Source organism: Xenopus tropicalis, chromosome 5, assembly GCF_000004195.4.
Source record: "Xenopus tropicalis strain Nigerian chromosome 5, UCB_Xtro_10.0, whole genome shotgun sequence".
NCBI classification, from domain to species: Eukaryota; Metazoa; Chordata; class Amphibia; order Anura; family Pipidae; genus Xenopus; species Xenopus tropicalis.
Window position 1 is genome coordinate 141940550 of NC_030681.2, and position 144179 is coordinate 142084728.

The 144179-nt window shown below is 42.5% G+C and overlaps 2 protein-coding genes across 2 annotated transcripts; one reads left to right on the forward strand and one right to left on the reverse strand.

Annotated features, from left to right (window-relative positions):
• Positions 1 to 20031: 20031 nt before the first annotated feature.
• zpax (egg envelope component ZPAX) lies at positions 20032 to 34577 on the reverse strand. Its single transcript, NM_203520.1, is given in 29 exon segments — positions 20032 to 20295; positions 20609 to 20701; positions 21077 to 21173; positions 21551 to 21689; positions 22808 to 22820; positions 22823 to 22841; positions 22843 to 22997; positions 23108 to 23235; positions 23373 to 23446; positions 23519 to 23688; positions 23774 to 23785; positions 23787 to 23794; positions 23797 to 23819; positions 23822 to 23845; positions 23848 to 23871; positions 23874 to 23891; positions 24519 to 24724; positions 25374 to 25491; positions 25561 to 25769; positions 25842 to 25995; positions 26934 to 27157; positions 27934 to 28030; positions 28255 to 28422; positions 29719 to 29802; positions 30125 to 30265; positions 30343 to 30470; positions 30940 to 31035; positions 34071 to 34132; positions 34429 to 34577. Coding segments are annotated over 29 exon segments (2706 nt in total). The 5' UTR covers positions 34446 to 34577; the 3' UTR covers positions 20032 to 20290.
• Positions 34578 to 48770: 14193 nt separating this feature from the next.
• kcns3 (potassium voltage-gated channel, modifier subfamily S, member 3) lies at positions 48771 to 112245 on the forward strand. The gene is made up of 2 exons (XM_031903070.1): positions 48771 to 48911; positions 110418 to 112245. The coding sequence occupies exon 2, from the start codon at positions 110462 to 110464 to the stop codon at positions 111932 to 111934; it is 1473 nt and encodes a 490-aa protein (XP_031758930.1). The 5' UTR covers positions 48771 to 48911; positions 110418 to 110461; the 3' UTR covers positions 111935 to 112245.
• The last annotated feature ends 31934 nt before the right edge of the window (positions 112246 to 144179 follow it).

Below are 144179 nucleotides of genomic sequence, written 5' to 3' on the forward strand. Positions count from 1 at the left end.
ACTTACCTGGCCTGGGAAGTGCCGTCCAACCTTCCTCCTTCCCCGGCCTGGGAAGTGCCGTCCAACCTTCCTACTTACCCGGCCTGGGAAGTGCCGTCCAACCTTCCTACTTACCCGGCCTGGGAAGTGCCGTCCAACCTTCCTACTTACCTGGCCTGGGAAGTGCCGTCCAACCTTCCTACTTACCTGGCCTGGGAAGTGCTGTCCAACCTTCCTACTTACCTGGCCTGGGAAGTGCCGTCCAATCTTCCTACTTACCTGGCCTGGGAAGTGCCGTCCAACCTTCCTACTTACCTGGCCTGGGAAGTGCCGTCCAACCTTCCTCCTTCCCCGGCCTGGGAAGTGCCGTCCAACCTTCCTACTTACCCGGCCTGGGAAGTGCCGTCCAACCTTCCTACTTACCCGGCCTGGGAAGTGCCGTCCAACCTTCCTACTTACCTGGCCTGGGAAGTGCCGTCCAACCTTCCTACTTACCCGGCCTGGGAAGTGCCGTCCAACCTTCCTACTTACCCGGCCTGGGAAGTGCCGTCCAACCTTCCTACTTACCCGGCCTGGGAAGTGCCGTCCAATCTTCCTACTTACCTGGCCTGGGAAGTGCCGTCCAACCTTCCTACTTACCTGGCCTGGGAAGTGCCGTCCAACCTTCCTACTTACCTGGCCTGGGAAGTGCCGTCCAACCTTCCTACTTACCTGGCCTGGGAAGTGCCGTCCAACCTTCCTACTTACCTGGCCTGGGAAGTGCCGTCCAACCTTCCTACTTACCTGGCCTGGGAAGTGCCGTCCAACCTTCCTACTTACCTGGCCTGGGAAGTGCCGTCCAACCTTCCTACTTACCTGGCCTGGGAAGTGCCGTCCAACCTTCCTACTTACCTGGGCCCCCACACCCCACTAGGGGCCCCCACCACTCACACACCCCTCCCCCCTGAGTGCGTATACATTATACTTACCATTAGTGAGATCGCGGGAGGGAAATCTGTGGGGAGTGTATCTGGATCAGTTGGGAACCCTTGACCTAGAGCTTGGGAAAGATATTGATAGATATTCTAAAGATAAATATTCTAAAGGACCCTTGCAGAATAAAGTGTAAATTTAAAACAAAGCAAACCCCTGACTTTTATGACCTTTCTACTCTGCGCTGAGCTTAATGTGGATCTTCCCCCCCCCCCCCCCGCCCCAGGGTAGAATTGAAATATCCGCAGCGTATGGGGCTCTGACTATAGAGGAGCAATCAGCTGCGGTTTTAAATTCCTTCTCGCTCATATCATAAAAGTTGTGGGCAGGAACTCAATTCACCGGCTTTGCTATTATTTATGAAACAAAATGACACATTGTGCAGGAACCTTTGCATATTTATGAAGGACCTCGCCGACGGTAGTTCTTGTAAACAGGCAGCTGCAAATTTCCCATGAATATAAATGGTCTGAAAATGCACTCTGAAATATATAGAGATAACTCAGCAGTGCGGGGGGGCAATCCAAGCTTATTTACCCCAAGAGGTACCAATTGGACAAACTTTATAAATATTAGGGATGCACCAAAGTCACTATTTTGGGATTCGACTGAACCCAGAATCCTTCCTGAAATATTTGGCCAAATAACGAACCAAATCGGTATCCTAGTTAAAGAGAACTGCGCTGTAAAAAATGTTCAACTTTTGTGTTTGTGTGACAAAGTTACAAAGTTACGTAATTTAACAATTCGGATTTGGTTCCCCAGTCGTGAGGTCTACCCAACGCAACTCCACCCATATACCATGTATTCTCCCTTGCGGACGTGGTGGCTGCGGGCAAGGTTGAATGGCACCCAGGGTTTCAGATGGGGAGCAGGTCAGGGTTGGGGGGGGTCCTGGGTTTTTTCCCCAATGTCCTACCAGCCCAGTCCAACCCTGTCCACATTTATGGCCAGACCTATGGTATCCACCACCTGTTTGACCCATGGGTCGATAGCAGTAATATACATTGCAGGGTTGGCCGGTGCTTGACCACCTTTAATACTGCAGGGATCTGTGCACAAACAGGGCCTAGGGTTGTCACCTCTCTGGTTTTGACCCAGACAACCCTTCTGAAAACCGGCCTGCCCAGTTTTCCACGTTAAGAAAAACCAGGCAGGATTCGCTGAGATTGACACAACGACTAGCCAATCACCAATCGCCACATCAAAGCCCCCATGATGTCACCAGCCCGTCCTCGTGATGTCATGCCTGCCCGCTGTGATGTCACCACCCGCCCCCTGCCCGGAGTAAGTAGCCAGGAAAGGTGGCAACCCTAAGGGCACTGCTGCAGGGTGATACTAGGGGTGACTGAGGGGCTCAGAAGTGTAAAGCAAGGGCTCAGTGGAGGGGCTTGTATGCAAAACATCTGGCTCATAGAATCCCTGGAGGCTTCTGGGAAATGTAGTGTGCAGAATGACATGGTCTTGCCTCAGCTTTCATTGTTCTACGGTACACTGATGGGAAATCCTTAGTGCAAGGTATATGGCCTGTTGGAAAGCCATTCTATCCTGCCATGGGGTTATAGGAATGAGAGATTGTCTGGAGAAACATCTCCAATTCCAGCTCTGTAATGAGAAGCGCTGACGCTGCAAGTGCCGCTCCTGCGCCGGGGCCCTCAGCGAAAGGTTAAGTCAGAGTCAATAAAATGTGGGAACGTGCAATAAAGAGATTCCGATTGTCTGGGAAAGGCAGAATTACTGACTCGCCACAATATTTACATTTTAAGTGGCAGGCTGATTGAAGGGTGAAAAGGGAAATATTGTGGGGGGGGGGGGGGGAATCTGACAGTCAGCATTTTATCTGAAATGGAGAGTTTTATATTAAAGGGAAACAAGCCCCTTACATTAAACAGATAGAATCCTCCACTGCACCATATATCTTTGTTATTAAAGCTACTATAAACATCAATGTGGCTCTCGATAAAAATATATCACATAAACAGCTCATATGTGAAACCCGGCTTCATCTAAATAAACCATTTTCATAAAAATCTACTTTTCTTTAATAGTATGTGCCACTGGGTAACCCTAAATAGAAACAGATCAGTTAGCTTAAAGGGGTAGTTCACCTTTGAATTAACTTTTAATATGATGCAGACATTGATATTCTGAGACAATTTGCAATTAATGGGTTTTCAGCTATTTAGCTTTTTATTCAGCAGCTCTCCATTTGGTAGTTCAGCAGCTATGGGGTTGCTATTTACCCTAGCAACCAGGTAGCGGTTTAAACAAGAGATGGGAATATGAATAGTTAAGGGGCCTGCATGGAAAAATAAGAAATAAAAATTACAATAGTAATAAAACGGGGTCAGTGACCCCCATCTGAAAGCTGGAAAGAGGCAGAAGAGAAAGGCAAATTATTCAAGAACAAAAAAAAAAAAATGAATTAGGAAGACCAATTGCAAAGTTGCTAGGAATAGGCCATTTTATTATTATTATTATTATTATTATTATTACAGGTATAGGACCTATTATCCAGAATGCTTGGGACCAAGGGTATTCCGGATAAGGGGTCTTTCCGTAATTTGGATCTCCATACCTTAAGTCTACTAAAAAATCAATAAAACATTAATTAAACCCAACAGGATTGTTTTGCATCCAATAAGGATTAATTATATCTTAATTGGGATCAATTACAAGGTACTGTTTTCTTACTACAGAGAAAAAGAAAAATCCTTTTTAAAATTCTGAATTGTTTGATTAAATGGAGTCTATGGGAGACGGGCTTTCCGTAATTCGGAGCTTTCTGGATAATGGGTTTCCGGATAAGGGGTCCGATACCTGTATTTATATGGCGCCATCAGTTTACCCAGCGCTTTACAGAATAGAGGGGTACAAAAGATACAACAGTTAATATGTACATATAAACAATTCACAAAAATGGTTTGCAGTTACATTGGATGAGGATTGATGACACTAGGGGGAGGGCCCTGCTCGCAAGAGCTTACATTCTAAAAGGGAGGGGTGAGACATAAGGTCAGGGTAACTAACAGGGTAACAGGGTAACTAAGGCCATTCTATAACATACTAAAAGTTAACCATCCCTTTAGATGTGTTTAAGTTAGTTTTATAGAGACAGAGGCAGCGGATAATATTTACTGATATATATATTCCAGTTTGTTAAGATTCTTTAATAGGTCACTTAATATGATATAAACTATCTGTTGGTTAAGTATTCATTCTGGGGGTATAGTTTTCCTTTAATGGGATACTGCCTCCACAGAATGCCGTGTTCAGCTTCATTTTTTCATAGACCAAGGCTGTTGGGGGTGGTCTAGTTCTACAAGATGGAGGGAAATAGGTTGGTCAGTTCTACTCTATATAAATAGTGAGGGCCTACACTACTAAAGGCAATGATAGGAATGTGATTTAAATAGGGCTTATAATGCAGGGGCAGGATTGCCATCAGGGGAGTATAGGGTGTACTCCAGTCAGGGGCCCTGTGGCACACTGACACACAGATATACAATGTGCAGGCTGTGAAGGGGCAGGGCTTGTATAAGAGTGGGCTGGGTTTGGGTGGAATGGGCGGAGCTTGTAGAGGAGTGGAACGGGTTTGGGAGGATCATGAGCAGGGTTCTGGCACAATGGAACGTGACTGGGGGTGTAGCCATGTGTGTGCAGGGCATTCTGTTTTTATTGGGGGCCTTATTCTAATTCTTGGCAGGGTTTACCAGAAAGGGGGACCAGTAGGCTAATAACAGGCCCACCAGTGTGGAAGGGCCAGCTAACTTAGCAGTATAAGGGCCCCCAAAGAAAATGTGGAGGGGCAGGGGGCCGGGTTTGGGTGGATCATGGAACAATGGAAAGTGGCTGGGCTGGGGGTGTAGCCGTGTTTGCAGGGCATTTTGTTTCCATGTGGGGCCCCATTCTAACTGTTACCAGGGTCCACCCCCCAGGCAGCCCAGGTGACACGTGGGATAATAATTGGGGTGCACTGGGGTGGAAGTCCCTGCTAACTCAGCAGTATGGAGCTATATCATCACTTAAGGCTTCCCTGTGCAGGGGTAAAACTGAACTGGATCCCATTAAGATTTGCACCAATGGGAATAACTTGCAGATCAAAAAATAACAGCTGCTATTAAAGGGGATGTAACAATGGAAGGGCAAATTAGCCAAGAACTGCTGAATTGCCCAGTCATATTGCTGCCTGCGTGGGCTTCTGCACAAGACAACCCAGCGGAATATCTAGAAGGGGTCACACAGAAAAATAATTTCAAGGCACAATTTACTTTGGAAATACAGGTACAGGTATGGGATCCCTTATCCGGAAACTCGTTATCCAGAAAGTTCCGAATTATGGAAAGGCCATCTCCCATAGACTTAATTATAAGAAAATAATTCTAATTTTTAAAAATGATTCCCTTTTTCCCTGTAATAATAATAAAACCAAACCTGTCCTTGATCCCAACTAAGATATAATTACCCCTTATTGGGGCAGAACAGTCCTATTGGGTTTATTTAATGGTTAAATGATTCCCTTTTCTCTGTAATAATAAAACAGTACCTGTACTTGATCCCAACCTAGATATAATTACCCCTTATTGGGGGCAGAACAGCCCTATTGGGTTTATTTAATGGTTAAATGATTCCCTTTTCTCTGTAATAATAAAACAGTACCTGTACTTGATCCCAACTAAGATATAATTACCCCTTATTGGGGGCAGAACAGCCCTATTGGGTTTATTTCATGGTTAAATGATTCCCTTTTCTCTGTAATAATAAAACAGTACCTGTACTTGATCCCAACTAAGATATAATTACCCCTTATTGGGGGCAGAACAGCCCTATTGGGTTTATTTCATGGTTAAATGATTCCCTTTTCTCTGTAATAATAAAACAGTACCTGTACTTGATCCCAACTAAGATATAATTACCCCTTATTGGGGGCAGAACAGCCCTATTGGGTTTATTTCATGGTTAAATGATTCCCTTTTCTCTGTAATAATAAAACAGTACCTGTACTTGATCCCAACTAAGATATAATTACCCCTTATTGGGGGCAGAACAGCCCTATTGGGTTTATTTCATGGTTAAATGATTTTATGGTAGACTTAAGGTATGGAGATCCAAACTATGGAAAAACCCCTTATCCCGAAAACCCCAGGTCTCGGGCATTCTGTATAACAGGTCCCATACCTGTATTAGGTCAGTGGTCCTAGTACTATATAGTGAATAATGTACCCCCTATTGTAAAATATAAGGATATTATAAGTCACTGAGGAGTTCCATGACCGTATAAAGATATGAGGCTGAAGGTTAAAGGGCTGATTGTATACAGGTCATGGAACTCCGAGGTGACTTTTAATATCCTCATATTTTACAACAGGGGGTACTGTATTTATTATAATACACAAGTTTCAGTGAGTCATGTGACAGACATTACATCCTAAATCTCCGATTATAACTGATGAAATCACTAAGCAGCGTTTATAAAGCCTTCAGTCTTGTGCTTATGTACAGGTCATGGAACTCCAAGGTGACTTCTAATATCCTCATATTTTACAATATTATTATTTATTATAATACACAAGTCACGTGACAGAAATTACATCACTAAGCGCCAATTATAACTGATGACACAAGCACTGTACATACAGAAGAGGATATAGTTTACAGGATATTCATGGCTCTTGTGTATTATATACACAGTATATACATATATATAGTGATGAGCGAATCTGTTCCGTTTCGCTTCGCCGAAAAATTTGCAAATCTTTCAAAAGATCCGCGAATCGGCGGAAAATTCGCGAAACAGCAAAAATGTCGTGCGGCAAAAAAAATTGTCGCCCGCGGCTATTCTTTTGTCGCCCACAGCTATTATTTTGTCGTGCGGCTATTATTTTGTCGCACGGCTATTCTTTTGTTGCCCTCGGCTAATATTTTGTTGCACGGCTATTCTTTTGTCGCCCGCGGCTATTATTTTGTCGCACGTCTATTCTTTTGTTGCCCGTGGCTATTATTTTGTTGCACGGCTATTCTTTTGTTGCCCGCAGCTATTATTTTGTTGCACGGCTATTCTTTTGACGCCCGCGACTATTCTTTTTTGATGCTGGCAACAATTTTTGGACGTGCGGCAAATTTTTCTGCTGCAAATTTTTTCAACCGTTTCACGAAACAATCCGCCAATGGTGAAACGCGGAAATTCGCCGTGAATTCGCCCATCACTACATATATATAAATCACATAAGAACCAATAATAACCTGTGGCCTTTATCCTTATGTGCCTAGTGATGCCATCTATTATAATAAGTGCTGGTCATGTATCATTCAAATGTATGTAGCACAACAATAATGTGCCTCTATTTACAATATAAAAGTGTATAGAAGCATTTATATGACCGCGAGTGTAACGTTTCCTCCCAAGCACTGCTTTCCGCCTTCTCACTAGAGGTGTCAGGAGAGGAAGCGAATGTGGGGAAAGCACATCCTGGTGCATCTGTTGTAACCTTCAAAGGGACTGGCCGTGCTTTGGTGGGACAGCAATAGCCTACAAACCCAGTCACACCTAGGGTGCCAAACCAAGGGAAGCCCAATCTGGGTGCAAAGAAAAATAAATGAAGAATGTGTTTGTGGCTCAGTCAAGTTCTTGTTCCCCCTTGTGCTCAGGAATTCAGTGTAATTAGAATGCATGTTTAATATATGATTGCCTTAGCCTTAGTAATGGGCCCCCACCTTTAAGACAGTCCCCCTTGGCCAGATTCATTATTATTATACTGTAAAAGAATCTATAGATCATTTCAATATTTATATGAGTTGATATTGTCTCCCAAGAGCCAAAAGAAGGGATTGGATGTTGCAGTTTCACAAAAACACTGGTAGCGGCAGGGATAAGATCTGTGGTTTAAGCCAGTTGAGGAGAGTATATTCATGTTTGGGAAGGCTACCAATGGCAGTTAGATTATTACTGGGGAGGCTAAGCCTCCTCAAACTTTCATTTTTCTTGTCTTTGGTTTAAGTACAGGTATGGGATCCCTTATACGGAAACCCATTATCCAGAAAGCTCCAAATTACGGAAAGGCCATCTCCCATAGACTCCATTATAAGCAAATAATTCTAATTTTTCAAAATGATTTCCCTTTTCTCTGTAATAATAAAACAGTACCTGTACTTGATCCCAACTAAGATATAATTACCCCTTATTGGGGGCAGAACAGCCCTATTGGGTTTATTTCATGGTTAAATGATTCCCTTTTCTCTGTAATAATAAAACAGTACCTGTACTTGATCCCAACTAAGATATAATTACCCCTTATTGGGGGCAGAACAGCCCTATTGGGTTTATTTAATGGTTAAATGATTCCCTTTTCTCTGTAATAATAAAACAGTACCTGTACTTGATCCCAACTAAGATATAATTACCCCTTATTGGGGGCAGAACAGCCCAATTGGGTTTATTTAATGGTTAAATGATTCCTTTTTCTCTGTAATAATAAAACAGTACCTGTACTTGATCCCAACTAAGATATAATTACCCCTTATTGGGGGCAGAACAGCCCTATTGGGTTTATTTCATGGTTAAATGATTCCCTTTTCTCTGTAATAATAAAACAGTACCTGTACTTGATCCCAACTAAGATATAATTACCCCTTATTGGGGGCAGAACAGCCCAATTGGGTTTATGTAATGGTTAAATGATTCCCTTTTCCCTGTAATAATAAAACAGTACCTGTAATTGATCCCAACTAAGATATAATTACCCCTTATTGGGGCAGAACAGCCCTATTGGGTTTATTTCATGGTTAAATGATTCCCTTTTCTCTGTAATAATAAAACAGTACCTGTACTTGATCCCAACTAAGATATAATTACCCCTTATTGGGGGCAGAACAATCCTATTGGGTTTATTTAATGGTTAAATGATTCCCTTTTCTCTGTAATAATAAAACAGTACCTGTACTTGATCCCAACTAAGATATAATTACCCCTTATTGGGGGCAGAACAGTCCTATTGGGTTTATTCAATATTTAAATGATTTTTAGCAGACTTAAGTTATGGAGATCCTAATTATGGAAAGATCCCTTATCCAGAAAACCCCAGGTCCCAAGCATTCTGGATAACAAGGGTACTGTACCTGTACTTTGTTTTCCATGGAACCACAGTCATAACTTTATGATGGGAAATGGATCACTCTGGGGGTCTCTGAGCTGAAAAGGTGGCCCTTGGATAGACTGTAAGGTTTCCATACCTTTATTCTATGATAAAGCGTGCAGCCTAAGATAGTTCACAGTTGGCTTCACAACTAACTTTCTCTTACAGTCTCCTTGTGCAGAATCTTTCCACAAGTGCATTTTAGTTCTGGCACCGGAACGTTAATTATGTGGAAGGATCTCTGTAGAAAGGGTAGACTTCTAGCAGAAATGGTTGAGACTTATGCAGTAAAACAATTCAAACATGCATGGTAAAACATCTCACACCAGGTTCAACCCCTTTGCTAAAAGAATTCATCCCTAATGTAAGTTCTGGTTGACCCAGAAGAAGGCAAAAAATATATAAAGAACTCAAAATGTCTTCATTACTCCAGTTGGAGTCAGTGCAGTCTAATGTATCTAAAGCAACCAATTTCCTTGCTTTCTGAGAATTCAGCTGACAATTCGAATTGAATTTTCACTCAGTGTGTGAATACGAGTTAAAAATAGCCAAAAAATTTGGCCAGGTGATTTTTATTTTTTCAAGTCTTTGGTAAATCCAGCCCACAGACTCCTAGAGCCCACCTATACCCTAGAGCCCAAACTTATCTATAAAATCAGCTGTTTCCCTGGTGTGGAATTCCACAACTATAATGTTATGGTTTCACCAGACTCTTTCCTTATCTGACACTTAGGCCTCCTTTCCTCCAGTCTCAGGGGACAACCAGGTGACACTTGTATACAGGTGCCCAGAATAGAAAAAGTCTAAATTAATCCCCAGTTAAATAAAAATATGGACTAGAGATTTTATTCCACTCTAAGGGGGCCATTTGCTGACCGTCTGATTGTCGCAAAGAACGAAAAAGTTGTGGAAAATAGGCACAGTTCTAAAAGTTAGAACAAATATGATTTTTTTCTATTTGTAACCAATCACACATTGATAAATGGGCCCCTATGTGTCCAAATTTTTAGTTTTCCCTTGAAATTCCTGATTTTATTACACAAAATAAAATATTTCTATAGTAATAAATAATGCCATCTGTTTGCACATTTGTCACGCTTATCCAGTGAAAAACATCATCTTTGCCCTTAATATCCCCCATTCTTTGCATCATGTAGAAAACTAAACTAATTTACAGATTTGCAAAACAAATATGCCCAATGTTGCCACGTAGCATCTGTAATTCATTATCTGAAAACTAGCAATGGATTTGGAATGGAGTGCACATAGTGCTGCCAATCTGCAGATTTGTTTTGCAAACTGTCAGCTGGCAAAAACGTTGCTGAATCCAAGTTTGTTTAAATAAATCCCAATACATCAGATTGCACTATGTGTAGTGGCATTTTCCTTCAAAACCAAACATGAATGAAACGTAAAGATGAGCACCGAAACCATTCATTATGGTGTTAGTACCCCCTGCAAATACCACCCGGAAGCACGTGACTAGCTAAAGGGGTGCCTAAATGCATATATATTGTATATAGTTGGTCAGTTGTCTGATATTGTGATCATCAGGAAAGAGCAAACTTTCTGCCTGATACTGTTTTGTGGCAAAAAGCATGGGTTTTTCCACTGGAAAAAAATGTATAAAACACACACATGACATTTTTATGTGTCCCTTGCACAGGTTGCCTTAGACCAGGGATCCCCAACCTTTTATTCCCACCACGTTCAAATGAAAAAAGTGTTGGGGAGCAACACAAGCATGAAAAATGTTCCTGGGGGTGCAAATAAGAGCTATAATTGGCATTTAATAGCCCCTATGTGGACTGGCAGCCTACAGAAGGCTCTGTTTGGCATTATACTTGGTTTTTATGCAGCCAAGACTTGCCTCCTTGCCAAAAATTCAAAAATGAGCACTTGCTTTGAGGCCACGGGAGCAACAATCAAGGGATTGGGGAGCAACATGTTACTCATGAGCCACTGGTTGGGGAACACTGCCATAGACACATACATATTGTATATAATTGGTTAGTTTGGTCACTTTGCCGCATATTGTGATAATTAAGGATGAACAAACATTTTCGCCTTGTACAGTTTGGTATCAAAATTTTTGCAGAAAAATTTTGTGAATCTGCACTAGAATGTGTTTTGTATGAAAAGAGGCAGCGCCATGTGTTGCATATATAGTTCAGTGATCCCAAACCAGTGGCTCATAAGCAACATGTTGCTCCCGAACCCCTTGGATGTTGCTCCCTGTGGCCTCAAAGTGGGTGCCCAATTTTAAATTTCTGACTTGAAGTCAAGTTTTGGAAGCACAGAGACACAGTTTTACTCCAAGCAGACCTCCTGTAGGCCAGTAGTCACATGGGGCTACCAAATAGCCAATCACAGCCCTTCTTTAGCATCCCCCAATAACCTTTTTTCATGCTTTTCCCCAACACTTTTCCATCCACCTTTTTACCCCAACACTTTTTCCATCTGAGTGTGTCTCACAAGTAAAAAAGGTTGGGGATCCTCGATATAGCTGGTCCGTTTGGCCAAGCTGACACATATTGTAATTATTAAGGTTGAATAAACCTTCTGCCTGATACTGTTTTGTGGCAAAATTCTAGTCTGTACTAGAATTGTACCATGTGGATTTTTTTTGCTAGACAAAAAGCATGGATTTTTGAGGTGGAAAAAATGTATAAAACGCACAGATGTCATTTTTATGTCCCCCTTGCTTTCCAGATCAACCAAATATCTCAGAGTGTATGGGGCACCTTTATATTCAATAGCAGCACTCACCCAGCTAATAATATCAGGATTTGGTGCACGCCACACAGGTCTTTAAAAAATGTTTGCAGTAGACAGCATTCCAACTACATCTTCTTAAAAAGCTTTTAAATGGACATTGGCTATGACTGACAGCAGCAATGATACAGACCACCTGGTCTTTTGACCAGGTGGTCTGAACTGTTGCTGCTGTCTGAGTTATACTGTAGCTAATGTCCAAATAAAGGCTTTTTAAGAAGATTTAACTGGAGTGTATAAGGAGCGGTGGCAGATCCTGATGTTGGAGGGGCAGCAGCTCCTTCACACTTTGGATCAGATGCATTTATTATTGTGAATGGGCAGATCGATACTCTTGGAGCATTTTATGCAGATGACCAAATTAGATACTATCCAGCAGCAAAGCCCGTCTTTACGTATAGCTGCCTTAACAATAAGCTCTGTTTGCTCTTGCAAATTATTACTTGGATGTTTTAAAGGAGAAAGAAAGGTAAAAACTAAGTAAGCTTTATCAGAAAGGTCTATGTAAATACAGCCATAAGCACTGAATTCCCTGTCAAAAGATTTCTTCTGTCTGTAATTCCTGTGCCAGAGACACGCAACTCTCTGCTCTCTCCCCTCTCCTGCTCCCCCCCTTCCTCAAGAACTCACTCCCCTTAGGAATGTGGATCTGAGCCAATCAACAGGAAGCTGACTCTTAGTCTTACTAACTGAGCATGTACGCCAGTCTTGGTCTCGGTGCAGGAGCGATGCATTATGGGAACTTTCTTTACAGAGCTCAGCGTTTTTTCTTCCTTTTTGGCTTCAGATCATCTAAACGGGAGAAATATGGGGAGACTTAAGGACACTATTGAGAGAACTGAAGGTATGCCTGCAGCTTGAGAGTAACTCTTTATTAGCCTTTCCTTCTCCTTTAAAACTTTTCTGGTTTTTGCCCTAAAGGCCATGGGCAAAAAAGTAATTAAAAGTGCTCTGAACCGAAGGGTCCCAAATGATGCAGTCCAAGCTAAAGCTGAACTTAATATGTGTAGACCCACACTGTCTGCCAACTCCACCACTCCTGACCAAGTTGGAAGCCACAAGTACTGCCTTCCCAGCCATAACCTCATTGGGAATGAGTTGGTTAAGAATTGATCATGGCGGTTTGTGGAAAATGTAAGCATTATATTAGGACATGAATGATGGAAAATGTAATGTCTTAGTGTCGCCCCTATGTAATCCTGCCTTTGGGCTAAGGGTCAAGCTGTCACATCAGGTTGGTTTGACTTAGATACCCATAGCTGGCAAAGATCTGCCCATCTGCTGACCTTGCCAAGTGGGCAAAAATGTCCATGCATGGCTAGCTGCCATTACTGGTGAAAAGCTGAGTTTGCACTACTGACCACTGACCAGGGTCGAACTGGGCCGGTGGGATACCAACAAAAACCTGGTGGGCCTCGCTGACCCAAACTAATGTTGTCACAATGGGGAAGTATAAGGTACGCTTGCAGGGGGGGCTGAGGCAAGGGGGCCCTTCAGTGGGTGTGGGGGGCCCCTGAAGTAGCAGCCTCGCTGGCACTGGACACCCTAGTCCAATGCTGTTCACAGTATATTCACCAGATTAAGTTTCAGCCCTTAGGTCTGAGCTGAGTTTAAAAAAGAGCTATTATGGTAATTATTGGATAAATATTTTTGGCACTAATAACGTAAGTGCAGAGTAGGACATCAGTGTAAACAGGTGAGATGGCGCCAGTATAGGTTATAGTATAACAAAAATATTAACCCCATTGAGACAACTACAACTGCTAACTCTTCTGGAAAAAAATACCAGCCTGTGTTTTTATCTTTTTCCCCCTATTAATAACATTGGCATCAATTGTAATTCTTACCGGCCAGGTGGCAACCCTAGCCCCAGCGTAATATGGAGTGACTGCAAACAAATGATTGCTCGGCCTGCATCATACACTATATTGCCACCGGCACCTTCCCAACTGCCACACACAGATTGAAAATAACATTTATATTATATTATGTTGCAATATTAATATGGATGCTGTTTTTTATTAGAAAGACAACAAAATCTATTGCCTATTAAACAGATGTGCGGGCAGAACTCAATATTTAACATTTTAAATAATTTATAGTTAGGCTTGTCCATGCATTAGGGGGGACATTTATATGCAGTCTCTATGTCACAGCTACCAATTTATTTTAGAAAAGAGAATCTGAAAACAGATGAAATTTTTTTGCAGTATTGATGTGTTTTCCGTAATAATAGGCGGCAGGAATCACAATGAGGCATCTATGGAATGGTTTAGATCAGGGATGTCCGACTGGAGGCCCGCGGGCCAGATATGCCCCAAAGGATTTGTATGGCCCCCAATCTGCTCAGAGGCTTCATAAACTTTACTATATGACATTATCATTTTAATTGAATCTGGTCCCCTAACATGCTATATAAGCTATAACTGGCTTAGTGCTGGTTTAGATGATTGGATGAGAAGTGACTATAAGCTATTTCATTAACCGCAATTAGCAGGTTATTAGAAGATCATCATGATTTCTTCTACCTATTTGTCTGCACAGTGGCCTGCTATGTGAGCCATTTCCTAGCCAGTGGCGTAACTTGGTCATGTTGGGCCAACCTACAGAGTCCAGCACCTCCAGGAACCCCCTCCCAGTCCTGGCCGTGCCACTATACTTAAGGTAGAAGAGGGGGTGGGGAGGGGGCACTAAGGTACAGCAGACCCCACGATCCGCAGGATCTGCTGTATATATTGTTACGTCACTGTTCCTAACCCAGTGACCAAACTGATGTGGCCCTCAACTTAGGTGTAGGGTTGCATTTTTGGCCATTCCTATCTCTGGGCAGGGGGGGAGGCTGGTGATGTCATGGGGGTGGGGTGGTGATGTTACGAGGGTTGGGCTATGACATTGGGAATGCCACATCAGTCTCAGAGTCCTGCTCAGTTTTCCAAACTGGGAAAACCCGGCTGGCAGTTTTGACCCAAACAGCCCTTTTGAAAAGCAGGAAGTCTAGGTCAAAACTGGCCAGGTGGCAGCCCTACTTAGGTGGCAGAAGCTAGTAAATATTCAGTCATTAGGAAAATTATCATTCATTAGGAAATACTTAATTGGTGAGAATAGTGACCAGCCAAAAGTAGTTTGCTAAGCAATAGGTCTACTCATAGCAATGTTTGGAGGATGGTTCAGATGATTTTGTTGTTCAGATAAATAAATGTGAACCAGAAAAAAGAGGGACTTGAGCCCCAGATGCCAAAAAGCTCCTGATGTAAATCAATGGCCTTCAATTGGTGGCTCTCCAGCTATTGTTCCCATTATACACCATCTAACAGTGGACAGACAGGCAGACAGATGATCCTAAGATTTCTTCATTTATAAATCCCCCATTAAGCACATCTTCTCCTTCATAAGTGAGATCCTTTCATTCATTTTATTAACCATGTCACCCTTCTCTGCACCCACCCTCGATCCATCATTTTCTTGTTTTATACTGGAGAATAGATGTGTACAGCTTTAATGAGAACTGGGGTTAATATCTGGGTAATATCTGCCACAGTAGGGTGGGATTAAGTAATTGATTAAGAACCCTAATCAGTCAGTGTCCTGGTTAGCATGTTATGAGTACACAGGGTTGTGTTGTAGCTCTTGTCACTCAGGTTGGTAGTTAGATATACAACTGGTGGCTGCTAATTGAGTGAAATGAGGGAAGAATGACACTTGCAGAGTTTATCCTCGGCATGGCTCTGGGCTTTGATCTCCTTTCTTTGTGCCACTGTGGGATATATCTCATGGCTGGATTTAAAGAGGATTTGAGCCTATTTGTGTTTATTTAAAGCCACTAAGTACACCAGGAATGTGCTACTATTAAACTATCGACAACTATTCTTTACAAAAGTACAGAAATGTATAGAAGCAATCTAGAATTATGGGATAACATTGACTTGTACAGACCATAGTCCAAATATATAATACAGTCTAAATATTCCCTCCTGCTACTGCACTACAATGCCAATATGCTGCATTGTGGAGTTGTCTCTGGAAAACCAAGGTGGCAGCCTACTGGTACCTTGATAGTTTTCACGTCTTATTCATATATTCATATATATTGTATTGTCACAAACTGTGACCTACAGCACTTATATTTGCCTATTTGTGTCTGTAAGTTACCCTCCCCTCTAGATTGTAAGCTCTACGGGGCAGGGACCTCCTCTTGTGTCTTAGACTCTTATCTTATTGCAACTGTATTTATTTTGTATTTATTGTTATACTTTGTATTTATCTATTATCTTAATACCTCCTGTTTGTATTAATCTATTCTACTGTACAGTGCTGCGTACATAAGTAGCGCTTTATAAATAAAGATATACAAACATACATACATATATATATATCACTGTAACCCCTTTTTGGCTGTAAAACAGTCAATGACCAGCTAGAATGGCAATAGAGCAGTGATCCCCAACCAGTGGCTCAGGGCAACATGTTGCTTCCCAACCCCTTGGGTGTTGCTCTCAGTGCCCCCAAACCAGGGAGTTATTTTTGAATTCCTGACTTGGGGGCAAGTTTTGGTTGAATAAAAAAAAAAAAAGATTTCCTACCAAATAAAGCCCCTGTAAGCTGATAGGGTGCATAGAGGCCCCTAATAGCCAATCACAGCCCTTATTTGGCTCCTCCATGAACTTTTATGGTGCTTGTGTTGCTCCCCAAGTCTTTTTACATTTGACTGTGGCTCATGAGTAAGAAAGGTTGGGGACCCCTACTATAGAGAATGAGGAACATTGGTCTCTAACATACAGTTTGGGCTTCGCTATGTGGAAGGATCAAGGGGAGGTTGATCCTAAGATATAATTACCCCTTATTGGGGGCAGAACAGCCCTATTGGGTTTATTTCATGGTTAAATGATTCCCTTTTCTCTGTAATAATAAAATAGTACCTGTACTTGATCCCAACTAAGATATAATTACCCCTTATTGGGGGCAGAACAGCCCTATTGGGTTTATTTAATGGTTAAATGATTCCCTTTTCCCTGTAATAATAAAACAGTACCTGTACTTGATCCCAACTAAGATATAATTACCCCTTATTGGGGGCAGAACAGCCCTATTGGGTTTATTTCATGGTTAAATGATTCCCTTTTCTCTGTAATAATAAAACAGTACCTGTACTTGATCCCAACTAAGATATAATTACCCCTTATTGGGGGCAGAACAGCCCTATTGGGTTTATTTCATGGTTAAATGATTCCCTTTTCTCTGTAATAATAAAACAGTACCTGTACTTGATCCCAACTAAGATATAATTACCCCTTATTGGGGGCAGAACAGCCCTATTGGGTTTATTTAATGGTTAAATGATTCCCTTTTCTCTGTAATAATAAAACAGTACCTGTACTTGATCCCAACTAAGATATAATTACCCCTTATTGGGGGCAGAACAGCCCTATTGGGTTTATTTCATGGTTAAATGATTCCCTTTTCTCTGTAATAATAAAACAGTACCTGTACTTGATCCCAACTAAGATATAATTACCCCTTATTGGGGCAGAACAGGCCTATTGGGTTTATTTCATGGTTAAATGATTCCCTTTTTTCTGTAATAGAGGTTCTGTATGAATGGAAACTTGTGCTTTTTCATAAATGTTATGGATTGATGTTCTGGGTAGCAATGAGCAAATGGATTCACAGCAAAATTTTGCAATTCTCCATCACTAAATTATTTTGCAAACGGGTATAGGGATACTCCCTGACCCGGAAGCAAAACCAGCGGTTTCCCCTCCGAAAACACACTTGGGCTTCTCTTGTAGGGATACTCCCTGACCCGGAAACAAAACCAAAAAAAATACTAGCCTCCCTGTAGTTTTTGTTGTCTTTCATATTAATAACATTAGTATCAAGCAACATTTTTACCAGCTAGGTGGCAACCCTACTTTTGGGGTTGGTTTGGACCCCTGTATGCATGTTCTGTATGTTCTTTGGTCGCCATATTAACACCCTGCTCACATTCCCCAATTGGGGTGTAGACATTAGGGCAGCTAGCCAACCTGGACGTTGGAAAGGGGATTAATGAAGGTTTTTTTTCTTATACAGATGAGGAAACCTCCCCATCCAGCACTTGCATCTGGTTCCAATTAGATTCACCTTTGCTTTTATATGAGCCGACAGTAAATGTAAATAACCTGAAGATTCCAAAACACGGACCTGGCAAGTGTCCCCCTATAAACAGAAAGGGCAGTGTTATGTTAACGCCTGGCTGCACTTGATGTGGGGGCATTTATGGCAACTTGTTTCATCTGCTAGGATGTTATTTTTAGACCCCTCGTAGCAAACTCAGAAAGGAAGTGAGTCTGTGCCTTTTATTACCAGCCATTACACGATGTGTAGAACACTGAGTACATGAGCTATAGGATGGGAGAATTCCTCACTATTCAGGCTAATACGAATGCTGTGCACGGGCGCTCAGAGACCCCCTCTATTCAATTCACTAGATTATAAAAATGTTACTGCTATGATATCATTTATGAGCCATAAAAGCATAGTGTACCCCCATCTAAACTGCATAAGGATACAAGGTAGGAATGTTTAACCCTACATTCTCTGACAGCTGCCATCACTCCAATTATAGGATAGACAGAACAGGCAGGCTTCCAATTTGCATTGAGCTACAATAGCACCACTGCAGGTAGTTGTAGTTCACCTTTGGCTAGAGAGCTGCTTAACAATCACACTGTGAAAGAACACTCCCCCTGCAGTTTTTGTAGGGAGTAACATTCCCCATATTGTATATGGAAATTCAAAACCATAAAAGCTTTCCTTTCTTGATATGGTGCTTAAAAATGTTAAATCACGTGACCAGATTAAATTACTAGGCACCAACTGTAAATGATGAGCATTTATAAGAATAAAATATATTTATGGGGCTCATGTATATATAAAGTTACTAAAGAGTTCCATGACCATAAAGCCAAAGGCTGCAGGGTACTTTTATACTTGTTATGGAACTTCAAGGTAACTTCTAATCTGATATTTAACAAGGTATAAATATCCTAAGTAGCATATGCCAGTTAGCATTCGGAAAAGGTTAAATGGTCAGGGGAAAAATTTTTTTTGCCGCGCGCCAATTTTTACCCCTTCCAATCCTAATTGGGTCCCATGGGAGAAAAGCGCTTTACAAATGTTTTGTTGTTGTAATTAGTAATTCCGATTTGGTTCGGGATTCGGCTGAAGCAGTCAGGGTGGGTTCGGCTGCACCCAAAAAAGTGAGTTTGGTGCATCCCTAGTTATATTGTTATATTATAATTTATTTAGAATACATGAGTTTGACCAGTGACTTAGCCCTAGTTACAAATGATGGCCTCATTGAGCACCATATATATTTTACAGGATCTTTATGGCTCATGTATTATATAATTTTCACAAAGGGGCACATTATATAAAGAGTGCAAGAGTATCAGGTAGGGAGATAAAAAAAAAAAAAAGAAAAACACAATTATTTTAAGATTCAGGGCTCTTTCTCATTTTGAAATATTTTCAAAAACTAACAACCCATTGTACGAACATGTTTGCCCTCATTATTTAACTGCATATCAGCTGCCATAGGCATGTCCTAGGAACCTTTGCACCAGTAACTACTTTTTTTGTGTTTCCCATAGTGGCTCCTCCCCCACATTCTCCTACCTTCTTTATTAAGACTTACGATGTTAAAGCTCTAATTAATGGTTGGTTCTAAAGGTCCCCATACACATACCAATTCTAGCTGCCGCTATGGGTCCCTTAGACCGATTCAGCAGCTTATCGGCCCGTGTATGGGCACTACTGATGGGCCTGCCTGACCGATATCTGGCCTGAAATAGGGCAGATCTCGATCGAGCAGGTTAGAAAATCTATTCGGATCTGGGACCGCATCGGCTCGTTGATGCGGTCCCCGAACAGACTGCCCCATTGCCGCCAATATAATTAGATTGTTTGGCCCCAGGGCCAAGCGGTCGAATTAGCCTACACGCTCCCCGATATCACCCACCTGTAGGTGGGGATATCAGGTGAAGATCCGCTAGCTTGGCAATCTCACCAAGCGAGCGAATCTTAATGTGTATGGGGACCTTTAGCCTTTGTCACATCAAAAAGAGGCCAAGTGAAGCTAGATGTTATGTCGAGCAACCAAACTAACAGAATTTAGGAGGCACCAGGCAAGATCAATGGTCAGAGGAAGCCTACACCTTTATTAAAGCTACAGTTAGTTATATTTTCCGTCAAAACTGCCATTTTTTTACAGTCTGTCTATTAAACTGTAGCTGTGAGTGGTTGCTGAGGGAGGCTCCCTTAAAAGCTCAGTCCGTTTTAGCATCCTCCAGTCTCCAGCAGAATAAACCAAGGAGTCAGTTAGTTATAATTAACAAAAAATGCGCACTTTTAATAAAATAGACATCTGGGAGGTCAAAGTTGGGACGGGATATTCAATCTATAAGGAAAAGGGAAAAAACAGTCAGAACTGCAGAAGTCTTACTACTTTGCCAGAGCCTGGACTGGTGCTGTAGATTAGCACATGGACTATGTTGTCCTCTGAATCCAACCTCTTCCCACCCACAATTGGTCTCCAGCAAGCAGATAAAGCTCCATATAATTAAGATCATATCCAGTCTATATAAAAATGTGCCCCCCAAGGCTATTCTGTGTAAAACAGCAATGAAAAGGGGACTGTACATTTTGTACAACATCATCATTTCTCCTACTCCCATTCAGTCACCCAAGTGATCAAAACCAACATTTCTTACATTTTCTAAAGCTTGATGGTACATCAGATTTTAGTAGCAAAGCACCAGAAGAGACGTACTGATGTCTGTCTGTGTCAAGTTCGGCACTCCTCCCTGGTTTGGAAAAAAAAAAACCAATGGCTCTAATGAGATCTGCTTTTAGAGATTGGTAAACATCTGCATGAGTGGGGGCTCCTTTCACTTCTGATAGGACGACTGTCGCCATTAGACAACAGATCCAATGAGATCACAGTCTATGAAAACTCGGGGGAGTCACTGGAAATAAAAGAACTTCCTATCAATATTGCTGGGATAGAGCCAGCTATATTCAATTACCAAAAGTCACTTGACTCATGATAGCAAATATGGGATTGGCTGGTACAAGATACCTTTGAAACACTGCAGTAACCCTTTCTTCAGTAATAATACTCTCAATACCTTTCTATAATGGCTGCAAGCATGCCTATGAAAACACATGGGTTAACTCACCGCTTCTCTGCCTAGCTGGGATGCAAGATTTCGTGCATAAGGGATCAGAATATAACTGTACAGCATTGCAAATGATCACACTGCAGTGAAAGTAGATCTGTGGGAGAGAACACAAACACTTTTACTACCCCCCAGATCTTTAGCTGCACAGGGTTATATTGACATAGGTTCATTTCTGTAGATGGAATAAATCAGACTGGCATTTTAACTCCAGCTTCTTGAAAATGATGGAACATTCAATAAAGAAAAATATATGTTCCTGTCTAAGAGCAGTAGGCACCAAGCTACTGATGATATAATATACCTAAACAAAATTGTTCAGCCTTGCCACTTGGACAACTGTCAGTATAGCCAATATTTGTAGCCAGCATGCCACTAACAGCTGGTCTGTGATGCCCTCACTATTTAATATTGTTCTTAAGGCTCAAGAATTCAAACCCACAGGAGCCAAAAACCTGAGAACTGGTCTGTCACCTCTCCCAAGTAGGCCCGGCCTGCATTCATAAAGGTAAACATCTTCACTTCAAACCGCTTAAGGTGACTGGGGTATTTGACCCTGGAGTCTGCAACCACCGGATGAAATATGGTCTGGAAGGTCTCGATAAATTCACAGCTGTGGGAGGAGGAAATAAAGCTTTCTGTAGGGAAAACACACAACGCGGGGGAACGAGAGATATTTATAGTTTAATTGTTTCCCCATTACAAATGAAGGCAGAGGTTTTCTGTTAATAATGGTCCCTAAATTTCCCCAAGTTCTTCTGTCAAATAAAACCAAACCTTCAAATTTTATTTCAGTAGGAGGAAGAATCTGAATATATTTATAAAACAGTAGAACTGCTTGGATGAGTGGTGAAACGTCTTCAATGATTACATAGCAAGTCCAGTTGCTTTAGATTTATTTATACTAGATATACCATGACCTGGATGAATGAAAATCTTCATAGACATAGTAGAACCGATTACTTCTTTGCATCAAAAACAGGGTTTTGTTTAGTCCCATTAACTTAAATGAATTTTGTGGTCACAGCCTCATTGCACCCCACCTATTGGATTAAATTTAGTGATAAGCACAACCTTTCCATTTAAGCTATAGGTTTATATAGGAGCAGTGGCCATCTCCATGTTCTAGCTCCCATCCCCAGCTACAGTCAGGTGATCCCAGTGGAGCCAATAAAAGGGCAACCGTTTGATTTTTAACCTTGAAAGCAAGTAAGTTACAGGCAAAACTCAATCCCTGTGTAAAATGTATAATGAAGCAGTAGAATTCTTAATGAACCAGATAAGAGTATAGGACTAGACCGGGGGGTGACAGATTTAGTTTGGCCACATCCTAATTGCAACCCTGTCTAATGCTTTAAAGTTTAAACTGGTTAGCACAACGTCCCCCCCCCCCTTTTTTTTTTTTACTATATATTGAGTTCAAGGTTTTTTTTTTCATGATGCATCCATATTCTGTCCTATTTTAACTAATTTTTGCCCACGAAGTTGATCTTTAGCTCAAGTGCATCAAAGTTTGTAATTTGAAATTAGTTGGTATTTGAACAATTCTTTTGTTGAGGATGTATTATTTGGAGAACCCCTTCCATCAGCAAAACATTGAGCAGATTACCATTTGTATTATTTCTGAAGGATTTGCTGTTGGCCTAGTCTTCATGGTTCTAACTGGTTCAATGTACTTTGCCTCCCCTTCACTCTGTATGAAAAGGTGTCCGAAGATGTTGGGCTTCTTACCTGTTGACTACAACATCCCACTTTGGAAAGCTGGTTTTATCAGGGGAAGCTGTAGCCCAGCAGTTATCCAAAAAGAGTTCTAGCTGGGGGTCCACGCTATAAAGGAGTTCAACTTCAAAGTACAAGGGATCCATCAAGTACTTTACAACAGGGTATTCTGAATCGCCATAGAAGGTAGAGTAGCTGCTGTCTGTAGCGGTCGGTTGGGGTAAAACACAAATTTCATCACATCTCAAAAAGTAAAGGTCAGGCAGCTTCTGCCAAGTACTAGCAATGCTTAAAAGCAATAGAGAGTCTTACCTTTGCTTAGTCGTAAAACCAATTCAATGGTGCCAAATGCTGACTGAGCGCTTGGTGTTGGTGGAGTTTCAAACCCATACTGAAGAATCAAGGTTTCATTTGTTGTGTAGTTACAAGCAACGTGAAGCCTGTTAGAAGGTATAGTTGACAACATCAAACCTGTTACTACAGCATTTGAAGAATTACAGCAGTCAATTGTAGGCCATGTGTGGGCTTGATCGTAGTTGCATAGGCCTTGGCTGGTCTAGAACAAGCTATCACTTACTTGAAGGCAGCCTCGGTCACTCCAGGTCTGTAATAGTAGACGTCGTTTTCATAAATCATCATAGTTTGGGTGAACTACAAAAATACAGAGTATTTAAAAGGATGACAACAAATACAAACCAACAAATTTCACAATCCCAACATTACCTTTCTTGTGGTGAGGCAGGCATTCACAGGAAACACAAATTTTGCGGCGCTGGATGTGTAGAAGACAGGCCTACATGATTTGTCCCTCAGTACAAGCTGAGAAAGCTCCATGTCCGGTACAGTAGAGAGTTTTAGTACAGTAACAGCAATGGTCCCATTGGCAAAGCAGTCTTTAAAGAAAGCGGGTGGCACAAAACAATGGATGTTATAGACATTGTCTTAACTCCATGCAAAAAGGAATATTTCTTAATTTACCTATAAGCTTTTCAGTAGGGTAACTGCACGAAACAGAAAACGTAGACATGGGATTTCCATTGGAACTATCAACAAGTGTTAAGGGGAGTGTCACAATCATTCCAGAGTTACTGGTATCCTATAAAACCAAAAAGGTTAAAAAAAAAATAACCAAATTGACCTTATGAAACTTACAAGTCAAGGTTTTGAAGAAGCTTATAGACAACATGGCATGTTCAGATAACCGGGATAAAGTAAAAAGGCATCCACTAGCCCTTTAATCCATGCAAGGTTCTGCAGAACATTTAAGTATTCACTTTGCTTTTCTATCCAGCAGAATGGTAATTGGCAATGCACAACTAGCAAATTATATAGAGCCAATATGGTGCTCACTTCAGGGGTCAGCTGTAAGGTCCCCAAGTACTAATCATATAAAAGAGAGGTTGAGTGGCCTGTAAATTGTGAGCCAGCATAGGATTTATATTGACAGATCCTGTCGCTTACTCATGTCAACCAGGACATCTAGTCAGACCACATGTGTGGATAAACAAATGAACATGTAACCAACCAGCCATATTGGCTTTGGATGGATGCAGAGCCACTTGGTCTGCAATAAACAAAATACAAGACAAGTTCTGTGCATTAATGCACAATGAAATCTCAATGCCTAGAACTTAATCTCAGTTACATTGAGTTGGCTGTTGGACACTTCAGTTGCACAATTTAAATCCCAAGTTGCGCTATTTACTCCCCATTGCAACCTTACCTCATACATGACACTGTCTGAATATCGATTTGCTGTGATTGTGTAATGGGTGCTATTAGCCGTGAACACTAATCCACTAGTCTGGGCAGTTCCTGGAGTCAACAGGGTGTTTTTTACAAAAGGAACCCAATTTGTATCCACATTCCCACGTTTAACAATCACGTTCAGTGCGTTCTGATCGCAGTATCCGGAAGGTTCAGGTAACACTATTAAACACATAGATATGTCAGTGAAAAACTAGTCATTCTGAAACAAGAGTGCCTGAACAAAGTACAGTTAATTATAACATGGAATTGTTTGTGTTTAAAGAACATTTGTGATAGGAGATAAGCATTCAGCCCATATCCTACTAATGGAGCATTTTTATTATAGTGTTTAAGCCATCATCACCAATGATGTTGCCCATAGCAACGAATCAGCAATGAGATTTTAACTCACTGGTGAATTTGGCTGAAACCCTAATAAATATGCCCCCTATGTGAGCCATTAGCCTTAGGCTGGGCCCTCTAATCCAGCGTTTTTGGCCCCTGTTTTGGAAGGTCTTAAAATAGGGTGCACTTGAAAATTTAGAAACAAGTCTAGAACACCCACCTGGAGGGGCAGCCTGATTGCAATTTGAGAGATATCCAAGATTTTTTTTTAAGGGACGCAATAGCCTTACCCAAATGTAACCATGTTTGCACCCTGATCTAGTAATATGAACACACTTTCCTGGTCTAGTAACCAATAGCAACAGGAAATTGACTTTGGTTGGCATATTACAATTAGAATATGGGTTTCTATATAGGGACAAACACTACAAGCCGGTATGGAGTAGACCCAGTCCTATCACAGATGTGAATATTTAGTCCTTACCAGCATCCTGAACCATTGAAACAATAGTTGTCGTACAGGTGAAGGTCTCATTATTTGGAATGATCTTAAATCCAAAGGTAACGATGAGGACGTAAGCTCTTGTGGTTTCACCAATATACTGAAACATATCATGGTGTTAGCCATAGTTGTATTTGAACAGCTGGAAATATAACAGACCATGCATTACCTCTATCTTTACGTTCTTATCAGAAAAAGGAACAGTTATCCTGTAGGCGACACTTCCATTTGGATACGTTATCGTCGTTAAGTTGTAGTTCCTTGCCGCCAGTTGTGGTATTGTCAGCGTTTCAGTCCCAACAGTTACATTTATCAGCTGAACGTCAGGAAGGAACGGACCAATGGTTACGTTGAATGTTTTTGTTGTTGGAATGGTCCCTACAAGAATAAAAGACATATTAGCAGAAAAATAATTATGTTGAGCAAAAGTATTGATATTTTCTTACAAACCATTTATTATGAGAGGAGGCTGCGCATCAAAGGGTGTAGTGATTTCTTTAATGATAGTGTGTTTGGTTACACCCCACATACTGTCGTCCCACTCGTGTTCAAGGAACACATTGATGCTGTATGTAATGCCATAATTTCCATTGGATACATGGCTCTGAAAATGGGACCAAAAAAAATAGACACATAAATTAAACACAATAAAAGGCCAATCCATAGCTGCTTAGGCCTACTCTTAACCGTCCAACAGAGTCTTTCCCTTGATACACTCATAAGCAGAGCATGTACATTGAAAATACTGACAGATAAGCTGCTGGACTTAACTGTTCCTACAGTCGACTATGGTCTGCTGAATCCTTTGACAAGCACCTTTATAGTAAAATTATTGACCAGCTGGATATATATGCCAGTAGCATTAACAGCCCAAGACCCCTATGGACAATAAAGGCTAAAGAAAAAAACATTTTTAGGTTATTTTAGATATGCCAAATAGGAAAGACTACAAGTACATAGATATTAATGCCTACATGTCTGAAAAATTCACTTCCGTACTAGGGAGACTAATGAACATCGAACAGTATTGCAATTGGCATCTGATGAAAACAGCCTTTTCTATAATAGGTTTACCTCTCATTGTACATCCCACATAACTTATATTCTGGGGACAGATACTAAACTTTGAGACTCCAGAGACAGAATGGTTTTTTCTCCTGACCCCTTATTGAACATCCTATCAAACTGACCTGTTAATAAGGACGATGCCTACTAGGGGCAACTAATGTCATACCTGAACTACAAAAGCAAGCACCATACCTAGACATGTGACAACACACATCCACAAAACAGTCTTTTTGCTATTCTGATGCACCCACAAGACAATGACTGGGTGCTGCTGTGCACTTGAAAGAAGACCGCAATAGTTTGGAAGTCACAGGTAAAGTACTTAAGGATTGATGAAGAATATCGAAGCTGCAGAATTTGCTTGGCATAGAGACATTATACACAAGTTGTAACACAAGTTGTAGCCATAAAACACTTGTTGGCGGCCTTTATCACCCATGATAACTCAAGTCTTCTACTTGATTTTACTCTCACCTTATAATAGCCACCTTGGGCACCTACTGGCACAGTAACCGTAGTATCAAGGTAGTTGTCAACCAACCCATATTTTCTATTGGCAATTTCAGCGCTGTTCAGAGTGCGGAGGTCAACGCCAAATGCAATGCGGCTGTTCTTGAGACGGCTAGCACCAATCAGTAGGGGCAAGATGACTTTGGGCACAGACCATGTAATCAATTGCTTTGTAAACTTCACATCATCTGCAGGGAAGATTCCGTATTAGCCATCTGAGCCAAGGATCTCAAGACCGGTATCTCAAACAAAATTGTGTCTACAAGTTCAAGTACTAGGGATCCCTGATGCAGATAGTGACATTTTTAATAGAGTTTGCAATTGGTTATTTATGGTTTTTCAGCAGCTTCCCAGTGTGAGATTCTAGTTGCTGTCTGGATGCTACGGCCTAATTTACTCTAACAGCCAGGAATTGATTTCAATGAAAAAGACTGGAAGATGAATAGGAGAGGGCCTGAATGAAAAGATAAGTAACAAGTACATTATAGCTGTAGTTTTTCTATTGGCGTCAGTTATCCCCATCTGAAAGCTGACAGAAGAGGAAGGCAAATAATTAAACTATAAAAAATATAAAAGAGCAGTCAAAAAGCTGAATAGAACGTTTTATAACATGCTAAACGTTATCAAGGGGATCTAAAGCCTAAACAAAGTACTGTAAGCTTTCTCAGGGTGTTCCGGAGCACTTTTACGACCCAATACACATCCATAGAAAAGGCATGGAGAGTTAGGGTTGCTGCTGATCTTCAAAGAGAGCTGTTGAGCTGCAGGCCTAATAATTGCAGTTTAAAACTGCCTATATCTCAGAAACCACTAAAAATTGATTCATGTAAATTTAAAAAAGTGCTCAGAGGACCAGTGAGTATATTATTAATTCATTTATTTGGGTTAAGATCCCCTTTAAAGGTGACCTACCTTTATATTAATGAATGAGCAGTATTTGTGCATGGGTTGGTGAAGGACTTACCAACTGGGCAGGCCACAGCCGCATCAATCATAAGGATTAGCCAGCGCTGTTTGTACAATATTGTGGATCTCACAGAAGAAAAGTTCACACCTCCAATCTTAGGGGGAAATAAGTAACGTTATTAGTGTGACATTCATGGTATATACGCCACTGGCGGCAAGTATAAAGTACTCATTTGTAGTAATAGAACATAGGAGAAAAGGGAAAGTCAGGGAGGTTGGGGCCTTAGTGTAAATATGTAATTAGGAATTACTGTGACCCTCCAACTATCGTTGAACTCCAACTCCCAGAACCCTCTAAAAGACTTGTGAATTTTCTTACATTTAGAAGTTGCGTTTCTGCAGTTTTGTATGGAGACCGTAGCAGCATTCTCGATTCAGTTATATTTATGCCATAGCCAATCTTTTGAGCATCCCTGACCAGCATTGCTTTTCGGGTCGACGGCAGGTGGAACACCACTTGCCAGATGGACACAAGCCCGGCCACTGCCTGAAATGTAAAGGGAACGGCGGTGAGCAGGGCAGCTTAACTATCCAATCACAAGGTCTAAACTGTAAAAAATACTTTCCACCTAGTGATCCAAATGTAGGGTACTGGGAATCCCCTGAAACAAAGTCATTGACATTTAAACAATAGAAGTCATAGGTGTCCATTTTAATATACAAAAGAGATTCTCTTTATTACTGTACAACACCACCTGCCCCACTGGGCTGGCTTGCATGCCGATTGGCTGGACTGCCTAGAGACGTGTGGCTCCTATTATTTCTGGGTCTTTTTTTACCTTTGATATGCATCAATGGTAAATACTGGCCAACTGGATTGTCAGTCATAGTGGCCAAATGCAATCTGGAAGACTTCTATAATCAGGGTAGGACTGGGCTGCCGCGACACCGGGAAAATCCCGGTGGGCCCCAGCAGCCCAGACCCGACCCTTGCCGGCACTCACCCTGCCCGACCGCTCCTCCCCGACGTGTTAAATTAATGCGCTTGGGGGAGAATGTTGGGTAGGTGGCCCTGTGAGGGGGTTAGGGGGGCCCCTGCGGGGGAGGGGTAGGGAAAGCGGCCAGCAGGGGCACCTGCAGGGTCCCTAGGGCGGGAGCCCTGATGGGCCCTTCACCCCCCAGTCCGACCCTGTCTATAATGGTCTGGCCATCCAAGACCCTCACATATATAGACAAACAGGTATTCTTAAGAGCCCAGAAATACCCACCCATGTATGGCCATCATAAACTTTAGCCAATTATGGGCTACATATAGAACTTTCTATTCAAAATATGGGGAGCCTATAGCAATTCAAGTTCAAGTACATTTCTAGGTGATCTTAACCCAAAACAAATAAATATGACACTAGAGTCACTGACACTCTTGGGCTTCAAAGAGCTGCTGAGCCGACGCCTTCATAGTATACATACGAGACCTGTTATCCAGAATGCTCGGGACCAAGCTAAAATGGCAGCTGCTATCTTAAACAAAGGGAGTTCTATGGCCGTTTACTCAGGTATGGTAAAGCTTTCTGCAGAATATAGTTTTGTAGCTTGCACTATTGTAGCAAATCTAAAAACAGAATGTGTGGAATTCTTGTCCTGAAGTGGTTTAGTACAGGGTTAATCCAGGGCCTTGTCCCATCCCCATCTTAGAGTCAGATGGAGTTTACTGGAGACAAAAATCCATTAAAACAGATGTTTTAATGGATCAGCTAGAAGTTAGGCAGGTCCTATGGACATGTCTGGTTCCAACCTTGTCTACAATTTAAAAAATATGTCATTTAAGTTTGGTCCTGTATACCTCTGGAAAGGCAGCGACCCAGTCCTCTGGCTCATCCTGGAGGGCACTTTCAGCAATCATTGGGATCTTGCGTCTTACGGAGACCTAAAGAGAACGATTAGACGACCATGGTTTATCATTTCACATTTACTGTATATTTGCAGGTCAGTCTTTATCCAGTCTGGCCATGTATTGGGTCACCAAATCACGCCACCTTTATTAATTACAGATAAGGTGCATAGTGAAGCCTGGAGGCAAGGTGGTAAGAGGATTATATAGCAATAGCTACAATGTTCCTCTTATCTAGTAACCCATAACTCCCAGTCTGGGGATCAACATGGCCCCATTACTACATAACATAAATGTTAATTAAAAAACCCCCATAAAATGTGCCCTCAGATCAAAAGAACTTTTGGTGCTACTTTACCTCCATGTAGTTCATTTCACACAGGATTTCACGGGCATCCCATGCATAGGGGCAGGTAACCTGCTTCAGGTAACTTACAGACGCACTCTTATCCCAGGTCGGGAAAATATCGATTCTTAGTGTGATGGTGGATTGGTCATCCTACAGAATGCAGAACACATGCTGAGCCCACCTAGACGCGAAAGCAAGCCCGGAGAAAGTAAACGGAGGCAACATACCAAAATCTGAGCGAAGCAACTCAGGAGAGAGGCCCTAAAGGTAATGTTTCCCCATAAGTCAGGTGATGTTCTATATCCGCACTGTATGGCCAACTGATCTCCAATAGCATAGGAGCTTCCATACTGGTCTACCAAGTAGAAAAAGAATGATATTCAAGAAGATTCTTGTTGGTTAAATCTTTTTTAAATTACATTTTATAAGGTATAATTTTATTAGATCAGTTTTATTAAACAAGGGAAGCAATTTTTTTAAGAAATAAATCAAACAGCACTTATTTACTAGGGGTTATGAGCAGAGCAGAATGTTTGGATAAGTGTTGCTTATCATTGGTGTTTGACTGGTGAGTCTGGGCCCCAACAGAAAACTTAAGGTCACAGGCCCCTCTATTTGCCTGTGTAATCTTATGACTCTGTACCCTCATTCTCTTCTTCATTTCCCTTTGTTTACATTCCTTCATTCTACCCCTACTCCTCCACCCAGCCTTCAATCCTTCTGTTCTCTCATATAGGAATGGGGAACATGGACAAGCACAGAGGTACTTACAGTCGGGAGAACAGAAGTGCCGATGGATGCCAATCTGCAAATCCCATACTTACCAATAGCTGTAAACGTTACATTCTTATTGAGAACATATTCAGATGGCAAATCAAGTTGCAGAAGGGACCTCTTGCAGGTGGAAACAATGAAATCAGCTGGGAAAGACAAGTGTGGAATTGAAAAACAAAAATGTATATTCTTAATTAACATCAAACAGGCTTACTGGTTTGGTAGTGATCCTTTCTGTGCAATTTTAACCTTCGTTAAGTGTGCACATTATAATAATAATAAAATATATATATATATATTTATTAAGTAGCTTGCTTGCTGAAAAACCAACCAGTGCTGCTACAGGTATCGGACCCCTTATCCGGAAACCCATTATCCAGAAAGCTCCGAATTACGGAAAGCCTGTCTCCCATAGACTCCATTATAATCAAATAATTAGGATTTTTAAAATTGATTTCCTTTTTCTCTGTAATAATAAAACAGGACCTTGTATTTGATCCCATCTAAGATATAATTAATCCTTATTGGATGCAAAACAATCCTACTGGATTTAATTAATGTTTTATTGATTTTTTAGTAGACTTAAGGTATGAAGATCCAAATTACGGAAAGACCCCTTATCCGGAATACCCTTGGTCCTGAGCATTCTGGATAACGGGTCCTATACCTGTATCTGTTTTTACATCAGAATTCATATTCTATGTCCATTCAGACACTATGGGACATAGCTTACTACACAGAAAATTATTATATATGTAAATATCAACACAGGAGTGTTCTCAGGGGAACTTATTTATGGCCCCTAGGGGACTGTTATTAAAGTCTATGGAGAGTCCTTCTGCCAAAGGGGTCATCTAATCCTGTGTAACATTATATTGCCATAGTCACCCCTCTCATGTTCCTATAAAACTACAGGTTGCTACCCTTCTCAGCAAACTGCCCATTTTTCATTTTATTTGGTTTTGAGGCTTGAAAGATTTTTAACTGCTGTTTAGTTGATAAAGGCACTTTCCTTAGCAACCAGGCAGCAATTTGTATACTTAGGTTTTATATTTATATTTAGTTTTTATATTTATTTTCATATACTGGAGTAGCCATGATTGCCCATCAAAAGACCCTAAAACAATGACCTCTAGTGCCAAACCCCAATGAGACAAGGGATGACTTTAGGTTAGGACAAATAGGGAATGTATCTTTAAAGGGGTTGTTCACCATTGAGTTAACTTTTATTGTGATGTAGAGAGTAATATTCTGAGACAATTTGCAATTGGTCTTTATTTTTTTATTTTTGTTCAGCAACTCCCCAGTTTGGAATTTCAGCAGCTATCTGGTTGTTGGGGTCCACAATACCTTGGCAACCAGAGAGTAGTTTGAATAAAAGAGCAAATATGAATAGTAGGGCCTAAATAGTTAATAAAAAGTAGTAATACCAATACAATTGTAGCAGAGATTGGTAGTTTTATGGCTACTGGGGTCAGTTACCCTCATTTAAAAGCTGGAGTTAGAAGGAGGCAAATATTTTAAAAACTATAAAAATATTGTATACCAATTGAAAAGTTGATTAGACTTGGCCATTATAACATACCTGCCTCTGACAGACAGAGGCACAAAGGGCATTATACACTCATATTTATTAAAGTAAGCCAATATCACCAGTGATGTTGCACATAGCAACCAATCAGCAATTAGATTTAAACAGTGTATTGTGCCACCTGGGCAATAACACATAGAAAGAAATCAGTAACAGGCAGAACAGTGAAGTCAAACCTTTTATTGGTTGCAAAGTGCAAATTTTCCCAGTGTTGGTAAACGAATCCTGTAACCTCTATTTCAGCCCAATAGCTGCCATCCCGGACTAGTACCAGTAGAACATGGGTTACATTGTACTCTCACCCAGAATGGGCCTTCACTAAGTGGAAGAGGAAGATAAGGGTGTTGTGCAACTACACCTCTCTTGCTGCTATGCAGAAAAATAAAAACAGAGGGGGCCAAAGGTTCTTGCAAACAACAAAACAACAAGTGTTTATGAACCCCCACAGGGTTTACTCACAATACAGCTGCTCAGGGGCCAGTGGTACAGGCAACACCACATACAGAGTGTAATACAGACTGACACTCCCCTGAGTACAGACTGGCAGGAATCTCACTTCCCCTCTGCCCCACCCCATAGTGGATCCTTCAGGGAATTCTCTATCCTGATTCCCTAGTCACTGGGATCCCTACACTACGGGCAATATGGCCTTGGGGGGATACCTCAGAACTGCAGCTCAGCCCTAACTGCCTTACACCCCTAGAGAGGGTACTATTATGGGAGCTACTATCTAATGCCTCATTCACGGGGCCCTGTTCCCCAACTTTAACTGGGCCTGGGCCCATGCTCACAGCAACACCCACCCACCCTGTTTCTGAAGTGGAAGCAAACAGGAAGGTGCCACGCCTTTCCCAGCACTATACCAAAGTGAGGCAGGAAGTGGTCACCATACCGGCTAGCCAATAGCACACATACGTTAATGAACCTACTTAGATATATTCCCTTCCGCCCAGCAAATAAGGGAACTGAACCTGTAGGGATTTAAAGCCATAGGAACTATTTAACCCTATTGGTCCCTACAATCAAATTGATGTTTATCCTGCAGCTGTTGTGAAACTCCCACAAACAATTGAAGGCCACCGACTCTCTATACGGTCTAAAATAGAGCAACTGTCCCCTCAGCAGTCAAAGACTGTTCTGATTTAGTGTTGTAGTGGCCTGTTCTGATCATAGCGATCTATGGAGAATGCCTAAGCAGCATAACAGCTTGTAGCCATATGGCTATTGTATGCAAGCAGTAAGCTATGCACTATGTCTGCGTCAGAGTAAATTGAAAACAAGCCACTGATAACCAGAATGCATTTTCTCTTTAAAAGCCTTGCCACAGGAATGAGTATAGAAGACTACTTTTCAGGTTTCCGGTTAGCAGTGTGGCATGTCCCATAGGAAACAATGGAACCTATTTCTGCTGCAGTAGCTAGCTGGCTGGACATGCTACATAAATAAGTTCTTTGTTTTCTGTGCAACACTTTTCTTCTATCGGAGAGTTATGTAGCATGGCACTTAGCCCAAACTTGTAAAGAACAAACGCAAGCAAACTTGGACTGGATCATAATTAAACTGGCAACCTGCAGACATATTGGAACATACCACTGCCGGGTCTTTGCTGTCCCATAATGGAAGAGACTAATATTCCTACAAGCGAGAATAGTCTGAAAAATAAATACAAAACACACAGAAAAAAAAGTTCAGCTTTTCTACAGAAGGATCCAATAGATTTATTTTTTGGGTTTACATGCCCTTTAAAAGTCCCCAAATCAAAGACAGTAGAGTTCTAAACAATGTTACAATATTCACGTGTTTACAATTTTAAAGTTATTTACAAGTGTAATTACTATGTAAAGCAACCTCTCCATTTAATTTTGGGGTTTATATCCCCTTTAAACTCTACCACAGGATTAAGTTTTTACATATTTTTATAAACCGTATAAAACTGCAGATCCCCTACCCAATGGAAAGCTTCATCTCCCCAGCCAGGGTGCTGGAACCAAACACCAAAAAATGCTCCTCCTTTACTTCCACCAAGAAAGCCCTCTGTTCCGACTTCCCAGCCTTCAGCACAAATTAGACCTCATCCTTCACAGCTGTCTCGTTGCCTTCAGCTAATAAGCAGAGGTGACATCACTGCCCCAAACCCATTGTATAGATCTTTTATAAACTCCTGGAACCCCTGCCTGATTGGCTTAGGTGCCTTTAACCCTTTACTATTTTTTGTACATCCACTTGGCTTTATTACTTCTTCCCAAGGCTGATGTTTCTGATAAAAAAAGTGGAAAGATCGGGACAATTTTGTGCCGTTATGAAGAAAAGATTGTTTTCTAAGTATATCCAGGAGGACAAGATCTCTTACATAATCAGTTCAGTAGCCTTGGTGTCAAATCAAAAACCTGGATGGCGCTCAGGTTTTATATCTTTATTTATAAAGTGCTACTTATGTACGCAGCGCTGTACAGTAAAATACATTAATACAAACAGGGGGTTATTAAGATAATAATAGATAAATACAAAGTATAACAATAAATACAAGATACAGTTGCAATAAGTCAAGAGTCAAAGACACAAGAGGATGGAGGTCCCTGCCCTGTAGAGCTTACAATCTATATTTTATATTGCCTTTATTCCCCCATTAAAGCAATAAATTCATATATCTTTATTTATGCAGGTTTTGCTTTTTCCTCAGCCTCTCTGGGTAACATAAGGTTACAGCAACGATCCTTAAGGGAGGCATACATATATGTATATATATATATATTTATATATACCAAATGCATGGCAGTGTAGCTTTCAACAGCCCCATGGCTATTACTTAGATGTCTCAATATAGGTGGGTAATGACTAAAGCTAGAGAGCTAGTGATCCAGTCCTGCATTTTGGTTAAACCTAATTCCTCTTCACTCCAAATGGTAAAGTAAAATAAGGTCTTAAAAATACCCAAAGTGGATCATTATCACCCTAATACCACGGGACTGAATGGTTATCTGTGATAAGGTTCATGCAGAATGAACACCGTAAGGGTGAAGACACACAGAGCTACAAGTAGCAGCTACTTGTTATGACTGCAAAAATAGACAATGCTGATCATTTACTGATAATTGTCTCTACGTGTGTATTAGCGGAGGCAATTCTCAGTATTGTCTATGGCAGGGGATTTTGTGGTGTTTAGTAACCGTGACAAGAAGCTGCTACTAAGTAGCTACGTGTGTCTTCACCCTAATGCCTGGTTGTGAATGGAACAATTGTATTTTTTACTGACCAAACTACATGTGTCGAGAACTACATGTGTTTCCTGCTACACTCCAAATACACACAGGCAGGTTAATTGGCTCCTGATAAAATTGCCCCTAGTGTGTGTGAATGGAATAGGCGCCTTAGATTGTAAGCTCTACTGGGACAGGGACTGGTGTGAATGATGTATAATCTCTGTACAGAGCTGCATAAAGGTTTGATTTGTTAGTTGACCCAGACCATACTGTGTGAATAGGCTGCCTCAGCTCTCGCCAGATCTCACCAAATTTGAATTTCAGATCTGCTCAATAGATATTTGTCTGATATTTTTGGACAGATATTGGTCGGGCAGGTAGTTGTGACAGCCTTAAATGCAAATCAATAAGCTCTCAGTCTCAGGGGGCTAAGTTAGCAGATTTTTTTACACCTATCTCTGGCCACCTTGTGGCTAATGACTAACAAGTACAAGTACAAGGCTTATAGGTTTTTTTGAGACGGTGGAGAAGCACCATAAACTGTTCCTTATGCCCCCATTACACAGTAATGTGAACCTCCTGTAGAGCTAAGAATAACTTCTGCCCTTGGGCACAAAGCCCTGGGTGCCTTCAGCCTGATAGTTACAGTAATGTAATTGCTTATTGTGCATTATAGGGCTTGTTTGCCAATATATTTTTATGCTTGGATTAAGCATTATTTCCCAGAATCCCAGCATTATTGCAGACAGTCGCCTATACAGCTATACAGCTTCCATAGTAATAATAGGCAAAAACGTGTTTGTATGCTAGAAACATTACTAATGAGATCTGTATTCACAATCAGTGATACCAAGGGGACCCCATTGCACCCTGGCCGTGTCGCCTTTCATGGATAACTGCACCTCTCGCCGCAGGCAGTGCCAAGAGATGATTTATATTGGCGTGAATATATGAAGTGCGAAACCAGTTGGAATATGATTGGAGTTTCCTAGAGAGCCGCAATCCAATTTGTTCCGTGCCATTAAATGTACGATTTGCTACAATGGCTGATTCTGAATGGGTCGCCTCTCGCCTGCCCCCAAACCAGCCCTTCAATTTAAAAGATACATTTAAAGATCTGGATAAACAGTTCTTAACTAATGAAATGGCATTTTAAGCACACAAATTCTGGTGCCTCAGTACAATGAAGCTACAGCAGCTACAGGGCAATGCCTGGCATCTACTCCCAGCCCTGGGAGATACCACTGCATTATTGACTATTGGCTCTCCCATGTTGACTCGTTTTCATTCTTTTGTTGGGGCTGCCTTACTGCATATTACTTACATAGACATGAGGTCTCTCAAACCCAAGAGTAATTTTTTTTTTTTTTTTTAAAGTTTTTATTTATGCATTTTTCAGATTAACATAAAAGTAAAACAGCAAAAAGGGAGAGAGAGAGTAGAGAAGTTAGGGGGGGAGAGGGGGGGGGGAGGAAGGGGAGAAGAGGCAGGCTGTAGAGCTGGGGAGATGGGGACCAGTTTATTTCCGTTGTTATGGTATGTTATCCGCGGTGTTTCCTGGGGTTTCGTGGAAGGCAATCCAGGGGCCCCATATTGCATCAAATTTTTTAGGACAACCCCGTGCAAGGTAGGTCAGTTTCTGGTTAGTTACAGTGTTGTTGACTAGAGTTCTCCAGAATGGGAGGGTTGGGGGGGCTAAGCATTTCCATTGCAGTAGAATGGCCTTTTTGGCATAATAGAGGAGCTGGAGATAGCAGAGTCTAGAATGATGTGAAAGCCCCAGGTCCTCTGCCACTCCCAGTAGGCAAACAATTGGTGACAATATCCGGGGAAAGCTTAGGGCATCTGAGATATAGTTGACAATTTCCTTCCAGAAGACCTGCACGGCTGAACAATTCCAGAACACGTGTATGTATGAGCCAGTTTCTCGGTCACATTTTATACAGGTGTCTGGGGTCTGGGGAAACATCTTGGACAGCCTGTATGGCGTAAGGTATACCTGGTTTAGAAACTTCATTTGTATATACCTGTCCGCTAGTGATATTGTCAGGTCTGGAATTTGCCTTAGAGCATCTACCCAAGTTTCTTCAGTTAAGCTAGGTATGTCTCGCATCCATTTCTCACGTACCTTCGCCAGTGGGTCTGGGTTGGCCTGCCATAGGATGGTGTAGTACCAGGACAGGGGCTTGGTGAGGTTTTCCCTACGTATGTATTTTTCTAGGGTGGTTTCTTTCAACTCTACTGGTCTGGTGGGAAATTGGGAGTGGAAAGCGTGTCTGAGTTGAAGGTAGTTAAAGTGCATTGTTTGGGGGATTTGGTGGCTTTCTCTAAGTGTTTGGAAATGTGTCATATCTCCATTCGTTAGTATGTCTTGTATGTGTTTAATTCCATGGGAGGCCCATTGGGCGATGTTGGGTAGGGAGGTGAAGTTGGGTAAGGAACTGTTACCCCATAATGGCGTCCAATGTGACCACATTTGTTGTGGGCCTTGGACATGTTTGAGGGCTTTTTGGAAAGCAGTGATAACTGTACGCATAGGGGTAGTGATTGTGTAATGTTTTGAATTTCCTCTGTATGGTAGGTTTGCTAGGGCTTCGAGTGAGCCCAAGATATTAGCTTTGAGTAGCGTGAATGTATTGTCCTGGTGTGGGGTTAGCCACCAGTGCACATAAATTAATTGGCTGGCCAGATAGTATAGTCTCATATTAGGTAGGGCCAGGCCTCCCTGAGTGACAGGGGCTTGCAGGGTTTTTAAGCTTATGCGAGGGTGTTCTCCTGCCCCTAGAAACCTTAGGATCAGGGAGTCAATGCGTTTAAACCATTTGGCACGGGGAGGTACTGTACTTATGAAAGATATATAAGAATTTTGGGAGAAATACCATTTTTAATAGGTTGATTCTGCCTGGCAGGGTGAGCTGTGCCCATGTATCTATTTTATTGGATAGGTTTTGTACTATCGGGGTCAGATTTCCTTCTTCAAATTTTGTATGTTGTTTGTTCCCCCAAGAGTAATTTTGCAAATCTGTGCCATTGTCACTTTTTGCCTAACAGAACCTACCCCTCTATCTTTAAAGCATTCTAAATGACAGAGGCTGTTAAATGGAGGACAACCTTCCCTAGCATGCATGGGCAGTATGAAAACCAGGAACCCACCACTTGGGTTGTGTAAGGCACTGGTGATCTTCATGGAACACGTGACTCTTTCAAAGATTTATTGGGGTAATTGTGTATTGATTGTCTTGATGTCACCCACCATGAGGAACATATGAGGAATATTTTTGTCTTTTCAAAAAATTTTCAGCAAATCAAAATGTGACTCAACTGTAACCACAGAGTCTGGCTTCTGTATAGCTGGGTAACACAATAGAGATGCTCCCTCTCCAGCCGCTTTCCTATCTGTGGCTGGGGAGCGGAGGAAGCAGTTGGGCAGGGAGTGGGTGGGGAGTTCAAAGTAGAAAATGCTGTCTGCTATAGGAATTGCGCCATCATGTTATGCCACTGGAAACAATAGTTCATTTTCCATTCTGGCCCATTCATAAAAGGGATTTGTGGCTAAACACACTCCGTGCATTTATGTCCATCTCTTGTCTCCTGAGGCAAGTAACACAGGGGAACCCTGGAGCTACAACCTCCCTGAATGGTAATTCCCACTGCGTCAGTACATAGAGAATACCGTACAAACGTCATGTTGATGCTGAGCACTGGAAATGAAGCCATCCTGACCCAGACAATATTAGGCACAATTGCAAAGTATTAAGAAAAGAGTTAAGAAAAACAGCTAAGTGGGGGGGCACTTTCACCCAACAAGCAGAAATCATTGCAATTGGATGAGAACAAGGCCTGTTGTTATTTTGACAGCCAACAAGTATTTAATTCACTACAAATATATCCCACATGTACCCCTGGTAGGAGAATGGAACATTCCCAACTGAGGTTAATTCAGAATTAACCTTCCCTACTCAACAGGGAGCTCCCATAAGAATGCACAATTATTATTCTGTGGTTACAGAGGCAGACAGCGAGCCGTGCGGTGGGATAGTCTTTCTTTGTCAGGTTTCACAAATACAGTGTTTAAATAAGGACATTTTTGCATAAGTCTGGTCTGGATAAATATTTACTCTCTTTGCTTCAGCCCTGGGATGTATATAACCTTCTAATTCTGACATTGCATTGCTGTAAAATACAATACCCATAATCCTCTTCCAGACAGTGCTGTTGGCTGGAGTACATTAGACATTGTTCTAACAGTGTCACACACAACCTGCATCCCATGTAACATTGCAATGTCTCCAGTAGATGGCAGCAGAGAGAGCTGATCAATCACATAGTGATAGAGAGACCTGTTCTCTGCACTCCAGCCCTGTGCTGCAAGCTTTCTATATACCATTACATAACATCATAACCCACCCATCGCCTCAAGGCTTTTGCTTGACAATAATAGCACAGGCGGAAAAGTGTATAAATGGTTACTAATAAATGTAATTGCAGTTGAAAGCAGCGCTCGGTTCCTCCTCCAGGTCTGTTAATCAGATGGCTTCTGCTGCTACATTGTTTCAAGAGTCATGGAACCAGAGGACAGGATAAACAAACTCTACTTTCAATGGCGACTACATTTACAAATAAGAGTAACAACCCTCTTTTAAGGACAACTAAAACTTAATGTTGCACATTATGTATTTGGGTTCTGTACCAGCCCAAGGCAACCCCAGCCCTTTAGCAGGTAAGATCTGTGCCCCCAAAGATGCCCCCAGTAGCCCCCCATCTTCTTTTCTGCTGATTCTTTAGGCTGGTGAATTAAGTTCAGTGTCTAAAATATGGCATTTCTAGGAACATACATTCCTAACAGAGCAAGCAGTATGGGAGCTCCTGCCCATGAATAAAGATGGCAGGTACAGAAGAATCCATAAACATTACTGAGCAATTCTGGAAGAAGTTAGGGAATGAGGGCCCCCATCAGTGTGGGAGGGGTGGTAGAGGAGGTACTCCAAACAGTGTGGACTGTGTGTGTGAGGGGGGGGGGGGGGGCAAGAGTTAAAAAGGTGTTATTAGCTGGGTGTAAAAGGACTGGGGAATTATCACGGCATGGGGGATTATGGTTTGGGTTTTGGCTTAATGGGCATGGTCGGGGTGACATGGCATCTCTTGCCATGTATCTGATCGTTCCTTTCACATGGAGCCATAGAACATATACAGTGTTGGACTGGGATCCTGGAGCTGTTACCTGAGGGTCCCCTCACCCCAGTTGTGAGCTCCTGCTCCCTGCTCTCTCCTCCCCCGGCGCCAGGTACTGCACCCCCCTCAGTGATCGGGGTAGGAGTGCCAGCGCATGCAGTTCTGGACAGGGGGCGCCAGCACACACAGCTCTCAGCGGGGAGGAGCAGGCTGGGTCAGTGGGGGCCACAGGGCCCACCAAATTTTTCCCTGGTATCCCGCTGGCCCAGTCCAACCCTAAACATAGACCACGACCCACACATTGTGACCATTAGATAACAACTCCCGAAGTGCATTGACAGTTTGCCCTGGCACCCCGCCATCTGACCACCATTGCTTTCCACTAGTGATGAGTGAATTTGTTCGGCAGGCATGGATTCGCCACAAATTTCCGCATTTCGCCATTGGCGAATTGGTTCATGAAATTTCCAGGAAAATTTGCCATGTGTAAAAAAATTTTGTCGCAATTCAAATTGGGCGCGGTCACATCAAATTGGGCACGGTCGTGTCAAAAAAGGGCGGGTGACAAAAAAAAGACATGGGTGACCAAAAAAGACGCGGGCGAAAAAAAACTGCGGAATGCATTTGTTGCACAATTTTGTTGTCATCCGCTGTCGGGGGGATCAGGGGCCTGGTCATATATGCAAGGGGCATTTTCTTTTTATTGGGACCTCATTCTACTTGTTGGCAGGGCCAAACACCATGGTCAGAATGAGCTGGCAGAGCCAGCCAACTTCCTGCCCAGGACTGAGGGAAGGGATTGGTTTGTGGAAGGAACCTGTGGCTGGGGTGGCAGGACCTTGTGGTACCCAGTGGGCCCAAGACACCACAGTCTGCCCAACCAAGGGGCCCATGTGACTAATGTACTAATAAATGAGGCCCATTGGGAGGGAGGGCCCTGCTACCTATTATAATTACTGACGGAGGGCCTGCATGGAAACCCTACTGAGAAATATGGCAGTTTTCTCTCAAGGCATTGCTCTATTTCCCCATACTCCCTGCACCCAGGGCTTCTGGGAGTGATTCCTAGAGAGCAGAAAGATGCACCCGGGGCTTCTGGGAGTGATTCCTAGAGAGCAGTATGATGCACCCTGGGCTTCTGGGAGTGATTCCTAGAGAGCAGAATGATGCACCCGGGGCTTCTGGGAGTGATTCCTAGAGAGCAGAATGATGCACCCGGGGCTTCTGGGAGTGATTCCTAGAGAGCAGTATGATGCACACAGGGCTTCTGGGAGTGATTCCTAGAGAGCAGAATGATGCACCCGGGGCTTCTGGGAGTGATTCCTAGAGAGCAGAATGATGCACCCGGGGCTTCTGGGAGTGATTCCTAGAGAGCAGAATGATGCACCCGGGGCTTCTGGGAGTGATTCCTAGAGAGCAGTATGATGCACACAGGGCTTCTGGGAGTGATTCCTAGAGAGCAGTATGATGCACCCGGGGCTTCTGGGAGTGATTCCTAGAGAGCAGAATGATGCACCCGGGGCTTCTGGGAGTGATTCCTAGAGAGCAGTATGATGCACCCGGGGCTTCTGGGAGTGATTCCTAGAGAGCAGTATGATGCACCCGGGGCTTCTGGGAGTGATTCCTAGAGAGCAGTATGATGCACCCGGGACTTCTGGGAGTGATTCCTAGAGAGCAGTATGATGCACCCGGGGCTTCTGGGAGTGATTCCTAGAGAGCAGTATGATGCACCCGGGGCTTCTGGGAGTGATTCCTAGAGAGCAGTATGATGCACACAGGGCTTCTGGGAGTGATTCCTAGAGAGCAGTATGATGCACCCGGGGCTTCTGGGAGTGATTCCTAGAGAGCGGTATGATGCACACGGGGCTTCTGGGAGTGATTCCTAGAGAGCAGTATGATGCACACAGGGCTTCTGGGAGTGATTCCTAGAGAGCAGAATGATGCACCCGGGGCTTCTGGGAGTGATTCCTAGAGAGCAGTATGATGCACACAGGGCTTCTGGGAGTGATTCCTAGAGAGCAGAATGATGCACCCGGGGCTTCTGGGAGTGATTCCTAGAGAGCAGTATGATGCACCCGGGGCTTCTGGGAGTGATTCCTAGAGAGCAGTATGACGCACCCGGGGCTTCTGGGAGGGATTCCTAGAGAGCAGTATGACGCACCCGGGGCTTCTGGGAGTGATTCCTAGAGAGCAGTATGAAGCACCCGGGGCTTCTGGGAGTGATTCCTAGAGAGCGGAATGATGCACCCGGGGCTTCTGGGAGTGATTCCTAGAGAGCGGTATGATGCACACGGGGCTTCTGGGAGTGATTCCTAGAGAGCGGTATGATGCACCCGGGGCTTCTGGGAGTGATTCCTAGAGAGCGGTATGATGCACCCGGGGCTTCTGGGAGTGATTCCTAGAGAGCAGTATGATGCACCCGGGGCTTCTGGGAGTGATTCCTAGAGAGCAGTATGATGCACCCGGGGCTTCTGGGAGTGATTCCTAGAGAGCAGTATGATGCACCCGGGGCTTCTGGGAGTGATTCCTAGAGAGCAGTATGATGCACCCGGGGCTTCTGGGAGTGATTCCTAGAGAGCAGTATGATGCACCCGGGGCTTCTGGGAGTGATTCCTAGAGAGCAGTATGATGCACACAGGCAGTGCTGGAAGGACATTATATTTACAAAGGAAAGCTAAATAATGGCTTTGCTGCTAATATTAGATCCCTCAGAGAGAACACTGACCTGAAATCTCATCCTTATCCCTGCATTGAATTCAACTGCTCCTATTTATGGAAAACGCCCAGATTTTGTGCTTCTAATTGCCAGAAACCCAAGAAACCCGAGCCTGTCTCACTGACAGTGCGGGGAGGGGGGGTTAAAGTGTAAATGGATGCAAACATAAAAATCAAATATTGCCCCCATGAAAGAACATATCTTTCTAGGCAACTTTCCAATACACATTTGTTGCAATGCTTCAGTGTTTAATGTAATTGCTGCTGGATGCAGTATGTGTCTGAACTGCTGGTTCTGACTGTGTGTGCTTATGGGCACTAGGGGGAGCTCTTCTTATTGTAGGATTTTCAAGATATTACCATGCTAATATATAATGTAATCTGAGCACCCCTGCTGCCTGCTTTTTTGGCGGGGGCGATTCCCTGGGCACAATTACTCTCTTGAGTAGGAAGCATCTCATGCCGTGTATCTGATCGTTCCTTTCACATGGAGCCATAGAACATAGACAATGTTGGACTGGGATCCTGGAGCTGTTACCTGGGGGTCCCCTCACCCCAGTTGTGAGCTCCTGCTCCCTGCTCTCTCCTCCCCTGGCGCCAGGTACTGCACCCCCCTCAGTGATCGGGGTAGGAGTGCCAGTGCATGCAGTTCTGGACAGGGGGGCGCCAGCACACACAGCTCACAGCGGGGAAATAGGAGGAGCAGGCTGGGTCAGTGGGGGCCACAGGGCCCACAGAGTTTTTCCCTTGTATCCCGCCAGCCCAGTCCAACCCTAAACATAGACCACGACCCACACATTGGGAGCAATAGATAACTCCCAAAGCGCACTGACAGTTTGCCCTGGCACCCCGCCATCTGACTACCATTGCTTTCCTCCACTGGTGAGCGAATTTTTTCCCAGGCATGGATTCGCTGCAAATTTCTGCATTTCGTCATTGGCGCATTGTTTCGCGAAACTTCCAGGAAAATTCGCTGTGGAAAAATTCGCTGAGCATAAAATATTTTAGTTGCACTTCAAATTGGGCGCGATCGTGTCAAATTGGGCACGGTTATGTTGAAAAACGTCAAAAAAACGCGGGTGACAAAAAAATAAGCCTCGGGTGACAAAAAAATCGGGCGACAAATGCGTTTCGCAAATTTTTCACCGTTTCACAAATTTTCTTTTCTTGCGAATTTTATGCCAAAGCAAAACGGGACAGATTTGTTCACCACTACTTTCCACCACATGCCAGTTGCCATTAAAAGGTGTGCCACAAGCACTGAGTAGATTGTAAGCTCTTTGCTTAGGAGCAGCAGAAGAAACAGTATTGGAGAAAAGTAATGAGCATGGCTGGATTTCATACAATAAATACACTGATCCAAGCTGCTATATGACAACAACAAAGGTGTGTGTACCTGTCTGATGTATACACATGCATTATTGTGTGTGTATTAGTGTGTGTGTATTAGTGTGTCCTGCATATAAAGTACAGTATAATGAATGTGGATCAGGGGTGTGTGCCTGTGTGTGAGTATTAGTGTGCCTATGGGTGTGTGTGCCTATGGGTGAGTATTAGTGTGCCTATGGGTGTGTGTGCCTATGGGTGCCTATGGGTGTGTGTGCCTATGGGTGAGTATTAGTGTGCCCATGGGTGTGTGTGCCTATTGGTGCCTATGGGTGTGTGTGCCTATGGGTGAGTATTAGTGTGCCTATGGGTGAGTATTAGTGTGCCTATGGGTGTGTGTGCCTATGGGTGTGTGTGCCTATGGGTGCCTATGGGTGTGTGTGCCTATGGGTGTGTGTGCCTATGGGTGAGTATTAGTGTGCCCATGGGTGTATGTGCCTATGGGTGTGTGTGCCTATGGGTGAGTATTAGTGTGCCCATGGGTGTGTGTGCCTATGGGTGTGTGTGCCTATGGGTGAGTATTAGTGTGCCCATGGGTGTATGTGCCTATGGGTGTGTGTGCCTATGGGTGAGTATTAGTGTGCCCATGGGTGTGTGTGCCTATGGGTGTGTGTGCCTATGGGTGCCTATGGGTGTGTGTGCCTATGGGTGAGTATTAGTGTGCCCATGGGTGTGTGTGCCTATGGGTGAGTATTAGTGTGCCTATGGGTGAGTATTAGTGTGCCTATGGGTGAGTATTAGTGTGCCCATGGGTGTATGTGCCTATGGGTGCCTATGGGTGAGTATTAGTGTGCCTATGGGTGCCTATGGGTGTGTGTGCCTATGGGTGCCTATGGGTGTGTGGACACAGGGATCCCCCCAGCTGCCAGGGAGCAGGAGGAGAGGCAGGTTGGCAGGGCAGCAGGGGGGCCGGACCAGAGATGAGCAGCTCCAATGATGGCTGTGTCTCTCCCGGCTCCGTCCCCTCCCCATGCAGCCTGAGTGCTCGGCAGAGACCGGTTGCTGCTGCTGCAGAGCCTGGGACTCTCTGCACTGATCCAGCGTCCGAGCCCCACAGCCCAGGTAAGTGGCACCTGAGAGTGCCGGGGGGCCCCACCAGCCTGTGCTGCCCACTCACTTCTTATCAGAACTTTCTTACTGACCCACTGCAGTGGGTGAGGGGGGCACATCTGCCAACTCATGCACAGAGCTGCTTCCATTCTACCTGCCTGTGCCTTATACTGGGGGGCACCCAGCCTGCAGCCCTCCTGCTCTCCCACTACTCCCAGCATCCATCATCTGAGAGCTGCAGCTCAGGACTCCTAATGGAGATAAAAGTACCCTATCTATGTTATAATCTGTTATTTATAGAGCTACAAGGTGGGCATCTGATTTAAATGGATGACAAGGCAGGAGGGCTGGGCACAAACTTGGTACAGTATGTGGGTAACTTTGTGTATTGGGTATTGTGCATGGGAATAGAAATGCTGGCTGGTATTCAGCAAGGATTGTATGGTGGGGGTACTTATCCTGGGGCAGATCTGACTGTGTGTGGGTTTATATTATAGATCCAGAGGGAACTGGTCTTTATTCATTGTACTGCTTAAAGTCTATGTATTGTTTGCTTTGTATATCTAAATATATTTATTGAATGGGATTGTACACTGAGCAGTTATAGAGATACAACTGCAGCCCCCCCCCCCCCCCATGGCATCATGGTTGCTGACTGCAGGGTAAATCTAAGGGGGCAATTGGGAATAATTTCAGATCCCGGGAGCCAGAGTAGTCCTGGTACAGTAAGCAATATGGCAGCTGCAATGTGTGGGGGCAGTAAAGTGAATGTGAGCTGCTGTTAAAGATACAACGAACTTCCCTTTGTAAATAATGAACGAGCATTCTCTGCTGTCCCGGGATGAACGTCTCTTTCCCACCTTGTATAATGTAACTTGTCAGCGGGACGCACAGGTAGTAGGGCCCCAGCCAGGATCAGAATACATTTTGTATTGATTTTCGGCACGATCAGGGTTGCAGGGAGTTGTAGTTAAGTAGCAGACAAAGGGCTGTGGGCTTCTGCCTCTACATTACATTACTAGGCTTGGAGAGTTGGACTAAGTGTAGGACCCCCAGCATTGGAAGGCACCTTGACTGGTAAAGATACCTTGTATATAGTGGGTGTCATTTATAAACACTGGGCAAATTTGCCCCTGGGCAGTAACTCATGGGAACCATGCTTTTAGTGTAGTGCACTGCAGCTGGCTAGTAAAATCTAATCACTGATTGGTTGCTATGGGTTACTGCCCAGTGTTTATAAAAGTGCCTTATAGAAAGGGAGTGGGTGCTGGTACCTCAAGCGTGTTATATACAGTGTATATACATGTTATATACAGTATATAGAGAGGCAGTAGGTACTGGCACTTAAAGTCTATTATATAGTGAGAGGCAGTAGGCACTGGCACCTAAAGTACATTATACAGTGAGAGGCTGTAGGTACTGGCACTTAAAGTACATTATACAGTGAGAGGCAGTAGGTACTGGCACCTAAAGTACATTATACAGTGAGAGGCAGTGGGTACTGGCACCTAAAGTACATTATACATTATACAGTGAGAGGAAGTAGGTACTGGCACCTAAAATACATTATACAGTGAGAAGCAGTGGGTACTGGCAACTTAAGTACATTATACAGTGAGAGGCAGTGGGTACTGGCACCTAAAGAACATTATACAGTGAGAGGCAGTGGGTACTGGCACCTAAATTACATTATACAGTGAGAGGCAGTAGGTACTGGCACCTAAAGTACATTATACAGTGAGAGGCAGTAGGTATTGGCACCTAAAGTACATTATACAGTGAGAGGCAGAAGGTATTGGCACCTAAAGTACATTATACAGTGAGAGGCGGCAGGTACTGGCACCTAAAGTACACTATACAGTGAGAGGCAGTAGGTACTGGCACCTAAAGTACACTATACAGTGAGAGGCAGTAGGTACTGGCACCTAAAGTACATTATACAGTGAGAGGCAGTAGGTACTGGCACCTAAAGTACATTATACAGTGAGAGGCAGTGGGTACTGGCACCCCAAGCACAAGGTGGTGATGCGCCTGACACAGTTGTGTCTGATTGTTTAAATACTCACACTTGTGTTATTACTTCAGCCCAAATCGGCAGTGTGTTATTATTTCTGGCATCAAAATGTCACCTTCAAAGTAGCGGCGGCACTGAGCAGCGCTATAAGGGAGTGCAACGAGTGGCTTTGACTGCAAGGACTGCGGCACAAGTTGTGTGACTGGATTTTACGTTTTCCCAAAACTGATACCGTTGTCTCTGTCTCATACAGATAAACTGCATTATTTCCCCTGAATTTTATGGTTTTGTGGAATTTACTACGTAAAAATTTTTTACATTTGCCCCCTGGGAATGTAACATGTGGGTTCTGCTGCTGTTCCTATGGATTCCAGTAAATGAATAAATAGATGTTTGGATAAACAGTGGCATAAAGATCCTCTGACAGCCCCCACCCTGGGGAAAACAATTTCAGGCCCCCTGCCAGCTGTGGCTCTGGGCCCCCCTTTTCACAGGGTCTGTTGTACTGTAGTTACATAACTGGATTGTAAGCTCTTTGTCTAATATAGAATCTATAGTGCTGGCAGTCAAGCACCACTGGCAGGACTTTGCTTGGCGGAATTAACCCTAGAGCTGCTGGCAGGAATAAGAGTGCATGTGTATATATGTGAGGGGCTGTGCATAGGAGCTGTAGTGCACACAGGGATCCCCCCAGCTGCCAGGGAGCAGGAGGAGAGGCAGGTTGGCAGGGCAGCAGGGGGGCCGGACCAGAGATGAGCAGCTCCAATGATGGCTGTGTCTCTCCCGGCTCCGTCCCCTCCCCATGCAGCCTGAGTGCTCGGCAGAGACCGGTTGCTGCTGCTGCAGAGCCTGGGACTCTCTGCACTGATCCAGCGTCCGAGCCCCACAGCCCAGGTAAGTGGCACCTGAGAGTGCCGGGGGGCCCCACCAGCCTGTGCTGCCCACTCACTTCTTATCAGAACTTTCTTACTGACCCACTGCAGTGGGTGAGGGGGGCACATCTGCCAACTCATGCACAGAGCTGCTTTCCTTCTACCTGCCTGTGCCTTATACTGGGGGGCACCCAGCCTGCAGCCCCCCTGCTCTCCCACCACTCCCTGCAGCTTGGGACCCCCTTCCATAGTCAGTAATGGAGATACACCTACTTTATTGGCTAAAATAATTTGTAGGCTACATAGGGTACTGCGGTGCAGGCAGCATGTGTGTGACTTTGTGTGTTGTGTGTGTATTGGAGGATTGTGTTGTTATAGGATGTACTTTGCTTCCCTTGTAATGAAGCAGGAGTTTTTGCTGCCCCAAGGATGAGAGTGTCTGTCCAATCTCCAGCAATCTTTCTATAATTGCCGTGATCTGCTTGTTATTTACCTTTGTTTGGGGAAGGTCGGGAGTTCTTGTATGTAACATTGTTACAGGTATATAGTGTTGTATCAGTTGCGCCATCTGGCTGGGGCTGCCATGGATGCTGGGAGTTGTAGTTTAGTAACAGAGGGCTGCATGCTTGTGTGTCTGGGTGCAGTCTATTCTGTACTGAGACACATTTACAGGGCTGGTTTTAGCTTAGGGAAGAAAGCATAGTTGCCCTGGGGTCCCAGAATTAGAAGGGCCCCTCGAGGGGCAAAGATAATAGAAATGTTATATTGTGTGTGTAGCTAAATATGTTCAACCTATACATCAGGAATGGCCAACCTGTGGCCCACCGGCTTCTCTGGTTTGTTATAAACTTTAATCTAAAGTTGGCCATACACACTAAGAGCCAAATTTGCAGTTCTTTGCCCACTGCAGCCATGCAAGATTAGGATCCAGTCTGGTTCGCCCAATTGTTTGGCCCCTGGGCCATCAACTGCATCCAATGAGGAGAATGCATAGAACCAATGGGAGAGGAACAAATACGTTCTTATGCACGGGATGCCATGCTGCACTGACTGTGGGGGGCTGTCAGTAGGGTAGCAAGATAATGCCCCAACACTTTTACATTCTAGAGCCACATGTGAGACAGACAAGGCACCAGCTGATGTTGTTGCTTTAAATGGGACCTTGTTGTCTCAGCATCACTTTCTGCTCACAGAGCTTGGGACGACGCATTGCTGCCACTGAATCTGGGGCGCGTTTTGTGCAAGAGTGAAAAGTTCAACTGCAGTCACCCAGATTCCATCTGTCATTCCGTATGGTGCAGCCGTTCCCCAGTGTGTGCCAAGCGTGCCATTCTATGTGGCTGCCCTTCTGTAGAGCCATCACTGTGCTCCCTACTGGGCCCGGAGGCAGAGAGACAATGCCACAGCAGCCCACCCTTTTCATGCACAGTTTTATCTGTCTCCCCATTGGCTAATAACAGGGCATAATAATATGGGCACTGAGTACAGCTTAGTAGTAATTAGGGCTGATGTGCCAATTCTCATGTCTAGAAGCCCCTTGCTGTTGCACTTGAACATACCCAACCGAATTCTCCAGGGCAATCCTGCCAGTCCTGCCACTTGCACAGGGCATCGCAGCATGGCACTTGCACCCTCTGTACCACAGCATGGCACTTGCACTGGCACCCTCTGTACCACAGCATGGCACTTGCACTGGCACCCTCTGTACCACAGCATGGCACTTGCATCCTCTGTACCACAGGATGACACTTGCACTGGCACCCTCTGTACCAGAGCATGGCACTTGCAGTGGCACCCTCTGTACCACAGCATTACACTTGCACCCTCTGTACCACAGCATGGCACTTGCATCCTCTGTACCACAGCATGGCACTTGCACTGGCACCCTCTGTACCACAGCATGGCACTTGCATCCTCTGTACCACAGCATGGCACTTGCACTGGCACCCTCTGTACCACAGCATGGCACTTGCACTGGCACCCTCTGTACCACAGCATGGCACTTGCACTGGCACCCTCTGTACCACAGCATGGCACTTGCACTGGCAGCCTCTGTACCACAGCATGGCACTTGCACTGGCACCCTCTGTACCACAGCATGGCACTAGCACTGGCACCCTCTGTACCACAGCATGGCACTTGCATCCTCTGTACCACAGCATGACACTTGCACTGGCACCCTCTGTACCAGAGCATGGCACTTGCAGTGGCACCCTCTGTACCACAGCATTACACTTGCACCCTCTGTACCACAGCATGGCACTTGCACTGGCACCCTCCGTACCACAGCATGGCACTTGCACTGGCACCCTCCGTACCACAGCATTACACAGTGTAATGCTGTGGTACGGAGGGTGCCAGTGCAAGTGCCATGCTGTGGTACAGAGGGTGCAAGTGTAATTTATACTTGCACCCTCTGTACCACAGCATGGCACTTGCACCCTCTGTAACATAGCATGGCACCCCCTGTTTGTCTGCCGCTTCTATTGAATGTAACACCCCAGAAAGTTACACACCACAGAATGTATAACACCCCAGAATGTGAATGTGTGTGTAATATTAGGGTCGGTGGCAGGCAGACAGGGTCACCTCTGTTCTATTTATGACAGATGTCTGGGGCAGACAAAACACTAAATGTTTGCTGAGTGACTTTGCTTACATTACCGTGTGGCTTACAGGGTTCCCTGAGGAACGTGTGCAAGTTGGCCAATCTCTCACACAAATCAGCCGCACATTTAGAATCATCCACTCACATGCGCAGCTCCTGCCTCACACTCGGAGGTGGAAAGGTTATAGCCCGGCTCTGCCGCTCGTCTCTAGCAAAGCATCTTATTCATTGTTTCCTGACTCCTAGCTTTGCAACTGGAAATTGCAACTTTAGTCTTAAAGGGACATGTACATTAAATACATTAGATATCTTCAAGAAAGGGTTGGAAGGAAAATCAGTCCTTAGTACAAGTTGATCCAGGGACTGGTCCGATTGCCATCTTGGAGTCAGGAAGGAATTTTTCCCCTCTGAGGCAAATTAGAGAGGCTTCAGATGGGGTTTTTTGCCTTCCTCTGGTTCAACTTGCAGTTAGGCAGGGTCTTATAAACAAAGGTTGAACTTGTGTGGTTTTTAGCCAGACTTATTATGTTACTATGTTTTCATGCCCTAATGTCGAATGCATTTTTGCCCACATTAGCTTCACTCTGCCCCTCAGTAGATACCAGCTGAAGAGTACAGGAACCCAAGGCTGGTCAGGCTGAATATTCTCATTGGATTGCCTCCCAATATAAGGCATCCTAACACTCAACCATTAACTTTTCCATCCAAGCAATTAGGATAATGGCAGTGACACTGGCACCTCAGTGACCTTGGCAAGAGGAACAGTTTTGTGTTCACAAATTTTCATTTCATGTGAAAATGACAGTTGGCTTTGCAGGATGAATGGTTTGCTTTAGTTAGGTTGGTGGAAGTGTCACCTACTTGGATGTTCCATGGGGTGCACCTCTCGAATGCCGGCAGCACTTTATCAAGAGAGCCAGTTTGCGCGTCAGGGTGCACACAATCCGCGCCCTTGCCCTTGATTTATTCTACTTTGAACCTTATCTGTTTTTTGTAAATGAGCCAATGAGCCTGAATATCTTAGCTCAGAGGATACAAACCTGACAAATTATAAATGGGAGCAATCGCATACATGTAATATCTGTGGTGATGAATGGTAGCCTGACAGAAGGGCATTATATCTCACTCCTATTACATTAAGGTCTATGTAAAGAGCCATAAAATGAAAGGTTCATGGCTAAGTGGGTGCAGGTGACAATATAACATACATGGAAATGGCCCTTACTATAAGTCATCCTGTATTATCCGACTGCGGGAAGTGCTGCTGAGTGATTCATTGCCGGGACATGAGTAATGGCCTCTATGACCTATGTATTTATGATTATCAAAGAGTTTTCTATGTCATTGATCCAGTGAACTAACAAATGCAGCCCCCTTGTCCCTATGGCTTGACTGGCAGACGGCCTGCTGGGAGATATTTGCACCCCCATAGGCCTGGGCAGTAAACACTGTATGGGGGGAATGTGTTTTAATGTAATGCGACAGGAAAACAAAAAGCAAATTGGCACTCAGGGCTAAAGGGAAATAATTCCTTATTAGAAAGTCTTTATTTGCGAAAAAGATGCAACGTTTCGAGGCCAATCAGCCTCTTTATCAAGCATGCTTGAGGCTGATTGGCCTCGAAACGTTGCATCTTTTTCGCAAATAAAGACTTTCTAATAAGGAATTATTTCCCTTTAGCCCTGAGTGCCAATTTGCTTTTTGTTTTCCTGTCGGTTTGTGTGAGGGTGCCGATCCCTCTGGCAATGTGCACCGGGCGGTCAAATTTGGAGAACTAGGGTGTGCGGTAAGGCCTCTGTTGTAACTTTTAATGTAATGCGTCACTGCTTTGGGTTTCAGACTTGGAATGATGTCAGTCAGCACTCCCATAGCAATTGCAAACATTAAAGTCACTAACGTCAAGACAGGCACGTGTCCCTCCACTTCAGCTGTTCGCTTGGTCATAATTCCTCCAGAGAAAGGGGATTCACTCAATGAAACTCAATGAAGTTTGCCCAAAGTGGGGCAAATGTTCTTCCTTGGTACCATTCAGATGCACATTTAACATTTCACTACAGTGAAATATTAAGAAGGTACAATATGGGATAGTAAGAGATACTATATGGGATAATAGGAAGTACTGTATAGGATAGTAAGAAGTGCTACAGGTATGGGATCCCTTATCTGGAAACCTGTTATCCAGAAAGCTCCAAATTACGGAAAGCCCGTCTCCCATAGACTCCATTTTAATCAAATAATTCAGAATTGTAAAACTGATTTCCCTTTTCTCTGTAGTAATAAAACAGAACCTTGTAAATGATCGCAACTAAGATATAAATAATTCTTATTGGATGCCAAACAATCCTATTGGGTTTAATAAATGTTTTATTGATTTTTTAGTAGACTTAAGGTATGGAGATCCAAATTACAGAAAGACCCCTTATCCGGAAGACCCTTGGTCCTGAGCATTCTGGGTAAGGGGTTCTATACCTGTATATGGGATAGTAAGAGGTACCGTTTATTGGTTGCTTTATATGTTACTCTGTATGTCCAATGTATGAAACCCACTTATTGTACAGGCTGCGGGATATGTTGGCGCTTTATAAATAATGATAAAGAAATACTGTATGGGATAATAGGAGGTACTATATGGGATAGTAAGGGGTAATACATGGAATAATAGGAGGTACTGGGAGAGGGCTCACCATGGTGTTGGAACTTGCATGCCAGGATTGGAGATTGACACATTTGGCTTGGTGCACTGGTGCTTGGCTGGAGCAAGAGGAACAATTAGAGATATCCGGAAGACGACATGGGGCACCATTCTTGCTATAGGGCTGCCGTATGGGGGAATCAGTACACTAATTTTAGGTATTAGTATATCCACCCTCCCCCTATTGATACAAGTACCATCATTTGGGGTTGATCTTTCTAGAGGGCCTATTGCAGAGGATAGGGGATCACAGCCCCAAAGATCGGCAAGAATAAAATTATCTCAAGGTTAGTGGGTACCGAACGATCGTGCAGCTAGTGATCTTTCATCCGACATTGATATCGCTTCAAATGGTGATTTTTGTTGATGGATAATGATGAGCAAATCTGCCCATTTTGCTTCACCAAAATATTTGAGAAACTTCTGAAAAATTTGTGAAACTGTGAAAAATTCAAGACTTTTCTGACACAACCTCAACTCTTTTGATGTGACTGTGACTTTTTTGGACGCGACCGCAACTTTTTTTTTCTCACTCCAAATACATTACATACAAGTCAACGGGGGTTTTTCTGTACACATTTTTTCGTTGCAGTTTTGCAAATCCATGCCCTTGTCTCAGTGTTGATGGACAAACTGTACTTTTAAATGATCATGTCAAGATAAACTCGGTTGTACAATAACGAAAAGATCTTTACAAATCTACACATGTATAGCCAGCTTTACTAAAACCTGAGCTCCTGACAAATCCTTAGGTGGCCAGACTGGGGGGAAATGGGATTTTCTTAGGTGTCTCAGTAGGACACATCTGTGCATCAAGGTCCAAAACGCTGAATTCACGTAATAGTGCTGAGTTAGGGGTCATCCCTGTACCACAAGGGAACTCTTATGGACTTTCCATATAACCCATTGCCGTTCCCCCAGGCACATCCAGGGCTGCTTTTCTTCGGACCCCCCGCCCAGCTGTCCTATATCTACTACATTTATTTCCTACCAAGTTAGGAAACTTGTTGGGAAATAAATACAGTATATAAAATAGAATCGATATAGGGTTTTATAAATAATAATGATTTATTTATTAAGAGGGGCCTGGATAAGTTTTTGAACAAGCAGAATATCCAAGGCTATTGTGATACTAATATCTACAGTTAGTATTAATGTTTGTATATATAGTTTATGTATGTGAGTGTATAGATTGGTAAGTATAGGTTGTGTGCTGGGTTTACTTGGAAGGGTTGAACTTGATGGACTCTGGTCTTTTTTCAACACTATGTAACTATGTAACTATTAAATGACTGAGGTATAGATGTGCACACAGCATAAGCGCAACTCCTAATATTCAAAGTGAATCAGATTCATCACTCCCTGTTTCCCGGCTATAATACTTATTAAGCTGTTCCTAGAAAGGATCTCAGTCACGGCTAAAAGCCTGTTTTCTGCACACAGCAGTGTCTCTGTCTCTGGCAATTTATCCCATCCCCTAAACTGCAGTCTGCAAACATTTGTGTTCCCTCGGCTTGATGTATGGGTTGCTGAAGGTGCAGCTTCCGTATTGATCGCTCGCTCTCATTTAGAGACAAGAGCACTTTGCCAACTATTAGCTGTTGGTGGAACAGTTATTAAGCAACAATTCTTTATGGGACTTGCTTTGTATTATCCATTGATAATAAATAGGGTAATTATTGATAATAAATAGGGTAATTATTGATAATAAATAGGGTAATTATTGATAATAAATAGGTTAAAGGGGAAGGTCACCTTCAGCCCCAAATGCAGCGTATTTTCCCAATCACGATCTCGCTCTGGGTTCCCTTCTATCGTTTTTCTGCTTTCAGTTACCGATAGCTGTCGCTTGCTAAAATGCCCCCTGGTTTATGGGGTCACTGACCCCTGTCAGTTGCTGAGGTTTTCCACGGGGACACTTTATCAGGGGCAGTTGTTAGCAATGACCTCAAACCGCCGAGTGGATAATGGAAAGTAAGCGAAAAAAATTCTAGCAATTAAAGCATCCCTTTGTACTTAATGCTAATTAAAATGAGGTTTTCCTATTCTGTCTGAACTAAAATATATCACGTTTGCCTGAAAGGCATAAAGCAGTGTTTTTTCTGGTCTGAGCAATCAAATCTCATAGACTAAGGGCAATATTGATAAGTTTTTATCTGTCCATTCAATCAGTATCAATACTGGCTAATAAGGACTGCGGATGCAATTTCCTTGAGGATTGATCTGAATCACAATTAATTTTTTAATCAAATTCATATTTTGAATGTATGAATAATAATGTTTACTGAATCTGCCCTAAGTAAATGTTACTTACTAATGCATACAGGGTGTTTTCAGCATTACCCCTGTTACTGTTTTAAAGGAGAAGGAAAGTCATTTTGGCACTTTACTGCCAATACATTTGCCACATTAGTGCCACCTAGAACACTATATTTATTCTGCAGAAAGCTTTACCATACCTGTGTAAAGAGCCCGAGAAGCTCCCTCTGTTTGTTTAAGATAGCAGCTGCCATTTTAACTTGGTCTCAGCAGCTTCTGCTTCAGCTCTAGCCATTGGTAGCTCAGATCATACATTCTGATGGGAGGGGAGTGAATTCTTAGGAATTTTTATGGGAGGGAGGAGCAGGAGAAGGGAGAGAGGAGGTAACTGCACAATGAAGGATTTTTCTCAGAGAGGAAGTCAGATACCGAATAACATGTTTACACAAAGGAAGACAAGAAATCCTGTGTTTCTTTTAATAGAGGACTCAGTGCAGCGTTTCTGTGAGTGCTTATGGCGGTATTTACATAGACCTTTTTTGATAAAGCTTACTTTTTTTTTTTTTACCTTTCCTTCTCCTTTAAAGGAACAGTAACCCCAAAAAATGAAAGAGCTTTAAAGTAATAAAAATATAATGCACTGTTGCCCTGCACTGGTAAAACTGGTGTGTTTGCTACAGTAACACTACTATAATTTATATAATAAGCTGCTGTGTAGCCACGGGGGCAGCCATTCAAGCTGGAAAAAGGAGAAAAGGCACAGGTTACATAGCAGATAACAGATAAGCTCTGTAGAATACAATAGTGTTTTATCTGTTATCTGCTATGTGCCTGTGCCTTTTCTCCTTTGAATGGCTGCCCCCATGGCTACATAGCAGCTTATTTATATAAATTATAGTAGTCTTTCTGAAGTAAACACACAACTTTTACCAGTGCAGGGCAGCAGCACATTATATTTTAGTTACTTTTATACACTTTCAATTTTTGGTGTTACTGGGACTTATTTAATAAAAGTTAAAATGGTGTAAAAAAGAAATCGAAATTTTTACAAGAAAAAAAGATAATTAGGGACAGATTTATGAAAATGCAAGTTTAGAGTAGAATATAGGATTTTTGAAAGCATATTTATGAAATGGTGAACTCTAACTTTCATCCATTGATAATTACACTTTTAAAAATCCCATAGGAATGAATAGAATGTGAGTTTTTATGTATTAAGCTCTAAAATCACATTTTGATAAATCTGCCCCTTAGTATTTTCATCTGGCATTTTAAATTCTCAAAATTTAATAATAATTATTTTAAAATGTAGTGTATTATTGTCAGCAAAATGTCAAAGTGGATTGAGTGTTTCCTGCTCAGACTTGCATTCCTAGTATCGCTAATGGAATTTTTATTTTCCTGCGAAATAGTAATATAATAATTATTATGCTCGTTCACATGAAATTATAATAAAAAAATCAGACAAAAAATAAAATGTAAAGAAATAGATATATTTAAAAAAAAATCTAAAAATGCCTTAACTATATAGAATACATAAAAATAATACCAAAATAAATGATACAAATAATACAAAATAAAAATATATAAATAAAAATTAAGGGGCAGGTTTATTCGGAAAAATTTGAATCAATTCATTTCCACGAATGTCTGACATTTACTAAAAAGTCTGAGCTGAAAAAGTATGTGCGGGGAAAAAGTGGCAGAAAAGTCGCCAAACTGCGGTTTTTATTTAATTATCACACCAAAACCTCTACTTTTTTAAAATTGTTGTACAGGTATGGGACCTGATATCCAGAATGCTTGTGACCTGGGGTTTTCCGGATAAGGGATCTTTCCGTAATTCGGATCTCCATAACTTAAGTCTACTAAACATCATTTAAATATTAAATAAACCCAATAGGGCTGTTCTGCCCCCAATAAGGGGTAATTATATCTTAGTTGGGATCAAGTACAGGTACTGTTTTATTATTACAGAGAAAAGGGAATCATTTAACCATTAAATAAACCCAATAGGGCTGTTCTGCCCCCAATAAGGGGTAATTATATCTTAGTTGGGATCAAGTACAGGTACTGTTTTATTATTACAGAGAAAAGGGAATCATTTAACCATGAAATAAACCCAATAGGGCTGTTCTGCCCCCAATAAGGGGTAATTATATCTTAGTTGGGATCAAGTACAGGTACTGTTTTATTATTACAGAGAAAAGGGAATCATTTAACCATTAAATAAACCCAATAGGGCTGTTCTGCCCCCAATAAGGGGTAATTATATCTTAGTTGGGATCAAGTACAGGTACTGTTTTATTATTACAGAGAAAAGGGAATCATTTAACCATTAAATAAACCCAATAGGGCTGTTCTGCCCCCAATAAGGGGTAATTATATCTTAGTTGGGATCAAGTACAGGTACTGTTTTATTATTACAGAGAAAAGGGAATCATTTAACCATTAAATAAACCCAATAGGGCTGTTCTGCCCCCAATAAGGGGTAATTATATCTTAGTTGGGATCAAGTACAGGTACTGTTTTATTATTACAGAGAAAAGGGAATCATTTAACCATTAAATAAACCCAATAGGGCTGTTCTGCCCCCAATAAGGGGTAATTATATCTTAGTTGGGATCAAGTACAGGTACTGTGTTATTATTACAGAGAAAAGGGAATCATTTAACCATTAAATAAACCCAATATGGCTGTTCTGCCCCCAATAAGGGGTAATTATATCTAAGTTGGGATCAAGTACAGGTACTGTTTTATTATTACAGAGAAAAGGGAATCATTTAACCATTAAATAAACCCAATAGGGCTGTTCTGCCCCCAATAAGGGGTAATTATATCTTAGTTGGGATCAAGTACAGGTACTGTTTTATTATTACAGAGAAAAGGGAATCATTTAACCATTAAATAAACCCAATAGGGCTGTTCTGCCCCCAATAAGGGGTAATTATATCTTAGTTGGGATCAAGTACAGGTACTGTTTTATTATTACAGAGAAAAGGGAATCATTTAACCATTAAATAAACCCAATAGGGCTGTTCTGCCCCCAATAAGGGGTAATTATATCTTAGTTGGGATCAAGTACAGGTACTGTGTTATTATTACAGAGAAAAGGGAATCATTTAACCATTAAATAAACCCAATATGGCTGTTCTGCCCCCAATAAGGGGTAATTATATCTTAGTTGGGATCAAGTACAGGTACTGTTTTATTATTACAGAGAAAAGGGAATCATTTAACCATGAAATAAACCCAATAGGGCTGTTCTGCCCCAATAAGGGGTAATTATATCTTAGTTGGGATAAAGTACAGGTACTGTTTTATTATTACAGAGAAAAGGGAATCATTTAACCATGAAATAAACCCAATAGGGCTGTTCTGCCCCCAATAAGGGGTAATTATATCATAGTTGGGACCAAGTACAGGTACTGTTTTATTATTACAGAGAAAAGGGAATCATTTAACCATGAAATAAACCCAATAGGGCTGTTCTGCCCCCAATAAGGGGTAATTATATCATAGTTGGGACCAAGTACAGGTACTGTTTTATTATTACAGAGAAAAAGTTAAATCAATTTTAAAAATTAGAATTATTTGCTTATAGTGGAGTCTATGGGAGATGGCCTTCCCGTCATTCAGAACTTTCCCATACCTATAATACAAATATATAAATAATAAAAATCAGTTGGATCACGCAGGTCCAATTTAGGCAAATTAAGATAAATTTACAGTTTTCCCCTTAGTTTTCAAACAGTTGAAACTTTTTTTGGAGCGGCACATATGTTATATGTAATAGTAAAGGCTGTTCAAGGTTCTTCTTTTTTTGAAAAGCATGGGGTCCATCTAAGAGGGGAAAGTAATATATAGTTGTCAGACACCAAAAATGAATAATACTAAAGTCTTTTTTAGGTGACACTTGTGACAGGCAGTGCCTCCATAACAAGCGACTCACACGTTGCTTCCATCAATCTCTTTTAACTGAATGCCACACGGGGCTGGAAATGCTGTAGAGTGAAACAGTTGAGGACACATAGAGACTATAGCGTTCAGCTAGCACATTGTTTTTCCTCCAAGTTGGATTTTTTGACATTTTCTGTTAAAGGAGAAGGAAAGTCATTTTGGCATTTTACTGCCAATAGATTTGCCACATTAGTGCTACCTAGAACGATATATTTATTCTACAGAAAGCAATACCATACCTGAGTAAACAGCTTTAGAAGCTTTCTCCATTTGCTTAAGATAGCAGCTGCCATTTTAAATAGGTTCCTGCCTGCAGCTCTAGCTGTTATAGCTCAGATCACACATTCCTTTGGGAGGGGGGAGGGAGTTCTTAGCATTCTGGTGGGAGGGGGAGCAGGGGAGGGGAGAGAACTGCACAGACTCTGGCCCCAGGAATTAAGGATGTTTCTGAGAGAGGAAGTCAAACTCTGGAACATCATGTTTACAAAAAAGAGACAAGAAATCCTGTGTTTCTTTTGATAGAGTACTGTAAGTGCTTATGGCTGTTTTTATCTTTCCTTCTCCTTTAAGGAGATTTTGTCTAAATATGGTGTGCTACGAGACCACACTGTCCTGTTCTCTGTGGAAGGCTAAGGCAAGTGTCAAGGAATGATGTTTAACTTATCCTTAAGTGGCCCTTTTATATAAGTTATGCATAAAAATTATGTTTAGGTTGTTCCCACCCACTCTGTTCTTCATGCTAATGTAGGGGGCTGAAGGATTAGTTATCCTTTATTTAGGCAGTCCCCTAAAGTTTGGACCTAATTTATAGTTGGGAGGGGAAGTAGTTTCCTTTTCCATGGTTACTGGCAGTTTAGTAACCATTCAGGAGATGTCATTGTTCTATTTTGTAAAAGGGAAAGCCAACATGTACTCAGCCACTTTGAAGCCACCTGCTGAAAAGGGTACTCTGAGTCTAGGCGGAGGTAGTTAGTTATGAGGATAGCTTACTCTAGGAGTAAGAATTAGTATCAGGTTAGCTAGGATCAGGTTAGCCTGATGCTCCAACGAGGAGAGCAGAAGGTTTTGAGGCCCTCAGGATAGGGAGGTGCATATACAGACTTAGGGACTACTGTTGTTTGCCTAGGTTCCACTTGGAGAGCCTGTTGCTTGGGGTTGGATATTTTCAAGTAGATTATATGCAGATATATATCTGATTACTGGCCCCTGATGGGCAAATACTAGAAGTTCCATCTTCTAGAAATACCAATTATGCATGTCCTCCAAGAAATCTGTTCTGCATTTCTGCAAATAAAGAGTTACCATTTGTTTTAAGAACCAGTGACCAATTTATTTAATCAACCTTGAGAGCCACTGTTATGCAACTCCTTCCCTTCCACAATATGCAGGGCCCATTCCCAATGATTAAGAGTCACATGGTTTCAGTGTGTGCTAAACAGATAGTTTCTTGGATTAAAGGCGCTTCCATTTAACTATAACCTTACAACAATATCAGCACGTCTCTAATAAAATGGGAACATGCTTAATGTGTTTTAGTTTGGCTGCAGTTTTCTCCGTCTTCTTTCTCCAGCTTTTCTTTAGTTTGGTAGGAGCCCTAGGAACTGGGTATAGAGTTTAATTTGGGAAGAGCCCTTAGCATTGTATTTAACTTGAGTTTGGTTGGAAAGAGCACTGACCATTAAGTTTGAGCATAAGGTATAATGGTCTCCTTGGTGAGAACACTAAACATTCAGCGTGCATTATTATATTCAGCTTGCTAGAAGACAAGGCTAAGGTTTTTTTTTTATTTTATCAATTGCTTAACTATACATGGTGGCTCCAAAACCTGCTGTGCTATACTGGGTGGGTGTCTACTTCTACCTTGTACCCTGTGCATGCACCTTAGTGGTCCTTTACTTGCATAGGTGCTAACTTGCACATGTGAAGTTGCCAATGGCAAGCAATCATCAATTAGCTTTGAGCAGTCTTCTGCAAATTGGAAAATGACAGCAAAACTCTGATTGGTTGCTTTGGGTAACTGCACTGGTATTTGTAAAGCAGCACCCTTGAGCTCAGTTTGGTATTGGAGTGTGTATCGGCACAGAGTGTTAAAGTTCTCACAATTTTGCATTTAATGCATGAGCCCTATAATCTGTAATTAAACATAAAGTATTTCGGGGGGGGGGGTAACTTGAAAGTCCATTCGCGAATTGACTTCTCTTAAGATAAGGAGGTAATGACTCTTCCTACTGTAGCTTGTTCTAGTGAGGTGTAATGGCTCATCAGCTGACAACATGGTGCTACCTTCCACTGTGCACCCCTTTGTGCATCCCAGGTCCAACAGAAACAGATTTTAGGAGCCAACTATTTTGCCAAACACAAGTGAGGATATTTGGGGAAACCAAAGCATTAACCAAAGTATTTCTCTAGTGATGAGAGTGTGGCTGCAGGTCCAAAAGACCCTTATGTTAAAGTATACAGTATTTAGGTACACAGGAGGAAGGAGGTCCCTGACCCATAAAGCTTACAGTCAAAGTGGGTGGTTAAGTTACCGGCACAGAATGATAATAAGTGCTGCTATTTGCAATGCTTTTAGCGTCTCCCCATAAGCACAGCTGATTGGTTTGTAGCTCATTTAATCTCTGAAGTCTTAAGTTATGGTAATTTTGACTTTGGAATAGTAATGACTAATAACTGCATAGATTAGTAATATAGCAAGATTCCTTGTGGTACCAGAGCTGCATCAGCAAGATGCCCAACCCGCTAAGTAAGTGCTTTATTGGAAAAAACCAGACCAATATACAGGGTGAGTGCATGGTGCAAGCAGCAGGCTACTATGACTGTTTGCTTGGGGGGTGAGGGGGGGGATAGTTTTTGACATAAATCACTGTACAACAGCAGCCTTAAACAAAGGAATTCATGCCTAATGTGACTCTCACATTCATTAGGGAAAAGCAAATAGCAGCAATTGATTTTGTGCATAGGAATTTGAACAGAACCTATAAGATATATAGATTGACTCCTGTGTACCCCATTGAGCAATGCTCGGCTGGGTATAACTCACACGCTGCAGCTCAATAGTGCATTTGTTTGTTTAATTACTAAGGTGTCTGCACCCTCAGCTGAACTTTACGCTATCCTCACCAGATTCCTATCCATGTCCTTGGCATTATGTCTGGCTTTGGCCTTGCTTAATTATGGACTTGTGCTAACAAAAATTCAATTGTAAGCACTTCAGGGAAGAGATTGCCTTCTTCTTTCCTTTCTGAAGAAGGAGTTGTTCCAGCAGGCCCCTGGCGCGATTATTACTGACCCTGCGTTCAATTTCATGATCATTGTATGTAAGCTTAGACTTCTTGTAGCCGGCACTTCTTGGACGCACAGAATGTTAAGTGTTGATGCAAAGAATGTTATGAGGTGACACGATAAGTTGGTCAAGTTTTGTAACCCATAACAAAAAGTTGACATTAACTATGGATGCATCAATCCATAATCTTTGGATTCAGCCAAATCCTGAAGTTTCCTTTAAAGTTTGGCTAAATAATGACCCGTAGGGGTTGTTATGAATGCAAAGTGCCAAATGGACAACTGTGCTTGTGTCCATGCATGCTATTTGCACTTTATGCTTTACAGTCATATAACTTTTAGAGTTTGGATTTAGTTGGCTGCACACTAAGGGGCCCATTTACTTACTCACGAACCGGCCGAATGCGTTTTTTTCGTAATGATCGGTATTTGGTGATTATTTCGGAAAATTATCGCAACTTTTTCGTTGCCATTCCGAATGTTGCGCAAAATCTGGCGATTTTTTCGTAGCGTTAAAACTTGCGCGAAAAGTCGCGCCTTTTTCGTAGCCATTCCGAAAGTTGCGCCAAATGTTGCGATTTTTTTCATAGCGTTCGGATTCATTCAAGCTTCAGTATGGTGACTTTTCTTGGGCCAGGTTGGAGCTGCAGGGTGCCATTGAGCCCTATGGGAGACTTTCCTTGGGCCGGGTTGGAGCTGCAGAGTGCCATTGAGCCCTATGGGAGACTTTCCTTGGGCCGGGTTGGAGCTGCAGAGTGCCATTGAGCCCTATGGGAGACTTTCCTTGGGCCGGGTTGGAGCTGCAGAGTGCCATTGAGCCCTATGGGAGACTTTCCTTGGGCCGGGTTGGAGCTGCAGGGTGCCATTGAGCCCTATGGGAGACTTTCCTTGGGCCGGGTTGGAGCTGCAGAGTGCCATTGAGCCCTATGGGAGACTTTCCTTGGGCCGGGTTGGAGCTGCAGAGTGCCATTGAGCTCTATGGGAGACTTTCCTTGGGCCAGGTTGGAGCTGCAGAGTGCTATTGAGCTCTATGGGAGACTTTCCTTGGGCCGGGTTGGAGCTGCAGAGTGCCATTGAGCTCTATGGGAGACTTTCCTTGGGCCAGGTTGGAGCTGCAGAGTGCCATTGAGCTCTATGGGAGACTTTCCTTGGGCCGGGTTGGAGCTGCAGAGTGCCATTGAGCCCTATGGGAGACTTTCCTTGGGTCGGGTTGGAGCTGCAGGGTGCCATTGAGTCCTATGGGAGACTTTCCTTGGGTCGGGTTGGAGCTGCAGGGTGCCATTGAGCCCTATGGGAGACTTTCCTTTGGCTAGGTTGGAGCTGCAGAGTGCCATTGAGCCCTATGGGAGACTTTCCTTGGGCCGGGTTGGAGCTGCAGGGTGCCATTGAGTCCTATGGGAGGCTTCCAAAATCATGCTAAGTCTGAAAGTTTCGGCCGCCGCTTACGAGCGCTCAATACGAAAAAGTCGCGACAAGATACTAGCGAATCGTAATGGCTACGAAAAAGTCGCGTTTTTTTGCGAAAATCGTATTGGTAACGAAAAAGTCGCGACAATTTCCAAAAAGTCGTAAAAGGCGCCGAAAAAACCGCAAAAAATACGAAAAAGTCGCAAAATGTTCGTTTTCCAATTGGAATTTTTCCAATTCGGATTCGAATTCGTGTCTTAGTAAATCAGCCCTAAAGGTCCCCATACACGGGCTGATTCTAGCTGCCAATATCAGTCCCTTAGACAGATTCGGCAGCTAATCGGCACATGTATGGGCACTACCGACGGGCCTGTCTGACCAATATCTGGCCTGAAATCAGCCAGATATTGATCGGGCAGGTTAAAAAATCTAGTTGGATCGGGGACCACATCGGCTCGCTGATGCAGTCCCAGGACCGACTTTGCCTATACCCATCGTTATAATTCGATCATTTGGCCCCAGGGGTGGGGATTATCGGGAGAAGATCCATTCGCTTGCCGACATCGCCAAGTGAGCGGATTTGAAGATGTATGGGCACCTTAAGGGGCAGATTTAACATGTAGTGTAAAAACAGAAACAAAATTCACCGTACATTGCCAGGCTTTGCTACGTAAAAAAGTACAATATTTTTTTACGTGCTTTTTTGTTAAAATGACTTCCACTGGAATTAACTATTTGAAATAAAATAATGGCGCCAAGTCTATCATTCGGATGTCATAAAATAAAACACACTTTGATAAATTCGCCATTTATTTTACACAGCTTTATACACTGTTTTTTTTATTATTTTATTTATTTTATTATTAAATAGGCCCCTGACTGAATCCAGATCCTGCAACAAGTGCTTGAACCCCAGACTGCTTTGTGGATTTGGTGCCTCCTCAAGTTAAAATATGAAAAGCACGATCTTATTGGTTAATGAAGGTTGATGGACCTTGGAAGTCTCTTTGTCTATATTGTATGTGTGTATGTATGTATGTGTGTATATGTATGTATGTATGTATGTATAACTTTATTTATAAAGCGCCACAAGGGTACGCAGCGCTGTACAATCTTACAATATACACAATTACACACAGGGAGGACAAGTGTTATAATAAATACAATAAATAAGTATAAATACACAGGGAGTAAGTGCCATGGGGTATGAGACACAATCAGAGATCCCTGCCCCGTAGAGCTTACAATCTAATTTGCAATTATGTTTCTCTTTTTTGTAGAAGTTCTGTATTAATTTAACCTTTTTTTAAAACACATGGATCTTTTTGGAACAATCATTTACCACATAGTACGAGCTCAGAGTGGGGTTAAGCACTTTCTCTAACCACAAGGCTGACAGTTAAAGGAGACAGTGCAGTGTCTGACTCTGCAGCTCCAGAGAATAAGTACTGGGCAAAATCATCTCATCATTTCCCCGGCAAAAAGCACTTGCAATAGAAAATGTATTTAATGCTTTTTTAAGTGTGTACTTCAGGTCTGGAATGCGTATATCATTGCGGCCGGTGTGTAGGCACTTAGATGCAAAGTGGTGGGAACTAGCAGTTCTGCATTATGCAGCAAAATAGGCAATTTTGTTCTCTTTCATGTTCTCTCTGTGCTGATGCTTTTCCCTCCATTAGTCAGAACTGTCAATCCATCAGCTCCGGGATAATCCTTAGGAGAAGGTGCAGCTGTGGGACGTGATGTTTAGCAATGAGTGCTATTCCCTCCCTCGCCTTTGTCCCCCTCAGAAAATGACAGTCACTGCATCTTCAGCCAATTATAATGTGTCTAAATATGCTTTGTGTGCATTAGCCTAATGGGAATGATTTATTTGAGATGGGGAAGAGAAGTGGAGGGTGATACTATATTATTTAAAGCAATTTTCATGGTGTTTGTGGAAGTATTCTGAGCCCTAGTTGTCATCTTCCCTTTGCAACAAAGAGGGACATATTGAACTTTTCTTGATGCATTTGATTGGTTAAAGGTAAACTAGAATGAATACTTAACCAACAGATAGTTTATATCATATTAAGTGGCCTATTAAAGATATATAATCTTCCCAAATATCAGTAAATATTGCCCGTTTACATCTTTTCCCTTGAGCCGCCATTTAGTGATGGGCTGTGTGCTCCTTCAGAGATCAGCTGACAGGAAATAATGCAGCTCTAACTGTAACAGGAAGTAGTGTGGGAGCGAAAGGCAGAACTCTGCCCATTCATTGGCTGATGGGGCCTAGCATGTATGTGTGCCTTGGCTTGTTTGTGTGCACTGTGAATCCTATGATCCCAGGGGGCGGCCCTTAGTACTGAAAATTTTCTATTTAGGATTACCCAATGGCACATACTACTAACAAAATATATGTTTATGAAAATGAAATGGTTTATCTGTATAAAGCAGGGTTTCGTGTATGAGCTGTTCTATGCAATATATTTTTATTGTTCGGGTGTATAGTTATCCTTTGGTTATCCTATGGTTGTGCTGTAAAGGTTGTATTTGTCTGATGGGCTACATAAGCTTATGCTACTTGGATTGACTTTAGCCATCTGATAGGGCCGTGCAGTGTCCTCTCTTGTGAGGACTCAGCTGATGTGTATCTGCCTCTGGAGCTCCATCGGCTAGCATGGGTGGGCAAGCACGTGATCCTTAGAAAGTCCAAATAATGTTATTAAGATTGGCTGCCTGCTAAAGCAAAGAGAGGGCTGGCCATACATGCATAAACCCAAGTTGTACTGATCACATAGACTTGCTTGGGCCTCCAAAAATCCTACAACAAAAATTGTCATTGCTAGGATATTGGGCTTTGAGGGTGATCTATTTAGTATCAGTATTAATTGTGTTGTCTGATAAATAGGGTGAGCACCACATTGTGCAAGGTGAACCCTTAGTATATCAAGACAGCCGGCTTCACAAACAAATACTGCATTTTTCCCTTAGTTGTTTGCTTTATTCTATAGATATGTAGTGGCAACTTCCCTCGTTAGATAATTTAACTCCTGTATAGATCAACCTGCAAGCTGTAGAATGTTCTCTGGCATAGACCAACCTGTAGTCAGATCTTTAGGATGTTACATGTCTTACATGGCAACCTAGAGCCAATTGGAGTGTCCAGAATTCCTAGGGATTTCCTCTTCCTTTAACTTATGTGGCTTGCCTTATGTCTTGTACTTGTACCCCTACGCTTCACTGAGGATCTCCAGTTTGGGGATCCGGTTATGTACCATCTGATTAGCACCTTTGCCAGAGTTCACAAAAAATATGGAAGACTTTAAAGCCAGATATGATTTCTTTCAAGAGATTTCTCATGTAGGTACCCCTAGAAAACATCATTGGCAATAAGTCTGTCCTCAGTCTCAGGTATGTAGGGGACCAGGGTCAGACTGGGGAACCCCTGCCATAGCCCCACACCCCCTCCGCAGGGGCACCCACCCTCCCCAGAGTGCACGTAAATTGCATGTAACGCGTCGGGGGAGTTTTGTGCTTTACTAAGAAGCCTTTTGTATGAGTTTTACTGAATTTGTTACCTCAACCATTAAGAGACAGATTTATCAAAATTAGAATATTTTTAGAAGTACATTTATCAATGGGTGAAAGTTAAAGTTCACCAATTGATTAATACACTTCACAGAAATTAATAGAAAGTGGGTGAGTTATGTATTAGGCTCTAAACTCACATTTTGATAAATGTTCCCCTATGTGTACCAAGGGAGCAATGAACTATGGTTTCACTGGTGTCCTTTATATTTACTGTTGCCATTTCCAAGTTGTAGTTTAATTACTTCACCCTTCCTCATCTGGGCTCAGCAACTCCCAGTACCTCAGTAGGCTGATTTTGAGATAGAGGGACTGACCTGCACCTGGGCCACCATATAATAGGTGCAGGGGAATTGCTGGTCCTCTTTGGGCGGAGGACAAGGAATAACTTTTGAGGGGGGGCCCAGGGTGCTCATGTTTTGCCCATGATTATGAAGAATACTCTTCTTTTTGTTTTCTTTTTGAGTTTCTGGCCAAGAAAGAATTATTTTGTTCAGCAGTGAGATACGGACATTTCCAGCTATCGTGATGAAGTTGTCTTGGCGGAGAGCAAACCGTGCTGAGAGATAGCTCTCCTGCTTTGGCTTACAAATTATTCACTGGCTCTACATCAGTCCGGGAACAGACACTGAGCCAACAAGAAAGCTAAGCAAGAAGAAAAACATAACCATTATGACTTTGGCCCAGAGACAAACACTTAATATTAGTAACAGCTATCATTTGTCTTCTGAGATCATGTGAAAACTGTCGGCAAGACTCATGACTTTTTCTCTATCTCGGATGCCTATCACTGACATTTTCTTGGTTGTATTGAAGAGGTCTCCAAATGTAAAACAAGGGAGTGCTTTATTCATGATTTGAATATGACAAGTATGATATTAAAGAGAGTTGAAATCAGAAACAAAGTGCAAAATATTTGCTTTATACATTTGTTATTTTCTCTGCAGCAGTTCTAAAATAAAAGAGCTCATTTTGGGATAGACCCAGAAAGGTGCTCCTATCCTCTAGCTAGAAGGCTGGTGGCCCCCCTGTCTACTGAGCAGAGCAGATACATGCAGATGCTTCAATTTCATATTAAGCAAAGCAAAAAGAAAATGATTTAAACCAGAAAAGAAAAAGACCAATTGCAAGTTGCCATAGAACAATGATCCCCAACCAGTGGCTCGGGGGCAACATGTTGCTCATCAACCCCTTGGATGTTGCTCTGTGCCCCCAAACCAGGTAGTTATTTTTGAATTCCTGACTTGGGGGCAAGTTTTGGTTGAATAAAAACAAGATTTCCTACCAAATAAAGCCCCTGTAAGCTGATAGTGTGCATAGAGGCCCCTAATAGCCAATCTTAGTCCTTATTTGGCTCCTCCATGAACTTTTATGGTGCTTGTGTTGCTCCCCAAGTCTTTTTACATTTGACTGTGGCTCACGAGTAAGAAAGGTTGGGGGGGGGGGGGTCTGCCTTAGAATATCATTGTCTGCTACAACAACTTTAATTTTGAGATGACCAGTCACACTGCCTCTTTAACCAGGAATACTGTATACCCTACAACAGAGATTCCAAAGCTGTAGAGATGCTCCTCCTAGGCGACCCAAAGCTTAGGATGGTGGTGGGGGGGGGGGGGTTGGACCTAAAGACCAATGTGGGGGATAGACTGAATCCAAGATGGGGTGGGCAGAAAGCCTGCCCCAGCGTAATTGAGAAAGAGTTGATTTTTTGGCATATCTGCTAGGAGCTAAAGTGAAAAAGACTACTTAGCTTGACAAGGGTGATGTTGGCATAGAACTCTTTGGAAAAGACCTTGATGATAAGCAATTGGACATAAAACACATATTCCTGGATCATGTAAAATGTATTTGGCCAGGTGGTACAGAGGACCCTCAGAGTTGTCTAGGGATCTAATGAAACCAATGTTTGATCATTCACTCTCTTCTTTTCACCCCTTGGTGGCACATACCACTTTGAAGGGTTCTTCTAGGCTCTGTTATGGTGTGGGGTGCCTTTACTAGGCATGTTTTAGGCCCACTTACAAATAGAAAAGTGTAAAATCACAGCCTTTCACATTCCCACAGCCACAGAATGCCAGTGGTCTCCAAATGGTTTATTCACCGTAGAATTATCTAAACATATGCTATTGCCATCCTAGTCACCAGATGGTAGCTAACACTTTTTGGATATCCTGGAGTCTGAGTACACATTGTTTTCCTGTCAAGTGTTGAAGAATATTTTACTCTACATTTTTTCCTCTATGAATAAGACATCAGACGATGGAATTTGCCAGGGAGGAAGGGTGTTGCATTCCTTTAGTTGAGTCCCAGACAGTTGTAGAATTAGCAGTGCAGCTGGTTCCTTGTGTTGAACCTCTACTACATTAACACTTCATGGAAGGTCATTGTGTACTTTACTTTTTTTTAAGGCATTGCTCCTTTCTTTGGCCGGTAATGCTCAGATATTAGAGGAAGACAGGGAAAGGACATGGACATTGGAGATAAGGGGAAGACGGAACAAAGATCAGGGAAGGAGGCAGCCTATGCACAATGTGCCGAGGAAAGGCAAATCTAAAGGAAAGCATTGGTCCCACCTATGTCCTGCACCCAGTATTTATATATTCACACCATACCACAGTCGCACTGGGAATGTGATTAAGTTTGCACCTTTTGGCTCCCGGCGGGGGGGTGGGTGGTGACGTTCCAGGGTGGAGCAGTGACATCAAGGGTGATGTAGAGGATGGGGCTGTGACATCAGGGGGCAGTAGTGGGATGTGGTAATCGGCAATTGGCCGATCTCTGTATCAGTCATGGAAAGTCATGTTTGGATTTTCTCATTTGGAAAACCAGGTTGTCTGGGTCAAAACCAGACAGGTGGCAATCCTATATATGATGCAACATGTGCAGTGCCAACGGCTTCCCAAAAACCTTACCCTAGTCATAGTAGAGCCAGCGTTAAGGCCAAGTTAAACATAAATTATAATTATCAAAGAATTTATGTGACTTCCATAAACAACTATTGCATATGGGGTCTGGTTTAGGAAGAGGTATGTGGCGGGCATCTGTAGTGCCGCAATGAAAGTGATGCAATGCTCGTCCCTTCTTGTGGAAAAACATTTTGTCCCCAGTTGATGGTGAAATATAGTCAACAAAATAATTATATCATCCAGTTCCAAGAACCATGAATAGTGAGCAGGCAGACTGGAGCTATATTTAAGATACATGGAATCTGTCTACTGGGTGTGTGTGGAGCATTTACAAGTTGTGCCCATAGCAAGGGCCCAGTATTTATGGCCGATGCTAAAGGCTACCAAGGTTGCAGTTCTTTCTACTTTCTGTTGCCTGCTGTGCCTTTTACAACCTTTTGATCCATTTGCTTTATATAGATGGAAGGAAAACAATGTTTCCAGGGATATAAGCCTTTTATTCAGCATTTGTGAGGTTTCTGTGTCACCTTTGAGCAGATGCTATTTTTATTTCACTAGGGAATGGATACTTAATGAGAGAGAGAGTTAAATTGGGAATCAGAAACCCGTGGTTCTGAAGTTGTCACTAAATGACAGTTTCCAGCCAAGGCAGAAGGATTACTGAGTATTACTGAGTTGTCCTCGAGCTCCTCTCTCGTTCCTTTAGAAACTGTTTCTGGAGTTTTGTCCCAAAAAAGCAAATTTCCCCCATTAAGTTGTAATGTTAAGCAATATTCCATATACATCTATGCCAAATTCTCAGTGATATGAAAGTTATTTGTGGCTGGAATTGCTACTGAAAGTGTTTTGCCCCTTGCTATTCTAATATAGCAGATGCCAGCTAATACACATACCTGTGAAGAAGCATGCAAAGGTACTGTGGGAATTAGATGGCAGCTGACTTCTGCAACATTGTCCTAACTGTCTAGCACGTATGTTTACAAATTACTATAAAGGAGAAGGAAAGGTAAAACCTAAGTAAGCTTTATTAGAAAGGTCTATGTAGATAAAGCCATAAGCACTCACAGAAACGCTGCACTGAGTCCTCTGTCAAAAGATTTGTTGTCTTTGTTTTCCTGTGTCAGAGACATGCAGCTCTCTCCTCTCACCCCTCTCCTGCTCCCCCTCCCTCAAGAATGGTAAGAACTCAATCCCCCCCCTTAGGAACGTGGATCTGAGCCAATCGGCAGGAAGCTTCCTCATAGTCTTACTAACTGAGCATGTACACGGATCTTGGTCTCGGTGCAGGAGCAAGGCATTATGGGAACTTTCTTTACAGAACTCAGCGATTTTTTTTCCTATGAGGCTTCTGATCATCTGAACGGGAGAAAAATGGGGAGACTTAAGGGCACTATTGAGAGAACTGAAGGTATGCCTGCAGCTTGGGATTAACTTTTTATTAGCCTTTCCTTCTCCTTTAAAATCATTTAAAACCTGTAATTAAAGCATAGGGAAACCTCCACCATGAACAAATCACCACCTCCGCAAAGATCCCCTGCCCTGAATAATCCTGGGCCCCCTCATAATATGAATTTTATGTAACCTGTAAAGGCACACATGGTTTTTGTATTGCAGATAATTACCTCTAGAAATTCTGGTTGCCCTTTTTACGTAAGTGTCTAGGTCACCAGCAGAGGGAGTTAGTGAGAAGTGTGTTCCCTGACAGAAAGGTAGGCGGAGGGTGCCGATCCCTTCAGCAGTGTGCACCGGACAAAAATCTTTTGGAGTGTTAGGGTGTGCGGATAAGGTCTCTGTGATCCAGAAAGGTAGGCGGAGCCTACTAGGGTATAAAAGGGGAGGTAGAACAGGGTGTGGTTGTCTATGGCCAATGGGAAACATCTGCTGCAGCAAGAGGGGCCTGAGGACACAGGAGAGTAAAGGTGGCCATACAAGTAGCAATAACGATCGTTCGTGCAACCATTGGTCCTACGAAAGATTGTTCCCACCCTCCACTGACGTTCAGGGCTGAATCGTCAGATATGGAGATAGAAACAATAGAAATCCTACCTCCACCTGCCGATTCAGCCCTGAACGTAGATTTTGCTCAGGCGCCATTGAAAAACCCACACACACACCAAATATTGCATGAAACAAGGTTTCGTATGATAATATCGGTGAGTGTATGGCCGGCTTAAGAAGGAACAACTGTTAGAAGGAATAAACCAGGTGTGAGTATTGTAGGGTAGCTAGAATTAGGGTTCGTTTTCTGTAAGAGCTCATCCTCGGCGGGTACCTGCAAGTTAGGGTCCAAGAGTGTAGTTCAGGGTATAGTGAGGACCCTGGTGTGCTTCAAGCTGACACCCGAGAGGGATCCCACCCTTACAGACTAAGTGGAACTTTAGCTGAGCCTCCCCGCTAGCAATTCAGGTTATTTGTATATATCTAAGATATATGGGTTTTATACTTTTGAATTATATGTAGCCATAAAATGAGATTTAGTATTGCAGTGCAAACCATATTCCCAAAGTTGCGCCCATAGGTTGGAAGTAAATGTTATTGTTGAAAAAGAAATAGTTATAGACAGAGTGGCAGCACATTGTTGGGGGGAGCAGAATCAGATGCCGCAGGAGGCAGACAGAACAGGGTCAACCTTGTGGGGAACATATAAAAGCAGGCCACTTTTGGATACTTGGGAATTAATGTCTCTGTGCTAATAGATATTATCTAGAGATGATTCACGTATTCTCATAAGCTGGTTCTACACTGAGACATGGTTGGCAGGTTATTTACCCACGTAAAGGGTTTTTCTGACTGCATGCTCAACCCTTATCTGAAGAAAAATTGCACAGATCTCTATAGGGCAGGTTATACAGTCCAATCAGTTGATGCAATCCTCATCCAGCAGGTCTGCGTACATTGGGTAGAGGCATATCTTTAAATGTTTGGTACATTGGTTTAGGTACCATCATAAATGACCCAATCAGCCAGTGCTTAGTGGTTGTGGATGGATTTGGAACATGGTAATAATATCTAGCCAATAAGCACCTCAAATACATGGCTCTGCTAAGTCAGGGTTCCTATAATTATAACAGTTTATCCCTATCCCCAAAGCTTCAAAAAGACTCTAAATATAACTTCTAAAAAATACAAATCTTGTCTCTTGTACAATAAAGATTTTAGGTATCTGGCTCTCAAACAAATGGTGCAACAATACACCTTTGCATGCCAATATATATTCCATAGACTGCATTGCTCTGGAGCCTTCAATGCTATATATTTGTTAAACAAAACTAATTGGTATGGATGGAGCTTTTTCATCAAAATAGTGCTTTGCCCTTCAACTGCTTCCTTATTCTGATACAACATGAAACTAAGCTCTGGATCCGTTGCCTAATCATATACCATAGTGACTATTGTAACGTCTTCCTGACTTAACATCTTCTGTCACTACTGTCTTTGTTCAGTCCTTAAATAATGCTAGCGCTCCACTTCCCATAACCCTTAGCATCAGACTCCCATATCACTTACTTAAAACCTCTTTGCTGATCATGTTGTGCATTGATTCTCTATGCCATTTCTATTTTTTTTCCTAGTTTCCCTTTGTGTTCATTCATAGTCTTTTTATGTCTCCATAATGATGATCACTTGACCCACAATACACATGGGGGAATGCAGTATCTTGCCCTTTCAGACACTTTCCACCTCTTTGACCATCTTCAGACCCTTTCAAAAGCCCCACGTCTCAATAGGAGCACAGTTTGTCTCTTGGTACAACATAATTCCTTGTGCTCATTCTGCCGTTACTTTCAGAAGTATTGCATATATGTATATAGTTTCCATTTCCATGAACATGCTGTTGCTAAGTAGGACCTTCATTACCTGTCGTGTTGTCTATTATCTGTTAAACTAGCCATACACTAATTGATCTACAAGGTCTCCAAATGAACAGATTGTGCCCATTTTGGCCTCCAAGGTGCTTGGCTAATATGGGCTGATCTTGACCAGCCATTGGATAATAATACAAGCCTATGTAGACCTCTTGGGATAGGACCTCATTAGTGTTGAGCGAATTTTTCTGCCAGGCATGGATTCGCAGCGAATGTCCGCATTTTGCCATTGGCGAATTGTTTCGCGAAACTTCAGTGAAAATTCCCTGCAGAAAAATTCGTTGCGCTGAATTTTTTTTGTCATGTGTCAAATTGGGCGTCAAAAAAAGGTGTGGTCGCGTCAAATTGGGTGCGGTCATGAAAAGCGTGGGCGACAAAAAAATAGATGCGGGCGACAAAAAAAGACACAGGCAACAAAAAGAATCGTGTGACAAATGCGTTTTGCAAATTTTTCACCATTTTGCGAATTTTCTTGCCGTTTCGCGAATTTAACTAGAGGTTCGCTTATCACTAGACCTCATTAATGGGACAATGTGATTCTCCTTTGATGGCATTTTCTAACCTGCCCAATAGATATGTAGTTGTGAAAGCCATTAGAAGGATGCCCATACGCTTCCAACATAATTGTAATAATAATTGTAATTAAAGTCCTGCAGGCTGGATTTGGCCCTTACTGTCCACAGCAGGTCTGGACTGAGATTCAAAATAGGCCCTGGCATTTCCAGTACACAGAAGCCTAAACAGCCCATGGCCAGCTCAATAAATAGTGAGTGTCTATGGCATCTTACAGCAGCCCCTCTGGCATTTGCCAGAACCCTGAGATTGCCAGTCCAGGCCTGGTCCACAGTGTGCTGAAAGGCTCCATAGACTGTTTTGTATGACATTATTTTTAATAAAGTCTGGCCTATGAACATGCAGTATGACAGATTATTGAACCACTACATGTGAAACGTTAGACAGCAACTTAGAAACTTAGAAGGCGTTATATACTTACAGTAATGGCATCATTCTGGGACATTTTTAATTGTCTCATTTATCCTTTTGCAAGATGAATTACTTTTAGAATCCCAAGATCAGTTCAGATTGTAGATATGAATATATAACAATGCGTTTTAATGTACCCCCCAACAGAGTGACCTGTCCAAGCACAGGGCGGAAGCAGTAGATGTAACTTGAATATACATTATCTGAGTTCTTGGGGAAAAAGCAATTTGGAAGACAGGTTTTTTTGGACAAGTCAGTGAGAAATCCCCCTGGGACTCAGAAAATACTTTTCTTCATATAAAAATAGAAAAGGAAACCACTGTAGTAGAGTGCTCAGTAAAATCTGGGATGCCCTGGTACATTAATTAGTCAGTGACCCAGATATCCAACTCGTTCCTCTGAGCAGGTATTGAAATTGCTTCATCGGAATCTGCCGCTGGATTGGATGAAGCGTGACTGTGAGAATATGGGATTTCTGAAAGACTTGAAACCAACACATTCATATTTGTTTCTGATAATGGGTTGTATTTTCTGTGCAGTAGCTATAGCAATAAGTAGGTAGTCCCATCTCTACAAGGTCATTATGTTTGGAGAAGAATTAAGTAATAACTTGTCAATGGATAAAAGTTCTGGGCAAAGATCAAACATACTCTCTGCTATACTGCTCTTGTGCCAATTGGATAATACCCTGGCCGGTTCCCTAACAATCTCTTTGGCAGGGAGTACAGAAATAACTAGATGAGCAGGGACAAGGCTGTATGGACTTGTACTTCAGAGTAAGTTCCGGACCACAGTGTATCAGTGATGCTGGACTTTGATGAATTTCCAGTAGTCATGACCTTACAGAATATGTAGGAGAACCAATAAGCATTTATGCCACATTTCATCCTGTGAAGGAGTTAATTACCCACTTTGGACATTTATCCATTTAGAAGCCTTTCTGCATTGGCCGGTCCCATGTATACTGGCTATGTATGGACTGTAAAGGCATAGGTGTCCTTTCATCACCCTGTTCCGGGGTGTTATTTCAACAATAAAGCCATTGTGGACCCTATAGTATATTGAGTAGGAAACAATAAGTTGAGCAGTTTCAAAATAGAAGAACAGAAATAAATATTACTGCAATAATCAGTTGTGTGAGGCAGCTACGTTGGCAGCATAAACACTTTGGGTAGAGTTCCCCTTTATCTTTAAACACTAAAACAAATAACATTTCACCCCCTTACAGGGTTTTGTTAAGTCTGTGGGGGATAAATTACATGGGCATTTAAATAAAGATAAAAAAACGGTATGGCAGCTGCATAATGCAGTAAATATAAAGATTAACTTGCTAACATTTATACGACTTTACAATAAAAATGAAAAAATGAAAATAAATTCTATGCATCTTTCCATTATACACTAATTTAACATTTTTTTTTGGTTTTAGAGACATTTATTAAATGAAATTGATATTGAAAGCAATGTTTGTCCGCCCCTTGGGATTTCCTGCCCTGCTGGTTCAGAAGGGACCTAGAGTAGGGGTGCAATCTGTCCGGTTTGGACCTGGACAGCCCGGTTTTTCAAGGGGCCAAAACCTTCTACCGGGTTTATAAGCTGACAAATGTGGCAACCCAAACCTGGAGTCTTGGTTGAACAAGTTCAGGCCTTTGCTACACTGTCTATAATTTATACATTGGCTTTCAATAGCAAATTCATTTAAGAATAATTTTAAAACCAGTGAGTTTCTCTTTAAACCATTTCTATTCCTCATACACCTGAGAAATAAAATCTCTGGGCAAATAAACTATTCCTCTTCATTATCAGATACCTGATTTTGCTTTTTAATGGCAAAGTACAGGAGAAATGCTGATCTTGCACGAGCTGAACCCAAATGAGCCGTTCTTGGTTTCTTTATGGCCAATTTGACACGAGCATTGTATCTGGGGCCTGATCTCTATCTGCCTGGGAGAGGGACATTCAGCTGAAAGGTCGGCACAAAGATCAATGTTACTTATAAAGGTCCCTCTATAAATAATACAGGACTTTATTTATCTCATCTAATTACGTGCCCAACTCACTTTAAGGCCTACTCACATGGATATTCTAGCTGACTGTGTTTTTGGCAATTTGTCATAGCAACTTTGTAGCAACAAACTGGTTGAATAATGGCGCTACTGTAGAATGAAGGGAGCTATACATATCTTGCAATGAGAGATATCCTACAAAGGACAGAGTGTCAGAGAAAAATGATGGGGGTGATTAGTTATAGAGTACTTTAGTTTTTACCCTAGGCAGGGCTGGCATATGAGGGTAGACAGGTGGTAGTCCATGTTAGGGTTGCCACCTTTGCTGGTGGCTAAATCCCAATAAAGGGGGTGGGGCTGATGGCATCTGGGGTGGGGCAGTGATGCTGGGGGTGGCATGAAAACGTCAGGGGAGGGCATGACAATGTCAGGTGGGGTTATGAGTGGGGTTATTGCATTATTTAGGCACAATAACTGGAGTTCTGTCCAGTTTTCTCAATGTTTTAAACTGGACAGAAAGTTTTAAAGTGACTGCCCTTTGAAAAACTGGGATGTCTGGTCCAAAATCAGATGGGTGGCAACCCTAAGTCTATCCATATTCTGCCTGATAAGCAAGCTCAACACTTTAATTAAAGGTATTGGATCTATTATACAGAAACCAGTTATACAGAAAGCTCTGAAAAACAGCAATGCTAATTTAGAAAAACAGTTCGTCATTTTTGACTGATTTGTTTTTTCTTTCTGTAATAATAATAATAAATTAATGTACTTGATAACTAAGTCATATTAATAAAAAAAAATCACAGTGAGTATTTTAATATTTAAGTGTTTCGTATTTATTGGCCAGATTATAGTTTCACAAGGTTGAAAACCTAAGAGAAACCGAACTGTTTGGGTCAAAACCGAACAGGTGGTAACCAGGTTATGTAGTCCAGGTTATGGTCCAATTTGAGGGCTGCAAAGGGGGTGAGCATTGCCTTGGAATGGGTATGTCACAGATGTGTTTGGGCATGACCAAGCCAGACCGAGGCATGACCAAGCCAGACCGGGGCATGACCAACCAGGCTCAGTTAGTGGGCCCCATTCTACTTACTGGGCAGGCCCACCACTAGAATACATAAGTGCTTTCTACTTTAGTGATAGTGCCCCCAGCTATGTCCACAGCAAGAGGACAATGACAATTAGGATGTGCATAGCCATTTATGAGACCAAATGCCCCCCTGTTTGCTCAGATGATAGCGGAGCATACACAATAATAAAAAGTAGCACACCCACAATCAGACAGTCAGGCACCCTCCATGGTCTTCCCAGTCACTAGACTAAACTAACTCAACCTATAGGAAGCTTCTAGAATTAGATGTCTGAAGTATAGATTCCCACCTCCACCTTCCATAATTCTGTAGCAGAAAACTTGCTTGTGGGGGGCCATTGTGCAGTGGGTGTGTCCATGACATAGGAGGGGAGAACCAATGACATGAAGGGGTGAAGCTATGGTGTTGACTGCTGGTGTGGTGGTGTTGAAGTAGGGGGTGAGGCCAAAAAGAAAAGTAGAAAATGGGGTCGATCAGTGGTGGAACAAGAGGTCATTTTTTTTACTGATAAATTGTAATACCAGACCCCTTGGCCCCTATTTTAATGGTTAGGCTGGTGAAATACCAGCTAGGTGGCCACCCTACCTACAGCCGGGGGCTCGTAATCTGTATGATTTTGCAGTTCCCTTTGCCTTTTTTGCTCTGTGTTTTCCCCTAATGTGACAGGAGTGTCCTTGATCCGCAGACTACAGACTTGACTTGCTGCCAGTCCCTTCATATCCCACGGGTGCTCAGCAGGCTCGGCATAAATATGTAGTCCCTGAGTAAATAACTGTGCTTTCCCCTCTTGGGGAACTTCCATCCCAGCAGGCAGCTGGTGCACGTCTGTCTTTGCTATTCTTAAAATAATAATAATAGTGAGCGACTGCTGATCTTGTGTTTTCCTAGAAATGGGGCAGAGCGGTACATGAACTTACTGGCAATCAAGTCAGATAACAAATAACAATTTGGGAATTTGGGTTTTCTGTGTGTGCACTTGACTGCATGTGTCTCTAGGGGCCTCTCCCTGACTTGTAATTACAATGGATCCACTGTGTGGCGGCAGCAGGTGATTCTCAGATCTGTTGTCTGGTCTGTCTCATTGTTTTCCTCTGCTGCCTCCAGCCAGAATGGTCCCAAGTCCTGCAACTCTGATGTAAAGGGATAAAGTGATGTGATTTTAAATTGGAATTTTCTTTTATGGCAAATCAATTAAATACTTCACCAAAGGATCTCTCCCTACTATACACAGTCCCTCCCCAGAGGCTATTATCCCACTGCTACTATAGGCACCATCTCTCCCTACTATACCTGCTATCCCACAGCCCCAGTCCCTTCCCAGAGGCTATTATCCCACTGCTACTATAGGCACCATCTCTCCCTACTATACCTGCTATCCCACAGCCCCAGTCCCTTCCCAGAGGCTATTATCCCCCCACTGCTACTATAGGCACCATCTCTCCCTACTATACCTGCTATCCCACAGCCCCAGTCCCTTCCCAGAGGCTATTATCCTCCCACTGCTACTATAGGCACCATCTCTCCCTACTATACCTGCTATCCCACAGCCCCAGTCCCTTCCCAGAGGCTATTATCCCCCCACTGCTACTATAGGCAGGCACCATCTCTCCCTACTATACCTGCTATCCCACAGCCCCAGTCCCTTCCCAGAGGCTATTATCCCCCCACTGCTACGCACCATCTCTCCCTACTATACCTGCTATCCCACAGCCCCAGTCCCTTCCCAGAGGCAATTATCCCACTGCTACTATAGGCACCATCTCTCCCTACTATACCTGCTATCCCACAGCCCCAGTCCCTTCCCAGAGGCTATTATCCCCCCACTGCTACTATAGGCACCATCTCTCCCTACTATACCTGCTATCCCACAGCCCCAGTCCCTTCCCAGAGGCTATTATCCCCCCACTGCTACTATAGGCACCATCTCTCCCTACTATACCTGCTATCCCACAGCCCCAGTCCCTTCCCAGAGGCTATTATCCCACTGCTACTATAGGCACCATCTCTCCCTACTATACCTGCTATCCCACAGCCCCAGTCCCTTCCCAGAGGCTATTATCCCCCCACTGCTACTATAGGCACCATCTCTCCCTACTATACCTGCTATCCCACAGCCCCAGTCCCTTCCCAGAGGCTATTATCCCCCCACTGCTACTATAGGCACCATCTCTCCCTACTATACCTGCTATCCCACAGCCCCAGTCCCTTCCCAGAGGCTATTATCCCCCCACTGCTACTATAGGCACCATCTCTCCCTACTATACCTGCTATCCCACAGCCCCAGTCCCTTCCCAGAGGCTATTATCCCACTGCTACTATAGGCACCATCTCTCCCTACTATACCTGCTATCCCACAGCCCCAGTCCCTTCCCAGAGGCTATTATCCCCCCACTGCTACGCACCATCTCTCCCTACTATACCTGCTATCCCACAGCCCCAGTCCCTTCCCAGAGGCTATTATCCCCCCACTGCTACTATAGGCACCATCTCTCCCTACTATACCTGCTATCCCACAGCCCCAGTCCCTTCCCAGAGGCTATTATCCCCCCACTGCTACTATAGGCACCATCTCTCCCTACTATACCTGCTATCCCACAGCCCCAGTCCCTTCCCAGAGGCTATTATCCTCCCACTGCTACTATAGGCACCATCTCTCCCTACTATACCTGCTATCCCACAGCCCCAGTCCCTTCCCAGAGGCTATTATCCCCCCACTGCTACTATAGGCAGGCACCATCTCTCCCTACTATACCTGCTATCCCACAGCCCCAGTCCCTTCCCAGAGGCTATTATCCCCCCACTGCTACTATAGGCACCATCTCTCCCTACTATACCTGCTATCCCACAGCCCCAGTCCCTTCCCAGAGGCAATTATCCCACTGCTACTATAGGCACCATCTCTCCCTACTATACCTGCTATCCCACAGCCCCAGTCCCTTCCCAGAGGCTATTATCCCCCCACTGCTACTATAGGCACCATCTCTCCCTACTATACCTGCTATCCCACAGCCCCAGTCCCTTCCCAGAGGCTATTATCCCCCCACTGCTACTATAGGCACCATCTCTCCCTACTATACCTGCTATCCCACAGCCCCAGTCCCTTCCCAGAGGCTATTATCCCACTGCTACTATAGGCACCATCTCTCCCTACTATACCTGCTATCCCACAGCCCCAGTCCCTTCCCAGAGGCTATTATCCCCCCACTGCTACTATAGGCACCATCTCTCCCTACTATACCTGCTATCCCACAGCCCCAGTCCCTTCCCAGAGGCTATTATCCCACTGCTACTATAGGCACCATCTCTCCCTACTATACCTGCTATCCCACAGCCCCAGTCCCTTCCCAGAGGCTATTATCCCCCCACTGCTACTATAGGCACCATCTCTCCCTACTATACCTGCTATCCCACAGCCCCAGTCCCTTCCCAGAGGCTATTATCCCCCCACTGCTACTATAGGCACCATCTCTCCCTACTATACCTGCTATCCCACAGCCCCAGTCCCTTCCCAGAGGCTATTATCCCCCCACTGCTACTATAGGCACCATCTCTCCCTACTATACCTGCTATCCCACAGCCCCAGTCCCTTCCCAGAGGCTATTATCCCACTGCTACTATAGGCACCATCTCTCCCTACTATACCTGCTATCCCACAGCCCCAGTCCCTTCCCAGAGGCTATTATCCCCCCACTGCTACGCACCATCTCTCCCTACTATACCTGCTATCCCACAGCCCCAGTCCCTTCCCAGAGGCTATTATCCCCCCACTGCTACTATAGGCACCATCTCTCCCTACTATACCTGCTATCCCACAGCCCCAGTCCCTTCCCAGAGGCTATTATCCCACTGCTACTATAGGCACCATCTCTCCCTACTATACCTGCTATCCCACAGCCCCAGTCCCTTCCCAGAGGCTATTATCCCCCCACTGCTACTATAGGCACCATCTCTCCCTACTATACCTGCTATCCCACAGCCCCAGTCCCTTCCCAGAGGCTATTATCCCCCCACTGCTACTATAGGCACCATCTCTCCCTACTATACCTGCTATCCCACAGCCCCAGTCCCTTCCCAGAGGCTATTATCCCCCCACTGCTACTATAGGCACCATCTCTCCCTACTATACCTGCTATCCCACAGCCCCAGTCCCTTCCCAGAGGCTATTATCCCACTGCTACTATAGGCACCATCTCTCCCAACTATACCTGCTATCCCACAGCCACAGTCCCTTCCCAGAGGCTATTACCCCCCCACTGCTACTATAGGCACCATCTCTCCCTACTATACCTGCTATCCCACAGCCACAGTCCCTTCCCAGAGGCTATTATCCCCCCACTGCTACTATAGGCACCATCTCTCCCTACTATACCTGCTATCCCACAGCCCCAGTCCCTTCCCAGAGGCTATTATCCCACTGCTACTATAGGCACCATCTCTCCCTACTATACCTGCTATCCCACAGCCCCAGTCCCTTCCCAGAGGCTATTATCCCACTGCTACTATAGGCACCATCTCTCCCTACTATACCTGCTATCCCACAGCCCCAGTCCCTTCCCAGAGGCAATTATCCCCCCACTGCTACTATAGGCACCATCTCTCCCTACTATACCTGCTATCCCACAGCCCCAGTCCCTTCCCAGAGGCTATTATCCCCCCACTGCTACTATAGGCACCATCTCTCCCTACTATACCTGCTATCCCACAGCCACAGTCCCTTCCCAGAGGCTATTATCCCACTGCTACTATAGGCACCATCTCTCCCTACTATACCTGCTATCCCACAGCCCCAGTCCCTTCCCAGAGGCTATTATCCCACTGCTACTATAGGCACCATCTCTCCCTACTATACCTGCTATCCCACAGCCCCAGACCCTTCCCAGAGGCTAGTATGTTTTGGAACAGTTCCTTAAGCCCCGCCCCCTGTTCCCCTGCTTATCTGGCTGACTACTTTGAGACTCTAATAAAATGTAACAGTAGTCACCTGTCCTCAGCCCCCCAATTCTCCACACACAAGGAAAAGAACATCACAGTGCAATGCATTGTGGGTTATGTAGTTCCTGCATGCTGTTTGAAAGCTGCAGAGTAGTTGTTACAATTTGTAACATCAATGTTTTAGTTCCTACTCACCTGCCAGGATTTCAAATGATGCAGAAAGAGAAGAAGTTTTGCAGCTGGATTTTAGCATATAAAAATGGTGTTTATTCCTACTTTTTGAAGGAACAGGTTTCAGTGATAGGGATATTAGGGGTTTCTCTGTTGTGTGGGCCCAAATTTTGGTTCAGAAGCCAGAGTTCCCCTTTAACAAGGGGGGTCCTTAAGTCTGAACCCAGTGAGAACAGATTTTGGCAGATTATTTTATTTGTGGTGTTGAACAGAGGCTTTGGCACAATATACATTGTCCCAGTGCAAATCTTGGTGCACAAATGACCCCCTCATGCCACTTTATAAGCCTGACAATGTATAAAAACAGGGAAAAGATTCAGCAGTAAAGGGATTACATGCCGCATTGCTCTGACATATTTCTTCCTATTATTTTATGATGTCAGTGCAGATATGCTGGATTCTTACTGAGGAAAATACTAAAATACTCAGCTTCCATATAAAAAGCCGTCCCTGGGGATTCGCTTACATCAGTTCACAGCAAACTGCAGCCAAGTATTTGTTTTTGTAATGCCAACAAGTCTCGTATGAGACTGTATACAGCAGCTGAATCATTTCATGCTTTCTGGTTTAATCTGAATGGTCTGTATGAGGCTCTTTGTGCATTGCTGCTCGCTTCCATGTACTAATGGTGCCGAGCAGTGACATTGTTTTCTTATTTAACCTTAGAAGCTAAAAAAAAACTTAATGGAAAAAGGAACATAATCTGAATCATATAACAGTGTGAATGTCCTATTAGCCATAGGTGGTGGAGTCATATCAGGTAACTAGTGTAGCTTGTCATGATGGGAATCAATGCTTCTTGGGTGTCAACAGCAATTTCCCTTCCTGTTTCTCCTCTCTATGAATTAAAAAGAGTCATGGGCCGTAATGTGAAACCACTGCTTATCCCTCAAGGCAACCAGAGATACCCACTGGGGTTATATGCAAGGGGGGGATTATGGAACCTGGTTGGGGAGGCACTGTGCGGGAAATTAATGTCCAGTATTGGGGCAGTTTCTTCCTTTGCCTTTCTTAATCACATGAAGCAACAAAGACAGGGATGGAAGTGTGAAGAATTTGGGCCCTTGCCAGGTACCTGAAAAGGTTTGGGCCTTAATGGATTTATGTGCCAGGTTATATGGTTTGATAAAGGCCTTGAGACATCTTTTGGGTCGGTGGAAGGCCTATCCATGGATGAAGAGGCGATACAAGCCTTTGTGGATAAGGAGAAGAAAAAGCAGGGCCCCAAGGGTTTAAACATAGAAAGACCCAGGTCTAGGTGCAAGGGGCAAAGAGAGAATAAATTATGGCCCAGGAGTGGTTAAGGGGCACAAGATACATTTTTTATCCCTTGGGGTGAAGACGAATGGAGCTACTAGTAGCAGCTACTTGTCATGGCTACAAAAATAGACAATGCTGATCATTTACTGATAATTGGCTCACTTCACCTCTTGTATCGGTTATTGGTCGCCTTATATGTTACTCTGTATGTCCAATGTATGAAACCCACTTATTGTACAGCGCTGCGGAATATGTTGGCGGAAAATGTTAATAATAATAAAAATAACACGTGTGTTTTAGCAGAGACAATTCTCACTATTGTCTATAGCAGGGTATTTTCTGGTGTTTAGCAGCTGTGACAAGTAGCTGCTACTTAGTAGCTCTGTGTGTCTTCACCCTTAGACAGACTGAACCTAGCATGGCGGTACTGAATGCAGGCAGCAGAGTGACAGGGAAACATGTGGGTGGGACTCTGAGGATCATTGGGTGATCTGAGACGTGGACCCCTGATTGTGGATCCTTAGATGCAAGTTTAAGAAGACTGAGGGCAAGCTGATAAGGAGGGTATACTGTGGGCTGAAACATTTACAAAAATTACACAAAAATATATTCTCTTTGCCAAAGTTAAAGGGCCCATATGAAAGCTACTGGGGTGCTGGTCTTAGATTTTAGATGTACATCAGCAGGAATAAAGGAAACCATTTGGCAGGTGTCTGATGGGCAGGGGGAACTGGAAGAGCTGTAGCATCCGCAGAATATATAAAGTAGTAAGAAATGTTCCTACCCCAGAGTATGGTAGGATAGTAGTGATTTCCAAAAAGTTTTGGTTCAAGGCCAACATTTTGGACAAGGATCATTGTAACATGGTTGCAGATACCTTATATGAAAACATTTTTGTATCAGTTATGCTGGGATGGGTTTCCCTAGGTCTCACTGGCTCTTTGGTTGTGCTTCCAGAAATAGCTAAGAGATCAAATAGTATTTTGCCCTAAGTAGACCTTTTTGCCTTTAGTCTGGACCCTTCATACCAAGGGCAGCCCCATTGTGTCAAGAAAAAAAATCTAAAATTATACTACATGGTTAATTTAATAACATGGGCAAGCTTTCTTTCCAACCAATAGGCAGTTTACTTTTAATGGACTGTCTAGAGTAATTAGAAGACTGAATGCAATCGTAATGCATAACTAAACTGGAGTTTTCCCTGCATAGCATTTCCAATCACTGGGTTTCCAGGTCCAATCCTGTGCCAACCGATCAAACATCCATCTGACATCTAGGATAAGATGATCACTATATACTATAACTTTTTTCCGAATTTGTTGCATGAATCAGGATGGCTTTAGGACTAGCTCATAGCTGAAACTGGAGCAGCCAACACCATCCTGTGTGGATATTACATCAAAGCTTTGGAACTGGTGCTAATCTGTGAGCAGGAGCAGTCAGGGGTTCTCAGTTTAGTCCGTCTGGAATCTCTCTTCTCCTTGTGTGTCCAACTGCTTGTATAACGGAATCCTCTGCATCCCACATATAAACATTCCATGTGATTAATCTTCTCATTATTTGCCAAATATTAGCATCCTAAGGTATGTAAACTAGCTTCTGAGCTATGGGAAGACTACAGGTGCCCCATTCCTAAACATAAACATTTAAATTACTTTATGGAGCTGAAGAACATTTCCTTCTTCCTTGCAGCTGGTCCCACAGTTACATTCTTATATCACAAATTGCCAATATCTGCTGCTGACTAGGTTATATTCTTGTACATCAACAAGATGGGGGGCCATTGTTTGGAGTATCCCCCAAGTCCTGCAAAGACTCTTTTGCCCCTAGTCTTACCAGTACTTTAAGGGGCATATTTCTTATACAACCCGTATTCCAAAAAAGTTGGGACACTAAACAAATTGTGAATAAAAACTGAACGCAATGATGTGGAGGTGCCAACTTCTAATATTTTATTCAGAATAGAACATAAATCATGGAACAAAAGTTTAAACTGAGAAAATGTACCATTTTAAGAGAAAAATATGTTGATTCAGAATTTCATGGTGTCAACAAATCCCAAAAAAGTTGGGACAAGGCCATTTTCACCACTGTGTGGCATCTCCCCTTCTTCTTACAACACTCAACAGACGTCTGGGGACCGAGGAGACCAGTTTCTCAAGTTTAGGAATAGGAATGCTCTCCCATTCTTGTCTAATACAGGCCTCTAACTGTTCAATTGTCTTGGGCCTTCTTTGTCGCACCTTCCTCTTTATAATGCGCCAAATGTTCTCTATAGGTGAAAGATCTGGACTGCGGACTGGCCATTTCAATACCCGGATCCTTCTCCTACGCAGCCATGATGTTGTGATTGATGCAGAATGTGGTCTGGCATTATCTTGTTGAAAAATGCAGGGACTTCCCTGAAAGAGATGATGTCTGGATGGGAGCATATGTTGTTCTAGAACCTGAATATATTTTTCTGCATTGATGCTGCCTTTCCAGACATGCAAGCTGCCCATGCCACACACACTCATGCAACCCCATACCATCAGAGATGCAGGCTTCTGAACTGAGCGTTGATAACAACTTGGGTTGTCCTTGTCCTCTTTGGTCCGGATGACATGGCGTCCCAGATTTCCAAAAAGAATCGTGACTCGTCTGACCACAGAACAGTCTTCCATTTTGCCACACTCCATTTTAAATGATCCCTGACCCAGTGAAAACGCCTGAGCTTGTGGATCTTGCTTAGAAATGGCTTCTTCTTTGCACTGTAGAGTTTCAGCTGGCAACGGCGGATGGCACGGTGGATTGTGTTCACTGACAATGGTTTCTGGAAGTATTCCTGAGCCCATTCTGTGATTTCCTTTACAGTAGCATTCCTGTTTGTGGTGCAGTGTCGTTTAAGGGCCCGGAGATCACGGGCATCCAGTATGGTTTTACGGCCTTGACCCTTACGCACAGAGATTGTTCCAGATTCTCTGAATCTTCGGATGATGTTATGCACAGTTGATGATGATAGATGCAAAATCTTTGCAATTTTTCGCTGGGCAACACCTTTCTGATATTACTCCACTATCTTTCTGCGCAACATTGTGGGAATTGGTGATCCTCTACCCATCTTGGCTTCTGAGAGACACTGCCACTCTGAGAAGCTCTTTTTATACCCAATCATGTTGCCAATTGACCTAATTAGTGTTATTTGGTCTTCCAGCTCTTCGTTATGCTCAAATTTATTTTTTACAGCCTCTTATTGCTACTTGTCCCAACTTTTTTGGGATTTGTTGACACCATTAAATTCTGAAACATATTTTTCCCTTAAAATGGTACATTTTCTCAGTTTAAACTTTTGTTCCGTGATTTATGTCCTATTCTGAATAAAATATTAGAAGTTGGCACCTCCACATCATTGCGTTCAGTTTTTATTCACAATTTGTTTAGTGTCCCAACTTTTTTGGAATCTGGTTTGTAGAATGTAAGTCAACATCACCAATCAGATCTTTGTTTTTGTTTTCTAACTTGTAGGTGACTATTCAAATCTAATTGCTGATTGGTTGCTATGGGCAACATCACCTATAGCTAAAAGTAATACAATCTTGCTCTTGGCTGGCCCTGTTGATCTTCTTCTTTTGAAATGGGATGATATTGTGTGCAAGTTTTAGTTTAGTTCCAAGTCAGGAATTAAGGTTTTTGTCCTTGCCTTGATGGGTAGTCATCAGTTTTCTAGATATTAAAACATTCTATTTAAGAATTTGGGTAAATAAAAGATATTGGTACCTTCCAAATGTTTTAGTGCCACTGTTACTTTTAATTATTTCAGCCACGCTGACCAATTTAAGCTGCAAAGTTTTGCATGGCCACCTGTAATGTGCACTATTTGGTGGCTGAAGCTTTTACTAGACAATTCCCTCAACCAGACCCATTCCAGCACGGAGCACTTTTAGTTTTGAATTCATATTCTTGACACATTGACCTCGATAATATATGATGCAGAGACCCCCCAACAATATTTGTCACATTTAACCCAGTACTTTTTTGCACCCAGACCTACCTGATCCAACAGATTGAAGGTGCTCTCCTCTTTTCCTGTGATATTCCAAAAAGCCAAGCGGTGGGCTATTGGGGATTGACGCATCATGCCGTGTGAGCATTAAGGCTGAGCGTTTATATATTCAATTTCCTAGATTGAAAGGAAACCTTGATACTTGTAAGAACCATTTCTCAATCCCCCCTTAGGCAGTGTCGGGCCATAGCAACCAGTCAGATATTTGCTTTCAATGTTCAACCTGCAACTGGCTGAAAAAAAACTAATGACTGGTTGGTTGCTATGGGTTACTGCCCAGGTGCAAATGTGCCCAGTGCTTATAAATGAGGCCCAGTGTCATTTTGTGTTTGGTAGTCAGCAATAAAGCATTTTGCAGCAGTAATTCTGCATTTCAGTACTCTCCTCTTCTATTAATTTAGTAATAGCTATGACGTCTTGAAAGGCTGGCGACAGGCTGACGACTGGGTTCACACATTCCTTATGCCCGAAAGGCTGCAAAATGTACAGGTTGCACTTCCAGTCACTTGTGTGGAAGCGGAACATGTAAATCGTGACCATAACTTCCTAAACCTGGTGCTATTTCTGAGATTCTTATTACACCTTAGCATCTGTAGAAAATTGTCTTTATGAAGATGGTAATCCAGTAAAAATTTAGCTTAAATTCAAAAAATCCCCTTGAGTGAAAACATTAATGTTGATTGAGGAGAAGACGCTAGCAAGTGTTTCCCATAAAGATTTCTTATTCTTCCCCAGTTCAGATACCTGAGCTTTCATCTCATCTAATTCTTTCCCTTAATTGCTCATATTTTCATGGATATTCTTTGTAGAAAGTATAGTGTATAGTGTATAGGCATTTCATAACACAGTGGCCCAACATATCACTATTCTCCAGGGTCTTCCTCTGCCTGTGCCAGTGCCAGGTATCTTAGCCAATGGAAAGAGGGCCTCTAGCTTATTAGAAGAATAACTAGAAGAAAGAGCCCATATAATAAAGGAGTGCATCACAATTGTGCACAGTATTTAAGTCCTTTTCATGCTGCAGTAGTTCGGTATCATACAGATATGTAGCTTGTGTTACGTGTGGGGCTTGTAATCCATGTCACCAGATGGAGTTATTAATGTGATTTGTTGCCTGACAAGTATAAGAGTATAATATTGCAAATGATTCATGTGCCGTTTGCTCAATAGTCTATCCCAGAAGTATAAAGGTGAGCCTCCACTTCATCTGATTGGCCACATTAATGATGTATCTTACGATCCAGCCAGTAACCAGTTGTCTAACTGTAAAACTTCCCACATTGCTGAGCCGTGACATGTTATACTGAATATAGAAAAGTGAGCGGCCGCCTTACTGGAAAAGAGGAAAGAACACTGAGCGAGAAAAAGGATATTTAGTGGCAAAATCCAGCCTTTGGGTTGCAAATGTCTGATATTTTTCTAAGACAATAGCCGCTTTCATTCTTAGCAAAATGTGACAGCAAGATACACAGCAACATGGGCCTGGCAGTATTATTAGTTACAGTCATTTCTTAAATTAGTCTGCGGGGTTGTTGCCTAAAAAGGTGGGAGCTTGCAGAACCTTATATAACTGGAGGGAATTTAGAAATATATAGTGAATAAAGTACCCCCTATTATAACATATAAGGAGTTCCATGACCAGCACAAGGCCGAAGGCCACTGAGCAGCGATTATAACTGATGACATCACTGAGCACCGTATATACAGGATATTTATTATACAGGATATATAAAATGTAAAATCAGGGTATATAAAATTGAGGTTTCACCGTGTATGCCAATAACATGTTCCCTTGCCTGGCAGTGCATACAGGAGGAGCGGCTATGGGGTAACTATAGGGGGCGCTGCGTGTCATTCAGGCAAAGTCAGTGCTGAAAGTAAGCACTCCAACACTTCCAGCAACTGCAAGTGGGGAAATCTAATCTAATCTATTTAATGGGTATTAACATACTGGTTTATTAGCTGCGTAATTATTATGTTAATATAGGTATAGGATCAATTATCCAGAATGTTTGGGACCTGAGGTTTTCCGGATAACGGATGAAGGGTTAACATATGTATGCACAATTCTAACCCTAACAACAGATATTTCTGTAATTTGGATTTGTTCGTCTCCAATAAGGGGTAATTATATCTTAGTTGGGATCAAGTACAGGTACTGTTTTATTATTACAGAGAAAAGGGAATCATTTAACCATTAAATAAACCCAATGGGACTGTTCTGCCCCCAATAAGGGGTAATTATATGTTAGTTGGGATCAAGTACAGGTACTGTTTTATTATTACAGAGAAAAGGGAATCATTTAACCATTAAATAAATCCAATAGGGCAGTTCTGCCCCCAATAAGGGGTAATTATATCTTAGTTGGGATCAAGTACAGGTACTGTTTTATTATTACAGAGAAAAGGGAATCATTTAACCATTAAATAAACCCAATAGGGCTGTTCTGCCCCCAATAAGGGGTAATTATATCTTAGTTGGGATCAAGTACAGGTACTGTTTTATTATTACAGAGAAAAGGGAATCATTTAACCATTAAATAAACCCAATAGGGCTGTTCTGCCCCCAATAAGGGGTAATTATATGTTAGTTGGGATCAAGTACAGGTACTGTTTTATTATTACAGAGAAAAGGGAATCATTTAACCATTAAATAAATCCAATAGGGCAGTTCTGCCCCCAATAAGGGGTAATTATATCTTAGTTGGGATCAAGTACAGGTACTGTTTTATTATTACAGAGAAAAGGGAATCATTTAACCATGAAATAAACCCAATAGGGCTGTTCTGCCCCCAATAAGGGGTAATTATATCTTAGTTGGGATCAAGTACAGGTACTGTTTTATTATTACAGAGAAAAGGAAAACAATGTTAGAAATTGGAATTATTTGCTTATAATGGAGTCTGTGGAAGATGGGCTTCCCTTAATTCTGAGCTTTCTGGATAATGGGTTTCCGTATAACAGATCTCATACCTGTATAGACAAAAACTACTTTACATGATCTCATAGGCCATCGTTCAAGGTATGTACAGCCCCTGGGATTTCCCCCTGTCACTCTATACTGTAGCAGTGAGTGTAGGGTTGCAAACTGGGGGCACATTTGACTCCAAGAGCCTATACCACTCATTAGGAATTCAATACCACTTCCTACCCCCCCAATAAAGAACAGGTTATGGCATAACATTGCACAGTTAAGGCCCTATTTAGAAGTATACAAATAATTGTAGCAGAATTGTTCAAATCATTCATTTTCCCAAACTTGCCTTTTTCTAAGAGATATTTTATGATACAGGAATGCGATCCCTTATCCGGAAACCTGTTATCCAGAAAGTTTCAAATTACGGAAAGGCCATCTCCCATAGACTACATTATAAGTAGAGGGGTCGCGTTAAAATGGGCATGGACGTCAAAAAAGACACGCGCAACAAAAAAGCAGTGTTTCGCTGATTTTTTGCCGTTACGCCAATTTTATGGTCAATTTTAAGGTCATCACTAATTATAAGCAAATAATTCTAATTTTTGAAAATGATTTACTTTTTCTCTGTAATAATAAAACAGTACCTGTACTTGATCCCAACTAAGATATAATTACCCCTTATTGGGGGCAGAACAGCCCTATTGGGGTTATTTCATGGTTAAATGATTCCCTTTTCTCTGTAATAATAAAACAGTACCTGTACTTGATCCCAACTAAGATATAATTACCCCTTATTGGGGCAGAACAGCCCTATTGGGTTTATTTAATGGTTAAATGATTCCCTTTTCTCTGTAATAATAAAACAGTACCTGTACTTGATCCCAACTAAGATATAATTACCCCTTATTGGGGGCAGAACTGTCCTATTGGGTTTATTCAATATTTAAATGATTTTTAGTAGATTTAAGTTATGGAGATTCAAATTATTGAAAGATCCCTTATCTGGAAAACACCAGGTCCCAATAGATAGATAGATAGATAGATAGATAGATAGATAGATAGATAGATCGATGATAGATACAGATAGATAGATAGATGATAGATAGATAGATAGATGATAGATAGATAGATGATAGATACAGATAGATAAATAGATAGATAGATAGATAGATAAATAGATAGATAGATAGATAGATAGATAGATAGATAGATAGATAGATAGATACATAGATAGATGATAGCTAGCTAGCTAGCTAGCTAGATAGATAGATAGATAGATAGATAGATATAGATGATAGATAGATAGACACTGTAGCTACTTTAGATCAGTGCTGTACAGTTGTATAAAGGTAGGTAGTATATATAATATGGGAGGGGGCTGATGTGTGCAAGTTCATGGGGCTGGACACTGAATATGGGAGGTGGGAGGCTTCTGAAATGTGATCCAATAAAAATCTTGGCTTCATGGCCCTGCATTGTCTATTGCCATAAGTTTTATCCTTCTGTTAATGTCGGATGGAGAGCTACATAGAGTAGACAGACAGTCAGACAGACTGAAAGCGCCTAATGTAGAGAGGCACTGTATATTGCTATTGAGAGAGGCACCATATATACAGGCTGCTTAGAATAAAATGTGGCTAATAAATCTCTAGTTCCAGTTATTTAGTCCTAGAAGCATTTAAGCCATGACCCCCCTGTTAGTCTCCCCGCTAGCCCTCCTCTACCAGTCATCATATTGGAAGCTGATTAAAATCCAAAGTAAAGCAATTGTCTGTAATTGGTACAACTGAAAGGCCGGCTTTAAATCCAATTGCGGCCCGTCTCTCGCTGTCAAGGTGGATTAGTACTAGTACAGTCTGTAATGACACTTTCATTTGAAGTATTGAACTTTCCTGCTTGTTGTTCTTACACGTTATCTCAGAAGAATACTAATGCTTTGAAGGCAGTAAGCAATGACAGGGCAACTTTGAGAATGCGACGGCAGATTCCACTGAATGATAAATCGGGTAGATTTAAAGCCTTAAGGAGGCCCTGCATACAATGACACGTGTGGGCACATCTCACACTTGCTTATTGTCAGGGTTTTCAGGTCTGTGTAGAGAAAAATTCTGGCCTACCATTGATTCCCACGAACAAGTGGGTCGATCTGACCTTGTAAATGGCCAAATTGGATAGGAAATATGGTCTTCCTGCAGCCTTATGGGATTTTGTACATGAGGCTGTTGGATTAAGGTTATCTATCTAGTTAGCCTCTGCAAATTGCTTCTTATTAAATCTACATTATAGATCAGTGATCCCCAATCAGTGGTTTGTGAGTAACATGTTGCTCCCCAACCCCTTGGATGTTGCTCCCAGTGGCCTTAAAGCAGGGAGTTATTTTTTAATTCCTGACTTGGGGGCAAGTTTTGGTTGAATAAAAACCAGGGGTACTGCCAAACAGAGCCTCATTTATGCTGCCAGTCCAGATAGGAGCTACCAATTAGCCAATCACAGCCCTTATTTGATACCCTCATGAACATTTTTCATGCTTGTGTTGCTTCCCAACTCTTTTTACATTTGAGTGTGGCTCATGGGTAAAAAAGTTTGGGGATCCCTGTTATAGACCCTTTGTTCCTATTCATAAAATGCATTTTTCTATTAAGCCTTCTACTAAGCAATGAATTTTTGTATAGTTGGGCTGATGTAACTTGCTACTAAGAGAAACCAAGTGGGAAGGATCCATGGTGGCCGGTGTGTCCCTTGTACTTCATTGCAGCTGTCACAGCTTATTGCTATTTGATTGGCTGCATAAGAGCAACCACTCAATACAAAGCAATACATCAGAAGTTGCATCAGACTATTCTCCGGCAGAAGTGCAAGAGTCCTTAGGGGTAGAAGACCACACTCCTTAGTGCTCATGTCTGGACCACTTCTACTTAGGGGAATGGCTGTTCTGTGCACGTTTATGGCCATGTTACATTTTCCTCCACATACCTACTGTATGTAGAAAGGTGCATCAGTAATATGACAACTGCTTACGTGGAACTATCATGTAGAGGTATCAGTAAAGAACATCGTCCTTTGCCATATAACCAAGTTGTTTATGTCCAATTGCCTATAAACGAACAGATACAATGGTTCACCCCAAATTTTCAAAACTCGCAATATGTCTATTACTAGGGCATACGCGTCCCACCCAAAAATTGTATGAAACTTTGAGACTAAGCACAATTTCTTTATGCGTATATTTATATTTATAGTGAATTTCATGAAGAATTGATTTTTACTCTCCCAGAGGTCATGGAAGGATGGTCTAATGGTCAGGTAGGATATGTTTTGGGGTAATGGTTGGACTGGGCCTGCGGGACACCAAGAAAGAACCTGGTGGACCCCACCGACATAGAACCAATCCACACCTGCCCTCCCCCATTGCTTCCCCTGCCCTCCCTCCCCTGATCGAGAGTGCAGAGACGTGCAACTAAACTGGTTAAGGGGATGGAAGATTTAAACTATGAGGTTAGACTGTCGAGGTTGGGGTTGTTTTCTCTGGAAAAGAGGCGCTTGCGAGGGGACATGATTACTCTGTACAAGTACATTAGAGGGGATTATGGGCAGATAGGGGGGTTCTTTTTTCCCATAAAAACAATCAGCGCACCAGAGGTCACCCCTTTAGATTAGAGGAACGGAGCTTCCATTTGAAGCAGCGTAGGGGGTTCCTCACGGTGAGGGCAGTGAGGTTATGGAATGCCCTTCCTAGTGATGGGGTAATGGCAGACTCTGTTAATGCCTATAAGAGGGGCCTGGATGAGTTTTTGAACAAGCAGAATATCCAAGGCTATTGTGATACTAATATCTACAGTTAGTATTACTGGTTGTATATATAGTTTATGTATGTGAGTGTATAGATTGGTTAGTATAGGTTGTGTGCTGGGTTTACTCGGATGGGTTGAACTTGATGGACAATGGTCTTTTTTCAACCCTATGTAACTATGTAACTATGTATGTAACTATGTAACTATGATCGGGGCAAAAGTAAGTATGCATGCAGGAGGGAAAAGCGCCTGGCAGTGGGTTAGCGGGCAGTGGGGGACCCAAAGGGGGTGTGGGGGCCCCTGTAGCAGAGCACCCCAGTCCAACCTTGTTTGGGATTAACACTTATTTGCAGTCCACCATTTTCTTGGTTAATTATATATCAGTTCCCTGACAAAATAATGGACTTTCAAGGGGTGTTTGAATTAGAAAGGTCAGAAAACCTTTGCAGTAGAAGAACCCTTAGTTACAGGGAGAATTCAGGCAATATACCATGCAGTACAATTGTAGAAAACATACATTTGTGCTGAAACCTGGAGGCTAGTGGGGCAGTATTTACTTTAGCAGCAGAGCTTTCCCCTGTTCCTCCAGAATAACACTGGATAGGGAATGCACAATGCAAGAAATGATAAATATAAGCCATTGTATAAAACTCATTCTCACTGGTAGGAAATGATTATGGGAAATGATTAGTCATTCTTCTGCACAAAGAGGCTGTGATAGTCTCAGATTGGATCTTGCATTTCTAAATATACATTTAATGATGTATTATAGGAGTACTGGCCCGACTGGTTTCTAAAAATCAGAGTGATTACAGTAGGAACATGTTTTCCTTGAGTTAGGGGTGGCAACTTTCTTTCCATTTAGGCACCCCTCTACATGCAAAGTACCCCTTTAAAGGGGTGGTTCAACTTCAGGTTAACTCTAAGCATGTTATATATTAGCAACTTTTCAATTGGTCTTCATTTTTTATACTTTTTGAATTATTTGCCTTTCTCTTCTGCCTCTTTCCAGCTTTCAAATGGGGGTCACTGACCCCAGCAGCCAAAAAAAGATTGCTCTGTAAGACTACAATTGCAATTGTTGCTTTTTATTACGTATCTTTCTATGTATGGCCTCCTCTATTGATATTCCAGTTTCTCTTTCAAATCACTGCCTGGTTGCTATAGTGGACAGAGCCACCAATAAATGAATAGTAGGTAGATGCCATGTACTGTCCAATCTCACCAATGATTTTATCCATGTGCCAACATGATCTTGTGATCCCGTGTGCGTTCTTGTACAATATCACCTTTAACCTATGGCTAATCTGTTGCATGATGGTGCATTTATGTCCCATGTATTTGCTAACACGTATTTAAGTGGAATAGGCTGTGGGACCTGCATGTAAGCTAGGTATGCGGCTGGTTTTATAGATAAATGATAAGTGTCCTGGGACAGGAACATCTCAACACCCTTCAGTGCTAGAGTAATGGGAGGACAGGAGGAACGTTGGCTTGTATTAAACATCTTTTTATTTTTGAATTTGAGCTGTCAGAGCATTCCTTATAATTATACGAGGCGTCTGAAATGTCAGTCGAGCGATCAAGCTTGGCGCGATAGCTGCAGAATGAATGGGAATTGCAGAGCTCCTAGCATTACTTATGGCGGTGCAGCCCAGGCTGGTTCCTTATTATCTGTCAAGTTCCATCTTAAGTTGAATGGCTCCCTGGATCTGCTTTCATATGAGCCGGGCTATTTTTTAAAAGATGTGACAGACAGAATGCCGAAAAGTGTCTGGAGCAATGATTTATATAACGATCTTGCTGTTAAATTGCATTTTTTGTTCCTATTCATCTAAGTCTAGCAAGACATACTGGCCCCGGAATGCTTATCCTTCAGTAAGGAAAGGTTTGCTAAGATGCAGAGCACATCTGCTGATTTTAGTTTCTTGTTCCAGTTCTTTAGTGGGTTTGTTAGTAGATATTAGCGCACACCTTTTACCATTCACAATTGGGTGTTCAGGGATCCTCCTGTTACTCCAAGACACCTATGGACATACTCATGACCTGCCCTAAAAGCTGCCAAGGTGGGTTAAGCCCTGTCCCTTTGCAATTTGCACTATTTAGTCCCAGACTTACCTCCTGGTAATTATTAGAAGGACAAAGAGCAGGTTCCATTTGGCACTTTAATATTCCTATTACAGGTTACCAGGTTATATGCTGACAGCAGCCCAAGTTTTAGACTGGATAGTGCTTAGGGGGTCCTCTTGGGAAAATGTGGAATCATACGATATTAAGAGGTAGCAAAAACCCTTTGCATCACGGTCCAGGTTCCATTGTCCTCCATGGGATAACAGGCAGATATAAATCCAAGTAGTATGGAATGCTAATGTCCATTGGGATCCTAAAAACTCCCACCCTACTGGTAATCTCATGTCATATTATAAATGCAATTTATTATTTATTCAACCCCAGTATCTAGTGTATCAATCCAAGGCGATTTTGTTTTTAGCAGTTACAGATTTTTTGTCACCTCTTCTTCATTTCTGTCTCTTCTTCTTCACCTGATTACTAGTATAGTGTAATTCTCAGTGATACCATGCCATATAAACTGAGTAGTACAAAAAGCCTGATGTCTGATGTACTATCTGTGGCCATACTGAGGGTAAAGTGTATCCCCTGTAACACCCCCTATACACTGCAGCCTGGGAGTTTATCGTAGTCTTTTTTAAAGACTTAGGAGGCCATGCATGGGCCAATAAAAGCTGCCTACTTTTTCCTTCTGACCCAAGTCGACAGCATATTGGCCCGTGTATGGAGCCCTCTGCCTGACCGATATCTAGCCAGTCACTTGATAGATATTAATCAAGTAGGTTTATGGCCTGTGTTTAATTTTGCTGTTATATGATTGTTTTGCCCAAGGGCCATCTGATTGGATGAACCTGATACAAACCATCTCAAGGTGGCCATATTTAGGAAAGATCCCCAAAACGAGCAGATCTTTAAATGTATGGAGAGCTTTATTACTCATTTATTGAGGGGTCAGTAAAAGCCTTGCTTTACCAGAAAGGCACCATTACTTCTTCTTCTCCTGAAGTCCACTATATTGATCTAGAATGTCCCATAAAAGTGAGGATATGGTCCAAGCTGTTGACCTCTCTACAGAAGCCTATAGACTCTGTTAGCAATGGCTGCCTGAAGTCTATGAAATAGCAACCCAGCTCCCCTGAGAGACTGCCAACCCTAAATTAAACAAGGTCACTGTCATCAGAAAAATAACTATAACTAAATAATATTGACAGAAGAGTAACAGCCTTCCCCTTACATGCATATAGTTCAGTCGCCAGTAGGTAGGTCTTTAATTAACCTTTTGCTGCTTTTTGTATGATATTTTATTTGCAGTGAGTGCAGTAAATTTATACAACAATTGTACATTGCCAAACTGAGTCTGGGGAGAAGAAGAGGTGTGTCTGTGTGTGTTTGTGTGTGTGTGGGAAGCGGGGGGCTTAGCCACAAATCCGAAATAATAAAGGACTTGAATGACATTATGATGTACATCATGTACCATATTGAAAAGGTGATCTACTGAGGCAGAACACTTAGGGCAATGATGAATGACTTTGAAGTGTAAGAAGACTTTGAATAAAACACTTACTGACCCAGCATTGATTCTGCCCCGTAACCTTCTTTTATTTCTATTTCATTTAACAAAGGTTAAAGAGCAAGAAAAGCCCGGAATATAAATATAATCTAGGTTTACTAGACTTGAAAAGATTTTTTTTTTATTTGTTTCCTGGCCAGAAGAACTGTACTCTGAAAATGGAGCCCTCCTACCTATGCAAGGATTACCTTCCTTTTCCAATAATATTGGATGGAAAAATATTCCCCATATGTAATCAAAGGCACAAAGTTTGGCCAAGTGCAGGAACCTATAATAACCAATAGGATATTTGCTTTTAAACGGGACCACTAAATGCTTCCTGTTGGATAGCATGCTATTTTGTTTTATAATCCCGCAAAGAGGGTTATTTACATCTGGGGCATTTCAGTATCTTAGTGGGATTATATGCCCAAGGACTTTTAATATATGCCCACATGTGGGTTTAATGTAGTACATTGCAAATAGTGGCCTTTAAAGGAGACATATCGTATAAAAATTAAGAATATACAGGTGTGGGATCCCTTATCCGGAAACCCATTATCTAAAAAGCTCCGAATTACCGAAAACCTGTCTCCCATAATAAAACAGTACCTGTACTTGATCCCAACTAAGATATAATTACCCCTTATTGGGGGCAGAACAGCCCTATTGGGTTTATTTCATGGTTAAATGATTCCCTTTTCTCTGTAATAATAAAACAGTACCTGTACTTGATCCCAACTAAGATATAATTACCCCTTATTGGGGGCAGAACAGCCCTATTGGGTTTATTTAATGGTTAAATGATTCCCTTTTCTCTGTAATAATAAAACAGTACCTGTACTTGATCCCAACTAAGATATAATTACCCCTTATTGGGGGCAGAACAGCCCTATTGGGTTTATTTAATGGTTAAATAATTCCCCTTTCTCTGTAATAATAAAACAGTACCTGTACTTGATCCCAACTAAGATATAATTACCCCTTATTGGGGGCAGAACAGCCCTATTGGGTTTATTTAATGGTTAAATGATTCCCTTTTCTCTGTAATAATAAAACAGTACCTGTACTTGATCCCAACTAAGATATAATTACCCCTTATTGGGGGCAGAACAGCCCTATTGGGTTTATTTAATGGTTAAATGATTCCCTTTTCTCTGTAATAATAAAACAGTACCTGTACTTGATCCCAACTAAGATATAATTACCCCTTATTGGGGCAGAACAGCCCTATTGGGTTTATTTAATGGTTAAATGATTCCCTTTTCTCTGTAATAATAAAACAGTACCTGTACTTGATCCCAACTAAGATATAATTACCCCTTATTGGGGGCAGAACAGCCCTATTGGGTTTATTTCATGGTTAAATGATTCCCTTTTCTCTGTAATAATAAAACAGTACCTGTACTTGATCCCAACTAAGATATAATTAGTCCTAACTGGAGGCAAAACAATCCTATTGGGTTTAAATACTGTTTAAATAATTTTCTTAGTAGGTAGGTAGGAGATCTGAATTACGGAAAGACCCCTAATCCGGAAAAGCCCAGGTCCCGCGCATTATGGATAATGGGTCCCATACCTGTACATTGCAAATGCTGGCTTTAAAAGGAATAAAAATGGATCATTTAGGAAATGATGGAAGAGTTGGCATCCTTAGGATCATTTATATAAGTGAACGCAGTGTGTAAAGTGCTAAAGAAAAGTGCCCATTGGTTCGGCTAAAAGTGCTTGTTAGATGAGCACTAAAGGATTTGCTTTTGTGCCCCTTAGCATTCTATCACTTGCACCCCAAGGAAATGTAGATCACCCGTATATATATATAGTATAAATATATAATTTAGTGTTGCTGGCATGATGTGAGTGCCACCTGTATATTAGCTGCCATTCGTTCCTTGCTATATATAATTGCAGTAAGCACCCTATTAGCTGCCCATTGTAAGCACTATCCATTTGGGGTGTTTGCTTTCCCTTACATCTTAGTGGATTAATAAAATGTTCTATGCAGACACTGCAGTGATTTCATGTCCTATCAGAGAGCAATTATTTCTCAATTAAGGAGTCGTAACCATGCACACGTCTTGCTTTAGTTCATTTCAGGTCTTCAGGATGAAAGAACTTGCCAGGTCACTCAGTGCCAGTCTTAGCGTCAGGGAACGTAATCAATAGCCTTTAATCACAGAAAGCATTGCTATCAAAGTAACACAGCGGCTAATGAAATTATTGAGAATTCTAAAATCCGCTTTGCTGAAAAAACTAATTGAACTTGGAGAGTTTCTCACTTACAAGAAGGCTTTGAACATTGGTTGGAGGGGACGGCGGGAAAGGAAAGTGCGAGACACTGCCAGTAGTTTTAGCTGTCATGCCAAAGCTTCTAGAGCGCCGGGCACCTTAAATCGAGAGAGGCAACTGTCTCATGTGTGTCTTTTCCTTAGTACTGAGTGCCTTCTCCAGCTGCAGCAGCAGAACAGCCTTTAGTCTATAGGGGCTGTCTCTTACCTTGTACCGAGTAGCATCTCCAGCAGTAGAGCAGAACAGCCTTTAGTCTATAGGGGGTGTCTCTTCCCTTGTACCAAGGAGCATCTCCAGCAGTAGAGCAGAACAGCCTTTAGTCTATAGGGGGTGTCTCTTACCTTGTACCAAGGAGCATCTCCAGCAGTAGAGCAGAACAGCCTTTAGTCTATAGGGGGTGTCTCTTCCCTTGTACCAAGGAGCATCTCCAGCAGTAGAGCAGAACAGCCTTTAGTCTATAGGGGGTGTCTCTTACCTTGTACCAAGGAGCATCTCCAGCAAAACAGCCTTTAGTCTATAGGGGGTGTCTCTGCCCTTGTACCAAGGAGCATCTCCAGCAGTAGAGCAGAACAGTTATTAGTCTATAGGGGCTGTCTCTTCCCTTGTACCAAGGAGCATCTCCAGCAGTAGAGCAGAACAGTTATTAGTCTATAGGGGCTGTCTCTTCCCTTGTACCAAGGAGCATCTCCAGCAGTAGAGCAGAACAGCCTTTAGTCTATAGGGGGTGTCTCTTACCTTGTACCAAGGAGCATCTCCAGCAGAACAGCCTTTAGTCTATAGGGGGTGTCTCTGCCCTTGTACCAAGGAGCATCTCCAGCAGTAGAGCAGAACAGTTATTAGTCTATAGGGGCTGTCTCTTCCCTTGTACCAAGGAGCATCTCCAGCAGTAGAGCAGAACAGCCTTGTGTGGAAATGTGTAAGTTCCATTGGGGATGAGGGGCTGATGGCTAAAATTCAGCATTTCTAATAACGTGATATAAAGGATAATAAGAAAACAATACTGCCCTAGCATTCCCATAGCATTAGGACTATTTAAATCAAATGGGCAAAAGATAGACCTATTTAGCAAGTCTGGATAGCATAATGCGGTGTATTTTAGATTTGTCAGAATTTCCATCCAACAACAACAAGTATCTGAGCTTGAGAATTTCTGTGAGATGGAAAGCTTGTGCCTAGAAACTGCAGGGGGGGGGGGGGGGGGGGGGGGGGGGATATAAGCGAGAGCTATCATAACCATCATCCAACACTGAGCTTTTAGCTCCAAAAACATCAGGCAACATTTATCTCTGCATTAAATCAACTAGCGTTAAAAGCCTGAAGCATCTCTTTCTATGCTGCCATTAAGACCTGCAAAATGCTTAGTGGCTACAGGCAAAAACTGGGCCAGAGTTAAAAAAAAAGGGTGCCTGGCCAACCCCAATGCCAACATTCAAGAGGAAAAGATCTTATTTTCCATACAGTTTCATATTCTGTACTCTATTTTCTTTAGATACAATGACCTTATTAGAATAAACATTTTGTGAAATGAATAAGCAAAGGTCCAGAACTGCTATACCCCCCCCCCCCCCACCTATTCACTAGATAGGGAAATAAAGAAAGCACTGCCTATTGTAACCTATTGTTTCTCCTACTCCCATGTAACTGGAGGAGTCCCAAGCCAGACTTGGATTTCTTACTATTGAGTGCTATTCTGATACCTACTGGGAGCTGCTATCTTGCTCCCTTCCCATTGTTCTGCTGATCGGCTGCTGGGAGGGGGGGAAATATCACTCCAACTTGCAGCGCAGCAGTAAAGTGTGACTGAAGTTTATCAGAGCACAAGTCACATGGCTGTGGCACCCTGGGAAATGAAGAATATGGCTAGCTCCATGTGACATTTCAAAATTAAATATAGAAAAATCTGTTTTTGTTTTTGAAAAAAAACAGATTACAATGCAGGATTCTGCTGGAGAAGCTCTATTAACTGATGGGTTTTGAAAAAAAAAACATTTTTTCCCATGACAGTATTGTATTGTAAAATATAATGATATTATAAGTCACTGAGGAGGTCCATGACCACTAGAAAGTACCAAGTCAAAGGCTGGTCATGGAACTGGTCATGGAACTCCGAGGCGATTTATACCCTTATATTTTACAGTAGGGGGTCCAATATTTATTATAATACACCAGTTTCAGTGAGTCATGTAACACAAAATCCATAAATATCCTGCAGATTATATTCTTATAAAAACAGTGCTTAGTGATGTCATCGGTTTAGATTGGTGCTTAGTGATGTCATTTCTATCTATGACTGACTATGAACTGGTATGGGACCTGTTATCCAGCATGCACGGACCTGGGGTTTTCCAGATAAGAGATATTTCTGTAATTTGGATATCCATTAATATTCTAAAAATAATTCAAGTATTGCATAAACCCAATAGGCTTATTTTACCTCCAATAAGGGTAATTATATCTTAGTTGGGATCAAGTACAGGTACTGTTTTATTATTACAGAGAAAAGGGAATCATTTAACCATTAAATAAACCCAATAGGGCTGTTCTGCCCCCAATAAGGGGTAATTATATCTTAGTTGGGATCAAGTACAGGTACTGTTTTATTATTACAGAGAAAAGGGAATCATTTAACCATGAAATAAACCCAATAGGGCTGTTCTGCCCCCAATAAGGGGTAATTATATCTTAGTTGGGATCAAGTACAGGTACTGTTTTATTATTACAGAGAAAAGGGAATCATTTAACCATGAAATAAACCCAATAGGGCTGTTCTGCCCCCAATAAGGGGTAATTATATCTTAGTTGGGATCAAGTACAGGTACTGCTTTATTATTACAGAGAAAAGGGAATCATTTAACCATGAAATAAACCCAATAGGGCTGTTCTGCCCCAATAAGGGGTAATTATATCTTAGTTGGGATCAAGTACAGGTACTGTTTTATTATTACAGAGAAAAGGGAATCATTTAACCATTAAATAAACCCAACAGGACTGTTCTGCCCCCAATAAGGGGTAATTATATCTTAGTTGGGATCAAGTACAGATTTTATTATTACAGAGAAAAAGGAAATCATTTTTAAAAATTAGAATTATTTGCTTATAATGGAGTCTATGGGAGATGGCCTTTCCATAATTCGGAACTTTCTGGATAACGGGTTTCCGGATAAGGGATCACATACCTGTATTATATAAAAGCACTCTGTTTGTCAGCCTTGTAACTTCTAATGGTCATAGAACTCCTTTTTCTGTTGCAGAAAGTGACTTTTAATGCAATAACATAGGACTGTGCTGTGTCATCAGTTGCAAAGGAGCAGCTTTGTGTATTCTGCATTCTATCTTGCCTTGGAATTCTTTCCATAAATTATAATGACTGCGAATGCCGCGGCGCGCTCATTCATGCGCAATTTACATGGCCGTATCCCGGCTGAATTAGAGCTATATATCTGCAGGTTTCCCACTGAATAGCCGAATGCGCAGCGGCACAGCGTAATTGAGTAAGAATGCCTTGCCCCAACGTGCCATAAATCTTAGGGATTGTGTTACAGGAGGATGCATTAGGGACGGCACAGCATACGGAATTGGCTTTTTCTTTCTGCCTTTTAGTGCAGGACACAATAAAACTCAGGAATACGTCAAACAATGTTTATCGCTTCTTGGAGATTTCTACTTAACCCTGCAAAGCAAATCAGCCCTTATTAACGGTTCTGGTAGGAACCTGTATCATATGGGAGATATTCCTTATAAAACACGGATGTCTTCATAATGATTGAGTCAAAAAAATGGTTTCAGTAAAAGCTATCGTGTTACATAAATGAATAATAAATCAAGCTCAATGCTGCTGTAATCATAGGTTAAACCATAAATATTCTGCACTATGAACTTATACAAGCTGTGGGCTGGTTCTACATGTACAGGTATGGGACCTGGTATCCAGAATGATTGGGATTTGAGGTTTTCCCGTATAACCCCTATTTGGTTGTAAAAGCAGGCAGTGCCAACCGGAATAGGTTTAGAGCAAGGGGTTACATAGGACTAAGGACATAAGGACTAAGTGGAAATATGCCGGGGTGTAGTACAACTACAACTCACTGATTCTGTATGCAGAGTAAAATAGCAAATAATGGACGTCAGAAGGTTCTTGCTGATGCACAAATGATAACTTGGTTTATTGTCAAAGACAATTAGTGCACAGGGATGATAATACTCACAAGTTCAGAAAATAACAGTAGTACACTCCGAGGACAACAAGAGAGGATGCCACCAGTTTATCCCACCTCTTTCGAGACTGGGCAGGGTAAAGGCACCTGGTCAGCACGGCACCACTATGGAGGGCAGTCTGGATAGATACCTCAGTCCTCAGGTTGACTAGCTTCAGCTTTAGGATACATACAGTCAACTGTGGTTCAGGGTTAGGTACTGCCTGTATCCTGTGTCTTAACCGTGGCCCTATGCTGAGGCAACAGTGCCTTTAAGGAAGGGTACTTCCAGCTAACCTCCTGGTTGGAGCCAGAAACTGCTCTTGCTTTCTTGCCTCACTACCTCACTTTCCTAGAAACCGCTCAACGGAGTCTCGTTGTCTATCTGGTCCTCATTCACGGGGTCCTTGTTCCCCAACTTCTCCAGAGTATAGATGGGTACTCTAGGGTAGGATTTTGCTTTACTGGGGCCCTGTTGATCCCAGGCTCAGTGGACCTTCCACCTGAGGAAGACCCACCCCTTTGCTAAACACTATATTAGAGTGCAAAGGGTGGAGTCAACCTGTAAACCAATAAGGCACAAATGCAAATCTATAATTGGATTCCCAGTAACAACATAAACTAGGAAGTGGTAGGGTTTAAAGCCATAGGGGCATGTTAACCCTATGGGCCCCTACATTTGGATAAGGGGTCTTTCTGTAATTTGAATCTCCATACTTAGATGGACTTATTGAACTAAGATATAATAAGACTCATGTTTAAGTAAAGCTCCCAGACAGATGAATGCAGGCAGCACCCCGATGGCTGATTCCAGTGATGATTATGTACAGAACTGTATATAAAGCTGGTGCAAATTTATTGCCTCTCTCGATTCACATTCCCTGGGGGGAATTCTAAATTCCATTTGTGCAATAACTGATCGAGTAATTACATTACAAATTCCGGGTATTTATGGGATGATCAATTTGTAATTATGAAATGAGGCGGAACCCACTGAGTCGCGCGTATGCGCCAGCGAGGCATTTATGGCTGTGCCACCGCGCTATGGCAGGGAGCAGCTGGGAAGTAATATTGAGATTTTTATACAATATCTTCTCAATTTTATTGGTTTAGTCACACACTATGTAAAGTTTAGTCATTTACTGAAATAACATCCCACATAGGAAACTTGTGAGGTCCAAAATCCGGTGTGAGTTGCAGAGCAGAGTGCCAGCGGCACGGTGCAGCCCTACCCTAACCAGACTGCGGGGACTTGCCTTCTACCAATCAACACAGCACCGCTGCCTCAAAATTACACTAGTCTTGTGCTGCAGTTGCTTTGGGTTAAAGGAACACTAGGGACTATAGATAAAGTTCATTTGTAATTTATGGTGAGTATAGTCTAGTTATACTGAGCCCTTCTGTGTACAGGGACAGATTTAAAGCTGGTACAACCCAAGCCTCTCACACCCCCGCCCCCCACACCCCCCCCCCACCCCTACCTGCTTGCACACCCCCCCCCACCCCTACCTGCATCTGGTGCTAGTGCCGTTCCTCCGATTGCCAGCACTGGTGGCAACTGGGAGATACAAACAACAGTTCGAATGCAGCCAGTGGGCAGTTTGCCTCCCCCAGATTTTTCCCTATAGCCTTTGTGCCTTCCTCAGAAATTCTGGCCTGTCTGTATACACCATCATCCAAATGTGGAATCTGGGGATTTTATTCTAAAAAACAGAATTAGGATTTCCCATAGTTTAAATGAGGACGTATGTTTTTTTATTCTATAAACACTGTTACATGTCAGACTCCGGCAGGAGCAGAAACTGGTGGGGAATAAAAGGTTAAAATCTGAGAATTTGCCTTTTTGCGTCTTGGCATTAAGGGTAACAAAACACGGTAGCAGCCCAAGGAAAGGCCGCTGCTCCCTGTCTGTAGCCTTTAGAGATAATTGAAAAGAATGTCAGAAGATGACGTGGGGTATAAGCGAGGTCTGGGAGGGGGCAAGAGCGTCAGTCAAGATGGAATTGGAAAATCTATGAAGCGGGGGGGGAAATCTTTTTATAGATTATTATAGCGTCCCTGTCCTTTTGGTTGTTGTTCCACCAGAGAGCAAAAGTCAAGCAAAGCAAAGACGTACAGTATTTACCCCAAATAACCCTTAAAGTATAACCCATTAGTATATAATAGCCTTCTGTTGTGCTCAGCATATTCCATCAACCCCAGCCTGCCATTATTTAATGAAAATAACCAAACATATTAGAAATATTATTTGATGTTTTTGTAAAACAGGACTGGGTTTAACTCTTAAGGATATGAATGTATAGGTACAGGGCCTGTTATCAGGAATGCTTGGGGCGAAAAAATCATTTAAACATTTAATAGGATTGTTTTGCCTCCAATAAGAATTAATTATATCTTAGTTGGGATCAAGTACAGGTACTGTTTTATTATTACAGAGAAAAGGGAATCATTTAACCATGAAATAAACCCAATAGGGCTGTTCTGCCCCCAATAAGGGGTAATTATATCTTAGTTGGGATCAAGTACAGGTACTGTTTTATTATTACAGAGAAAAGGGAATCATTTAACCATTAAATAAACCCAATAGGGCTGTTCTGCCCCCAATAAGGGGTAATTATATCTTAGTTGGGATCAAGTACAGGTACTGTTTTATTATTACAGAGAAAAGGGAATCATCTAACCATGAAATAAACCCAATAGGGCTGTTCTGCCCCCAATAAGGGGTAATTACAGTATATCTTAGTTGGGATCAAGTACAGGTACTGTTTTATTATTACAGAGAAAAGGGAATCATTTAACCATTAAATAAACCCAATAGGGCTGTTCTGCTCCCAATAAGGGGTAATTATATCTTAGTTGGGATCAAGTACAGGTACTGTTTTATTATTACAGAGAAAAGGGAATCATTTAACCATGAAATAAACCCAATAGGGTTGTTCTGCCCCAATAAGGGGTAATTATATCTTAGTTGGGATCAAGTACAGGTACTGTTTTATTATTACAGAGAAAAGGGAATCATTTAACCATTAAATAAACCCAATAGGATTGTTCTGCCCCCAATAAGGGGTAATTATATCTTAGTTGGGATCAAGTACAGGTACTGTTTTATTATTACAGAGAAAAGGGAATCATTTAAACATGAAATAAACCCAATAGGGCTGTTCTGCCCCCAATAAGGGGTAATTATATCTTAGTTGGGATCAAGTACAGGTACTGTTTTATTATTACAGAGAAAAGGGAATCATTTAAACATGAAATAAACCCAATAGGGCTGTTCTGCCCCCAATAAGGGGTAATTATATCTTAGTTGGGATCAAGTACAGGTACTGTTTTATTATTACAGAGAAAAGGGAATCATTTAAACATGAAATAAACCCAATAGGGCTGTTCTGCCCCCAATAAGGGGTAATTATATCTTAGTTGGGATCAAGTACAGGTACTGTTTTATTATTACAGAGAAAAGGGAATCATTTAAACATGAAATAAACCCAATAGGGCTGTTCTGCCCCCAATAAGGGGTAATTATATCTTAGTTGGGATCAAGTAAGGAACTGTTTTATTATTATTTTATTATCACAACAAATTCAAAATGTAACAACTTTGCTTTTGCTTCCCAGATGAAATGTAATCAACCAGGGCAATAAAGTGAAGCTCATCCAAGATGGTTTATGGCGAGTTCTTTCACAGAACTAAGAATGAGGAAGAACTGGTTAAGTTAAATGTTGGTGGCTTCAAGCAGTCAGTGGATCAGAAAACCCTACTCAGATTCCCTCATACCAGGCTGGGAAAACTGCTCAACTGCCGCTCGGAAGAAGCCATACTTGAACTGTGCGATGACTACAATGTGGCGGATAAGGAATATTACTTTGACCGAAATCCTTCCCTATTTAGATACATTCTGAATTTTTACTACACTGGCAAATTGCATGTCATGGAGGAGCTGTGTGTCTTTTCTTTTTCCCAAGAGATAGAATATTGGGGAATCAATGAACTGTTCATCGACTCCTGCTGCAGCAATAAGTACCAGGAAAAAAAGGAAATTATAGCCGAAAAAGACTGGGATCAGAAAAGTGACATCATTAGCCTGGGCTCCTCTTCTTCTGACCAATCGTCGGTGTTCGAAAGAGAACTGGAGATGTTCGATACGTTAAAATTCGGCGACATTCGCAGAAAAATATGGATCCGACTGGAAAATCCCGCCTATAGCTTGTCTGCCAAACTTTTCGCCATCGCCTCCTTAAGTGTGGTCTTAACCTCCATCGTAGCCATGTGCATTCACAGCATGCCGGAGTTCAAGAAACTAGACGCCAATGACAGGGAGCTCGAAGATCCCGTCCTAGCGGTGGTGGAGATTGTGTGCATCATCTGGTTCACTTCAGAGTTAGTCATCAGGCTTATTGTAGCTCCTTCCCAGAAAAAATTCTGGAAGAACCCCATGAACATCATCGATTTTGTCTCCATTATCCCATTTTATGCCACTTTGGTCGTAGACGTAAACGATGAGGAAAACGAAGGCATAGAAAACATGGGCAAAGTGGTCCAGATTCTCAGACTGATGCGAATATTTAGGATCTTAAAGCTCGCAAGACATTCAGTTGGGTTACGATCCTTAGGGGCCACTCTGAAGCACAGTTATCACGAGGTGGGGCTTTTACTTTTATTTTTGGCTGTGGGGATCTCCATTTTTTCTGTTCTGGTTTATTATGTAGAAAAAGACGAAGACCAATCAGGGCTGCACAGTATCCCTATGTGCTGGTGGTGGGCAACTATTAGCATGACCACGGTTGGCTATGGGGATACCCACCCAGTTACGCTGTTTGGAAAGCTTGTTGGCACTGTTTGCATCATCTGTGGCATATTAGTGGTTGCGCTTCCGATAACTATCATTTTTAACAAATTTTCTAAGTACTACCAAAAGCAAAAAGCCATAGACGTGGATGGGTGCAATGACGACGAACAAAAGGATAAGTTCAATGACTTACCGTATTTCAATATAAGAGATATATATGCAAGACGGATGAACTCCTTTATCTCGAGTCTCTCTTCCGTAGGGATTATTGCAAGCGGCAATGACTCGACCGATGCTTCCAGCATCCAAGAAATTGAGGATGCTTTCCCGCCAACGTTGAAATGAGATTGTGATAGATTCCTTTATTCTGATTTTCTCATTTTTCTTATATTGCTACCTCCATGTCCTGTACCCTTCTCCTTGTTTTCTGTAGCTCCCCGAAGTTGTTTTATGTTTCACTGTATCAGGGCCAGCCTTAGGGTGAATAGTGCACTGTACAAAATAGAAAATGTGCAAAACTTGCCCAAGGGCTCATTTATGAATGCAAGTCAGGGTGCAAAAAGCTCAAATGGACCTAAAACTGAATGCATCAACACTATGGGGCAGATTTACTAAAACTCGAATTTATCTAATTTTATTATTTTTGAAATTACAGGTATGGGACCCATTATCCACAATGCTCGGGACCTTGGGTTTTCCGGATAAGGGGTCTTTCTGTAATTCAGATCTCCTACCTTAAAAAAATATTTAAATAGTAATTAAACCCAATAGGATTGTTTTGGCTCCAATAGATTCATTATATCTTAGTTGGGATCAAGTACAGGTACTGTTTTATTATTACAGAGAAAAGGGAATCATTTAACCATTAAATAAACCCAATAGGGCTGTTCTGCCCCCAATAAGGGGTAATTATATCTTAGTTGGGATCAAGTACAGGTACCGTTTTATTATTACAGAGAAAAGGGAATCATTTAACCATTAAATAAATCCAATAGGGCTGTTCTGCCCCAATAAGGGGTAATTATATCTTATTTGGGATCAATTACAAAGTACTGTTTTATTATTACAGAGAAAAAGGAAATCATTTTTAAAAATGTGAATTATTTGATTAAAATGGAGTCTATGGGAGGTGACCTTTCTGGATAATGGGTTTCTGGATAAGGGATCCCATACCTGTACAAATCAAGTCAAAACAAGTCAAAAATCCAAAAAACTCAAAAGTTCTAAGCAAAGAAACATTTTCCAGGGTAGAAAAGGGACATCAGCCATTGACTTCTACATGATCTTGATAGTTTTTAGGTGGAGAGTTTTCAAATTCGTAATTGTCGCGGAAAAAACGCACAATAAATCTTGAAAAGTCGCAACTTTTTTTGTGTCAAAAATCCCAACCCAAAAAAGTCATGGATTAGTAAATGCCCCCCTTATTTATTACTACATTTATAAATGCTCCTTAGCAACTTACGACAAGTGCCAAAGTGCCCACCCAGCCTGCTCTGATGAATTACGCACAATTACTCTCAAAAACATTAAGGAACCCTGGAATTAGTGGCAGCCTGGACCTGTTGTTAATTTCAGGGTTTCCCTTCCAGAACTTAATACTAATAAATTTATTGGTGCAGTGTGTCGGGAATGGTGCTCATTCCCACAAAGAAACGCCGTAAGCACACTGAGCACCCCAACTTGTAGACGATTTGCCAGCACAGATGTGAATTTGTATCCATATTGGTGCATCGGGCACAAGTTGCGGTGGACTTTATTACGCTGGAATTCTGGGAGATAAATGTTGGAGTGGGTAAAAAAACATGAAGATTTGCACTTTTCACGTTACACTTGCACTGTGTTGGTAACTGAGCCTATCTGGGTCTAATTAAACCCAGTAAACACAAGAGTTGAGCCTAATTTACCCATACATATTAACCTCACAAGTCTGTAGTACACTGCTCCCGTGATCTAGTGTGCCTGTAATAAAGGCCATGTTACGATATTGTACCTTTTAGTGCATACTTGGGTCTAAAAATAACAAATATGCATTTTCAGTAATTTGGGTGTTTATACAGAAGGATAATAGCTTGTCTCACATACGGAACCCTGTACAGTATCGCTCGTCACATAACCCAAAGGCTGGCCCTGCTGAGCACTTAATTCTCAGGGTATGATTCTTAGCCATAACATTACTTGCTATGATAATAATTATATTATAGCGCATATAGCTTTTCCTTTGTTTTGAAGAATAGAATAATTTGCCTCTGTGATGTTTTATTTTTTTACATCTTTTTTACAAAAACGAAAGTGATATTATATTGAATGCAAAAGAAATAGCTCTATTTTATTGCCAGTGACACGTAAAAAGGGGGTATGAACTCTCCTTCTGAACCTAAAGAGATGTGGGGCGGTTCATGAAGGTTTTTATGATTGGCAAATGGTCATTTTGAGCCTTTCTTCCTAAACAATCATTTCCTTGTGTTTGCTGGCTGCAAGGGAAAGAGCAATGGAAACCAAAGCACTATGGTCATGAGTGAAGCAGCGGCACAATAAAAAAGCCGGTTTTGTAATTAAAAAAGTAAAATAAGGTGTTTGGATTGATCTTAATGAAGGAAAATGTGGTTGTCCTCTCTTTTGTTGGCATGTAAAAGCAGAAAGTACAGGTAGCCCAACTGCATAGAAGCTTGGTCTCATTACATGCATTTTTCTGCCCTAGACTTCTTCAGGTCTGAATCTGACCTGATATATAGTGATGAGCGAATCTGTTCCGTTTTGCTTTGCCGAAAAATTTGCGAATCTTTCAAAAGATCTGCGAAATGGCGAAAAATTCGCGAAACGGCGAAAATGTTGTGTGACAAAAAAAAAATGTCACCCGCGGCTATTATTTTGTCGCGCGGCTATTATATCGTCACCCGCGGCTATTATTTTGTCGCGCGACTATTATTTCGTCGCCCCTGGCTATTATTTTGTTGCGCGGCTGTTCTTTTGACGCCCGCGACCATTCTTTTTTGACGCTGGCGACAATTTTTGGACATGCAGTGAATTTTTCCGCGCCAAATTTTTTCATCCGTTTCGCGAAACAATCCGCCAATGGCAAAATGTGGAAATTCGCCGCAAATCTATGCCTGGCGAAACATTTCACCCATCACTACTGATATATGCTTTTAATTTCAACACACAATTATACCGTAGCAGTGCATTCAATGATCCACGATTTACATGACAAAAAATAACTACTTCTTAATAATATGTGGAACTTCCCAAGCCATAAAGATACCGTAAAACGTGACAACTGGACTAATACATAATGATAATGGTCTTGGAACTTGTATTGAAAAATCTATGTGAAATATTCTATGCACTGTACAATAATTGATCGAATAACAATTATTCTTTAAAAGAAAAGAAGTCTATGGAGGGCAGGGGTGCTATCAGGAACCATGGAGCCCCATGCAACGTAGTTAACAGGCCCTACCTCCCAGGGGCCACAGTGGTCAACTATGAGCCTAATCCATCAAAGTCATGCCCCATTATGCAACAACCCCGCCCATAATCCACCCAAACCCTGCCCATTGCCCATAAGTCCCACCCCTTTTATGGCCCGCAAAGTGTACTTTTGTATCTCTTGGGGCCCCTTTTGCCAACGGTGGCCCTGAAGGAGCCAATCTATACCAAGGTTTTACAGTTATTGACGTCCTAAGAGCAAAGATTTCTGCAATTTAGCAGTTTGTTTTACTAATATCATCCCAGACACTGTACAATTTATGCCAAGAAACATGGAAAGAGTTTGAAATGAATTTAATTTAAACTACTCAAATTCATTTTTTTAACAATAAAACTCGTTGTAGAGTTATTAGCTAGATTATCATAGGAGCTCATTGTTTCCATAGGGGTTAAGAATGTCTTCGCTCTTAAGCATCAAATTATAGGTGGAATTTGTAAGGTTAAATTTGCTTGCTGATTACCGGATGAGCTGTACCGGGGCAACCTCGTGCCAACTTGCCCCATATAAAATGCCAATGACCATTTGTTTGAACCTTGATAAACTGCCCTTGCAATGACCTGGGAATAAATGATTCAAAGGAGAGTCACAGGCATCTTCCAGGCATGTACTGTATGCATTATTGAAGAACAGTTGTGAATGCAAGAATGCATGCAAAGTCTTACAAATGCTGCGGAATATGTAGGTGCTTTAGAAAATAAAAAAATAAATCGGACATGAAATAAGCAACTGTGTAAATGTTCTGGTTATTCTTTCTTATATGTTACTGCTGTTCCATGTTATAGTGTTGTGCCAAGGCCTCGGTATTGCTATTGGTTCATAATAAAGAAAAAAAATATCATAGTTCATAGATGAAAATATAAAATATATATAGCAAATATGCACTTCTTTAGGATCACTTCTAAATATACAATTCATCACTGCTTCTTGTCCCATTGTTGATTACGGTGAAAGGAAAGGAAGATTAAGGCTGAAGACACACAGAGCTACTTAGTAGCAGCTACTTTTTTTTACGGCTACTAAACCCCCGAAAATCCCCTGCCATAGACAATACTAAGAATTGCCTCTGCTAAACACACCTAGAGACAATTATCAGTAAATGATCAGCATTGTCTATTTTAGTAGCCACAACAAGTAGCTGCTACTAGTAGCTCTGTGGGGGTCATTTATCAACACTGGGCAAATTTGCCTGTGGGCAGTAACCCATGGCAACCAATCAAATTGTTGCTTTCATTGTTCTACCTGCAGCGGGCTGAAAAAAGCCAATTGCTGATTGGTTGCTATGGGTTACTGCCCATGGGCAAATTTGCCCAGTGTTGATAAATGAGCCTGTGTGTGTCTTCACTCTAATGGGCTGGTTTATCACATACTAAATAATTTTTATGTGTGCAGCGTCATACTGGGCCCAGACCCGAACCCCCCAGGGCGCTCCTGCAATCCGCCGGTCTCCCTTCACCGAGTGTGTTGGAGGGCTCATGGTGGGGTTGTGTGAAGGCAGCGGGGGCCATTGGGGGGTGTGCCTGAAGCCCGGTGGGCCCTGCACCCCCCAGTCTGACCCTGTATGTGTGTGTGTTTAAGTTAATTCCAAATTATCTTACAATATTTGGGATGAACTATATTTTTCCACTGGAAATAATAGTTGAGAATTTGAGTATATTGATAGAAAAAAACATTTTTCAAATTTTTGACAGTGACAACTTCACTTGTATAAAATATTTTTTTTGAATGTTAGTACAGGTATAGGACCTGCTATCCAGAATGCTCGGGACCAAGGGTATTCCGGATAAGGGGTCTCTCCGTAATTTGGATCTTCATACTTTAAGTCTACTAAGATATCAATAAAATATTAATTAAACCCAACAAGATTATTTTACATCCAATAAGGGGTAATTATATCTTAGTTGGGATCAAGTACAGGTACTGTTTTATTATTACAGAGAAAAGGAAATAATTTAACCATGAAATAAACCCAATAGGGCTGTTCTGCCCCCAATAAGGGGTAATTATATCTTAGTTGGGATCAAGTACAGGTACTGTTTTATTATTACAGAGAAAAGGGAATCATTTAACCATTAAATAAACCCAATAGGGCTGTTCTGCCCCCAATAAGGGGTAATTATATCTTAGTTGGGATCAAGTACAGGTACTGTTTTATTATTACAGAGAAAAGGGAATCATTTAACCATGAAATAAACCCAATAGGGCTGTTCTGCCCCCAATAAGGGGTAATTATATCTTAGTTGGGATCAAGTACAGGTACTGTTTTATTATTACAGAGAAAAGGGAATCATTTAACCATTAAATAAACCCAATAGGGCTGTTCTGCCCCCAATAAGGGGTAATTATATCTTAGTTGGGATCAAGTACAGGTACTGTTTTATTATTACAGAGAAAAGGGAATCATTTAACCATGAAATAAACCCAATAGGGCTGTTCTGCCCCAATAAGGGGTAATTATATCTTAGTTGGGATCAAGTACAGGTACTGTTTTATTATTACAGAGAAAAGGGAATCATTTAACCATGAAATAAACCCAATAGGGCTGTTCTGCCCCCAATAAGGGGTAATTATATCTTAGTTGGGATCAAGTACAGGTACTGTTTTATTTTTACAGAGAAAAAGGAAATCAATTTAAAAAAATGAATTATTTGATTAAAATAGAGTCTATGGGAGACGGGCTTTCCGTAATTTGGAGCTTTCTGGATATCGGGTTTCCGGATAACGGGTCCCATATCTGTAAAGAGCTCTCCTAAATACCTCTGAAATCCAAACTTGGGATTAATTATTTGATGTGTTTGAACAATCTGTGGATGGCAGTTATCCTATATCTGTCAGCTAAGGGCGTCCTGATCAACGGTTAGAAATGTAATGGGGATTTGAACTAAAAAGTCTAAAACCTCTGCTCCAGGCTAAAACCCCTGCTAAGAAGTAGGATGGAAATAGTATGATTTTAAATCTTGCTATATAAAGTTTTAGCCTATGTTTAGCCATCAGGGAAGACACCACAAGTAAGAGAAGGATTGTTGGTCTTTAGCATAAAGGCTATATTAGTAAATAAAGGGAGCTCAGACAAAGCCTTGTGGAACCTCAAACAACCTGGGATGGGAGACAAGGAGTCCTTAGCATAAGAAATGGAAAAGAAATGATCCATGAACATGAATATTATAATTCATGAAACCCTACGCACAGGGGAAGGTTGGAAAGAAGGGCAATGTCTACAGTATTCAATGGAGAGAATAGATCCACAGAAAACAAAGCTTTCTTATATTCCGCTTCCCAAACAAATACACATGAAATCCCGGAAAGTAAAACCTTGGGCCCATTATTTTAATTATTAATAAGTGATGGTTACAAAAACAGAAAGAGTAAGGAAACATGAAACCCAAGCCCCATGTAAAGGGCTGAATTGTGTAGGAGAGCAGTGAGAGAGTGCTGCTGGGGGCGCAGTATTGATTCCCTTATGCACAGTTGCACCAGTAATGTTGTGTATTTTATTTCACGCAGGAGAACACAGCGCGGGAAGAAAACCATGTTGGTCGGAGAGCGTTGAAGCCAATACGTCAATAGCACTGAAATAGAATCAACAGAAACACAGAAACACAGTGTTTTATGGATTTATTTAATGTAGATTTAAACATTTTTCTTGTTTCTCAGGCTGAAAAGCTTTTTGTTTGTGTCCCAGCAGTGACAGGGGAACTACTTACAAGCGGATAGTACAGGGTACACAAGCTATTCGCCATATTGTAGAACTTACTGACTGAGTTCCATTTGCAAAATGCCAGCCAATGTACAGAGCAAACGGAGACCACCATATTATACTAGGGATAGTGGTGGTATTGCCAGGAACTGGTAGAGTTACAGGGATCTGGTGGCATTGCCAGGAACTGGCATAATTACAGGGGGGACATTGTTATGGAATGGCAGACCTACAGGGATCTGGTAGAATTGTTGGGGACTACAGGGATCCAGTGGCATTGCTAGGAACTGGCAGAATTACAGGGATCCAGTGGCATTGCTAGGAACTGGCAGAATAACAGGGATCCAGTGGCATTGCTAGGAACTGGCAGAATTACAGGGATCCAGTGGCATTGCTAGGAACTGGCAGAATTACAGGGATCCAGTGGCATTGCTAGGAACTGGCAGAATTACAGGGAGCCAGTGGCATTGCTAGGAACTGGCAGAATTACAGGGATCCAGTGGCATTGCTAGGAACTGGCAGAATTACAGGGATCCAGTGGCATTGCTAGGAACTGGCAGAATTACAGGGATCCAGTGGCATTGCTAGGAACTGGCAGAATTACAGGGAGCCAGTGGCATTGCCAGGAACTGGCATAATTACAGGGGGGGGACATTGTTATGGAATGACAGACCTACAGGGATCTGGTAGAATTGTTGGGGACTACAGGGATCCGGTGGCATTGACAGGAACTGCCACAATTAAAGGGGGGGCATTGTTATGGACTGGCAAACCTACAGGGATCTAGTAGAATTGTTGGGGACTGCAGGGATCCAGTGGCATTGCCAAGGATTGGTAAAGTTACAGTGATCCGGTGGCATTGCTAGGAACTGGCAGATCTACAGGGATCTGGGAGCATTGTTATGGACTGGCAGACCTACGGGATCTGGGGGCATTGTTATGGACTGGCAGACCTACAGGTATCTGGGGGCATTGTTATGGACTGGCAGACCTACGGGATCCGGGGGCATTGTTATGGACTGGCAGACCTACGGGATCTGGGGGCATTGTTATGGACTGGCAGACCTACGGGATCTGGGGGCATTGTTATGGACTGGCAGACCTACGGGATCTGGGGGCATTGTTATGGACTGGCAGACCTACGGGATCTGGGGGCATTGTTATGGACTGGCAGACCTACGGGATCTGGGGGCATTGTTATGGACTGGCAGACCTACAGGGATCCGGGGACATTGTTATGGACTGGCAGACCTACAGGGATCTGGGGGCATTGTTATGGACTGGCAGACCTACAGGGATCTGGGGGCATTGTTATGGACTGGTAGAGTTACAATGATCAGTTATAAAAGAACAGTTGTCTAGGGACAGAAAAATAATATATTACACCTTCCACCTGTACAAATTTTAGCAGAATTGTCTAGACCTGGCAAAAGGCTGATGTTTACTAGAAAGTGTGAGCTCTGCAGGGCAGACAATGAGAGTAGCTGGGTGTAACGGGGCAATTCCCCATAACACAGAACATTCCTACTTTCTGAATATGCATTTTGGTGACGGGCAGGCAGACTTCAGACCTTTTGTCAGGTGGCTGATCATGTAGCTTGGTTACAGTCCTGCACATCCCTAGTCATTAGGTGGGGGACACACTCTAATGGTGTTGCTATGGGCTTCTTGAGATAGTAAGACCTCCAGCAGGGGCGTAGGTACTGTCATTTGATTTTAAAACCACTGGCATTTCTTGAAATGTATATTGGGAAGTTTGGAATATCTTTTCTTCCAGTGGGCAAAACTGTATTTTGTAGTTAAAATCCCTTTAAAAGTAGAAATATCCATGCTGATATTAAAATATTCTTTTTTCCCAGTCTCGTTGATGTTCTTTAATCATCTTCCAGCACTAAATATGGTAAAATCCATCAAATTCATTCATTGCAGGTGCCCATTTCAACCTCTGAAAAGACCTGGGTGCATTAGACCCACAGAACAGATACAAATGCACAGTACAACACTATTGGGGTTATATGGATTCCTGCAACACTAAATGAACTCGGAGGTTAGGCGTCTGTTTGAACATGAAATATCATTTTTCACTGAAACACTGTTTTGTCAGTCTGTAATTGTAATTAGCACCATTTCCAGGGCATCTTGCAGAACTGTAATGATGCCGATACATTCCCAATGTCAGAGCGGAACGTTCTGCAGAACTTCAATTAGGGCTGAGTAAGCCCGAGCCATAAGTAAGCCAGAGAGCTCCCAGTGTTTCATTTTTATCCATAAATTACTGCTTCCTCTCGTGAATTTACATGCTTCCCATTGATTAGTACAGGGGTTTCTAATCATTACTAGGTCACTCGAATTATTTGGTGTTGCTGTGTAGAATGGATCTTTGACCCAATCAGGAGTTCTCTCTCTGGCCATGATTTCGAGCTGATAATTATATTCATTTGCCTTGGCTCATTTTTCCATTTCTTCTATAATTCTTAATACATTTTTATAATTGGTATTTTCTCTATTCTTAGGGCGCTTTTGCGATGCCCCATGCAGTGCACAAAGTACAAATAGCCACAGGCCTCAGCGGTCCTTTTGAAGGTGAGCTCCCCTCCTCCCCCCCTACCCATCCCTGCATTCTAAGGCATAAGCAGCAAGGCATGTAGACTGCTGGGTTGGGGCCCTATCCTTACCAACTGCCCTAGAGCATGTAGTATGGACAGGGGCGTTGGGCGTCCTGACACTGCTGTCTGTACTGAGCGCCAAATTGCAGTGTGAAGGAGGATGCAAGTTCACCCAGAATAAGCACTGAGGGGGCGCCCACTTGCTCCCCTTAGTGCTCTTACAGTGCGTCCTATAGGGAGAAGAAGAACCCCATAAAGGACAATGACAGACAATAGGAAGCATAGACAAAGCTGCGTTGTAATGATAATGCATTTAGCAATATGGATTTTGTTTTCTTAGGGCTTAATTTGCCCTTTAATTTAAAGTAGGAACATTGCAGGCAAGCAACCAACAGCATGTCTTCCATCATCCGTCCTCTCCTATTTAATATATGTTTATGTTTTTTGCCCAAAAGCCTGTCCATAAATCAAAGGATTCAAGAGTAGGGGGCCCTTATCATTGCCAGAGGCCTGGAAGACAATACTCAGTTAGTTCACTAAGAAGTTCATTATAACAGAGGTTATACTGGGAACAAAAGACAAATGCGCATTATTAATATTCAGCAGCTTTTAAAATTCCCTATATAGCGTTGGATTGGCAAATGGGGTAACGGGGAAGCCCGAGTGGGCCCTGGTCATAATGAGCCTTTGGCAACTAGAAGCTTGAGTGTATCCTGCTGATAATAACATGTAAAGAGAGACTAAGGGACTAAGGGTATAGAAGTACAACAGAACTGTTTCTATGGAATGATAATACACAGAGTGATAATACACAGAGTGATAATACACAGAGTGATAATACACAGAGTTATAATACACAGAGTGATAATACACAGAGTGATAATACACAGAGTGATAATACACAGAGTTATAATACACAGAGTGATAATACACAGAGTGATAATACACAGAGTGATAATACACAGAGTGATAATACACAGAGTGATAATACACAGAGTGATAATACACAGAATGAGAATATATAGAATGATAATACATAACACCAAGGAACAGGGCTCTAAGGAACAGGACACAAACCCTAAAGTAGACTGAGTACTGGCAGCATTTACACCCAGCACACATATTGGCATTAGCATTGGGAGTTTGGGCCAGACGCTACTCTCCAGGGCCGGATTTGTTGGCCGGGCGCCCCGAGGCCGCCCCCTCTCTGTCGCGCCCCCCTGCGCATGCGCGAACGGTGAACCTCCCCCCGCGCATGCGCGGCCCTTTTCAATCGCATACGGAGCAGTGGGGGAGAGGTCCCCATTGCTCTGTATGCGCAATAAACTTTAATATTTTGGTGCGGCGGGGCGGCATGCCGCCCCCCAATTTTTGCCGCCCGGGCCTTTGTGGCCTTTCCACAAATCCGGGCCTGCTACTCTCTCTAATAAGCAACAATGATGTGCCGATGAAATAATAACCCTTCTTTCTCCGTCCTGTCCAGTTTTATCTTTAACTCTTCATCCTCACTGAAGTTTAAAAGGAGAATGAATTATAAAGATACAGAATAAAATGCCTTTTGATTTACAAATAGTAGGGGTCCCCTCAATCCAGCATTTGTTTAAATTTGCATGAAACCCACCATTGTTGCCAGTGCTCTAATCCTGAATAATGTGCCTCGCAAGAGTTTATTGGGGGTCATTTACGTTAAGGAAAGTAGGGCGCAAATCTCAAAAAATCAGCACAATCCAACATATTCTTGCACTTTGCACCTTGCCTTTCATGCTAGTTGGATAGCTTAAGGTCTTTGCACTCCATTTTGGGGCACGGAAACCTAGGGTTGCCACCTGTCCGATTTTGACCCGGGCAGCCCGGTTTTTTATAAGAGCTGTCTGGGTCAAAACTCGATTTTCAAGATTAGGAAATCCAGACAGGACTCCCCTTGAATGACACGGCGGTCAGCCAAACGCCAAGTGCTGTGTCATAGTCCCACCCCCTGGCGTCTCGGCCCCTCGTGCCTCTTCTACCTCCTATACAGTCTTATCAAGGCCCTGTATTTACCAGTTACCCTATATAAGGACAGGGTTCTTTTAAATCTGGCGCAGGGTGCAGGAATAATAAATGAACCCTTATGCAGTGCAGAGAATGTTAATATAATAGTAATAATACTATGATTTAGATCACTTATAGGATAATCTAGTGCGGGGGTCCCCAACCTTTCTTATTCGGGAGCCACAATCAAATGTAAAAAGACTTGGAGAGCAACACAAGCACCATAAAAGTTCATGGAGGAGCCAAATAAGGGCTGTGATTGGCTATTAGGGGCCTCTATGCACCCTATCAGCTTACAGGGGCTTTATTTGGTAGGAAATCTTGTTTTTATTCAACCAAAACTTGCCCCCAAGTCAGGAATTCAAAAATAACTCCCTGGTTTGGGGGCACTGAGAGCAACATCCAAGGGGTTGGTGAGCAACATGTTGTCCTGAGGCACTGGTTGGGGATCACTGATCTAGTGGATCACTAGGCTAGTTGTGCTGCTAAAGGCATTCTGGGAGTTGTAGTTCTGGAACATCTAGAGAGCTACAGTTTCCATGTACCCTGTGAGGCACCGGCATTGCATTTGGCTGGTGTGGGAAATGGCGACATTTTCAGAGTCCATCAGCTGCTGATATATTCAGCGACACCGCTCCCTAAATGTCAGATTGTTTAGTCTGCGACTGTAGAGGAAAATGCTATAATTTCATCTCACTGCGCCGCAATTTCCCTTTTATCTTCTGATTATCTTTATTTGCCTTTATTTGGCATCTAAAAACCCTTGGCTCCATCTGCAGCATAAATTTCCCACTGACGCACGCTCCTCTAATTCCTACACCCAACTAATACTATCATAATGTATCATATCCAGGGGGCAGCTCTGCAGGGGGGCAGGAACTAGGGGAGGGCAGAAGAGGCACATGCCTAGGGGCATTAGTGGGGGGCACTGGGCACATACCTCCTCTGAAAATTGGGTAGACTTTCCTAGATACATCCAGAAGCCCATCTTGAAATTAGTTAGGGTCATATTTAGGGTGAATATGTATTGTATTGCTATAGCTGGCTACAAATGTATTTTCCTGTACAGGTATGGGATCTGTCATCTGGAAACCTGTTATCAAGAAAACTCCAAATTACAGAAAAGCCATCTCTCAAAGACTCTATTTTAATCAAATAATTCACATTTTTAAAAATAATTTCATTTTTATCTTAATAATTAAAAGTGAACTGTACTTGATCCCAGCTACCATATAATGAATCCTGATTGGAGACAAAACAATCCTATTGGATTTAATTAATGTTGAAATGATTTTTTGCAGACTTAAGGTAGAGTAAAGAGATCCAAATTACAGAAAGACCCCTTATCTGGAAAACCCCAGGTCCCAAACATTCTGTATAACAGGTCCCATACGTATATCTAGGATTGTTTCATGAGCTAATGGGTCACTGATCAAAGGCTTGTCCCGTTTTGCTTCAGTGAAAAATTTGCGAAACAACAGGAAAAGTTGTGAAACAGCGAAAAATCCATGAAACCTAAATTTTTTGGTTGCGACTGCGTCTATTTTTGATGAGACATGCCAATTGTGAATTGCATAAGTTTGCTGTGAATCCATGCCTGGCGAAAAAATTTGCTCATCACTACAGGCGGCCAATACAATGAAGCAGTAGCTGCGAGTCAGAACTGAATGATGGCAGCTTTCCTGCATTACAAACAAATAACAAACAGCCCCGTGTTTCTCAGTCTCTGTGACTTTCCCTGGTAAATGATTTCATGATTATCGGCTATTGCCTCAAAGCAGTTTCACCCTTAATTCCCAGCAAGTGCAGCTCTGTGTGGCGCCCCATCAATCCTTCCCACCGGTTGGCAGTTGAAGCATCACTGTCGGGGCACCTTGGCTTCAGGCTGAGCCCCCCAGAGCGGCACCGTGTATCTCAGCTTCTCATCGCTTGTTACCTGACAATGTATTTATCAGGCTGGCCTTCTGCTCCCGCTGTAATTAGGGACATCACTCACAGTCTGGAAGGAACCTTCTTGCAGTCGCTGTTTGTACCATTTCACTGTCTCACATTAAGTGACTTTCCCTTTGGCAAGATGCACATTAACTGCCACTGGGTTAATATACACTTTCCTACTTCATCCTGCGCTTATACTGATGCAGTTCCAGCAAAATTACATTTATTTCAGGCATATCCATGTCACTGTAAGGCAACCAATATCTATCTATCTATCTATCTATCTATCTATCTATCTATCTATCTATCAATCTATCTATCATCTATCTGTCTTTCTGTCTATCTATCATATATCTATCTATCTATCTATCTACCATCTGTCTATGTCTGTCTGTCTGTCTATCTGTCTGTCTATCTATCTATCTATCTATCTGTCTGTCTGTCTGTCTGTCTGTCTGTCTGTCTGTCTGTCTATCTAGCTGTCTGTCATCTATCTATCTATCTATCTGTCCATCCATCTATATATCTGTCTGTCTATCTATCTATCTTTCTATCTATCATCTATCTGTCTGTCTGTCTGTCATCATCTATCATCTATTTATCTTTCTATCTATCTATCTATCTATCTATCTATCTATCTATCTATCTATTATCTATCTATCTGTCTAACTACATCTATCATCATCTGTTTATCTTTCTTTTATTTATGTATCTATTTGTCTATCTATCTATCTATCTATCTATCTATCTATCTATCTATCTATCTATCACCTCTCTATATCATAATCTATCCACTATCTATCTATCTATCTATCTATCTATCTATCTATCATCTATCATCTCTCTATATCATAATCTATAACTTATCTATCTCTCTCGTGCGCACACTCTCTCTCCCTCTCTCTCTCTCTATATATAGAGTGTCGGACTGGCCCCCAGGATACCAGGTAAATTCCCGGTGGGCGCAGGTGTCAGTGGGCCCTCCTGCTTCTAGCCATTTGGCCTAATTCATGGTCATTACTTATTTTTCTATGAGAACAAAACAACTAAATATATAGAAGAATACATTATAGTAGGTAAAGATAAAAAATCTAGGAAAATACTGAATAAAAAGTGGATAAAAAATAGTTTGGAGAGTGGGCTCATGGTCTATGGTTTTCTGTTGGGCTCCTGGCATCCCAGTCCTACACTGTATATATATATACTGTACTGTATATATATCATAATGTATCCACTATCTCTCTTTCCATTATCTCTCTCTCTCTCATCTATTCCTCGCCTCAGTACCACTATACTGTATAGAGAGTTATTGTGGGAACGTGTATATTTCTCCTGAGAGCCACACCTTACTTATCTTTACTCATCTGATGGTATAATCAGATCCCCCGGTGCTCCCCTTACATGCGCACTTACTTTCCCCCCACTTAGCTGCCTACAGACAGATAGCAGGTTGGACCGGGAATGCCTGCAGTTTAGTTTAATTACATTTCTAAGCTCTATTTCCATGTTTGGGTGGGAGATACCTAACAAAATAGACATCGACCAAAGAAGAATGGATCTTTAAAAGCCAGGGGTCTCCTTAAATAATAATTTAATTGCAGCAAAACTTCAGGCAATTATACACACAGGAACCCACGGCTATTCTGTGTATCTCTGCAGAAGTCACTTGTGAGCCCACGGGAAGCCCTTCTTGGTGGCCCCTGTATCCTTCATACCTCTCTACATCTAAAAGGTACGCCATATGTTTTTCAAGGAGAAAGAGTGGGGCCCCTTGTTTTTTTTAAGAGTCCAGCACATCATTTCAGGGTATAGCCCTTCTTCAGGTAGATAGGGAGCATCTCTGGGCTATGTATTATACAGTTATATTTGATCAGTTTAATTAACTTTAATCAAATTGAATTAATATTAGTCTATATTATTATACATAAGCCAGACATTGGGTTTTGTACAACAGAAGAATCTACAGAATGCGTAACCATGTATAGATACCCCCCCCCTTAACATGCAGTAATGAAGATGAGGATGATGAGGAATAAATTATTAACCATAAATGTCATTTTGGGATAAAATAAATACTAGCCAAGACCACAAAGTGTAAATAAATGGAACATCTCTTTAATAAGGTATGAACCAAAGCATTTTTACTTCTTCACAATCCCCTTTTTATGGGAAATGTAGGTTTTAGAAAGCGAATTACTATTCCAGGCCACCACTAACGACAAATGGCCGCAACTCACTAATTATGTTATTAGCATACAGGTAAAAAAATATGCACAGGGTTTTCCCCAATGGTTCCAGAAAATGGATTAATTGACGTTAAAGAGGATCTGAGTCGAGCAATTACAGCATATTTAGTGACAAAGGAGAAATACGACTGCTTCGCTTGTCTTAAAGACAAACAATACATTATTCACACTGCTTAAAAGAGAAGGAAAGTCATTTTGGCATGTTACTGCCAATAGATTTGCCACATTAGTGCCGCCTAGAACAATATATTTATTCTGCAGAAACCATTACCATACCCGAGTAAACAGCTTTAGAAGCTTTCTCCGTTTGCTTAAGATTGCAGCTGCCATTTTAGGTTGCTTCCTGCCTGCAGCTCTAGCTGAGATCACACATTCCTAAGGGAGAGGGAGCGAGTTCTTAGCATTCTGGTGGGAGGGGGGAGCAGGAGAGGGGAGAGAACTGTGCAGACTCTGGTCCAGGGAAATAAGGATGTTTCTGAGAGAGGAAGTCAGACACTGGAACATAATGTTTACAAAAAAAGAGACAAGAAATCCTGTGTTTCTTTTGATAGAGGACTCAGTGCAGCATTACTGTGAGTGCTTATGGCTGTATTTACATAGACCTTTATGATAAAGCTTACTTAGTTTTTACCTTTCCTTCTCCTTTAAACTCATTGCCCTGAAATGTTCAGAGTCAGTCCATAGCGGGATAACAGACTCCTCCCTCCATCTCAGCGCAGTCCCTGGTCCCTGGCATGAGGAATAAATAGTTAATCAAATGATGGTCTTTACTAGGACAGAGAGTGCATCTAAATTACCTCCTGTTCTGCCCCCAACCTTGTTTAAAAAGTTGAAACATTATAACCCATATCCCTAGAGGCCAGAAGCTTAAAAAAACTATACCCCCAAAAATGAATACTTAACTAACGGATGGTTCATATCATTTTAAGAGGAGAATCTCGCCACACTGGAATATATATATCAGTAAATATTGCCCTTTTACATCCTTTCCCTTGAGCCGCCATTTAGTAATGGGCTGTGTGCTCCCTCAGAGATCAGCTGACAGGAAATAATGCAGCTCTAACTGTAACAGGAAGTAGTGTGGGAGTAAAAGACAGAACTCTGCCCATTCATTGGCTGATGGGGCCTAGCATGTATGTGTGCCTTGGCTTGTTTGTGTGCACTGTGAATCCTATGATCCCAGGGGGCAGCCCTTAGTACTTAAAATGGCAAATTACCTAATGGCAGATGTTACTAAAAAAGTATATTTTTATCAAAATGGTTTATTTAGAAGAAGTAGGACTTTATATAAAAGCTGTTTTATGAAATTGTTTGGGGGGAAAGTTTTCCTTTAAATGACATCCATAATATGCTTCATTGCTGGTTACTAATACAATTGTTTCCTGCTTGTTTTGGTACAACTGGTTTCTTATCCAGGCAGTTATAGGGTAACTATACCCACTCCAAATTGCTCTTTTAAGCATTTTTGCAACTGCCATTTTATTTTTCTTTTGGTTTTCATGCTGTGGCGTACCGAGAACTCCCCCCCGAAGGAAAATCTTTAGAAGGGCCCGAAGTTATGTGCTCTACAAATATTAAGCAGCGAGGGTATATAATTTTGGCAAGGAGAGCGCTATAGAGGAACAGGTTATTCATGGTTCCTGTGCATTAAAAAAATAATGATGTCACACAAAATGGAACCTGTTGGGCCTGGCCGACCCAGACTCGATCCCTGCCAGTGCTCCCCAGCTCATGTCCCTCCCCAGATTGCAACTAAGATAAGTATAATGTATTTGCACTGGGGGGGAGGGAGTTGGGCGGGTGGCGGGGACCGCTGGGGTTGCGGGGGCCATGGGGGCAGGAAGCCCCTGTGGTCCCTGCACCCCCCCCTCAGTCTGACCCCAGTCATTAGTGCCTAAGGTCAGTGAGGGGCTATAAAAATCTCTTGGACCCAATCTCTTGGTTCAAGAGATGGAAATGGGGCAACTGGCAGCCCCCTGAACATTTTGCCTGACGCGTTTCGTGCGCATGGGCACTTAGTCATAGGCATGATGCAATGCCTATGACTAAGTGCCCATGCGCACGAAACGCGTCAGGCAAAATGCTTTTAAGGAAATTAATAAAGACTAAAGTTTTAGAGACTGTGGCTGTCCGGCGTGCTAACTAGAAGGCTGTGTTTCGTTTGAAGCAGCTGCCTTACCAATAATATAAATGTTTGCCATCCATTCAACATGTTAAAGCCTCCAGCAGAGAAGGGGTTAAGCACCCAAACACTTAATGAGCTAATAGTGCTAACGCCATTGTTACAGTGGTTTATTGCATCGTCTCCAAGACACAGTGTAACACATTTTCTGCGAGGTGCTCCATTAGTCATAATTCCAAGAAATTAGCTTCCACTAATGTAGGGTAATTGCTATAGGAATCTAATAATGTACTGAGGTGCTTAGCACAGGAAAGCCTTATTCCTCAGGCAGCGGATAATGGGCCGATGTGCTGGGAGCTCCCACTCTCACCCATAATGCGCGGCTTTATCTTTTATTCATGGACATATTTGTATTGGGGTGAACTTGCATCACTGTGTCTGTATATTTAATGTAATAGGAAATATGAAGAGGTCATGGAATATGCAGAGATGGTAAATCATGTTTGAAAATAGGCTCAGATTGTGGTTAAAAAAAATGACCTGTACAACAGAGGTCAGTGTTGCAGACATTGACTTGGTATGAACCACAGTGTTATTCTATGTAGCCAACTGGGGGAGTTATAGTATATGACAGAGGGTGACACAGTTGCTGTCCACTATATACAGATGGTTTCATTGGCTCTTTTCATTCAGCTTGGTGGAATATAATACAACATTTTATTTTTGTTGCAATAAAGGGAATTCCTCTGTAGTGTGACCCATGTTCAGTGTCGGACTGAGATGCCAGGGGCCCACCAGAACACCTTGGACCATAGGCCCACTCTCTAAACTATTATTTCTCCTCTTCTCCCTCAACCTCTTTATTATCCAAGTCTCTTTTCTCTATCCTTCCATCTCTTTCCCCCATACAGAAACAAGGAGTGACCATGCAATTGGCCAAATAGTTAGAAGCAATAGGGCCCACTGACACCTGTGCCCACTGGGAGTTTTCCTGGTATCCTGGTGGGCCAGTCCGACAGTGCCCATGTTGCAATGAAATGCACTAATAATGCCTATATGTTGTCTAATGTTGTAGTTTACCAATAGAACAGCTACAGGCTGACTTTAATGACTCTAGAAGTATCATTATGGGCCACAAGATCAGATTTGCAAATACAACGTACAGTATAAACCAGCAACTAATAAGATGTAGATGCTTAAAGTTTGAGTTCAAAACAGCTTGACACGCAGGCACATAGCTAGAATCAGTTCAGGTGCCTTTCAGTGTCTTATTGTGATATCTACTTGCATGGGTAGAGAAAGACTAAAGGTCCCCATACACGTGCCAATTCTAGCTGCCGATATGGGTCCCTTAGACAGATTCGGCAGCTTATCGGCCCGTGTATGGGCACTACCGACGGGCCTGCCCGACCGATATCTGGCCTGAAATCAGCCAGATATCGATCGTGCAGGTTTAAAAATGTAGTCCGATCAGGGACCGCATCGACTTGTTGATGCGGTCCCCGGACCGACTGTGCTTATACCCATCGTTCTAATTCGATGGTTTGGCCCCAGGGCCAAACGACTGAATTAGCCTGAATAAGCCTGATATCGCCCACCCGTAGGTGGGGAAATCAGGAGAATATCCGCTTGATTGCCGATTTTGTCAAGCGAGCGGATCTTAGCGTGTATGGCCACCTTAAATGGTGAGATCTACAGATGGGAAATAGAAGCAGTTTGGATGAAGTGACCCTTTGTCCATAAACACAAACCAGGAAGAGTGTAGGGCCTATCAGAAGCAAGGTCCAGCAGCAAAATGGTCAAACAGATGTAGTTCCAATTCACTAAACATTGCTTGTAGTTATGGATGGAAACAGAGACACAGAGAAGTGCCAATAATGTAGGGCGGCTAGAAAGGGATCATGGGAGACACGCAGAGAGCCAAGTTCTACACATGTTCTTCAGAACACCAGTAAAACCAGGATATCAAGAGGAAGTGAAACTATGGCTAACTCCATATGTCTATCAGGGATCCCCAGCCTTTTTTACTTGTGAGCCACACACTCAGATGTAAAAAATGATTTGGAGATGTCAAATAACGACTGTGTTTGGCTATTTGGTAGCCCCATGGGGACTGTAGGCCTGCAGGAGGCTCTGCTTGGAGACATGTCTCTGTGCTTCCAAAACATGTCTCCAAGCCAGAAATGTAAAAATGGCACCTACTTTGAGGCCACGTTCTGGGCTTTTTTTGACTTTATACTCCTCACTCTTCTACTCTTCTTTTAGACTAGAGTAATGTAATAACAGGTACACACTGTTCTAGTTACCCATAGCAACCAATCAACAGGTACCATTTACAGGTTTGCTGCTTGAAATCTGACTGGTTGCCTGAGGTCATTGCATTTCCCTTCTAAATATGTTTCCAACATTAGCACACAGACCAAAATAAAGGTTAGCAAACTTGCTTTAGTGTGTATTTAATTGGATAGCGTTTTATTTGACATGACCTTCGGCGGAATACAGACTTCTATGCGCAATATATTAAGAAACATTGTGTACAGCTTATTAATAGGTTAGCATAACCCTAGGTAAGTGTACCATGACCACTAATGGGAAAATGTTTTCTGTTTTAAATTTAAATTAAGTTTCCCAGAGAGTATTTGTTTTGCAATTTATCTGCTCCAATGAAAGCTCGCGTCATTATCACTTTCCTCAATCCAATTTAACATCTTGATTCAATTTTCCATGTTTATTTTTCATTGCATGGAGTAATGGTTTCTCTCTTGAATGAAAAATATCATCAACACGAAATTAATTTTGGTTCCCATCTTCTCGCCAATGCAGCCAAAGTCCCACCACAAAAGAGGACCTTAGTTTGGAGATGGCCACCATTAACTTACGTACAATTCCGTGTAGTTAGACCACTGAAGTCTCAGGAAATACTATCTTTTCCAATGGGGAGTCTTATCTACCAATATTCAGATTTGTGTAATTTTCATATTTTTTCCTACTTTGATTAACCTTCAGTCTAAAAAAAAAAATGTAATTGTTACAGTATTTATTAAAAAAATCATAATTTAAAAAAAAAAAAAAAACTCTTTCAGAAGGAGCCAGCGCTACACATTAGAACTGCTTTCAGCTAACCTATTGTTTCTCCTACTCCCATGTAACTAGAGGAGTCCCAAGCCGGACTTGGATTTCTTACTATTGAGTGCTATTCTGATACCTACTGGGAGCTGCTATCTTGCTCCCTTCCCATTGTTCTGCTGATCGGCTGCTGGGAGGGAGGGGGGGATATCACTCCAAGTAAAGCGTGACTGAGTCTGAGCTTTCAGAAGGAGCCAGCGCTACACATTAGAACTGCTTTCAGCTAACCTATTGTTTCTCCTACTCCCATGTAACTGGAGGAGTCCCAAGCCGGACTTGGATTTCTTACTATTGAGTGCTATTCTGATACCTACAGGGAGCTGTTTTTGAAAAACTTGACTCCTGAAGTTCTCAGCTGCCTCAGCTGGTCTCCACAAGAATGACCATAATATGACCAGCGATGGATTTCAAATTCAGCCGCCCCCCATTCGCGCCCCCCATTTGCGCCCCCTGCGCGAACAAACCCCCCTCCCCCAATGCCGCGTCACGTCGACGCAAGTGCAGGCATTTAACTCCCATACGGAAAAGTGGGGAGAAATCCCCATTGCCATGCCACCCCTAAATTTGTGCCGCCCTAGGCCCGGGCCTTTGTGGCCTCGCCACAAATCCGGGCCTGAATAAGACCATGATATTGTGTGACCTGCTCTTTAACACTTGAGATTTGTAGGTAGTTTTCTAGTAAAATGGGCAGTGCTAGGTTTCAGAATGAAGTCAGTATTCTTCAGTCAGGGTGTAAGTTGGTAGAGTAGATAAGGTGCATGAAAGTACATGGAGTCTGTTTCACTCACCTTACCTACTTTACCAACTTACACCATGACTGGAGAATGCTGACTTCATGGTGGAACCTAGCACTGCCCATTGTAACAGACAATTACCTAAGTACTTTGGTAATGTGAAAAAGTCCCAAAGTTTGCACTAACTATTTTTAGGCACTGTCTGGGTGTTTTATGCCAATAATAACAAAAAATAACAACAAAGCACAATTCACAGTTAGCCTTCATCCAGTTTGGACTGGTTGACCATCTTACAGGTTCTGCATTTCCAAAGAAGGTGGTATTGGTCACCTTTAGAGCTTGTAATCCTGCTTAGTAACATAAGCATTAGAACAGGGGTCCCCAACCTTTGTTACCTCTGAGCCACAATCAAAAAGAGTTGGGGAGCAACACAAGCATGAAAAGTGTACCTTGGGGGTAACAAATAAGGTTATTTGGTAGCCCCTATATGGACTGGAAGCACACAGGAGGCTCTGTTTGGCAGTACACTTGCTTTCTATGCAACTAAAACTTGCCTCTAAGCCAGAAACTCAAAAATAAACACCTTCTTTGAGGCCACTGGGAGCAACACCCAAGGGGTTGGGGAGTAACATTTTGCTCCCGAGCCACTGGTTGGGGACCACTGATTTAGACTATAAGAAAACCTATAGCGCTGTAGCTGCTATGGGTAGAACCATTTTCTGACCCGGTGACCAATGTCAACCCACGCCCCATTGATCTACCAGACCACACCCTCTTTCCATTTTCTGATAGTTTTACAGTAGACCTAACAGTAGAATGCCCATGGAAGCTTGTCTCCTGGTAGCCCATACATCATGGCGGTTACCCAGAAAAGCCAAATGAGTGGTTGATGGAAAGGTGGGAAGGAACTGAAATAGAGTAATATATTCACTTCCTAATCTTTAAATAAGGGTAAGTAAAAACAGCACATTTTAATTATATGATATAAACACACCCATTTTAGCGAGAGAAATGCGCCATTTGATCCTTGTAGGAAGGAACAGTGCCTGATTCACTGCCTAAAACTCTACTCTACACTCTGCAGCATTACTCTCTTAGCCAGAAGGAACCAGTGTATGTGATCATTTTTGACAAAAGAAAGAACCTTATCTCAATAAACAGAAAGTGCCTGCCATGGCTTCCCATCCATCTCCTTCTGAAACCTTGCTGTCAGGGAGATCCTTGGGGTGCACTCGAGGCAGGAGTCCAATTTAATGCCACTTTTTCATGGGGAGCAACAGGGGAGCTAGGGACCATTCTGGTATAAAGCATTACATGTATTTTCCAGAAGAAACGTCTCTGTATTTATATGTTTGTCTTTATCATTAAGCCATACATTTAAAGGTGGAATTAGTAATGTGTAGAACTCTGAATGCTAGATTATTTTGAACTTTAGATGATTTCATTGCTGAACTTAGACTTCATTTCTGCCAATACAGTTTATCAATCTTGCGCAAACGAGTGGAACTGCCCCGGCTTCAGATATACCTGACTCTAGATAATGAAATAGAAGTTACCATATCGTTGGCATTTTATCTTGAATTCAATAAATCACTTTTTTAAATAATATAACATTCCATTATCCTCCCCCAGGTTATAAATGTTTAAAATGTACACCTTATATTAACATGCCATTCACAATACAGGCGCCCCTATATACTGTACAATACTGTAAATGCAGACTGGGTAACAACAAAAACTGAAAAACAAAAACTAAAGAATAAAGACCCAGTTTGAAAGGCCGCACTCAGGGATATGTCTATAGGAAAAAATCTGGGCTTTATTGCAACTGATGGGTATACTACTAACCCTCCCCTCAAGGTTGGACTAGGGTGTGCATGGTCCAACTGGGGCTGCTACCCTAGGGGCCACCCTACTCTCTCTGGGGTTCCCTGTATCTGCTAGTCCCCCCACCATCAGCCCCCCCCCCCACACTTTATTCTCACTTTTGGCACGATCGGGGGAGGAAAGCAGTGGCATAGCGATGGGGAGGGCAGGTGGGGATTGGGTCTGGGTCGGTGGGGCCCACAAGGGCTGTAGCCCACTGGATTTTCCCAGTGTCCCCCTGGCCCAGTCTGACCCTGCCTTCCCTAAAATGCAAGTGACTAAATTGACAATAAAACAATCATAAATTAAATGACAGTCAATACCCAAGCATTGGCAGACATAATCCTGTAGGAAACATAGTTTAGCAAATTTGGACTCCCATTAGGAGCACAATGTCTTGGTTGCTATATGCAGGCAAAATATTAATATAAAAAGCCAATCCTTATGTATGGTCTGAACAGCATACTTTATATGCAGGCAGTTCATTTGCTTGACATTAGCAACAATGAAATAATATTCTACAGACTGTCAGCATATAACCTGGCCAGTATAGGAGGGGTATAACACCCACTGTGGCATTCACCACTCAGCACAAAGTCAATGTTAAAGCGGAGATGCTCCCACGTCAATTATTTATTTTGCGACATCACCCCAGAGGTCACCATGTCCTCCCAGGGCCATTTTAATAAATGTGCAAAAGGGGCATTTGCCCAGGGCGCACCAGGATGGGCGGCCATTAGTACACTTTTCATATGGGATAACTTTAGGCAGAAGCACCCTGCAGAGTTGGCCGACCCCTCAACTGGAAAAGCTCTATAGTACGGTAAAAAGCTAACAGCCAAGGAAAGTGAGTGTGATCCTATTGTGCAGGAGTGTGCCAAGCTAGGGTTACAATTATATATAATCTATGAGCAAACGTTGGGGTTGTTCCTTGCTTCTCTATTTACATTTTTTTGCCAATTACTTTTTTGTGGTTATACCCCAATAGTGTCTGGTAGGTCATGCCCCCTGTTCATTTACCAAGGCAGTATAACATATTCAGATTCAATTAGTGATAGCGAATGATAAGCAAAGCTTAGGCTGCCATTGCAAGACAATGGCCAATACAAAAGCTGATTTACACACTGGCTTAAGCACTTGCTTAGATAATATAAACATGCTTTTCTTCCCCCCAGTGCTGCCCCAGTATCCCCGTGGAAGGTAACCATGTTTCTCTTCACATTTGACCCTTCTGGTATTGTGCATACACAGATGGGGCATATTTATTATAGTGTTGTAAAGGTGGTCATACACGGGCCGATTGTAGCTGCCGATCCGGCAGCTTATTGGCCCGTGTAGGGGCAGAAACGACGGCCATACCCGATCGATATCTGGCCTGAAATTGGATCTGGCCAGATATTGATCGGGCAGGTTAAAAGATTCAGTCGGATCAGGGACCGCAACGGCTCATTGATGCAGTCCCCGAACCGACTGTGCCATTGGCGCTGTTAGAATTCGATCGTTTGGCCAATATCGCCCACCCGTAGATGGGGATATCGGGAGAAGATCCGCTCGCCAAGCGAGCAGATCTTAACATGTATGGGCACCTTAAGGCAACATCGTTGGTGATGTTACCCATAGCAACCGATCAGATATTTGCTTCTGTTTTCAAACTTGTAGGTGACGTTCAAATGTAATTGCTGATTGGTTGCTATGGGCAACATCACCGGTGGCATTGGCTTTCACACTATAATAATTATGCCCCGGAGTGTTTGGTGCCCACTTACACCAACCGAGTCCATTTGTCATTTTGGAGGACAAAGCCTCAGCAGGGCAACAAAGAAAATTGGCTTTCTACTAATGTTAGTGCCTTCAGCAAAGGCAGGAGGTCTCCAGAACCGACAGCCCTGATGTATATACTGTAAACACATTTACTCAGCATAATATTTTCTCTGTACTTGTATCTTTCTTCCTCCCAGGAGGCCCCAGTGATACTAGGATACTAGTGAAAACACCATATCTGTCATACAGAAAGCCCAATTCATTGCCATGAATTAATGATAGTGACAGGGGGCATCTGACGTGGGCCGTTAGCCCAATACTGACCATTATCATCAAAAATACATGTCTGTTGCTGCTGCTCCTCTTACATAAAACAATGCAATTAAAGAGAGAGATTAGAATGGGAACGAGAAGAGAGATTTCCACTTCCCTTCATACACTCGTCCCAGGAGCATACGAATCCCACGATCTCACATATGGGGACAGATGTAGCCCCCGCGTATCCGAGGAGTGAAAATCCTATAGGAAATGGATAACCAGCGGAGCAGAAGGCTGACATAGACGTGCGGCTTTCCCTTCCTAATAAAGGTTTTGCAGTAAAATAGGGGATGCAGAAAAGCTCAAATAACACTCATACAGAGAGAAGAATGCACATCTCCTTCATTCCTGTGTATGTCTAAGTGCCTGGATACGTCATAATCCCTAACTACACATTGGCACAGGATCTAACACTCTCATATATTATTTAGCATACATTTATATACAGACACTCTGGGCTATGGAGATAAAGTAGTTATGAATGTTGGCTAATGCCGGGGCTTGCTCCCAGCTCGTTTAGCCATGGCTCCCCCTAGTGGCAAGCCTACTTCCCATTGCAATTGTCTGTTAGCTTGTTTGGGTGCATTGCACTGGAGCTTATGGCGATGGTTACGGTGATTAAAAAGGCAAAATGTGTGAGCGTTATTATAATGCGTGCATTTCCTAAATATGTTATGTCCGTATGAATGCAAAATTGCTTCTAATAAAGCTAAGTGGCCAGGTTGTTTGTAACATAGCAAGTTAGGTTGAAAAAAGACATATGTCCATTAAGTTCAACCTTAATGCCAGAACCGATATGTGCATTTACTGCTCCCAAAGAGTGTTCCCTCCAGAGGTACAGAGGGGTATCTAGGGCAGGAGAGGCAAGAGAGCCTAGAAATAGTCTTAACTGGGAATTGAGGCTTCTCTGCAAGACAGGACACAGTAGTTGAAGAATCAGGCGTAGGTCAGGGCTGGAACTGAAGGTCAGGAGTCAGGCCAATGTCTAGCACCAGGTACTCAGTAAGATTACAACGCAGCACCAATCCAAGAGAGAAGTCGAATAGGGAAAAAAAATGGTCAGCAACATAGTATAAGTATTGGTAGGCCAAGGCAACCGGGTGCCTTAGGCAGGTGTCTCTAGGCGTCCCCCCATTGTTGCGCTCAGGCAGGTGTCTCTAGGCGTCCCCCCATTGTTGCGCTCAGGCAGGTGTCTCTAGGCGTACCCCCATCGTTGTGCCCAAGGCAGGTGTCTCTAGGCGTCCCCCCATCGTTGTGCCCTAGGCAGGTGCCTCTAGACATCCCCCCATCGTTGCGCCCTATGCATAATATAAATATTTCTGCCTAGCCCTAGTTCTGGCCCTGAGTATAAACACAATAGAGAATGCCAGGAAATTACATAATACCCCCATTGTCAGAACGCAGGCTCCACACAGAGATGCCTACTTCCATGTCCAGATGTGCTTTCCTGCGTCACAACGCAGTTTTAGGCCGCAGTTACATGCCGGCGCCAGGAAGATCGGAGGTACCTGTGTGACAGAATGGTATGAGCAACCCTAGCCTGCTGGTAAGTTCCAGAAACTATAAAGCAAACAGTGACATTCTTGATAATTGTGTTCTTCTTACTTTATGGCAACAGTTTGGGGAAGGCCCTTTCCTGTTCCAGTTCCATAATGACCCCATGCAGGGCCAGACTGGGCCAGTAGGACACTGGAAAAAAATGGTGATTTGGCCTGACCCAAACCCGATTTCCTCCTCCCATTGTTCCCCCACTGCCCTCCTCCCCTGATCGCAGTAAAAGTAAGCATAAGGCACACACGTGGGGGGGATGGGCTGGTGGTGGGTGAGGGGGCCCCAGAGGGGGTGTGGGGGCCCCAGGTGTAGTAGCCCCTGTGGGCTTGGAATGTGGAAAGTTAAAAGGACAGGACACAACCAAATAAAATTGGGTATCCATGAAGGTTTATTTCCAGTGGTGTATTTTAGTTGTGAAGGATGCTGGGAACTGTAGTACAGTTGAACATAGCACCCCCCCCCCCCAATCTACTGTGCAAGCAGTTGTAGTCATGGACGTAAATCAAAAGAACTTAGAATTACACATCAGTCTTTGCATCCACCTCATCATAGCTGCCTAAATTCTCCCATTAAAGAAAGCCCATTACAATATGCCATAAATATCAGCATGGCATTAAAATCATTAGAGCTGTATAATCCCATTCCTCCGCGGTAACATGGCTTGCAATGAGTGGGTCAGCCGGCGAGAAAAGGCCATGGAATATAAGTCATCTGAATCGATGAATATGTATTTAATCTGCCTCTAAAGCCTCCGGAGGTATTTAAACTTAACAGCAGCTCTGAGTTGATATTAAGCTTATTTATAGGCTGAGCATGGAGCCATTAAAGGGGAATTAGCTGCCTATAGTCTCCCATTGCCCAATCACACTGGCTGCTTGTCAGGGCCACTTGGCTTTGGGGATGCTTTTACTATTAATTCATCATCTCATTATGGTTTACCCAGCACTCTCTTGCATTATCAGTGGGCATTATATTTCACTAGGCTTCACCGTGATATTTAGCATTTTGCCATTAGAAGATTTTGTTTGGGTCACTAGCTGCAAAAAAAATGTAGCTACAAAAAACATGCAAGAAAACCACAGCAGAAAAAAAACTGCAAAAAACTGCGGAAAAAAACGCCTATTGACCAATGCATATTAAATGAAAATAAAGTGCGAAAAAATGCTCATTGACTTTTTTCTGCTATTTCAAAATTCTTCAGTGAAGTGAAAGTGATTGAAATGTGCTCTGTGTGCCTGCACCCATGCGACGCAATGGTTCCGGGTGAAGGTAGTGTTGCCACCTCACCTGCGTGGGAACTCCGGGCAGCAGGGAGGCGGAGCATGATATCACTGGGGCGGGCCGCTCCACCATGGGGGCAGGGCTATAACACGGTGATCGACAATTGGCCAATCGCTGCGCCAATCTTCGAAAATCCTGCTTCCCAAATTGGGAAAACCGGGCAGGTAGTTTTGACCCGGACAGCCCTACTGAAAACTGTATTTACAATTTTTTCTAAATGTAATTGAAATTAGGGATGCACCGAATCCAGGATTCAGTATTCGGCCAGGATTCAGCCTTTTATGGCAAGGTTCGGTCGAATCCACAGTCCTGGCCAAACCGAATCCAAATTCGAATTGGCATAAAGTAGTATATGCTTATTAGGATTTGGAAGGGTTAAATCTTAAAGAAAACATTTTTATAAGATTTTTACCTCTTCTGTATCCTAATAAGCATATTCTAGTTAGGATTCGGATTCAGTTCGGTATTTGGCCAAATCCCTTGGTATGGATTCGGGGGTTCGGCCGAACCCAAAAAACTGGGTTCAGTGCATCATTAACTGAAATGTAAAGCAGTATTTCTCTATATCTCTGTTAATCAGCCGGTTTCTTCTGCTTTGCTTCCTTTATCAGAACCAGCAGTGCATAAATACAAACAGCCAAAAAGGTAAAGTTTTATTCAGGGCCGGACTGGCCCGCCGGGACACTGGGAAAATTCCCAGTGGGCCCCGGCGGTCCAGACCCAGCCCTTGCATGCGCCCCCACTGCCCGACCATTCCTCCCAGTTAGGGGACCCTGCGGGGGGTTAAGGGGGCCCCTGCGGGGGGTGGGGGTGGTTAGGGGACGCGGCCGGTGGGGGCACCTGCAGAGCCCCTGGGACAAGAACCCCGGTGGGCCCTGCATTCCCCAGTCCAACCCTGGTTTTATTGATCAATTACAAATACAAATGTTAATCTAAATAGTTTGTGGGAGGAGCCTTGTAATCCACAGTAACCAATGTGATTGCAGCAGACCAGCACATAATGTCTTCTGATTGGTGCTGCACTTATTAGCCATGTAAATAAAACCCCATTGTGGAATAAACACTGAATGCCTTCTCGTCCTACTGTCGGCAGCTGGCTGATAAATGGAAAGGAAGGCGCTGTATGTTGGCTCCCCTGTGCAGGGCAAGCAATTTAATTACTTGATTACAAATTGCTATTTGCGTCAATAAATCTTGCCTAAATAGAGAGGTGGCACTAATGTAGCATTGCTCAGACAGACGGCACTCTCTGTCCTATTGATTTATTATGTGCTGAGTCGTCGGCAGCTTTGTTTCCCATGCAACATTAATGGCTTTACATTCTGGCCCCCTGCCCTTCCCCTGTGTCCAAATTTGGTAAATACGCGTTTGATTCCAAAATGCCATTTACACTGAATCTCCGCTAAAATAAAAACATTTAAAAAAAATATACATAGTAGGGGTCATTTATTAAAGGATAAGTAAACCTTAAAAAAAACGATGTCAAATTGTTCAGTGCACATTTCTGAGCACTTCTGCAGTTAACATTATGGATTTTCCTTCTGAAGGTATATTGCTTTGGCTGTACAGTTACAGAAACTGACCAGCAGGTGGTGCTGTTCTTACAAAATTCATTATATTGGCAGTTAATGTTAAATAGCTCTGAAACTGAAACAAAAATCAATGTAAATGGCAAAAGTACATAGAAAAGAATCCTGAGCAATTTTACAAGAATTATTTCTCTGTTTACTTATTGGTGCAGGGCAGGGTGCAACATGTAGAAAATGGGCACTATTCACTATTCCATGTTTTTTGCCACAAGTCTCTGAGCTCCAAAAATGAGTTTACTTTGGACCTCAGCGCAGCCACCCCCTTCCCCCCAGCCCGATCGCAAAAGAAGTGTGGTATTGTCTATGTGTCAACGGACCTTCATGTCCCCTTCCCAGGGGGAGTTATTTTCCAAAAACTCTTTTTTTTACAATAGTGCCAATACCTGCGCCAGCATTTGACCGGCCCAGTGGGTAAATCACCAGCTAGGGCGGAATCCCTACAAATTTACAAGCAATTTAATTGCCAGTAAGTATGTAATACCCTACAAATCCCTCCCTTCCCTGACCCTCTTTGCTAAACTATTAGCCCTTATAAGCACACACCTGAATATACCCCGCCCTTTCCCCTGCACACTCCGCCCATTCCCTGCCTACTCTGCCCATTTCCCCACCCCCTGACAGTATTGCCCCACCCCATTTTAAGTGTCCTCCTACTCCCCATAACCAAAGGCCGGTATTACAAGAAAAATAGTGGCAACCCTATGCCCACGTGTTCGCCCACAGATCTGTCCCATTTTCTGATTTCACATTAACAAGAAATTCTTTCCTCCCCTCCTGGATTAACGACTCACATCTTGCAAATACCTTACTGAGATCTGATTTACTCTTCCCTTTTGTATATTAAATTGCTGCTCTGAGGCCTAAACTGTCATCCGTCTCTGTTATGTAAATGTGTCAGACACATGTCAACAGCAGATTCCAATCTCTCCCAGATTTATGGCTTGAAGTTTCCTTTCCTATCAGGGCCAGTCCGGCATTTTTGGGGGCAGTTTAACAAGATATTTTCCTGTGTGGAAATCAAAGTGCAGGGGAATGCTTATGGGCCCAGGGCTGGAGTCACAGCTTGTAGAATGACATATATGTTACATATATGTAGGGACCCATAGGGTTTAAGCTCCCTATGGCTTTATCCCCTACCACTTCACAACTCTATTGTTATTGGGTAAGACCCACTGTGCTTGAGTTACAGTTCTAACACTATTCCCTATAGGTTTAGTCAGGTTGACCACTCCCCCTGCAGATTGATATAGTGTTTAGCAGGGAGGAGTGGCTTCCTCTTTGGCTGCCTGCTACCTAAGCATAGCTCCCTCTGAGCCTGGGTGCAGCAACAGGCCCCAGTAAGCCACCTTTGTACAAAGAAAACTTTACCATCTGAAGAAGCCGGGGACAGGGCCCCGTGAACGAGGATAAGTAAGCACAGCAGAATATTTATTAGCACTTTCTAGGAAAGTGAGCATAGTCAGATCTATTTAGAATGAGCAGTTGTAGCTCCAACATAGGAGACACTAAGGGTTTAGCCTACCCCAGGCTCTGTTTGCCTTGCTGTAGGGACCACAGTAAAGACACAGGTATCAGGCTAGTCTTAACCCCTGAACCATCGTTGGCTGTAGGAATCCGGTCCAGTAAAGGGCATCCATCTTCGGACTCCTGGCTACTAATCCTACCTATCTCCACTGTGGTGCTGCACTGCCTCTGGATTTCACAACTGCTACTAGCCACTGTGATATTCTATATCATCTGTCTGTGAGTATGATAACCCTGCATAACATCTGTATCTTGGACCAATAAATCTGTATTATAGTTCATCAGCAAGAACCTTTCTGGCGTCCATTTATATCTATTACACTACACAGCATCACCAAGTTGTAGTTCAGCTACACCCTCAGCTCCATAGTAACTCTCCCACTTAGCGGAGGCCCATGCCTAAGAATTAAGGTTCGCATGTAACACATGCTCTACACTACGCTACTAGCCTGGATTTGTCTACTCTAAGTCAAAATAGTGTTACACATATATAAATGAATCCTGTATATTAGGCAGGGTGCAGTTCCTTGGCACGTGCCCATGTGGCGTAATGATTGTCTAACAGAATTATTGGATATTTTGTCTGTGTTTCACTGGCTGAGCAGAATCTAAGTGTATTCTAAGAGGACCAAGGCCTTTACCATAAGTAACATTTAATAATTGACATATTCGGTACGGGAGCCAAATGCAGGATAATGTATTTTAGTTCTGGGGTTTGT

Bases quoted from the DNA above. Each gene is read 5' to 3' on its own strand.
- kcns3 (XM_031903070.1), top strand. From the start codon at position 110,462: ATGGTTTATGGCGAGTTCTTTCACAGAACTAAGAATGAGGAAGAACTG.